General features: G+C 37.4%; 2 protein-coding genes across 23 annotated transcripts; one reads left to right on the plus strand and one right to left on the minus strand.

Annotated features, from left to right (window-relative positions):
- Positions 1-1343: 1343 nt before the first annotated feature.
- Positions 1344-112498, plus strand: EPB41L2 (erythrocyte membrane protein band 4.1 like 2). Of its 22 annotated transcripts, none has more exons than XM_021540702.2 (26): positions 1344-1448; positions 5114-5192; positions 48702-49177; positions 50184-50390; positions 63241-63345; positions 67714-67756; positions 73720-73795; positions 75275-75493; positions 75925-76012; positions 77866-78018; positions 79073-79170; positions 83631-83803; positions 86628-86809; positions 88308-88952; positions 90876-90908; positions 91143-91205; positions 93925-94071; positions 95441-95545; positions 98213-98356; positions 99306-99359; positions 99562-100119; positions 101954-102076; positions 102563-102661; positions 104694-104774; positions 107360-107498; positions 111232-112498. In XM_021540702.2, exons 3-25 carry the CDS (start codon positions 48716-48718, stop codon positions 107465-107467), a joined length of 3966 nt encoding a protein of 1321 aa, XP_021396377.2. In that variant the 5' UTR covers positions 1344-1448; positions 5114-5192; positions 48702-48715; the 3' UTR covers positions 107468-107498; positions 111232-112498. The 22 variants fall into 22 exon arrangements, 19 of the variants coding, with proteins under 19 accessions (XP_021396377.2, XP_021396378.2, XP_021396386.2 ...); XM_021540703.2 differs by having other exon boundaries at positions 86646-86809; XM_021540711.2 differs by lacking the exon at positions 99562-100119.
- Positions 112499-115918: 3420 nt separating this feature from the next.
- Positions 115919-120490, minus strand: SMLR1 (small leucine rich protein 1). The gene is made up of 2 exons (XM_021540561.3): positions 120262-120490; positions 115919-116981 (listed from the first exon to the last, which is right to left on the minus strand). Exons 1-2 carry the CDS (start codon positions 120392-120394, stop codon positions 116827-116829), a joined length of 288 nt encoding a protein of 95 aa, XP_021396236.2. The 5' UTR covers positions 120395-120490; the 3' UTR covers positions 115919-116826.
- Positions 120491-144179: the final 23689 nt, after the last annotated feature.

The raw sequence follows: 144179 nt of genomic DNA on the forward strand, positions 1-144179 counted from the left end.
ATCTTACGATTGGCATTGTGAAAACACATGCCTCAACCTCTTCACAAAAAAATCAGATTAAAGCTATGTTACATGACATCACACAGAGATTTTTGAGAAAGCAAACTTGGTATCTTACAATTTTTTCAAAATTCTGTAAGGAACAGTCAGCAACCTCAGTCATGATCATGTTCCCTGACTTCTAATTTTCCTAGAAATTACACAGGGATTACATATAAAATGACTCATTTTACTACACAGCTGTGCTCCATAGTAGAAAAATCTATTCTATGCACTGTAAAAAAGGCATGACCTGGTACACATGAAGGTTAGGCAAGAACTCTGTGGTTAACTTTAGGTTATAATGCAGGAAAGGGGTGAACTTGTACAGGCAACATATATGACGTGCTGGATTTTGCAAAATCAGTGTGACTGCACACAATGTAAATAATTTTCTGTTTCCATAGCACTCCCAGGGCCTGCAGCCTGTGCAGCACAGCAGTTGCCATGAGTTTTTCATATCCAGGCTTTTTAGCAGTCAGAATCCACAGACACATCCAAACACCATTAGAAAATGCAGGTTGTAAGGAGGCCTCTCACTTAACCTCCAGCTCAACACCAAGGCCAGCTGCGTGGTCAGTCCAGGTTGCTCAGGACTGTATCTGCTTGGGAGTGGAAATCCCTGTGGAACCCACTCCCACGGCCCAGCTGTCCGCAGCATGAGTAACTTTTTCCTTACGCCCTGCTCGATGCTCTCATTTCACCTCACTCCCGGTGTCCCTCAGGAGGACAGGGAAGCCCCTGGCCCCTGTTCTCGGCCAGGTCCCCACGCGTGCTGATCCTATCCCAGTCCGACCCTGCCCTTCCCGCACGGGAGGGTCGCTGCGGCCCCGCCCGCGGGCGATCCCGCGGGGCTCCCGGACGTGTCCGTCCCGACCGCGCGGGGCCGGCTGGCGGCGGCACCTGCCGGGGGCTGCGGAGAGCCGGGGGGGTCAGCGCCTCCCCTCCGCGCCCGCGGTGCCGCAGGAGCTCATTCCGCTCGGAGGCACCGCGGGACAGCGGCAGCGTGCCGCCCTGCCTGGACTCGCCCGGGGCCATGGCTTGCCGGCGGCGCTGCCGGACAGTGTCTCTCCGGTGCGAGGCCGGCGCTGCGGCGACGCCCCCGAACCCGTCCCGGCCCAGAACCGCAGCCCCGACGGGCAGCGGCCGCTGGAAACGGCCCAGGAAGGGCGGGCGGGGGCGATGCGCTCCCGCGGAGATTGACGGCTGCGCCAGCCAATGGCGGCGCGGGTAGCGCGGGGGCGGGGCCAGGGCGGCCCGGCCGGGAAGGGACGGGGCGGGGCGCGGGGGCGGGCGGGGCGCGGATTGGCCGGGGGGCGGGGCCGGCGGGGTTTTCTCCCGGGCTGGGCTGACGGCCGCGGCCGGGAACTTCGGGAGCGTGCGGGCGCCGGTGGCCGTGCGGGCGGCAGGTACTGGTGGGAACGGTCCCGAGGGAGCGCGGCTTACGCCGGCAATGGGGAGCGGGGGATGGCGGGGCGGAGGGGGTCGGGCAGCCACAGCGCTGCGCTGGGGGCCGCTTTGTCGCGTATCCGTCGCCGTTTTCACTGGTCCGCTCCGCTGGTTGTGGGATGCGGAGGCTGCGGGCGGGGCCGGCCCGGTCGATCGGGTAGAGCGGCCCCCTCCCTCCCGTCTTCCTTCCCTTCTTCTGTGCCGGCCCCGAGTGGCGGCGGGGCTGGCGGGTGGGGGCTGTCAGCGCGGCGGCCGGCAGGGGGCGGCAGCGGCCCCCAGGACGCGCGTCCGGGGGTGGCGGGGGCGAGCGGCCCCGAGCCGCAGCCTGTCCGCCCCGGGCGGGCAGCGGGGCGGCTGGCGGGGCCGGCTCCTCCCTCCCTTTTCCCGCAGCCTTGGGCGCTGGTCCCGGCGAGCCGAGCCGTGCGGGGCCGCGCCTCGCCGCTCGGTTCCAAGCCTCCCTCGCGGGGCTGCCGGCGCGGGCAGTGCCGCGCCCGCCGCCTCCGGCCGCGGCTCGGCGCACCCGGCCGGCGCTGCGCGGATCCCGCGGTCCCTGCCGTGCCCGCAGCTGCCGCGCTCCCGGCTCGCCCGCCTCTCATCTGGGGCCACAAGGAGGGGGTGCTTTTCCCGACAAAATCTGTCCCGCTGGCTGTTGGTGCCTTTCCCGCACCCGTCGCGTGAGTGCTGCGGGAAGAGAAGCGGTTGGTTTCCTAATTCCCGTCCTCTCGGAGCACCACTCCTCTCCTCCTGATAGCTTCATCTGTTTGCATCTTGGGCTGTGCCTTTCTTTCGTCTGGAAGTTAGCAACTGCAGAAAAATTAGCTAAATAGGCCCCCGCACTGAGGCTGTTTGCCAAGAATCGGGTAGGGAGTGAAATCGGGGAAGACTTCACATCCCTAATTTCCCTTCCCTTACGGATTAGGGTAAAAATAAGTGTAGAATCCTCTTACATGGTTTGTATCTACTGTTTTAAAATAAGGCTTCCTTTCAAGATGTGACGACTCAACCTCTGAGCATTATGCACTGAGATCTTTAAAAAAAGTTTTTTATTTATAAATTTAGGTCCAAAGTTCTTTTCCTATTATTGTTCTTTGTAAGGCTTTGATTACAATATTCTGAAGTCTGAATACACTCAAAACAGCTGTTAACAGTGTGGTAAAATTTTTTTAGTGTGCAGCGTTCTTCCCCAGGCAAAGATCCCACTGAGTTGAACTTAATCCCTTTTGATGTTAATAGTGCTGTCCACACATGTGTGTGGCTAGAAGGATTGTTGATTGACGTGAAGGGAGTTCTTTTGAAGGTTTGTCAGTGTAATGATTATGATTTCCACCTTCCAAAAAAAAAAAAAAATCACTGCCAGAGAACAAGTAATAGCCAGCTAAAGTAAACTTAAGGTGCTTTGATACCAGTAATAACTAGCAAGCAGTTGATTTGCTGTGTTTTTTACTTCTTGTAGAGCTCTCCAAGACTTTATTTAAATGACATATTCTATATTTGCTTTAAAGTACATATATTCATTTTCTTAGCTTTATGGCCTTCTTTTCTGTCTGCTGTCATGGGTACTTCCAGAGTGTTAGCGAAATGCAACAAGTATGGCTCTACAGAATTTAGCCTTCAGCAAATTCTCATTAACTTGTGTGTGTCCAGTCCTGCAGAGGTTGAAGTGAGGAAATGCTTCTTTGCGAGACTGTCTAAAAGAAAAGCTATGTCCTTTAGCGTCATGCGTTGAAGAGCAGAAAAACGGAGTCCCTAAGTTACAGCGCCAACCAGTTACAGAACAGAAGCGGTTTGGTGGCACCCTGGGTTACGCAGCAGCAGCCCTGGAAGGGTATTCAGCAGAAGCGCTCTGCTTCAGCTGCTGCTCTCCTCCCTTACAAGTTTCCATTTCTGCTGGCCATGCTGCTTTCTGTCTGCTCTTGACCTCTTGGTGGGAAGTTGAGCTGCCTTCTTTTGACAAAACTGAAACGTTCTGCTGAGTTTCATTACCTTTGGGCTTAGCAAATTACTTTCCCTTCAGTGTTTTCTGAGGGTATTGATCTCAAAAATTTCTGCCAACAGTTTGTGCCTGTGGTAGATGAGCTTGCAGTGTTAAAATATAATTTAAATGGTCTAGACAAGACTTCCATAAATATTCATATTCTCTTTGCGCATTTGTTGATAGTGGAGAAGAGGGGGAGTTCAAACTTCTTATAACATCCAGGGTTGTGTGACATAAACTTCCAGGCTTCATTCATGTGGAAATAGACCTTTTGTTCCACTTCTACTTGGATAATTTTCCAGTGACTGCAGTCAATTAATACATTTTTTTTAGATTCAAGGGCCAACACAGGTAGCATTCTGAAGCTAGTTTGTCTTCCTGAATTTCTAATGGGGATTCAGTGTCAGCACTGAGGAGCTCTCATTTAGAGAAGGTAACCTGAAGAATAACTGTATTACTTCTAGTAGCCAGTATGATTGGAATCAGTTTGTAAGTGTGGATCTAGGCAGAATATTCCTTTTTCATGGGACCAGCTCCCACATTGTGCTTTAAAGATGAAGAATGTGGATCATAGGTGGAGAATAGAAAAGTGTTCTGGGAAGTACGGACATGTAGAGGAGGTATTTTGGGTTGTGATAAATAATTTGGACGTACATTCTATTTAAGATGATGTTCAAAAAAATCAAACTAGGTTTATAAGCAATGTTTAAAATATATAACAAGGTAAAAAATTATGTAGTTGGTGGTTGTGGGGTTCCTTTTTGAACTGGCATTTCCTTTTGGCCTTAATCTGGGAAGTATATTTTAATACAAAAGATTGATCTATTTTAGGATTAAAAAGAAAGAGAACAAAATAAAATGATGATAGGTATACTTGTTACATGGATGAGAGCTATGAAAGTATTCACTGGCAGAGAAAAAGGATCTAAATTGTTTATGTTTTTAATAGTTGTGCCTGTAATGTGTAGCTCTACTCTAATTTTTGAAAGACGAAGTTTTCTGCATTTTAGCTTACTGTGTGTAAGTTTCAGTAGGTTAAAAGTCATTTTACTAAAGATTGTAGGTTGTAATATATTTGCCACTAGATATTTCTAAAGCAAGGTTGAATACCTTCCTGAGGAAGATGTACTAAGTCGAACTGTGGTTTCATTCTGGAGTTGGCCTTAAATAGGTGGAAGTGAGGAGAGGGAAGGTAGGCTGTCTTCCTCATTGCAAGCAAAATTAACCCAAGAAAAGCAGTGTTGGAAAACTCTTCATTGTGTACTCGCACAATGGGTGGACACAGGAAGGAGGATGGGAGCAAGAAAAGGGGATGTGGAAGCATCCGATTGTTGTAATCTTGGCTATACAAGAAGTCAAACTGCATTGTAAGGGGTTATTTCTGGCCTTCTATTTTGAAAGCAGACTACTTTAAAGTTTAAAGGGTGTTAGCTTTTAAAATAAACTGCCACACTTCTATTTTGTTAAGAGACAAAAATCAAAGTGCAAGTTAAATGATTTGGTGCAGGGTTTCTTTCTCTTTGTCAGGGTGTTAACATTTTTCAAAATGTTTATTATTTTATCACTGTTCAATTTCACTTATCTGGTTTTCTAATTTATTTGGTGGGTTAATTTTTTGCTGTTAGGTGACTCTTAATTATTCCCTTACAGGCAAGCAAGATACTGTGCTGTTATCCCATTGTCATAGTTGATTTCACTCTACAAATCAAGATTCCTACTGAAGTGAAAGGTAATTTGTGGTTTATTTTTTTAGATCAGAAGGTTCATTGTATGAATTTACTGAATAGGCAGCCTTTTGTGTTCTGTTTTAGGTTCCCATTTACTTTAGCTATTGATGTGATAAATTTACATGGCCTGAGTTGTCAGTTTTGTGATAGTATATAGAAAAGAACATCTAGATGATACAGTAAATGTTTTGACTTCTACTTAAGAACTCTGTGGTGTGCACTCTTCCGTGAAGGTAATTTTGCTGGTAAAAATTTCTTCCATAGACTTCACCTTGTCTTTGAGAACTTTGTAAAGATTTACAGACTAAGTGAAGGCCATATCAACAGAATATTGATAAATTACTATTGGTAATCCAAAAATAGCTGTTTTGTTTGGCTAGTGAAATAAGGAAGGTATGTTCCATGTATCCTATGATACATGGACTTGCAGGTAGTGCAGGTGGGACAACTCAGCAAGAATGCAGGTTTAATTATTTTAATAGACTTGGGGTAAAAGGTTTTTTCAACTTGCTGTAGTGTCTGATGTCTTAGAGGCACTACACAAACATTGCATTACAACTCTGGGTTGGTGTTGTAAAAGAGAATGTCGGATGCCAACCCTTTGCTGTGCACATCACAGCTGACTTTGATGGCATAATGTTTTCATGACTGCACTAAAGTATGGGATGCTTTTGAGGCCTGACTTCAGTGAAGCTGTCCTCTTGTGTGAAAACTGATGTCTCTGCAGATTCTCAGAAGCAGGTAGTAGTAGTTTGCTTGTGTTTCTTATATTGGATTTTTTTTTTCTCAAGGAGATAAGGTACTACTACTGTTCATCTCTGGAGTGTTTTTATTAATAGTAGTATGGCTCATCAGAGAGTTCTTGTAAGGAATTGCAGGAAGAGCCTCTTTTAAAACTGGTGACTTGTCAGTGTCTAGGGGGTTAACTGGGTGTTTTACTTGATATTATATCTACCATAGGACACATATTTGTCTGTATCCTGGTTTCTCTTCCCTGTATTCTTTCTGAAGGGTGTGATAAAGCCTGTCTTTTAGCTTACCTTGCTATTACTAAGTCACGCAGCCTATGTGCTCTGTAAGATCATTTTTAGAAGATCTTGCCATTGAGTAGTAAAATAGGGTTAGCTAAGGACAGTTTAAAGAGAACTGTGGATTGCCATGGTCCTCCAGGCTTGAATCTTCCCTTTTACTTCTGACATTGTCTATGTGGTTTTCTGTTTGCTAAGCAGTAGCTCTGGAAAACTGTTTAATAGGAAAAGACACTCAGTAACCAGAAAATAAAAATAGACTCAAAAAAAACCCCAAAAAAACACCACAACAGAAAACCAAAACAACCCCACAGACTCTCTGAAAGATTAGTTTCATCTTAAATTGCTTGCACTGATGACAAAGCAGAGTTTAACCAAATATTTATTGTTGAAATTACTCTCTAACTAGTAGTGTTGTACAGCTAAATGTAACACCAGATTTTACTGTAATTTGCTGCTATCCCCTTACTGTGGGTAGAGAAGTATAGACTATAACTGTGGTATTCTTTATAGTGGCCTGGATAAGAATTTGACTACAACATTTTAAGAACACAGAATGTTATTAAGAGTATGGAAAGCTTCAGGATGTATTTAAAATGCATGATGTGATGTGCTGTCTTACCACAATGGAAAATTAGAACAGCTTTTTCTAATTTGAAATACTCAATTATCCTGTATATGGGACTTAAAATATATATTCTTAATTCAAGTTTTTGAATTCATACTGGGCAGATCCTTGAATTCATACTGATTCAGCATGTATCCTCCTACTTCTGAAAATCAAACAAAAATTAAAATTTGGTGATAAAAATGTGCTTGGGTTTCACATTTGTTGAAACACTTTTATTGCTTCCAGTTACTCACAAAAGCAGGGATTCATCAATTAAAATATCTCAGAATATACTTAGTATGTCCTACAAACTTCTTTGAACATTTCAGTTTTGGATCTGAAACTTTCGATTTCCAAACAGTGTTTTGTACTTTGTAGACATTATTTGTAAACAATCTTATTTGCTGTTTCCTCAGCTGAAAGAAGTTGTTTTATCCCATTTGGCTTCTCCTTTTGAAGTTGTACTTAAAAGCTCTGTTTAAATAATACTTTAACTGCTGCTGTTTCATCATCAAGCAATTAAAGAAGTATGCCCCGTATATCATTGATCTTCTCTTCAAGGACTGAATCCTTTTTTCTTGTATGGCTTTTTTGAGACTTTTCCTGGTAGAGTATTTCATTATTTGACCACAAGTCTGAAATAAACCTAGTGGCTGGGAGGGAAGGAGGTGGAGGGAGGGTGGACAGAGTAGGGAACCTACAACCAGAACCCAAGAATGCTGTAGCATTAATTTTCAAGTCCATGTGTTGTCTTATGGCTGCCTTGTCCCCTCTGTAGAAAACACTTATCAAAGATTATAATATATTGTGGTTAGAGGCAGTTGCTTGAAACAAGGCTGGGATTGCTACATATCAGTGTTACTGCTCCTTCTTTACAAACCCCAGTTGTAAGTGATTTTAGTATTAAACCTGTTTTGGACCTCTAATTATCTCATTAGTTAACTTAAACTATTGGGTATTTGGCCTCACTTTCCCAGTGTGCTTTCTTGACTCTGTGTGTGCTTAAGAATGTATTGCAGAGAGCAATTAATGCTTAATGAAACTTGTGCTCTCACAGATTTATTTTTTTTTGTTCCCACCCCTCCCTGCTACCCTTGTATTTGCTTATACTGAGACCATTGTATTTCCAAGCATGTTGAATATTTTTTTATTCTGAAGGGTAAAACATGTTTCTGAAGGCTGATATTTCATAGTCTCCAGACTTTTTACTATTTTCAATTAGTAAGGTGAAACATGTAGCATATTAAAACATTATAGGTTTTTGTCACTTCTGGATTTAGTCCTAGTGTTCAGAAAGTAAGGATGCTATTTAAGTGCCATGGCATAAATGCAGAATAATGACTTGGTGTTGAGGCTGAATATTTGAGGGTTTTTTGGGGAAAAGTTTACACTATCACCAGCACATTGTTCTTGTACTGTAGAAGAAATTAAACTATGTAAAAGTGAAGTTAGGAATACTGCAACCCTGTGTTGTAGGTGAGAAAATTCTTGGACGAAAGGCGCCTTTTCCATAGAAGTGCTCTGTAAAATGAACTCTGTTGCGAGAGTTCTATGTTTAAAAACTTAATCCAAAACAAAAACGAAATTGTGGTACACAACACAATAAGAAATGAGTGTTCCAACTTTGGCCACATCACCATGCCACTCCCCCCATCTTGTTTTAAAAAACGACACCTATAACATTGCTGCCCCCTTCATGTTCCCTCATATGCTCATTGGTTTTAGCAAATTTAGTAAAAGGTACATGATTCTACATTCTGCTTTCATCCTTAGACCATTACAAGTTCAGGAATCCAAACAGAATATTTGCAGTCTTAACTAGACACCAGGTATTAAATGTGAGACAGTTACCACTGAAGGAGGAGTTTTTACAATTTTAGCCCTGATATGAAAGGATGACTAGAAGCTGCTTTAGTTCTTGTCTCTTGTGTATTCTGGACTTCTGTTCCTTTTGTTTCAAAAAAGCATAATGAAGCTCTATAGAGACACCCACACATTAACTGCAACATACTTTGCCTGAGCTGATTTGTTTGAAACATCTAAGAAATCTAAGTCTATGTCATGAGGAATCATGAGATTTGATATACTGGACTAAGAATTAAGAATTTCATTTATTGCTTGCAATTGGATTTTTAAAGGCCGGTGTGAGAAAGGTAAAATATGTTCCCAGTATATTGGGAGCAAGTTTGCTTCAACCATTTTCTTGCCTTGATAAAAGTGCAGCTTTTTTGCATTTTTCAGATATTTTGCTCAATTTCCCTGATTTTTGATTAAAAAAATTCTTAAATTGTATTCCAAGGCAACACCTAGTATGAAACTGGTTGGCTTACCATAAAATTACTCAGTGGTGGTACATCATGTCTTGGATAAAGGGTGAGACGTGCTGTACATAGCATGTTAACACTTTGGAATGGGACCAGATGAAAACAGCTTTTATTGGGTGAACTGTTTAGTCACTGTCATGAGCCCTGATTTTCTGTCTTGAAATAACTTTTCTCCATAGACTGTTGAATGATGTGGGAAGATTAAATTGCCTGGTGTAGTCACTTGCAATAAAAGAGGCAAAAAAGCTAGTATGTTGTGGTCCACATGTTAAGCCTATCGAAGTCAAAATCAACCTGCTTCATTCTTTTACTGCTGAATGACCTTTGCTTGTTTGTAAAGGATACTCAATTAGGAAGAAGTCTGTGGATCCTTCCTGTTCAGAAGCTCACAAGGCTCTTTTTATTTTACTCATATTTAAAACAAGTCAGATTTTCTTTAATGATTTTGGTTAAATGTTTTAAGACTTGAACTAGTTATGCTACAGAGATTTTTCTGCAAGTGTTATTTTTAAAATTCTGAGTGGGTTTTCATGTTATATATTCCCAAGGTAACAACAGTACATGACTCTTGCTAGAAGGTTCAGTATGTAAGCAGTTAAACTAACAGCTTAAGACACAACAAATTATTTTATGTTCTGTGACTATTTTTAGATCTTTGGTTATGTCAAGAAGGTGAAAGCATAAGTGCTTATTTTGAGAAAAATGTGGTTTTCCTCTGCTAGTTAATTTTGGGTGTTAGATGATTTTTAAAATTTACCTGAAACAAAGCATTAGACAGGCATGTAAAAAAAAAAAAAGTAACTCGGGCAATATGTTTTTATGTGTGCCCTGGTAAACTGATCATGAAGGTAGCAACTCAAATTGAAGGAAAATAAAGTTAATATTATCAGAGATCTTATTTAATATAACTTAATTAATTGGTTAATTAAAAGTGGTTTCTGTAGCTTGTCAAATCTTGCTTGTTCTTTCATTGTACTCCTGATTTTCAGTAAAAAATGGAAGAAAGATGATCCCTGTGTTTTTGAGAAACAAAGTTGGTTTGTGTGGGTGTTTTTTATGGGTATAGAATTTTTGATTTATTTAAGAGAAGAGCAGCTTCTGCTGACTGATATCAGGTTATGCCTCCCACCAGCTTGTTGTAACCAGTCCCTTATCGCCTTTTATTGGCACTATATGTGATTATGGGCAGACTGTGGTGTGGCTATGAGGCATTCTAAAGAAGGTCTAGGAAGGAAATTCCTCAGTTTTGTGTTCCCATTGGAAAAGTCCAAACCATGTGCTGCTGCTCACTTACTTCCCCCCCCCCCCCCCCCCCGCCTTTTCCCCTTTGTTGGATAGAGAGGCAAATTGGAAGCACAAAAGGTAGAGATTGTGGGTTGAGATAAGAACAATTTACTGGAAATAGCAATGAAATAAGAAAAGGAACAGTAAGAGCAAGAATATTAATAACGGTGTATGAGGGAGGTGAACGAGTCACATCTGAGTGCTCACCAGGCTGGGCCTGGTGAATAGCTGACTGTACTACCATGCTACAGGATGCAGAAGGGATTCCTTCCCCTGTCCCCAGAGAATGATGTGAGGTGATATCGAATAGTCTTTGTCTCCTGGTGAGGCTTCCTCTTGGCTACTGTAAAAATTAACCCTGTTCTTGCTTGAACCAGAACATTATCCTCCCCTTAGTTGATACTATTTATGTCATGCACAAATTCTATATATGTACATATATATATACACACACACAAGAACAGATATAATTTCAGCAGTCAATTGCTGTCTCTCCAAGGTGTCCATTGAGTTAATTTGGTCCATGACTTTGGGATCTCTACAATCTAGATGTCTTCCAGGGCAGGAGGGCTGGTGTGCTGCTGGGTGGTTGTGAGCTGCATCAGGAGCCTCATGTATCTGGAGCAGACCATATTCATTGCCCATGGTAGTTATGGCAGTGTATAGAGTGGCAGTGCCATTCAGCAGCCTGTGTTATGAAAGTCAACATTACAGACTGTTCTCGCCCAAAAATCAAATCCCTTTGAGGTACACATTGTGTTTCCCCATCCCTCTGCATTACTCAGCAACTTCTCAAATGAAAACAGTCACACAGACAGGTTGCCTTTGCTATAGGCAATCCAAACTGATATTCCCCAAATGCACCACGGAGACTTCATCCCCTTCTATGGTAGGTGGGGGTTTTGGTTGGGCAGGACCTGCTTGATTGCTGGAGCCTCTGAAGTTAACTAAACCAGGCAGCCTTTGCTGAGTGTGGATTCCAGTGTTCGAAGGCCCCATCACCCACTGCTTTCAATGTGGTTTCTAACATCCATTGTTCTGTTCAATTTTCCCAGAGGCTGGCACATGATTGGGAATAGGGTGCACCCACTCAGTTCTGTGCTCTCTGGCCCAGGTGTCTGTCAGGCTAGTTTTGAAATGAGTCCTGTTGTCTGGGTCAGTTCTCTGTGGTGCTGTGTTGCCAAGGACAAGGCCGAAGATGGTGTTTGGGGAAGTAGCATCAGGCACAGAGTGTGTATCCAGCCATCCAGGGGTTGTTTCCACCACTGTAAGCATGTAGCACTTGCCTTAGTGGGTTTTTAGCAGTGTGATGTAGTTGACATGCAGGGCCTCTCCATATTTCTCTTTCAGCCATAGTCCACCACACCACAGAAGCCTTACCTGCTTGGTTGCAGCCCATATTTCACCATTATGGATTACTTGGGACATAGTGGTTAAGTCTACCCCTCAGTCACAAGCCCATATGTGTGTTGTATTGCTTCCCTGATGATGTGAGGCATGATGGACCCACTGAGCTAGAAATTACTCACCTTTTTGTTGCCAGTCCATATCCACCTGAGACTCTTTAATCTTGGCAGCTTGATCTACCTGTCTATTGTTGTAGTTGTAGTGTTCTTTGGTAGCCCAGCTCTGGGTACATGTGCATCTATGTGACATACTTTTATGGCCAAATTCTTCACCTAGGCAGTGATATCTTGGCAAGTTTCAGCAGCCCAGATGGGTTTCCCTCTGTGCTGCCACTTGACCTTTTTCCATCATTTGCTGCCATACGTGAGTCAGTGTGGAGGTAGAACATTGGCCATTTCTCTTTCTGCAGTATCTAATGCCTGCTGGATTGCTTTCAGCTCTGCTCTCTGGCTTGATCCACCTTGTTGCTCAATAGCTTCTACAGTTTGTTGTGTAGGATTTCATGTGGCAGCTTTCTGTTTTCAATGTGTGTCAGGAACTGACAATAAAGAGAGTGTGTTGCTTTTCATTTTCTGATGGTTGATTATATGATAGGGCTTCTTCAGCATGTGGTACCTTCTCCTTTGATGATGATAGTCTGAAATTTTTGTATTTGTGCCAGTTCTTGCTGACTTCCGAGATCCCTGGGTGATTGGGGATTCTTATTTCATCTTACTGTGTGATCAACACAGCTTGCCTACTTTATGTTGTGTCAGTGACATGATGTGTGGCTGGGACTTTCCCTTTGAACATTCAACCCAGTGTTGGCAGCTGGGGTGCCAGAAGAAGCTGAGCTTCAGTGCCAGTCACTTCTGAGACAGCTCAAACTCTTCCATAAACTGCTGGTATCTCAGTTGGAGAGTAACAGGCCTGGGATCCTTGGCATCCCTGACTGCAGAAATCATGGCCTTATCCTGGGTGCTTTTTTGCCAGACACTTCAGGAAGGACCTTTCTCCCTGGCTGCAATGTAAAGCACATTTTTCACATCTTGTCCTTTCCTGGCTGACCCAAGGGCTACTGCATGAACAATCTCTTGTTTAATTTGTTCAAAAAGCTTGTTGTTGTTCAGGACTCCACTTGAAATCATTCTTTTTCTGGGTCACTTAATTGATAGGATTTACAATCTGTAATCTGGAATATGCATGTTCCAAAAATCCACAGTGCCTAGGAAAGCTTGTGTTTCCTTCTTGCTGCTTGGTGAGGATATAGCTACTATTTTGTTGACCACATCCACTGGAATCTGACAATGTCCATCTTGCTGTTTTACTCTTAAAAACTACTTTCTCAGATGGTTCAGGTATAATATTATATAGGTAAAGTATTAGTTCAAGTACCTAACTGGTACTTGAAAAGCTGTGTGGAAATTCTCTTACTGAGATTTTTGGGTGTTGCAGAGGTTTAAGTAGCTCTCTTTCATGACAGAACAGTTAACTTGGTTTTAATCCAGAAACAAAGTTGGAAAGTTTTGCAGTGTATATGTCTTTAATAAAACTAAAGAGAAACAAAATCATAGAATAGCAAATTTGTCATATGTCAAATCAATGCTTCATGAATTTTAAATATTAGAACAGCAAGATTCTGCTGTAATGGAAATTCTACCTTACCATTTTCCTAATTGTTTGCTTTTACTAGGGTATTAGCACTTTTATAAAAATGAACTGCCATTTGATTTTTTTACAAGCCTAAAGTTACAGTTATTTTCATTTTTTCAGTAACATAAAGTAAAATTACAGAATTTTTAAAACATGTGTTTGCAGAGCATTATTAGCCTGATATAGTATGTAAATTATGATAGCACAGAGGGAAGATGTAACACTGTGTAGGAGTGAATTGGAATTGGGGATACTTGGGATGTTTCTGACTATGATTCATTGTTTCTTTGTCTGGTTTGGAGAGCTTAGAGTGTGGCTTTTGTACCTTTGATCATGTCTATCTTATATGTGCAAACATTTGAACAGCAAATTTGGTCACTAGCTAGATAGTATTGAAGAAGAAAGAATTAATAATTTTGAGCTAATTGAAGTAGTCATATCAGTGGGCAGGTCTGTGTCCATGGATCATGCTTTTGAACTATTTGCTCCTATTGTGGAACCTTTAAAAAGAAAAATGCACTTAGGAGGCTGAGTATCTCTAGTCTGTATGGAGGTTGTGTTAAGCAACAGAAGTTGGGTTTTCATTTTCATCAGTAGATGTACTGTTGCATGGTTTTTTCCCCTCTCTCCTCCAGTTTATAATCTAAAGGTGTGGTTCACTGTATTTTCTCCACTTCACCCTTTCAGCTCCAAACAAGCCTTTTGTAATCTCTTCTCCCCACTTGATTTTCTTCTGTTCTTTTTTGGTTTCCCCTTGAATTAAAGTAAACACTTGTTGTTTACAAAGTTCTGTGCTGCTAAAGAATTGAAGATGGCTTTTGCTCTGCTAGTTATCGCTAAAGAAACATTTGTAGTGAGTTAAGAGTGGTCTGATGGTTACATGCTGTGAAGTTATGCAAAGCTTTTGGTCTTTGATGCGAGTAGTAAAATGTTACTTGATCCACAGCTGTATTTCTAAAATACAGCGCTATTTTAGCATGGAAGGCTTCTTGTTGCTTTATGTGAAAGTGATCACATTCGGGGCTTTAGCTGGAATTGAAGCAGTCACCTCAGAATACATTTTGAATACATATTGATGTAATGAGATAATCTAATACAGGCCTTACATCAAGATGGTTGTAACATCTTATGTAGAATAAAGCTAAGCCTAATATACTCTCATATTCAGTCAGTCCTTCTGACCTGTTCTTCTGAAAAGAGCTGTTGCTCCTTTTACCCCCCTAGACTAAAGGAGTTGCCTGGCTGGCTATTAAGGTGTATCTTCCTTTGCATGAAAAATCTGTCAGTTTTCTGACCTGTCTTTGTACTTGAAAAGCACTGCCATAGGCTGTGCTTACTTATCAATAGTATACATCAGTTCACATGACAGAGCTGTCTTTGCTGATATCCTGAAGGTTGGTAATTCTGCAAAGGGCTTGAATAGCCTGCAAGGATTTTACCAATAAATTCAGTGCTTTTCAGCCAATGGAGTACTACTGTATTCAGTTTTCAAGTTTTTTTCTCTGATTAGTTTGTAGTTATTGTTTGGAATTATTTTTGTGCTTTGTTGTATTGCTGCTCTTCTTCAAAATAACGCTTGCAAATTTTAGCATGGAAGTTTTGAAGAACTGAACAGAAAGATCAAACTCTTCAAACTCTTAGCTTGCTGTTACACAGGGAGAAGTGATAACAAGGGAAAAGTCACTGCATGTAGACTGCATAGTTACAGAGATCCTGGGCTTTGACTTCTACTAACTTTCCATTTCTGATTGCTAAAGAGGGCTTAACTTTTGGGCTGAGAACTACAAGAAAAGGAGGAATCTAAAGCAGCCTTTTTTTTCCTTTGGGTCACCTGTTTTTTTTCTGCAGCCTTTTGTACTCTGGTAGGATAAACTGTTCTTATTTTGCCTAATGGGTTAATGCCTGTAGTCCTTTTCTCTCACAGCTGGTGTGAGAGAAAAAGGCTTTGTGGCTGTTTTTCGAGCTTCATAGTACAAGTGGTGATACTTAAAGGTCTGACTCGGAGCTAGTTGCTGAAGAGCATAAAGAAGAGAAAGTGAGGAGTAATCAAACTTACAGTCTGAATAGAAGCAGCATTGCTGCAGGTTTGTGCTTGCAAGGCATTTGAGGCAGCATAGCAATGTGTGATCAGTGAAATATTGGTTTGTTTCCTGTAAATGGATTTTATTTCCTCTTAATATCAGGACGTTTTGACTTAAACATTTAATTTTGTCTATAAAGCTATAATATTTCTAAAACATCTTCAGTGATTGTTGTTGGTGTTGACTTAATACTCCTGTTTTTCTTATACAGTATTTAATTAAAGGAATTAATCTCTTCTGATTATGATACCATCATTGCCTACAACAATACTGTATTTTTAAACTGATCTCTCAGTTAAATCAGATCTTGCATCAAAATGGTTAGTGATTTTATAGAATCATTACTAGTGGTTCATACAAGGGAGGATGCTGAAATAAAGCAGTAAATAGGCATCTGGAAAATAACTTTTTGAGAAGAATTTAGTGTGATGAAAATTATGATTCTTTCATCCTCAAAATGTAGAGATGGGTATATTAAGAGATTTCTGAATGTTATATCATTATTTTCGTTTTGGTGGTCTTATGACTGTATTACCTATGTTTGCTCTGTAGTTTATATAAGCTCAGGACACCAGAGTGTTGTTAAGTGTGAGATGTCTCCTGATCTTTCAGAAGAGTTTGGGATGCCATTGAGAGTTCTAAATCAGATCTGGCAAATTCTTGTACTAAGATGTCAAAGACTCTTGACATTTTTCTCTTCCCCACAGAGTCTGAAAAATATCGTAACTTGATTTATATTTTTATTTTCTACCAAGTTAAGAGAATTAAGCAGCTTAAGTTCTACAAAGCCTGAAAGTGAACTTGTCTGATGTATTTTGTGTTAGATACTTCTAACATAGCCTACTGAACTTGGTATGTTCTTCAAAAGAATATATATGGAATTTGGCATAGTCAGTTCCCTGGGTGACACCAAAATGCTTTATATACTGTTTATATCTGAAGGTATTTCTGGCTAAGCCATAATTGCATTTTGAAACTGTCTATTAGTGTGCAGATTGGAAGTAGACAGACTATCCAGCTGTGAGTAAAGGTTATATTTTGATTTAGGACATGATACTTCTGTTTCCATGCACAACTGATGTGTTTGCTTGCTCAGTAAACTGCCACAAATTCTCTGTGACAGAGGACTACAGAAATGATGTCATGAGTTATTTGTAATCTGAGGAGTTGTTGCTGCCAAAATTTCAGGGTGACTCTCTGAAGTTTTGTGTTAGGGTATATTCATAACCAGTGTAAGCAGACTCAGTTTGAATACTTGCAAAACCAGCATGACTATTTGACCAAAATGGTCAAACTAGCAATTTGGGAGACAGAGTTGGGTTTTTTCAATCTACATCATCTTCTTTGCATTATTAGTTCATGCACCTGCAGCAGGCATAGCTTTCCAGCTCTTTTTATGTTCAGCTAACTATTGACATGTTTGAGTTTCAGATTCTTTGGGTTTAAAGCACAAATTAGTTTGTTTTCTGAACATGTAATGGTGGTGGATAGGGAGGAGGTGGAAGAAACCCAAAATGCAAACTTGTAAGTCCTCAAAGATGAATGAACTGGATTTAGCCATCCCATCTAATATCCACTGAAATTGTCTTACATTGCTGGATTTTCTTCTGCGAACTTATTTCAAAAGACTTTTAATAACAATAATACAGTAGTGAAAACAAGAGACAAGCAGTAGAATTTTTAGGTAATAATAATTTTTTCATGTATTTGAAATATTGTTCTACTCATGTTCTTTCTCATTTCTCCTCTTTTCATGCTCTTATGCTCCACTATACAATATTCAGTAATAGTTAGAAGTAGTAATATGGGAATAATGGCTTTAAATTGGAAGAGGATAGGCGTAGCTTAGATGTTAGGAAGAAGTTCTTTACTGTGGGTATGATGAGGCACTGGAACTGGTGGCTGTTGCCCAAGGATGTTGGGCATGCCCATCCCCAGAAGTGTTCAAGGCCAGGTTGGATGTGGCACAGGGTAACTTGGTCTGGTGGGAGGTATCTCTGCCCATGGCAGAGGTTTGAAACTTGCTTTTATGTCCCTTCCAACCCAAATAATTCTGTGAATACTGGAATACTAGCCTTTCAAAGCTAGTGATAACAAACATGTTGTTGAGCTGCTTGTAATACTCCTCAGCATTCATTTCAGGTTTACCTGAAAGCATCAGATCTTTCAATATTTAAAACGGAGTTGCAGTGGAAGAACTTATAAGGCATGGTCTTCCATGACTTTTTCAGGCTCTCCTTCATAACAAAATATCAGCTTTTTTCCCCTGTCACTTATAAATATTTGTTCTATCAGTACCTCTTTTTTTCATTTTCTTATATTTTTCCCTGACTATACTTGATGCCAAACCATCCAAATTATCACTAGATAAGTATTTATTTTGTGTGGTGGTAGGTGCTGACAGTAAAGCTAGTAAGGCAAATAAAATAGGTTTACTTATGGATTTATACTAGACACTCTTCACTAATTGGGATTTCTTTCTTACCAAACTGGCTTTGCATGTCCTATATAAATTAAGTATTAAGCTAAATTTGGTTAAAATTGACCATTGATCTTAAACATTACTAAAGGAGAATAACAAACAGGTGAACAGGCAGTTTGATTGCATAGATCTTCTTTCTATTGGAAACCAGGCCAACAACTGTAATGTTTCAAACAGCATTCTTGTTAAGAGTTCAAAATAATCTTTTCCAATCTGTTCTTAACACATGTGGTGATGATTGATATTTCTTGTTCTCAGTTTGATTAGATTAATAGCAGGCTTTCTGAAATCTTTAGCCCTTTTGTCTGCTTTTTACTTTTAAAAATGCTTAATACTTCTGGTAAAAGTGAGTGTTTGTAGACTGCCTTTTGCTGTCAGATGAAGTTTTGCTGCTATATAAGCTCTGTTGTTCATTGGGTCATAACATGATTTGAGTTGGAAAAGACCTTTCAGATTATTAAATCCAACTGTTAGGTTAAAACTGCCAAATCCACCACTAAACCATGTCCCCAAGCACTACATCTCCAAGTCTTTTAAATACTTCCAGAGATGGTGACAACCATGTCCTTAGGCAGCCTGTTTCAGCGCTGGCCATCCTTTCAGTGAAGAGATTATCCCTTCTATCCAATGTAAACCTCCCCTGATGCAGCCTGGGCCTGTATTGCTCCTGTCTTATTAGTTGTTATTTGGGAGGCAGATACTCATCTTGCTTGCAACCTCTGTTCCAAACACTACGTCAACTGTTTTCCTATATCCTCTCTAAGTTTTTATGTTCACACTGCTGAATATAATTTAGCAACTGAAGTTTCTGACAGCTTGTTATGAATGAAAGGTTTTATTTTCACCTTTCTTGCAAATAGGAAAAGATGTTAACTAGCAGAAGAATGTTTTAAGTAGGGAAAATACAGTTGTGATTATTACCTTAGTAACACTTAAGTAATTTGCTGGGTATCTTTCAGTACTTGGAACTCAACTCTGTTAGATCTAAATGACAACTGTTTCTTCTTTGAAATCCTTATTATGAAAGTAAGAGTTTTCTTAAGTGTTTTAATGCAGTTATCAGTATCTCCTTCACATTGTTTTTGCAACAGATCTGTTGAATGTGTTGTTAGCTACCTTTAGTTTTTCTTTAATGAAGAGTCTTTTGAAATTCTAGCCTTGGTTTGTGTAGTATTTTACAAGTATCACTCATAGTAGTATACTAAATAAATTACTGAACATTGCCATGCTACAGTAATGAAGTAAGCCTGAGAGTTTCAGCCCTGTACTGTTATTACTTGGTTCCCAGATCCACAAATTTACTTTCCTACTACTTTGGCCTTTTTAAGCAAAAGAAGCTATCCCTCAACTTATATATATCCAGATTTCTAATTAGACTTTGACTGGAAATTTTGTAGCAAACTTCCCTACTCGTCATTTTAAGCAAGGCATGCTATGATTCAAGTGTAAAACACCCTAATCAGGTGTTCCCTTGCTGTTTCCACCCAGGAGAGAAGCTACTAGTACAGCACACTGTGGAGTGAGCCCAGCACCAACTGGGACCATGTCCACCAACAAATCCAGCCCTCCAACATGTTTTGAAGTGTTTCATGAGTAAGACGAGGCAGAGACTCTCTTAGATTCCAAAACTTGTCCTGGTGATTGTCATCTGAGTTGCTAAGAAAATACAGAATATGCTTGATCAAATGAACCTGAGTATTTCAGTCAGAGAATTAACTGAGCTTCTTTTAAATGTGAAAGGCATGCTGTTTCTTTTTCTCTGGCCTTAAGCATGTGGGAAAGAAGATCATTTCTAAGCAAAGGGGAAAGGAAATTGTCTCATATTTATTAAATCCTTTTCCTATCAGGAAGTATGCATTAGGATTATATGCTTGGCAAGCAAGAGTACATATTTTGGCACATTTTTCTCTTTGTAACTCTAACAGCCTGCCAGCATTGCAGGCAACACTAGCAACAGTCTGTGTCCCAGACAGTTTTGATTATAAATCCCAGTCTCTGCAGCGGGGCTGAAAGGTCTATGGCAGTGGGTACTGTTTGGCCTCCTTGGCTCCTTTTCCTTCCCAAGTGCACTGGGGAAAGAGAGGGTAAGGGATAGATGGAGCAGGCAAGATTGTGGTCATGCTTCTGGTAAGTCCCTCTGCATCCTAGTTTAATAACCCCTGAATAAATATCCTGTGTAGGGTTGAGGAGAATCCAGGCTTGTTGTGATGGAGCCGATGGTCTGCAATCTAATTGTATCTGAAAGATCTCCAATAAACTATTGTTTGAGTGCACCAACCACCAGAATTACAAATAGCATTGCCCACACAGGCATTCCAGAAATTGTGGACAGTCTTTTCTTGGTTATCAAATGAAAAGTTAAAGGGTAAATATCTATTAAAGTTTTGTTAGGACCAAACATAATGTTGTGAACTTTAATCTTCTGTCAGTGCTCAGACCTGTATTACTGATTGTGCCATTTGAGGTAGCAGCGGCTTCCCCATTTACACAAGAATGAGGAAAAAATAGTTGAGCATTGTTATGTTTGCTGTGAACATTTTCTGTGAGAGTGATGACCATGCTGCTGAAATAAATTTGCATTGTTTAAATAAATAAAACTGAATTGTGAAGGGTGGTAAATGAAGAAGAGTAGATGTCCTTGTTTAGGAAATAGGCTGGATGTGCAACTATCCTTTGATTTTCAAGAAGAATTTAGTACCTTTAGTGCTTGTTTCTTTCAGATACTCAAAGTGATTACATAAACATGCTTAATAAAGTAGCCAAAGTGTTATGTTAATGCAGTTCTAGTGTTATGTCAACTTCTTGTTCTTCTAAGTCATTTGAATAGAATACAGTTCTGAAATTTTATGGGAATATTCCATCTATAAATCCATTTTACCATCATTCTATGGAATGAATAGACAGAGTAGCAAATAATGGAATTTCATATGTCTTTCCAACTTATGCCTTCAAGCAACTTTTATTGCATTTAAAACTTGTTTTAAATGTGTAAAGCTTACATATTAAAATCTAGGGTATTCCCTTTAATATTGAAATTAATGTTTTTAATGAATGGGAGAGAAATGTAGAAGGAATATTTTGACTAATTTTTGGATTGTAAACTGCTTTTATGCAGCAGTTAAGTTACATATTTGGGTTTTGGTTAGGACGGAAATATTTTTTTTAAAGCCAGCCAGTTTCTTCTAACACTAAAGAGATCTAAAGTTAGTATCTTAAAAAATGGAAGCTTATCTACTGACATTCTTTTTAACCTCATGTAAGCTATGTATTGAGGTCTGTTTTTATGGCATGTAAATTTCCTGTCTACCTATTTAGTTTTGTGAAATGCCTGACAAAAATTGTTGGTGCTCCTAGCCTAGTTTTATTATATTTCTTGGTCTGTGTTTTGATCTCAGATGTAGCTTTTTAAGTCTGGAACAAGGAAAGCTGAAGTTAAAAAGAGTGAAAACTTTGGTTACTGTGCACATAGAAGCTACTCTTTGTAATGCAAAGGAATTGGTTTAACAAAACAAATTATTTCTTTTACCTCAAGGGCAAACTGAAGTGCTGCCAATAAAAGGACTCTTGAAATAACTGCAGTTTTCCACACTTTCCCTGTATCTGCCTCATGTGAAGTGTTTTGTATCTTTTTATAATCAAGGTATTGAAGGAGACTTTGTCATGAAGATAAAGGAGGGTTGTTTTTTTTTTTAATTTATTATGGAATCTGAAATTGAGTTCATAACATTGGAAACATGTCAAAGCTGTTTCCTGAAGATACTTTACAAGACTAGATTTCTCTGTACAGAGATTCAAGAAGTGGATTCCCAAAGGCAGTACCACAACTTGTCAAGATTGGCCTTTACCTCTAGGTATCTGTCTTGAGTCAAAGATCCTGAATCTCATTTCTAAGGATGTGGTATTTCACAAGAGATTGTAAGCATAGGCAGGGAAAGAAAATGACATAATTTGTTACTATTTGCCTTAATTGTATCATATAGATAATTCAATGAGTTGGTGTTTATTAGGAGAAAAGTGTTATTGTGATTTCCCAGACTAAGTCTCTACTATGTGTATAGCATGAAAACAAACAGAAAGGTTTGATTGATTACTTCTTATAATTCTTTTGGCAGCTGCTCTCCATTTAGGAAGCTTTTGCCACTGTACCCAGTTCTGTATTCTGTCTTTTCCTTACCACATTAACAGACTGTTGCTTCAACTTTCTTCACACAGCCTACAGAAATACTGTCTCTTGTTTATTTCCATTTGCTGTTTAGGTGGCTTCTCCTTAAACAACATACCTGAAATAGTTCATTTTAGATATCAGCTGGGGAGTCACATATTAAACCAAAATTGTAATGAGCAGTTGTAGCCTTACTAGATGGTATGTAGTAGAAGAAGAAGGAACAGCCTTCTTCCAGGTAGGGAACTGCTGTTCATTCAGTTAGTTGAAAATTAGCTTGGTTAGGAATGGACACACTCTATGTGCACTGCAATGAAAAATTTAATGGAAGAGCACGGTAGAGCAATTTTTGGCGGAGGGGCACCAAATGGGGCTAGATTTAACCAGATGGATACCATAATTTAAAAAATGGTGCTATCCTATCTACCAATTCAATTATGCACTTGTTTGGTATTCCTGAATGAAGGTAACCATACTTATCACTATAATAATATACAAAAATAACTCTTTGAAGTTATTACTGAAAATACTTTATGCCTATGATATAATTCTGGCTAAGCTGCAAAGCTCTTAATGACTGACAGATTCTAGAGAATAGTGGAGTATGGTTTTTAAACTTCTAAACTTAAAGAATGAGCCTATGGCTAAGAAGTACTGTCAAGTTGTAGATATTGCAGATATCAAGAAGAGTGTTGAAGGAAAATGCAGATGTTATTACAATGGTTTTAAAAATATATATGTATGCTCCGAGTCTCTGTAAAATGCAGGTAGCTGATGGCAGCAGTTCAGGTAAGTATAGCTGTAAGCAGAGGGACAGCTGTAAAAGCATGAAGAATTTATAGTATAGCTTTGTAGAGTAATTGCAAGCTTAATACAGAAGAATGTCTCCTGAGGCGCTTCAGGAGTTCAAGTAAAATAATTCACAGTGAATTTAGCAGTAGCTGGAAACAAACTAACTTCTTGTTTCAATAGTAGTATCAGCCTGCTTTCCTTCTGTATCCACCCTCACTCCCCTAAATAATGAAGTTTAACTGAAATGCTTAGTTTAAACCCCTGTGAGGGCTCATTGGAATGATTATACAGAAGTTTGCTGAACAGCTGGAGTTTTATAACCAAAATTAATGTTGAGGGCAAAGTCAGAGTTTTAATGTTTTTGGAAGGAAGAGGTATAAACAAAATTTGCCTTTGTTATATGCTTTGCTTAACAGTTTTTGTCACTGAATTATCTGTAGGTGGGGCTGATAAGGGCAGCAAAACTTCAGTCTAAAACCAAAGGATAAGATTCTCTGGGTGGAGGCTCTGTTTTGTCTGCTTTGGCACAAAAGCTACATGAAGGGCTGAGAGTGCTAATGCTGAGGGTGTTCTGCAGCCCACTCCTCTGCCTCTGCGTCCTGCCCTGTCCTCTCCTGCCATTTATGATGGTGAGGGAGGGTAAGGCAACTGCGTGTTGTTGCAGTAGCTCTGTTGCAAAAGGCAGAGGCAAGCTAGAGCAAAGCTTAATCCCTGTACTATCCTTAGCTCTGTTTCTGTTCTGGTTGAAGGTGGTCAGGTTTCTGGGAAGCTGTCAAAGGTTGGTAATTTGGGCAGAGAGAAGTCAGGAGCACAGTAACAGCAGTGAGGGTGGGGTTGTCACTAAACTATGGAAGAAAGGATGGAAGTTGGAGCTGGTACTGTGGCTGCAGCAAAAATGAATTTAACTGGTAAAAGAGTTTTCTCAGTACTGCTGGAAAGAAAGCCTTTAATTTGTGCTGCCTTGTCCCCAGACTTTCAGATGAATGGTGTTACTCAGTCATGTGGCTGGTGCCTCTTAACAGAATAGACAAAGAATAAATATCAGCTTAAAAGCATCCTTGTGATTTGTTTTTGAAAATGTATTCATAATAAGTGATATCACACAGCTCCTCTGATAGCTTTTCTTAAAATAAGCTTCCTTTTAATTCTTTGGCTTATCAGCCAAAGATGTTAGAAATAGGATAAAGGGTTGAAGGAACCTTGAAAAGCTTTAGTGTTCCAATAATGTGTACAAAACTTAAAGCTAAGGTAATTTGAGAAATGTAGTGCTTGACCTATGATACTGCTCTAGTTTGCTGTTAGAATTGGAGGAACTAGACAAACCAGTAAATCCACTGTGTAGAAAACTCTATTCTGGAAAAAACCTTCAAGAAGTCCTTTATAAATCAAATATGTTACCAACCATGAAAGTCTTCAGTTTCTCAAAATAAGGTCAATGCAGCGTAACCAGTCTTATACTGGAATATAGATGGTTATGTCATGGCTATAGAAAACTTTTTACTACTAAAGATTTAACTTCTCGGATTTGCCTCTTTCTAATATTTCTGGAGATATGAAATGTTCACCTTTTAGACTGTTTTCTACTTATTTTATAGTACAACCATTTAAAGAGAATTCATCATTAATATTTATTGTACTTGACATGTTACTTGGATGCCAGTCTTGGAGTTGCCCTGACAATGACTTCTGAGATGATCAAATGTATCTCCTATATCTTCTAATGCATGTAGTGCCATAGAAGGATATTTCTCAGTTTCTGCGATACACTATGCTTCAAACTGGAACGGATTAATATTTATATTATAATATTATAATAGTATAATATTTATATGAATATTTATATTCCAAATGCCACAGGTTAGAGATATTGACTGAAGTCATTCATTGCAAAGTAGGGTGCTGTATGTACCTGGATGAAACAAGTTTTCCTTGAAAATTTTATTTCTGTGGAATAACTCATTGTTGTGTGTAGTCAGATACAAATCATTGTATTATGTCAGTCTATGCAAATTTTATAAAGGAGATTAGGAGAATCTCTCTTGAGTACAGATTTAGTCACTTCTTTTTTTTTTCCTTATAGCAAGTATTCCTTTAATTATCTTAATTTTCAGAAATAGCCGTGATTTTAAATGGACATTGAAATGCACCTGGTTTAAGTCAGTAGGAAACTAAATTGTTCATAGTTGTTTAGTGCCATCCTAAAGCAGCACTGCTGTTAAAGTGTCAGTAAACTTCATTGCCCCATGATTTCATACCAAGATTTTTGTTTGCTGAGAATCCAGGAGTTGCAGACTCTTTCTAGAGAGGGAAGGATCAGCAATAGTTCATGAGTGGGACTGCTGAGTTGAGGTGTGTCCACATGGTCACTGTTACCTCAGGATGATCCTGTGAGTTAGGTGACCCTGGCTACCATTGTGATAGCCTGATATTGATAATTAATTTGAAGAGGACCCTCTTCTAGGCTGCCAGAAGATATATTTACTGTAGTTGTGGACTGTCTGGGACCACTGTCCCAGCCAGTCTGTTGTCAAGGGTAAAAGTTAGTTAGCTTCTGTAAGTCTTGTTTATATAAATACATTTGTATTGCTTAAGTTCATAGAGAATATTTGAAAAACACATTACAGTTCAGACATTAATTCTCAAACTGAGGACTTCTATGAAAGTTACAACTGGCAGTTTCTGGGAGTTTATAGATAGCCTGTATTAAATATCTGTATAAGGGTATAAAGTGAGAGACATTGCCATCAGTGCTTTCTGATAGGAAACAGTTTGTAGACTGGGGAGGTAGCAGGGCACAAGTTAAACAGTTAACAAACCAATGATCGAACCACCTTTCTTTTGAAGAGAAGCCCAATAACCTTATTTTGTGGATGAGATTGCTGGAATGGACTTTTGTCTTGCTTTGTTTTGTTTAGAATTTAAATCTATTAATTGACAAGTGGCAGAATTACATTTTCAGTGCACGAGTCCTGTGAAATGTGAGCATTGCTTAGTTAGAGGTTCTAACTGTGGCAGGCTTAGTGTATTTGCTTATTGAGGCACTGGTGTGTCTGACCTAATTGGGTCATAAATTCCAGCTTTTGTTCTCAGCTTTTTTTTGAGGGCTCGTCAGACTTCAATACTGATTGCTGCATGAAAAATTGCTTCTCACTGGGTACTCTGGAAAATTCAACAATGGTAACCTTTAGAGCCTGAAAGGTATTGGCTTGAGTTCTGTTTTTTGGGGGAGTTGCAGTGCTGCTCTATTGCTTTGCTGTTTTGACACCTACAAGTTGAATGGTAACTTTCAACTTTAGTGGGAAGGCAACCAGATGTTTTGCAATACTAATATTTTTGTGCTTATAAATAGTTCAAAATTTGCAATTTTCATTTAACTGGAAAAAGTTGTATTTCATGATACAAAATATTTCTAGAGGCTAAATTAATTTTCTGTAAATGGGGGAATAGGCATGATGCTCTTCACACCAGTTTTTATGTGTATATATACTCTTAGACAACTCTGATATACTGTGGGTTTCTTATGGAAGTCACTTATTAACTTTAATTGTAAAAGCAGTTTCATTCAAAGCACATTTGCTTCTGGCAGCCAAAAATTCACTTCAAGACAAGCAATGCTTTAGTAACTGCCTAATACATTGGCTCTGTTAATTAGCTGGAGTGCCTTGTATTACATGATTGAGTGTCCGTGTGGAGAATTAAATATACTCTGACTCTTAAGCAAATCTTGCTGCAATAAAAAAGAAGTTATCTATGATTTGTCTGGAAATCTTTTCTGTCAGAGTTAAAGAAATACCTAATCTCTCTATGTTGTGAGAATTGCAATGCTGGCTTGGTCAGGTGAATTGCAAAACACAATGTAATGCAAATCAGAGCATTCCAAATTGTCAGCATATGCAGTACTTCCACAATTTTTCTCAAGATAAATGTGTGATGCTTTGGCAGACTGTACAGTGATGTCTGCCACATCTCCCACATAGGTTGCCCTGTAGCATCCTACCGCTGCCAAAAGGATGGGTGGGTGAGGCTTCTGTACCTTGCCAAGGAGCTTAATGGCTGATTGCGTGAAGTGATACTTCTGTAGTTGGGTCTCTTTTTAAACTCAGTTGTAGATAATTTCTAGGTTTATCTGCATATCCTGACTGAAAATGTTAACACTGCAAATATGGGCTTTTTTAACCACTGCATTTTTAATTATATCCTGTTTTTAAACTGAAAGAGATGAGAAAACTGTAAGGCTGGATATTGTGCAAGTGTTCTGCACATGGCACACAAAAAAGCAGGATGCAATGAGTTTCTCTGATTAAAAATTTTTTTTACATATCAGTTTCAACAATTACCAGTTGAAATTTCTTAAAAGGCTTTAGCATTTATGATAATCGGAATGATTTTCTGACCAATCTTTATTATAATAGAAATTTAAATCATGTCACATGTAGGAGGGTATTTCCTGAGGAATCCTTGGCTGGATGGCAGATAAGACTATAGTACACAGAATTACAGAATGGCTGGGGTTGAAAGGAATGCCTGGTGATCACATAGTCCAACCCCCCTGCTAAAGCTGGTTCACCTACAGCAGGTTGTACAGGATTATGGACAGACAGGTTTTGAATGTCTCCAGAGCAGAAAACTCCACAACCTTTCTGGGTAGCCTGTTCCAATGCTTTGTCACCCTCACAGACACATTCCTCATACTCAGATGGAACTTCCTGTGTTTGAGTTTTTGTCCCTTCTCCTATCACTGCACACCACTGAAGAGTCTGGCTCCATCTTCTTGACACCTGTCCTTAACATATTTGTATGCATTGATAAGATCACTTCAGTTGCCTCTAGGCTAAACAGTCACAGCTCTGAGAGAGATGCTTCTGTCGCCTGATCACCTTCATAGCCCTCACTTTAACTCTCCCCAGTAGTTCCTTGTCTTTTTTGGACACAGAACACAGAACTTCAGGTGCAGCCTCATTAAAGATGAGTAGAGGGGCAGGATCACCTCCCTCCACCTGCTGGCAATGCTCTTTCTAATGCATCTGAGGATACCATTTGCCTTGTTGGCCACAAGGGCACACTGCTGGCTCATGGACAGCTTGCTGTCCACCAGGATCCCCAGGTCCTTGTCTGCAGATCTGCTGCAGGTTAACTCCTAACTTTTACTGATGCATGGGGTTATTCCTTGCTGGTCTTTGTTGAACTTAGTTGGGTTTCCTTCTGCCCAGCTTTCAAGCCTGTCCAGGTGCTGCTCAGTGGCACATATACATTTGTGCGCAAGTGTTTGAAGAAATATGTGTACTCACACCTAACTCCTCCATCTTGTTGTAACTCCTAATGCATAGTGACAGTTCTTGGATTAGCAATGTCTGGATCTCTTAGGGCTCATATATGTTACTTGCATTACTTCATTAACTTGGCATTGTGAGCAGGGCTTGTTAAATACATGCAAGTGTATTGATCTGGCTGCTATTTGACAACTCCTGATCATCCTATAGCCTGGTAGCTCCCAAGCCTTTTAGCATTCCTTCTACAGCTCCTGCACTTTGGATGGCAGCTGTGCTTTTGGTCTTTCAGCACAAAGAGCAGCTTCTGTCAGATGTCCTGTGAGCTACTCTGATGGGGTTAAAATGACATTTTCTTCCATAAGCACCTGATTTGGATGAGATATTATTAGTGTAATTTAATATTAAAATTTAAAGTTTTGATTAGCCTGCTATTGTGAGTGAACATGTTTTAAGGTAAATACTACCACTTTTTCTTGAAGACTTTGTTTTGTTTTTCCTGTGAGGACTAGGATGATGGAAGACTGTGAGACTTCTAGATTTAGCCTATGGATAATCAGAGAAAAGCAATTTGTTTGTTCACAAGCTTTCCAGCAGCTCTGTAATGGATCTCTCGTGGCTGATGCATGTGACTGTTGCTTGTAAATTGACCACGCTTGAATGCACTGATGATAAAATAAATGAGTGGATTATTTTTCTCAATAGGCTGTTATGACTGACAGTGATTAAATGATGAGAGAGTTCAGAACACATTCCTAGAGTGGCTAAAAAGAGAGTTGTCTCTTCAAAGCAGCAGAGAAAGGACATTGGGTTTCTGTGTTCCTATTCTGAAAAATTAAAGTGGTGCATAAAGGAGATGCTGAGCGCTGTGATAGCAATGTAAATTGACAAAGTCATACTTTCAGTTTTGGTAAGTGTTAGGAGGTTTGAATTGTTAGATACTGAAGACTCAGAATAGGTCTCATGGGTCATCAAGAATTGAAAATAAACAACTATTTCAAGACCTTGCGAGTACTATTTGGCATATTAATCCTGTTGTGTTTTAGGGAAACTGGTCCCAAAATCTCATTTGAAAACCCAAACCACTTTACATGTATTTAATATAGTTGTAACCATTCATTTTTATATCAGATTTTCTCAATTAAATTGTTTACAATTTCTTTCCACTGTACTGTTACTATATAGTTCAGATTTCCTCATCCAGTGGTAGGGGAACTCTGAAACTGTTGTAGCTTTTGCATTACAGCAAACAAATGAGCATAATATGTGTGTGCTTAAAACAAGCTTTCCTTCTGCTTACATAATATAAATTTTATTAATAAGTAATGTGTTACAGAATATTCAGTAAGTCAAGCATATATAGATACTTCATTAAGAATTGCTATTAATCACCCTAAATTTGAGCTCTTTTGATCTGTGCTGACCAGCATCTTGTCTTTCTTATGTTCCTGAGAAGTGGGGTTGTGTGGCTCTCCAGCAAAGTGCTTGGAGCAGAGAAGCTGCCAGCCTTGTGTAGAGCTGTGTTGGAGTTAGTATCATACAGTACTGAGGTATCATGAATGGAGGAAGGAGAGCAAGAAGTAGAGGAACACTTTTTGTATAAAATGCTTAATGTTATTGAGAGATCTGATGGTTAAAAAAATCTAGTTTGATATTGATGTTGGGAAAAATTCAAATTGTATTGCACATTGCCAGTAAAGACAGATTAATCTGGGTGGTCCCTCTGCACTGTGCAGAGCACTAAGCCACCTAGATTGTTGATTCATTTAGCTGTAGCTATTTCATCTGAAAAAAAAAAAAAACTACAAAAAAATCTTAATGGATAATGAGAAGTCAAGAAAATACAAGTTTAAAATAAAGGGTTGCTGATGTTCAGTCTTAAATTCATTGAGTAGTTATACAGCTCCAATACAAAGGCAGTAATTTGTTAGAAGTGTTTTGGCAAGGTGGAATTGCCATACATGGTTGTGGAAAAAAATTGTTACTTTTGGTTTTATGCTATTCAGCTGCAGAGTTTGTATGAAAAGTTTCCTTGGAGGGCTCCTGATCCTGAAATAGCAAAATACATTGAATAGTCATGTGGCAGTTGCATGAAGAGGCCCTAATTGGGAAATCAGTTTATAATTCTTTTGAAACTCAGCTCTGTTAATTGGGACACCTTAAGAATGGAAAGTTTGGTTCTATAATAGTTTAGTCATTATTTTTTCTTTAATGTTTCATTCTCCAAGAGTAAATACATGATTTCAAGCATGAAAAGAAATCCCTGTGTTTAGGGAAAAAATTATGGTGCTGTTCAATTTATTAAATTTACCTAAGATATGAACAGAATAATGCATATTATTCCAATAGCCTTGTTCTGTTAAAGTTTTTGTTAGAACAATATGATTTGGTAATATAGCCTCTAGGCATCAGAACTTGCTGTATCTTTTTTGGCACTGGTGATATCTAGGTTAAAGCTAGGGAGGGTGTGTTATTTATATAGTAGTCATACTTGTTCATACTGGAAATAAATCTGTTGGCTCACTAAGACCACCTTTGAGTTAAGATTTCAGTCAAAATACTCTTACTTCTGCCTAGAATTAGTCACTTTACCTACTTGCTGATTACATATTTGTAGTTCCACAAAGGTAAGGAATAGAGTTTAATAAGGGAGATTGAATTCGACAGACTTTCTTTCCAGTGCCTTTGTTTGCACTCTTTTTTGTATGTTTTCAGAATGTGTTTATCTTATGGTCAAAAATGAGACTGCAGCTACTCTTAGTGTATTTAAGTGAATTGGATGAGGTACCAAAAGTGCTGCAACTTGGGGTAGTAGCCCCAAAATATAATGGGTTTATGCCAAACCAATACACTGAGTATTACAGTTATTTCTTTTTTACTGCTGTTAGTTGCTGAAGTAGTTTGGGTGTATACAGACACATACTTGCTGCCTTGAGATCCTGGAGAAAAGCAGCTGTGACAACACACATTTTCTAGAGATTTGTGTTTTTAAAAAGGGAAATGTTGGATAAGAAGTCTGTGTTTTTCAGCAGTACCATTTTTTGTGATACAGTTACATCAGCAGAAGTAGTATGTCAAGTACTGGTGCTCTTTAGCATTTACCAATTTAACAACAAGTTTATGTGCCGATGGATGTGTCCAGAATAGCACTGTGAATTGTGATAGAGCATTCTGTCTTAAGCTGCATGTAGTTTTGTTTGGGAATTAAATGCTGCCTGTTAAAAATCTATGTAAATATAGATATTTGGACACCAAACTTAAATTCAAAAGAGGGATAGCTCAAACATCAGTTGGATACATTTGTACTATTATAGTAATCTATTGCAAGCTTCTACCATGCCTGGAAGAATTTACGATACATCTTCTTACTCTTCAAAATAGAGTGACAGACTGTTAGTGCCATAGCAGAGCTGTAAAGGATCACTGGAATTTTCTGATAGGTGTACAAGAGATTAGGGAGTAGGTTTGGGGAAAAGACCTTGCTTCTTTGTATACTGTAAGTGACCTTATGGGTTGACCATGTGCGTAATTGAATATCATGACCGCAATGTCAAATGTATGATTACATTACTGCTGAAAAAAAATCCATTTTAATAACTATTGAACAAAAAGAACTAGAGGCTTTTGGAGAAAAATCCTGAAAATACTTATGTCCAGGCATATGCACATAGTTTGACAGAACAATAAGGACTGCTAACCAATTAAAATCAGAGGATGTATTCTTTAAAATAGTTTTGTCATCAAATCAGTACAACCTGTGTGTTTAGAAATCCTCAGAAATAATACCCTTCTGCAGACTGTGCTGACCTTTTGATATAAAATGTTTTTCACCCCCTTATTGATGGACTTGGTCAATGAATATGGGCTACAAGGCAACTGATTGAAGAGTAGTAGGATATGTAACACAGTGGGATACCTGTTCTAGTTGTTAGAGAAATACAACTTCTCTTTTTCAGTATGTGGTCAGTTCTAGCTCTATTTAGAATGTACCTAAAAGTTAGCATCTAACCTTGAGGGTTTTGTTGCTTTGCCATATGCAGAACTCAGGATTCCATGGTACTCTCTTTAGAAGAAAACTCTATTTATGAAAGATTAAACTGAATGCTTTAAAAGGGATTCACTGATGCCTTTAATAAAAACTGGAAACATCTTTAGAAAGTGGCTTTATGGAATCCTGCAGTCACTTCATTAATGAACTTGAAGATTTTAACATTTTCAAACTAGTTGTCAGATCTGTTTGAGCATCTGTAATTAAAACAGCCTAAAAGAGGTTTTAAAACACAGGAATACAAATTTATTTACAAAACAGCCTATAAATGTTAGGTTTTTAATATTAATTTAGCTTTTAAATGTTAAAAACTTCTCTTGGATCATTCTCAAAGTGCTCAGAGCTAGAAGAAGAGAAACTTGCTGTAACAGAGCTTCTTAAAATTTGTTTGCATTCCTTTTATTCTTGCTGTGTTTCCTGGAGGGATTAAACACTAAGTAGAAGAAATATTGCACAGCTTCCAAGAAACTTCAGTATTCTTTCTTTTTCATCAGGGCCATAATGCTAGGCAGTAATGAAAAGACAAATGGCATCTTTCCGTCTTACAGGGTTTTTTTTTGATAATTGATTTTTGTTCCTGCTGGGTTTATTTTCATTTACTCAAGGATATATTTATTTTTATATACCAAAGGATTACTACGGATTAGTTAGAGCCAATTCTCAAAGTAGTGTCATGGTCAAAATTGAGAGAAGAAAAAGACTGTGATGTTTCTACCACCTCTGCAGGAGGTCTGCAAGCAGTAAAACCTGCTCCAAGTTGAACAATGAAGAATATATATTTTTTGATAATATTTTTTATTTATTCTTTGAACTGGAAAATTTACTTCTTAAATAAGCACTGTACTCCTTCAGCGTGAAGATGAGGGCTATTTGTCTGTTGGGCAGATTGCAGCTCTCTGTGTGCCTTAATGTGTACTGAGATTAATGTAGGCTGTGTAGCACAGCATGCGCTTAAACCCTGGCTCAGATTGAGCAGTCGTAAAATGGATTGGTGACTTAGGCTATTCATCCCAGCCATGACAGTTTAGAGGAGGTCGCTGACAACGTCAACAGAGCATGCAATCCTTTTCTTCTGCACAGGCTTTGCCTTGCGGTTTTTGTCAGGCAGAATCAGAACTATTTAGGTCTGCCACTTTCATCTCCATTACTCAGGAGCTGTTCTGGAAGAGATTCCATATGAAAGGAAGTTTGGTGTTCATTTCTGATACCTGTAAACCCTTCAGTTAGGGAACACGAAGGTCTGCATAGGCCACACATCAAGAACATAATCCATGGTTTTCAGAACAAGGTACTTTAAGAGATGTGAACAGGAAAATCTGGTAATTTATAACATTCTCAGATATTACCACTTTGTTTAAAGAGTATTTCTGTCACTTCCCCAGTTATTTGGGATGTTGAAAATGCTCACTGGAACATACATTGTGTTGCTTAGAAGAAATAAAACAATCTCTTCAGCTTCTGAGGACATCTTTGTGATATGTTGGCTGAAATGGTTTCCAGTTGCTTTGGACAGAAAGAAAATCCTAATACTAGACTGTAGTAAAGTTCTCATTAAAAAATTAGCTGCAGAAAGCATTCTTATTTCTGAAGCTGTTTCATTCATATTATGTATTTGCCTGTGGCTTAATTTGTCATTTCTTAAATGGCTTTAAAGTACTACATTTGAATTTTTTTTGTTTTGATCAGTTGGCAAATAAGGAGATACACATAATTTTGTGAACAGCTTATTTTACTTATTCTTCTGTGGATAAGATTTGAAAGAAAAATCCAACTTGGATATTATATTGTTTATATTATTTTTGTTCAGGTGAGGCACAAACTGTCTGGGTGTAAGCCAGGCTCTTGATACAGTTTGGCACCCTGGCTTTCTAGCAATGGTGATGGAATTAAGAGTGGATAATCAGGAAGATTCTAAAAATAGCAAGTAAGGTTAAGTGAAGTTACTAGAGGGGAGGGAGAAGAAAATAGGATGAAAGAGATTCTTATACATGAAATAATATGAAGAAAGAAGAATTTTAGCATATTACTAATGGTGAAGCCCACATATCATATCTGAAAACAGCCTTATTGCCATGTCTTGGGAATTTTAGGGGATCTGTTTCCTATTACAGGATTATGGAACCATGTGCCCCAACATAGTTCTTTCTTTACTGTTTTTGTCTAAATATCTCTTGATTGTATGACCACAAATATATTTAAAAGACTTAAATGTTCATTTTAGTGTTGAGTAACATAAGGTGATAATACATTTTTAGAATAAGAATTATATAAATAATTTTGTTGAAACATTTTTGGGTAGTTTAGCATACTTTCCATTTTATGTGATGTATAGTACAATATTTTGTATATTTCACATAATCTTTGTTGGGCAAAAAATATTTTTTTCTTTAAAAATTTGAAATTCTTACTTGGAAGTCACACCAAATGTGCTGTGTTACTTACCTGTATATCATAAAAGCAATGCCTTCAGTTCCATTCTCTGTTTCCCTTTTCCAGTAAATTTAGTATTTAAAATTTTTATCTCAAGTGTTAGTGTATTCTGTAGACTTTCACAGTCTAAAATTCATTCTCCTTTGTTAAAGAAGACAATGAAACACTGTTTTAATTGTCATGAGAAATGCTTCAGTTACTCTATGTGGAAAGAAGATTGCATATTCATTTTGCTTCAAGTATTGAATTGTTTCTGTGCAAATGTGGTCATGGTGATTAATGAAGTTACCAGGAATTATGTGATGACAGCAGTACATCATAGGAAGAATCTGCCCACACAGAATTCTTTACCTGATGAGCATTTGGTTCCTTTTGTACATAAATGTGGTGAGATTTAATTCTGTCGAATTGTACTGTATAGTTAATATTGTCTGTTTCCTCCAGACTTGAACTGCACTTCAGATTTTCAGTGATGTCATACAGCAGGAATTAGCTTGGAATATTCAACATGAAAATGTTGTCTCTTGATGTGCATAAACTTTTAGCTTGTGTGATAGTTTTCAGTAGAAATTAAGCTGGGGATACTTCTGTTCTTGTTTATAATTTTAAAAGTGAAAAAGCTAATTTCATAACTCCCTCATAAACCATTCTCTGTACATGTCATGCAATTTTTGAGCATGTTTAGACGACCTCATGATGTAAACAGGTCAAAAAGACTTGTCTCCACTTTTTCTCTGCTCTGTGAATTTACCAAGATTGCTTTTGTCTAGAGAAAACTAAGCTTCCCCTGTGGACTATCACCCTTATGTTTTAGTAGAGAAGTGACCTCAGGGTTTCAACTGAAAATAAGTGAAAGGCTATAATTTTGGCTCCTTAAATGGAACAATTAGAAGTACTTGATGTCAGTGTTTGAGAACAGAGGCCTTGAGAACTATTTTTGGTTTAGTTCAACTACTGTCATAGTGAGCATGCCTTGTGTATCACTTTCTCCTCATACTGCTCAAGTTTGTCTGTTTCTAAAAACTTTTTACTAAAATCAGAAATATTTCTTTAGATGGGTCAATTTTATAGCCACTGTAAGGCGTTTAGCTCATCTTCAGATGGATGTTTTACACAGGTGTTTGGTCTTGGAGATCTTCAACAGAAAGTAAATGAGATATAATTCCTAATCTGTTTTTAAACCAGAAAGAAGGAACTGGTGAGCCAAAGATGTAGTTGAATTGTTGAGGCAGTGTGCCTCTGATGTTGATGTTGAATGGAACTTAAGGATGTGTAGATAAGCCAGAAAAACAGAAGTGAACTAATCAAAATACTGTCATTTTATGGATTTAGAGATACAGTAACACAATTTTCCAGGAAGTACAACTTTTCATTTAGTTCATTAGGTAATCCAAAGCAAGCATTTGCTGCTTAAAAATAAATACACTAAATAATTACAAGTGCAAAGGAAGGCGTATTCTTTTTTAAATCTTGCAACAGAGGAACAAATCTTGAGACTTGTCACAAAATTGATGTAAAAAAGTGAGGAAGCTACTCTGGAAGAGCCTTAAAAGTGAGGTGTAGATACATGCTGGGTCTCCTACGGCCTAGCACTTGAAGGACCAAAGCTTGGAGATCTTGTGGGCTGACCAGCAGCATCTGTGATATAACATAGCCTGTGCCAGAATTCTGGTGTCTTCCCACCCTGCCCCCTTTCTGGCCTCACTGCAGCTTTTTGGCTATTAGACAAATCACGACCTTCTTTCCTGTTTTGTCTTCAGCGTCTGTTTCCTGTTTTTTCCTTCCCTCCGTCACCCCATTTTTTTTTTTCCACTCCTGACTTTCTGTCCAGTGGTGTCTATTTAGTTTCATTTCTAGCTTGCTTTTTCCAAGTTCTGTCTTTATAAAAGAAAGAGAGCAAGAAAGAGTTGAGAGCTATAACATCAATCCTTCCCTTTTAGAGAGTTTTTGTATCCACTTTTTAGTGAATTTATTAAATGTTAATTTGCATGGTATTCATATTCTCTCCCAAAACTCAAGTCTGTCACATGGATGTATTTCTCCCAGCCAGAGACACACATTTTCTAAGTTCTAGAGTTTTTCACACAATTTTGTTGATGTTCTTATGTTTTGGCAAAATTCTGAAAATTGCATGCCTCAGACTTCATCCAGACAAGAGCTCCAGTTCTTGATCTCTGACATCTCACTTTGAGGAAATAATCAAATTCTCCTGATCTGTGAAAGAACATGTCATTTTAAAGAGTCACAGGACTGTGACTCTTGTCCTTTCAGTTGATGCATGCTCTCTATTGCTTCCACATGCTTTCTCCTGCTTCCAGGAGTATGGTCTTGCAAAAACCCCCAGTTGTTAAACAGTATGCCATGGTAAAAAAAAACTTGAATTAAATTTTGTCTCTACGCTTCACCAATTTTAATTTTGTCATTGCTTTATATTTCAAAGTACTTTAGATTCTTAAACTCTAGATAGGACAAAGGAAATCAATGACTGTGAGCTCAAGCATGATTTTGGATTTAACATTCAGTGCATGAGAAGCATACCCATAGAGATCATCTGGGTAAATATGCTTTCAACCATTTCTTCAGTCAGCACATAAGCCAAAAGGAAGCAAGAAACCACTAAGCCAATGCAAATTGGGAGTGTCACTCAAAGTCTTTTCAGTGCAGAGTTCCTAGTATCATTCTGTATGTGTTTGGTATAATAAAATTGTAAGATGATAAATTACTGTCATCTTAAAGCTGTGTTTGCCTAGGACTGTTTCAAAACTTTGAAACTTCTCTTCATGTACAGAATGGGAACTGAAAGTACAGCCTAAGAAGGCAGAATAAAGCCTCTGCTTGGCCTGGAAGCTTACTGTGACACATCCCCATTTGTATGTGGTCATTAAAAAGCTTTTCTGCAATGGGTGAGGTTGCTTTGGTAATTTGCAGTTTGTGATGTATGTTTATATGGGAGTGTAATTAAATTTGTGGTTTGACAGGACAACATTCTTTTTTCCTTTTCTGCAGGACAGTTCTAAATACTCCTCCCCACCTTGTTCTTGGGGTTCACAGATGAATTATTCTTTTAAATCATTCTTATCTATTGTCATTCCCTAACTCTCCAAAGAAAACTTTGTTTAAATAGTTACTCCCTTGGGGCTTTCATGCATATCCTGTTATCTGTTTTATATTACAATCTTTCATGCTGGGAATGTCCTTCCAAAAAGCACAAAACAGCCAAAGCACTTAGATGACTAATAAGCATGTTAAGTGTGGAAGTCTAGGCACAAAACCAGCATTATTAGCATTGTTTTTTTGCCTTTTTTATACATTAAATTTCTTTCTGACCTCTAGATTCAGACATGAACTAGGCTTCTTTCACATTGTCTCACCCAGAGATGTTGCAGTGGTTGCAGTGTTGCTAGTTGTGAAGCCACTGCCATGAAAAGTAGGAAACTTTTAGAAAGTTTCTCATGTTTTCACTTTTCTAATCAAATACCAGCATTCAGAAGAGCCCATGGGAGTGATGAAGTTTTGGCTGCCAGTTTTATTTGCTCAGCTAAGAGGCATCTCCACTGCTTTTTGTTGCTTGGGATTGGCAGAGCTAACTCCCACAGGAGCAATAGATGCATAGTTTATAGAAGAGCAGTGTTATCTTGAGTTTCAGTACTTATATATTCAGTAAACAAAAGTATGTAGGAAATAGTTCGCTGTGTTGTGCTTTACATATATCATGTGACCTGTATTATAATTATTTGAGTAGGTGGGAAACACTCGGTAAATTGGTTCTGCTTTTTCAAGGGAACACTTCTCTTCCAGTAGCACATGAAAGACACAGTTTGCTTGTGCTAGCTGCAAACAAAAACTAAAATACCGAAACACAACCTTTCAGGTGCCTAGCTGCTGTGGTTTGGGGAATGTGGAACAGTCAGGGAATATTGGATAGCTTTTATTCATTGTAGCGGGAGGTGAGAATTATCCTGATTTTAACTATTGTACTTTTTGTGGTAGCTGTCTTTGGTTTGTTTTGGGATTTTTAAAAATTATGTTATACAGTTAATAACCTGGCTATGCTTACTTGCATGTGCATTAAGCTCTCCACAGGTTCTTCAACAGATGATTCACATACTGGTAACAACTTACCCAGCAAAGACACAACTGCAACTTTCCAGAAGTCAAAAAATACTTAACCATATACCTCAAGACATTGCACTTACTTGGAATTTGGACTAAGCTTGTTTAAGATTAATTGCCAGGGATGTCATTTAATCAAGTATTTGGAATTGATTTTATTATTGGTAGAAAGTGTGGCAGCATCAATATCAGTATTATGACTTGAATCCTGGTTCAGAAAAACAGACACTAAAAAAAGAATAGTGGCAGGAGCTGATTCTCCTGTAATCTGCCTAAAAAGCTTTATAATTTTATTGTCACTTTTTCCAAATCTGTTTCCCTCAGTAATGACAAGCATCTACCAGTATTGTTCAAGTGGCTTGCCTAAGAGAACTGTGCCCTCTGTGGTGCTTATATGTGGCAATAGCAAAAATGAAATGACCTTTAAAATGGAAATATAGAACGGATGTTGCTGCCAAAGAAGTCACTTTTGTGGTTATGTTTAGACCCTAAAGCTTTGTAAACATTTGTCGATTGAACTCTGGTCTTGTACATGCCAGGGCAAACTGTCTTAATGCATTTGTCAGTTGTGTTTTGGCTTAGTGTTTTGTGGTTCCTAAGTTGGATGAGCTGAAATAAAAAGCTAGCAGGCATTTTGTATGTGATCTCAGTAGCATCTGCATCTGTATGACATTCAGCCTTGATGTGCTTGTGAAAAAAAAATGTAATGGCTGAATCTGCTTATGAAAATTACTTTTAAATGTGTGTGTACTGGTCTCTCTCTCTCTCTACTGAAGGCATAGACATAGCTTCTCTTTTTTTCCCCTGACATTGAATTCTGGTACTGCAGAGATTTCTCTTTTTGCATGCTGTTGTACACTTCCTGAACATGTGAGAGGTAATAATTCTCTAAATGACTTCCACTGAAGAGGAAATAGATACTTGTAAAAACAAAGATGTGCATCTGGAATTCCACCATTCAGGAACTTTATTACGTTGAGGCCTTCCAGTTTGCAGTACAAAAAATTCTCAGGTACTAGTACATTATTTTTCACCAAGTTGGCAAGTGTTTTGATTAACTGTTATTGTAAGTGCCTTGTAAGCATACTGCATGCAAGAGTGAACATAATGTTGTCAGTATAAAAAGAACTTGTTTTTAATCTTACCAATACATTATAAATAGAAGGAATGATAGTTGGAAATGGAATTTTTTTGTGGCATCTACAAATCAATCAGCTCTGAATCAGAGCAATACAAATAATTTACAGAACCCAAATGGGGTTGTTACTGTCTGCCCTCACGCCTTAGAGCTTCTTTATTAAAAATTGGAAAAATGTAAATGTTTGCCTTTGCTTCAGTGAAATTGTGTGACTCTCATAGAACCAGCCATTTGGCAAGGCAGGATAGGAATGGAGATTGGAGCGACAGCACTGCTTGGAACAAACAGTCACTGCTGGTTTTAATCTATGAAATTATGGGTATCATCAGGGTTTAATGTGAACAGCCAAAACCCACTGTAAACTTGCAGAGTTGATTTTAAAAGTAGGGCAGAGATTTTTCTCAGAATCTGTGTTGATCTTAGTTTGTTGGACAGATAACAGGAAAACGGAGATGTCTCTTGACCCATGTTCGTTTTCTGTCTGCTGGAATGAATTTGGAACTAAATCCCATTTTTCCACTTGAGTATGTCCTTCTCTAGCAGTGTCAGGGCCTGGGTGGGGTCACTTGTTCAATACAGCTTTTCAAAATGACTGTTGGAGATTCTTATCAGATTACAACACTTTTTTCAGTGCTGGTGAAGAGCACAAAGCTATCTTGATAAACAGATTATATTTGTGCATAGGTACTCTGGCAAAGACAAATTTCTTGGTTCAAAATTAATTTTCTGTTTGAGACTTATTCTTTGTCTTGTTATAGCAGTGTATTTGTAGATTGAAAATACAGAAGGAACAGATTTCTGTTATCTCTGTGTATGGCAGAGATAGCACAAAGAGAGCTGCTGGATGTACATTTACTTAAATGCGATCCCAGTTTCCAATGTGGGCATTGCAACTTGGCTACGTGTGTAGTATTTATGTTCTGATTTTCTTAAGGCCTTGGGGTTGAGTTTTACATGGTCTGTAAGTGCTGCTACAAACATGATGCAGTTTTCACTGAATTTCATTTGGTCTGGAAAACAGCACTTTCCAACATTATTTTCTTAGATTTGTTGCACATTTTTAGACTGCTGCACAGTGTCAGGAGATAAATTTTAACAAAAATAGCTTTTAAAGAATCCTCACTGGCTTTCATGTCTTGTAGGATTATCTTTCTTTTCTGGAGTTTTCCTTCAACTGACTTATCCATTAAAACTAAACCTTTAAAGTTATATATGGATTTCAGTAACCAAGTTATTCACCAGGCAAAATGGAGATGGCCTGTGGCACTTGGGTGATAAGTAGTAGGTATGTGTTGTGCTGCTTTAACAGGAAAAAGGATTTTGGGAAATAGTAATGTTCCAGGATATAGTTTGAGTTTACAGAGGGTAGAGATGATTTACCCAGAGCTGATTTACAGAAATTTGTCAGCATAAAAGTTTTATTGTGAAAATATTCTATCTAAACTATGAGTACTCACTTTGCGATTTCAGACAGAAGTCGATTTTTCTGTCACATTCAATTTACTGTCTATATCCTTGATTTTTTTTTGTCTTCACAGCAATCTTCAGAATTACACTGGTATTTGTCTTACATTGTTGTTTCAGAGCTACCTTATAAATTCTCACCATCTTATGTAGGAACTTGCCAGTGTTTTTATGATGAGCTTTCTGTGTTCAGTGCTTTGGAAGGAATGGTTACACAACTGTAATAATTTTCTCACAGTATAAAAATGAGTTCTAGAAACTTCAATGTTTAAATAAGGACAAGAACGTGTTTGGGAGGGAAATATTACTAGTTTGCAAGTCATCAAGTGTATGATGGCGTTGATATAAACATGAAGGCTAATAAAACACTTGTTATTTTGAATAGTGACTTCATTACCTAGATAAAAGGATTCTTATGAATATAGTTTCTATTGGCTTAGGAGCTGCTAGCCACTGTGACATGCCTGTAATTCCCTGAAAACTAGATGGGATAGGCATAGAGTTCTTTGGGAGGACACCACTGTGTGCCATTTCTGCTCTTGGAGATAAGCATAGACGTTATGTGAATGTGTATGTATTTAGACACACACATGTTCATGTACATGTGTAACTGATTTATATTGTCATCGAGTTGTGATTCATTGTCTGGCTCTGAAGTTATATTTATTAAAATATGCTAATACTTCTATGAAAACATTCCATCACTTTTCATAATTGCTCTTTAAAGTTTGGCCTCTGAAATGTGCTACTGACTTTCAGAACTATTATGGCACCATCTGCTGACCAACACACAGACTGGCAATGGCAGTTTGCTCACCTGTTTACCTCCCTGAGAATAAGCTTCCAGTTTAGGAGGAAGCTGAAGCAGAATCATGAGGGCAGTTTTTTCATGGGCTTACATTTGACAAAAACTGTTACTAGGAGATGTTATTACAAAGGCAAAAGTCTGAATCAATACAGATTTAGTTGTCTACTCACCTGAATTATTCCTTAAGCTTCCTCCATGAACTGTGAAGCTTTAAAAGAAGGAATTGGTTTTTTTTTTTGTGTATATATGGCACAGAATTGTTCTTGGTAGTCTGTTTTTCAATGTGTTACCTTCTAAGCCTGTAGTGAAGCGCAGTGACGGCAGGAGATGTGTCCAGGCCCCAGCTCTGGTGGTCTTGTCACAGCCTGGGAAACCAATGGACTCTGACAGGCTTCTGCCCTGTGGCTACTGCAGAGACTCACAAAAAGCTGAGTCTGCAGTCTGTCTCTTCAGACCCTGCAGTTAACCTTGATTTTTGTGCACAGTGATCATCACGGAAGGAGCAGACAGGAACAGTGCTTGTCATGTTCAGTGTGTGTAAATACCTAGGTTGGGATTCAGTTGCTAGGTATTGTCTTTGATTAATCATTTAAAAATAGGTGGATGGATTTCATATGTATAAAACATGAATCCATTTCCTCTGCTTTTTCTGTTGTATCTTTTTTATCATACTCACTAGTTTGCTGAACTTTGACTTTTGTATGATCTCTTTTGTTTTAGGAATGAACTTAATATAATTCAATTTATTAGATTCAGCTTTCAAAGTATGTGTGTATGTATAAACACTTGTGTATTTATACATAGAGAGAACTGAGGTGTTTAGGGTTGATATTTGACTGCAGAACAATATATAATTGGGGACTGTATGATGTGAGTGTTGCAAATTGACTTAAGCCAACTTTAGAGATGTTTTTGCTTTCTTAAGGATGTCAAAATTTAGCATTTAATTCTTTAGTAGAATTTATTCCTTGGTGTTCAGAGCACTCCACATCTTTTAAATTTTAGTAATCTATTTAAATAATTACTAAAATGAGAAATTAGATTTGCTTTTTGCTTTGTCTGCTAATAGAATATGTGCAGGTTATATTGGCACCTTCAGCAAAACAATGCTACACAGAATCATGGTATACCATGAGTTTTGTTGTTTACATACCAGTGATAAAATACAGGTTTTAAAATTAGCAGAAATCTAAAATAAAGTTTAGTCACTACTTTCAGCCAAATTTGAAATATAAATTACTGTACAAAAAAGAACTGATTTATATTTTTGAAAAAATACAGTTGTAGTATCAAGTTCCTCAGATATTACCTACTGTTTAAACCAGAGTCTTTTAAACTCTAAAATATAAATAACTGCTCCAGCTAGGATTTTACTTCTTTATAGCTTTTGTATCAACAAATCTTACATGTTGAAAGCAGCAAGCATGAATGATGTGGCCTAACCATCTGTAAAATGCAGATCAGGCTTCTGCTGAGCTTCAGATCAATAATATGACAAGAAATAAACCATTTTATTTGGGAGAGTTTTGCTTTGTTTTAGGCAGTTGAAATACACATAACCTTGCTTCAGATTTTCATGTATATTTTTTCAGATGTTAGAAGTATTGTGTGATATATTTTTGTGTGTAGTCCATGTGAGATAAATATTTGGAATACTGATGAAGATAGTGATTTAAAAAATACATTTTTAATACTACGGCGATCCAGAAAATTACCTTACTTGAACAGACACACATTGGCTTTTAGTGCACTGAGCTGTAATTTATTTCTGTAAAAGTAGGTTGATTTTTTTCTTTTTGCTTCTATGACATGATGGTTGCTCTGTGAATCCTAGTAGACTGATGCAGATAAAACTATCAAAGTGGTTTTTATTTCTTGAGTTTGCTATGAATTTCAGTGACAAACTGAAAAAAAAAGAAACAAGTTTAGGGCTGCATTTTCTACTTCTATGTATTCAGAAAATAAGTAACATGAGATCCAGAAATGTATGGGAAAAGGATCTGGATTTGTTTGTCTTTGCTGATAAATAAAAAATACTGTAACAGAAGCAGTGAATTAAAACACGCATAATCAAAGAAAACTTAATTTTATTGCAGCTGGTTTTAATATTGTCTGTGATCTTTGAGGTACACTACTTTTTTTCTTTCCCTCTCTTTTTTGCTTTATTTTTTTTTTTTTTAACTTCATTTTATATTTGATATGTCTTCTGTTTCTAGTTTATCGATGGTGGCAGGAATCCTTTTGGTCAGAAAACTACGTATCAAGAATTTATGCTAGAAAGTGGAAGAAAGGTATCAACTAGCTGACCAATTTATACACCTGAGAGGAAGGAGTGTAAGGAAAGAATGTAGCATTCTTTTTTGCTTTCAGCTGGGAACTTGGGCCAGTGCTAAGTTCCTTCTCAGTACAATAAAAAGAGAGAGGAAGGGATGAATGGAGAGGAGTGAGAATATCTGTTGTCTTCAGTTGCTTCCTGGTCAGCACCCTTGCTTGGGGAAGCTGATGGAGTTATAAATGGAGTAGATCATCTGCTTCCTGTAAAAATGGGATTGGTTTTAATAAACTCAGCTTCTTGACAGAAATTGTGAAGTTTTTTGCAGTACTTTTTTCCATTCCACCCTCACTTTCATCCTTGCAGTTTAGGTAGTCATTCAGTTGGCATGAGCCAAGTTTTCGGGAGGATTACAAAAGATACAGCTGTTATCACTTGTGGTTTAATGTTCATGGGCTTAATGTCAATTGCAACATCTACCAAGATTATTCTTTTCTCTGTTCAGACATTGGAAAGCCTTTATTTGAGCATCACCCTAAGGTTTCTTCTCCTTAGTCTACTCTTGCTGCAACACTGTTATTCTCCTTTCTCAGTCCAAATGAAACAGATTTAATGTTACCTTGCAATACAAAAACTGTGAGATATGGAAAACCCTATCAACCCTATCCTGCTGCAGTTGTTACAGAGCTTACAAAAGATTATAGGGGCGAAAATATTCAGTATGCTCACGTACATAGTAGGAATAAATGAGAGTTGAAGACAGGAAATCAAAACATGCAGTTGAAGTTGAGAATTCTAAATTTGCAATATGATTTGATTAATTTCTTTATTGTATCACTTCTGAGACAAATGCTGTCTGCTGCTTGTTTCCATTTGCTTTCTGGCACACTGTTGGCTGTTACACTAGAGCTGGGTGAGATCATGTGAGGTCTTCCCTATCAGGGCAGGAAGGAATCAGGAAAAAGCTACTTTCAGAAAACCTGGTTTCTTGATTGCTTGACTGTTCTGAAGGTAACATCAGAGACTTTACAAACTGCAGTAATACAGAACTCCAGTGTTTTTTCCCCTCCCTATCTGTTTTTTTCTGTGAGCTACAAAACTGGACGATCTGACAGAGCATTGAGCTAGGGAATGTGAGACCCAATTTTGTGTTTCTCAAGGGATAGCTAATTCTTGTACCAACATGCAACTCTGGAAAAGAAAAATGTATCAAGCTGATGTGGTAGAGAAGGTAGGTATTTTGGGAAGACTATAACTTACACTCTTGGTCAGTGTCCTTGTGTGGTTAACTCATCCACCTCTTCACAGTTAATTCAGAGACTACTGGGAGCATAAAGAAATATACAGGCTCAGCAGAGAGGTGTGCTTCCTTTTGTAGGGTTCTCCTGTCTAGTCCTCTTCTCTACCTCTCTCCTCCCCATCCCAAAAAGCTTATAGGAAATTGAGCTCATGAAAGAAATGCCTCCTGCTGTGGGCATCAAATAAAGGCATTAAGTGAACATGGACAGACAGGGGATGTAACAAGTTTCCCTTTCATCTGCAGTATAAAGTTATAAGTTTTCTTTATAACTTTGATTATGAAAACCTGGACACTTGGAGATGCAAAACCTTTCTTGTTTTGCATTAAGCAAGTTTGTGCCACCCACTGCTATTCTGTCTAAATTTAATCAGTTACAATGTGTAGCTTGGTATCTTCAGTTTCTTTTATTGTTAGAACAATATCATAGAGATGCATTTACAGGATGATTTATTTTGCTTACTTCTAAGGAATTTTCTGGTGATATCTCCTTTTTGACTATAATCAAATTGTGATATAAGTTTTGAGAGTGGTATATAATGATTTTTTTATTAGTTTGTACATGTATTTCATGCATTTCTGCATATTTTGAAAAATAAAACAAAAAAGTGAAGGAAATATAGTGGCTTCCCTATAACTTCTTTGAAGATTGTATATCAAGTATTAGAAAATCCTTTTAGCTACTTTCTGAGAAAAAATTGGTTCTTTCTTAGAGATATATGAAAAAAAATCACCACCATCTCTGTTCCTTATGAAACCTCACTTATGAATTTATTAAGCAGATTGTTACTCTCTGATCAGCAGAAGTTTCAATTTTTCTCAGGGAAAGTTGAGTTTGGTTTCTAGATAGTGCTAATTTTTCATTTTGATAATGAAGTTTTACATTATTCTGTTAATAAGATAGCAACAATTTGGAAAGAACAGGAGTATTTCTGTGTGAGATACAAAGGTGATAGCAAAATGTAATTTGATGAATAGCAGCTTGAAAGCTTGCATACTAATATATACTTTAAATAGCAAGTTCTTTCATCTCAACAGTGAAATAGAAACCTGCCTTTCAGAGGCCTGTAACCTGAGATAAATAGTACTTACATAATGTTTAATACTTTATCACAATCTTTAATTAGTAGTATTGAAATAGTATTAATTAGTAGTATTGAAACTTGGAGGGTTTTATGAAAAGTGGTAGAAATGGCTACATAAGTGTAATATTTAAGCTAGACATGTATTCAGAAGTCTCTTGTGTAGCAGTAAAAGTACTAAATTTTAATTTAATTCCCCCTTGGGGAATGCTTTGATTTTAGACAGTGAAGTGTTAAGTGATGAACAGAAAAAAAAACCCCTACACACCATTGTAGCTGCTTTGGTCTCAAGATGCTTAATGTGAATTTGCCTGTAGACAGTTCAAGGCTCCCATGTCTCGGCTTCTTAGTAACTGTCAAGATGGTGTTTCCTTTGGCTCAGTGTTGCGCATCTCTTTGGCCAGAATGGCTTCTCTTGTATATTTAGGTCTCTGTTAGCTTCCTTTTTTTCTTTCTTTCATATTAGGATTGGTTTAGTTTAACTAGTTCTGGCTGCCCATGGATGTGCTTTGGAAACCTGGAGGCAAAGTGTTGCTGCTGTCTTGTGGTCTAAACTAGTTCTCAGTTGGCTTCAAATGCAATTTAAAGTGCTGTGCAAGTTAATTGCATCAAGCCTGAGCTCGATAACCTTCTTGACTCCTTTTTGGGCATGGGTGAGAGCAGTGGAGTTCAGCAAGAGTCCTGAACCTAAGAGCCTCCTGCATCTAATGGCATGCAGTGAAGATAATCATAATGGAGAGGGTTCCCATGTTATAAAAATATAAATGTGATTGTAACTCACTGCGAAACTCTAGGCCAGAGAAACAGACCATCAATTTAAAATTAATTGTTTACAGAAGACTGTAAGTAAATATCCATGATGAATAATGAAATCTAGCCATTATAAACTTTTGTTGGACCCTTGCATGCTTATGTATGTTGGCTCACTTCAATAAAGTGGAAAAAAGTACTTATACTACACTTTTAAAGCAATACAGCACAGTACAGTGCCACACAAATAACAACTTTTTTTATTCTAGTTAATATTTTTTTGCAAAAATACCATTAATGTTATGTTGAAAGGTTGTTTTTGCATATCCTGTTGTTACAGTATTGTGATTTATCTTCAATTTCACTGAAGGAAGAGTAAGCAGAAGTGATGAGAGTATGAGTTGTATATGATTTTGTGTTGATTGGTATAAACTTATTAAAACCCAATCTTAGCTTAATTAAAAATGTATGCTCCCCAGCATTATTAGCAATTTCAATAATATCACTGGCTTATAATTTCTCCATTTTTTATACTCACTATCATGCTCAACTTCCTTGTGTCCTGTTCTTTGGTAATCTTAATCTGTCACTTCCAATAATTTATTCTAAGTTGGTAAGCGTCACCAAATAGTAGGGGGGCTGTACCTACCATTATTACTAGAGAAGGTGGTTGCTCTTCTGAAAATTCATTTTCTGGGTCTGCTGAGGAGCTCAGTAGAAAGAGAACTGAAGTTACTTCTGAAATAATCTTGACCAATAACATTAGGAGCACTTTATAATAAAACAAATGCCTTTCAGTGAGCATACTTGAAATTTTACCAAGGAGAAAAGAACCCATAGATCTTTTATCTACAGAGCACTAAGTTTTAGCTTACTGGTCTTACTTGTGAACTCAAAATTCGAAAAGAAATATTTCTTTATCCCTAATAAGTTTAATAATCTACAAGAGTTTATGAATTACTACAAATTACTGCAAATAATTAGTCAATAAAAGTAGTGATGCTGCATATTAAAACTATTTTTATTGTTGCTTCTTTTAGTGTCAGTTGTGATAATGACAACTGAAGTTGGTTCAGAGACTGAAGTAAAGAAGGATTCTGAGCAGCTGGGGCCAGACAAAGCCAAGGACAAGCCTGAAGAAGCATCAGAGACTCCAGGAGATCAAAAGTCCAGGGAAACATCCTCTGGAGAAGCTCAAGATTCTTCTGTTCCAGCACCAACTAACCAAAGTAGTCCAAGTAGCCAGAAGAAGGAAAAATCTTCACCTGAAAGCAAGGGTATTTCTCGTTTCCTTCCCCCTTGGCTTAAGAAACAAAAGTCATACACCTTGGCAGAGCCCAAAGATGAGCCCAAGAAGAAGGCCACAGGGGAAGAGCAAGTAGTTGAAGAAAGTGAAAGCCAGGCACTAGAGGGGGTGGCTCAGCCAAGAAAGAGCTTGGAAGAAGCAACTGAAAACCGACAGAATGCTAAAGCAGGTGACAGAGAAAAACACTCCATTAGTAGTGCTGAAATACAGGTATGTGTGGGAAGGCTCATAGAAACTTTGGAGTAATTTTAATGAAACTTGATTAATGCATTATTTAATTAATGTAAAGCTTTGTTAAGGTCATACTGGGGAAAAAATGACAGCTATTCCAGTAGCTAGGTTCTAGTCCTGCTTTTTGTGAAGTTGCATGTCAGTTCTTAACATTCATATTCTAGAGTGGTGAAGGCACATAGAGAATGTTTTGTATGAGGAGGGGCTGAGACACTTGGCACTGGTCAGCCTGAGGAAGAGAAGGAGGAAGGGGAAACTTATCAGTACCTATTAATACCTGAATGGAAGGAATGCAGAGTAGCCAGACCCTTCTCAGTGGTAGGCAGTTAGATGGCTTAAAGGAAGGGACCCAAATTAAACCCATGGAATTGCATTTCAAATTGCAAGAAAATCTTTTACTCTGATAGTGATAGGACCTTTCCTTGGGAAGGGACATGGCCAGGTGGTGCTGGTGCAGATGATAGGCCTCCTAGGGTGGTAAAGGGGTGAGTCAGGCAGCGAACAGGTTGACTAGAGATATTGTGGAGTCTTCCCCTATGAAGATATCCAAAACCCAAGTGGCTATGGTCCTGGGCAAATTGCCCTCTGTGGCCCTTGGGGCATTGGACCAGATCTCAAGAGATCCCTTCCAACCTCAAGCATTCTATGATTCTGTATCACTTGACTTTCGTAAACACTGGGGTTTAGTTTAGTATAATTCCTGGAGTTCTTAAAAAATTTGTTTCTCTTTGGAAGAAAGCCAATAACTCATATTAAAAAATTCCAAACCTCATTTCAAGGAAAGGGGAAAAAAGGCACCTTCTCTTGTTTGAGAGCAAGAATATCTGGTCCCTAAAAGAAGACCTTAGTGCTTATGCTGGTTATTATCTTTCCAGTATGTGCATAACTTTAATGAATGGTTATTGACTTATTTATTAGTAGTTTATAAAAGGAATGAACAAGTTTAAAATATCCTCCTTTCTGAGTTTAACTGTATTTTATATAGCCTTCCAAAGAAGATGGTAAAGAAACAGAAGTAGAGGAAGTTGCAGAGAAAAAGGAAGAAAAACAAGAAGAAAAAAGGGAGACAAAAGAAGTGCAGACAGCTGAAATTAAAATAGATAACATTCCTCAGAAGTCTCCAAAGAAAATCAAAACTGTGCAGTGTAAAGTGATGCTTCTGGATGGCACAGAATACAGCTGTGACCTAGAGGTAAGGCTTCACATTGTTATATAAATAACTTTTTCTGTAGGGAAAAGAAAACTTGTTTTCACTGTACTGAATGTTAAATGCTATTGCTAGGAGTAAGTTAATGTTTCAGTTTAAAATTCTATCTTTAAAACCATATCAGCTTATTCTTAAAAATGCAATACACCTGCTGATTATTTGACAGCTCAAAATTGATTATTTTTCTAAAACATTAAGGTTTTCCTGAAGGTAGTGGGACATGTGCTAATAAAGTTTTCTTGAGTTCATTTTTTTTTTTAAAGTTATCTCAACTGGGGATAAATTTAAACTTTTTTAAACTTTAAAGTTTAAAATAAATTTTCTCCAGAAATAAAAATTCCATTACAGCTATAAAACAAATATTTCTATTCAAAGTTCTCTTCTAGTTCCTTATTTTCACAAAAATTGACTGCAGGGTAGTAACCCTGGAGTAGTTGTTGGTTTGGAATTTTATGTCCACATAAATCAGGGTGTTTAAATCTGAATGGTATTTCTGTTTTAATTAAAGTCTATGTGAGTTTTATCTTCCTGGGCTTTTACCCCATCCTAAAAGGAGAGTTAAATGAAATGGTGGCTTACCACAGATCCAAGAATATGCCATTTTTTATTTATAACTGCACTATTTTAAGCCTGTCATGATCCAGTTAAGTCATTTGCCAAGAAATAAGTTTTCTCATTATTTGCAATAAGAGTTTCCTGTAAGAACAATAGTAAAAGTCATTAAAGAGGAGAAAAAAAGTTGTGAAGAAACAATTTGTTTTCTATGTTCATTTGAATTATTTATGGGACGTGAGCAGTGCTGACTGCAATTTTATGGATGAATTCAGATTCTTAAATACATATAGAGTTTTTTATGCTCTACTACCATATCAAAATACTTAAAGTCTTTGAAAGCTATATCAACTGATAACTGACGTTTCAGTTTGTGCTTTCTGCAAAATATCCTAGTAGATTTCTGATGCTCTTTTTTTAGTCTTCCTTCAATATTTAGTGTTTGGGTAAATGTTCATTTATTTCTGCTTTTACAAAGTTACTGAAATGATGCACTAATGAAAAAGCAAAGAATCAATTTTTGCAGTCAAAGCCCAGTTTATCTTGGTTGACTTTCAAGAAAATCGGGTTTTAGTTTGGGACACTTGTCATGATTTTCACATTCCTGATGCCTCTTCCAGTTTACTATGGACTGTAGACCAGCTTCTTTATATTTAAAGTATATACTTGCTAATGGCAAAATAAAAGTGAAAATACCTTGTTTTCATTACTGTTATTTAATGGCTTTTGGTAGAATCTTACCTTTTTCTAATAGCCATTCTAAACCTTCATGATAATTGGTAATAAAATCTGAGCTAATACACTATTGAAGGTTTTTCTGTTTGACTTGCAATCCTATTCCTTTTTTTCTTTTAGAACTGCATCAAATTGTATTCACATAAACTAAAAGGAGTGTGAAAGAAAACAAAATACAAAAACAAAATCTCATTAATTCAGTCTCTGTTAAATTTTGCCAGTTGTTCGTTCCTACTGTCTATAAGGCAGTAGCTGGGAACAGGCATAAGTGGAAAGAAAGCCATGATGCAGTAGCTTCAGTTTCAGCACACAGATCAAGACTTATCAGGGTTTGCAGCAGTAACTAAATACTGAGAGTTTTGTGACATATTAGTAGATATAATATTATACAATTAACTAGTAACAGTGATGAATCATAATATGAGGACTTAATACTTGAGTTAAGCTATTGTATACCTTAGATTCACTAGAATCTAAATAGAAAATCTTGAATTAATAGTAATGCTTTGTTTGTTAAAAAATAAGTGTTGATGCATTATTCTTAGAACATAAGCTGTTTCAATCAGAAAAGCTTTATTCTTCCAGCTTGAGTATGTTCTAATCAGTAAAAGGTTAATGGCAAGAGCTTGAAGATGTGATTTGGAAACTAATGGAAAAAGGGAGGGTTATGGCTACATGTGGGAACATTTGAGATGCAGGGACAAGTCCCATGGGACCTTATAGAATACACCCACCAGTACTCAGTGAGCTGGCTGGTGTTCCTTCAAGGCCAAACTTGACCATATTGGAAATGTGCCAGCAGTTAGGGGAACTTATTTGGATTTTTTTGGGAGGATTGTAAAAGCAAATGTCATTCCTATTCTCAAGAAACTTTTTTTAAATGCCATCTTAGGTTCTGAAAATTCATAGTTTTGTATGGCTTTTTTAGCAATATTAGGTTAGTGGTCACTTATTTATGCTTGTAGGAAAAAGCACTTGCATAAAATCTCACATATTTGTCATGGTTGTCCAAGTACCTGTTTTTCTTTAGCTTTTTGGTGTTGCTTTTTTTTTTTGGGGGGGGGGTTGTTTTGGTTTTTTTTCTTTTTTTTTGGTTTTTTTTTTGTTTTTTTAAGGAAGATAAATCCCTAAGTAATTAAGTACTCATAGGCTTGTTTTGCACATGCACAATTACAAGCCTGCACTTTAAGACTTCATACTGTCTAGAAGGGCAGATGAGTTCAGGTATAATAACCCTAGCATTTCCTATTAACAGCTTCTAAAATAGCAGCTCTTTTGTTACTGCTCATTGAATTCCGTGATATATGCCAGTTGTTTAGTCTGACACCTCTCTCATAAATTCCTTCTATTTTTTCCTTACTTTAAAAAGCACTCTTAGGTATAGATTAAGATGCTAGATGAAGAGTTCTGACAGGTTTTTTAACTTTATTTCCATTCTATTTTCTGTCCATCCATCCTGTTCATAATTTTTCCTGAGAGAACAGAATATCCACTGACAATAGTCTGTGTGCTTAGGAAGAAATGCCATTTCAGTAGACCAGAAACTGCTGTCTAAATTCCTGTCCATGTGATAGTTAGATTTCTATCCTGCTTATATTCCCTTTTGCTTTGTGAGTTTAATTTTGTTTTAGACAGATTTGTGGCTATGTTTCTTCAGCTCCAGTGATTTAAAACATTTCAACATACTTAATTTTTTATAACATGATTTTGAATTTTGAATGGGGAAAGAAGGAAACATTGTTTCATATAATGTCTTGTACAAAACTCAGTTTTTACACGTACACAACCACCCACTCCCCCACTTTCCATTCCCCTCTAACACTGAAGCTGATTTTGTTTCTTATTTTGCAAAACAACATTTGGTACATATTAAATCAGAATAATTTCTCCAAGATTACAGAAATAGATTTTTTTTCCAGCTTAAAAAATTGATATTTCAATTCAGGAAAGTATTGGTGAGCTGTTACAGAATATGTAAAATAGTTATATTAGAAAAGAGGCGGCTACAGTTTTTGCTTAAGGTTGATGTTTAATGACAGTTCATCTGGAATTAGCTTTTTTAAAAATGTGTCATCTCTGAGACTTAGACTAGGCAGCAAAAGCTCTGTAGAGGTTGTTCTGAACCAGGCTTTCCATGCTTCACTAAACATTTTTAGAAATTTCATATTTACCAAGTGACAAGTGGATATCATAACTTGCTGTAAATTGAGTTCAGCTATATTCTGAAACATTTAAGTTCTGTAGAATGAAGCTGAGGTAGGCAGAGGGATGAATTTAAGTGAATTGGTGAAGTCCTGTAATTGTAATGTGGCTGAAACAAATTTGTGTCTGTTGACTTACTTGTTTTCTGTCCTGGCTACCACAGGTTGGGTTTTGTAATAATAATCTTTATATTCTCAAGGATCTTCTTGTCTCAGTACAGCAAGATCCCCTGTAAGCAAGAGGTTAATGCTACATTATTATTGTCAGCTGAAAAAGTTACAGATGGAAGTAGGTTTTGCATAAAGAAATTGTATATCATGTCAACTTTTTTTATTGTTCTCTGGAATCTTCAGATGGGAGTTTTTGGAGCAAGTATATATAAGAAATTGAATATATATGTACTATTTAAGAAAAAAATTACAAACCAGCAAAAATTGCAATCTAGTTAATAATAATAGCCAAAAATTTTCATGTATGTGCATTTTGTTCTAACTTTAAGTAGATCAGTTTATTTTGGATGAATTGGGTATATGCGCAAACTTAGCATCTATTATGTTCAATAAAAAAGGGATTTATTACAATTCAAATAGTTAATATGAAATTGATCTAACTTCTGCCTAAGGAGGTGTTTTCTTGGAATCTGTATTGAGTTAAAGCACCTCTTGGAAAAAAGAAGTCTATGTGAACATACAGGTTGCATTGAGAAATATATCGGAGTGAACAAAAACTGGTTTCTGTGACAAAATGTTCTGAAAGTGAATTCCTGTGGTGAGTGGTACAGATTAGAAATGGGTGGGAGGTGCTCATTTGGGAAGAATATAGCTTTAAGATGTTGAGATAGTATACATGAAATTATGGGGGAAAAAATTTCATTCCTGGTGAATTAGCATGTTTTTAATGGGATATTAAAACATATTTGCAAATGACTGTAATTTGATGCTGTTCTTCGATAGTTCAGAATTTGTCATTAAATATTGCTGTAGGAGTACAGGTACATTTGAACCTTTCTTGTTTCTTTGCCACTTGGGTTTTTGTGTATTGATAATCACTTTAAGTTCTTTTTTTGAAGCCACCTAGCATTATTTGAAAGTGGAGTTATTTCTTCTGGCTTGTTTTTGCATGTCTTTCCCATTGCCCCAGGCGTGCCTGACATGGTTGATCTTTAGATTTCATTATAAAGCAAATCTCAGATATGTCTTGTTTGGTGTTACTTTGTAAACTTAATTTATCACCTCTGAGAACTCTTAATTTTTCCCTGAGAACTCTTTATTTTGCCCTAGTAGATCTTCTGAGTGATGTGAACTTGACAGTTTAAACTTAAAGTCAATAATACTTTATCTGTGGAACTGTTTGAACAGATATTTCAGTTTCTTTTATTTTTACTTCTCATCTGTCTTTCTACTTTCTTTACTTTTAAAGATTTGAAGGACCTGGTTTGTAACCTTTCTGGAGTATAGCTTCTCCAAGTATTCTTGTCTGAATGCCAGTATAGATGCAACACCTAAGGTACTTCTCTGTTGCCTAGAGAAGTTCATGATATGAGAGCTAAATCTTGTGCTAGGTGAAACCTGTTCTTCAGTTCTTTGTAGTTTGAAATTCTCACTGTAGTGTTTTGTGGTTTTTGGTCTTTCCCAGAAATGAATTGCATTCAGTTCACCAATGCAGAGATGCTGATTGTAATCTTGCATAGTTGATAAAATGTGGTCTGTAAATAATTACTGTGCATCTTGGCTACTTGCTTTGGGAACTTAAAACTTGAGTAGGAGTAGTGTTACGAAGATTTATACCAGCCACTCTTCAAACTTGCTTTATATTGTTATTTTGGAACCTGTAAAGTTTTATAAGGTAGCAAAATATCCTCCATTATAATGTTATATTAAATTCCTTTACCTTTAATATTTTAGTTCCTTAAGTCCATAGGTTCCATATTAATAAAATAGATTGATTTTCTGTGCTTTGTTACTTTAAAGGAATCTTCTGAAATAAATCACAAAATAATATTGCATGCAAGTACTGTACTAAAGCATGAGTTACATGTACACAATATGTGCATTCAGAGCATGAGCAATTATTTTCATTATTAGAAGCTTAAAATTATTTTAACTCTTAAAGATAACACTTACTTAGCCTCAGAATCTTCAGAGTAATATGTGAATGCCTGGAGAGATGGAAGGAGGAAGAAGCTATTGTTGAATAGTTCTGGAGGAGCATGACTTAAAACACTTTCACAGGCTGTGAACTGTTAAAAAACTTTCAGTTACCTTTCATTACTTTAAAGAGAGCTGAAGGAATGACAGCCTGTAAGTTTATCACAGACAGTTCTCAAGGTACTGAGGATGAAAGCTAATGAGTGGAATTTGCCAAAGACTGTGACTGCACATTTGTGCTTGCCTGAAATGACAGAACCATATTCAAGGATAAAATAACCTTGGTTCATGATCCAATAGTGTAATATTTGAGATGCAATGGCAGTTGAGTTTTAATAGCTTGAATGGGCAGCTTTTAATAACTTAAATGTTGGAATATTTAAGGCTTAATTTTTAGGAGCAATTTTAATTTTTTTAACACAGTGAAAATGATGTAATTTTGACGTACTCCTTTACTGATAATTGATCTCTGTGGGAGGTATAAATTACTAGTATGTTACTGTGAACTATTTCTTGCTTTTGTGGAGGAAATAAACTTGCTTTTTTCCTCTCATTCTGTGGTTTTGTAGATAGTTGTGAAGAATTTCTGTCACTGAATTTGGAATCTGCAGTAAAGACTGATTTTCTGTTTGAAATATAAACTGTCTTAGTAGAGAAAACACAGTTCAAAGAAACAAAAAGAAGTGCTGAGTGCATAATGATTGCTAGTTAGAAGCAAATTAAGATCCTATTTGGTTTGTTTACTGCATTCAGTCAGTGGTCTAATTAAATATTTATGACAAAAGACATTTAAAGGATGCCAGCACTGACCGTATTTTATGCACGTATGAACAAGTGAAATATATCAGAGTTGACACGGACTCTGTGGTTACTTACAGTTTGCTAATACAAAGTAAAAATATGTTTGCTTAATGTACAATTAAGATCAGTCTTTAACCCTGAATTAAGAAAACTCAGAATTAAGCTGATATGGAACAGATGTTTAATTGTAGCTGAGTTTTGATTTGCAAATCTTTTTTCTCACTGCTCAGATGTCTAGTCTAGGTTTATTCAAGTACTTAGTGGTCTGTTTAAAGTATGACATCTTTTATTTAGAAAAGGGAAAATAGGGATGATGTTAAATTTGGTACATTCTTAAAATGTTTGTCTAGATTCAACAGACATCACTGAAAGTAATGTTTGAGTGAAGTCATCTCAGTCTCTGGGGATTTTCTGCCTTCCTCTGCAGCACTGAGCAGGGCTCCTTGCCAAGGGCTCCATAGCCATTCTGCCTGTGTTCTCTCCTGCTGCTTTTGTGCCTCCAAGGCACCACTCATGCCTTCCTCTCTGCCTTTCTTTGCCACTCCAAGTTTGTAGCAGGAATGAACTCCTGTATTCTCTTGGCTTGGTTTTCCCCAGGGTTCTTGTTTGTACAAGGCACTCTGATTTGCTGCAGCATCAGGAGCTGGCACTTCTCAGCTCTCCCTGCATGAAATACAAGTGCAGGCCAGGCATGAGAGCACTTTTCATGCATCACTGGCCAAGAAACACAGCAAAGCAATTTTTTTGCAGCCAAAAAATATGCTTGTCATTGATATGCATCATAATTTTGAAAACAACCCAGGGTGTTGCACATCTCCCCTTTTATGTGTGACCAGTACCAATCCTTATTTTTCAAGTCTCAGGAAACAGGGACTGCCTGGTTCATATTCTGGCTTCTCCTTTCTGTGGCCTTGCCTTTGCGGGACTGCAAGGGATGTTTTGATCTTTTAAACAAAACTGAAGAATGCATTAGCCTGGGCCTGGCTACAGAATTGCATTGTGTTAATGCCTGTGAGCATTGCCTCTTAAAGCGATTCAGAAAAATAAAATGAAATATAATCCTTTTTCCTCCTGTAAATATGTGTCTTTGGAAATGCTTTTGGAGCTGAAAAAATCCTGGCATTTCAGGCAAATACCAGTCTCATAGTTAATCAGCTTCTGGGTACTGCTCCTGTGCTTGCCTGTGGACACTTGTGGTTAGACACTTTGGAGATGATCCCTCGCTGTGATGAAGTACTGTTGTTCTCAAATGTTATAAAATGTTTTATTACATTTCTCCAAGGCAAATGGGTCAATCATTTCTAAAAATGAGTACAAGAAGTAAAAAAAAAAAAAAAAAAAAATCTCTAGGGAAATAACAGGTATTGCACACTTCTAAAGGTCACCCAGTTTGGAAGCATGTCCTGCATTTGGCTAAGAGTTTGATGTCTGAAGAGATATGTGGAATTTTGCAATTCTATGGAAACCCAGATTAACTGGATAAACCCAGAAAACTTAAAAACTCTTCTTGTTTTTGTTGGCTTCCCCCCCCCCCCATTTCTTTAAATAGTTGAATTAGTTTGAGATAATCCACAGCTCTCGCACCCATCAGATGGAACATGCCTCCTTCCCACACAGAGACATTCACTGCCTAGGCTGGGGCATGATTGCCCATTCAATCCTTTTTGCTAGTGCAGGGCTGGGAAGAAATAGTGAGATTTCCCTCTGCCTGTACTGCTACAGAAATGAGAATGAAGGAATAAGAATAGGATAGATTGTTTCAGGTGGAAAAGTCCTCCAGTGGTCATTTGGTTCAGCTGCCTCATGACCAACCCTTTAAGGGTAAGGAAGCTCTCATGCCACAAGGGCTGACCTAAAGGTCCAAATGACTTTTAAACACTTACATGCTTGGAGCATCAGCCACCTCCTAGGAAGCTATTACACTGATTGATCACCCTTGTGGTAAAGAAATGCTTCCTAATGTCACATCTAAACCTTCTGTGATGCAGCTTTGACCTGTTCCCACATGTATAATCACTGATCCCAGGGAGAAGAGCTCAGCACCTTCTTCTTAACCTTCCTCAGGAAGCTGCAGGGAGCAGTGAGGCCACTCCTCAGCCTCCTTTTCTCAAGACAAGCCCAAAGTCCTACGACAGTCCTCATAGGACATTCCTTCCAGGCCTTTCTGCAGCTTTGTTGGTGCCTTCTGGACATATTCAGGGACCTTTACATCCTTCTTAATTTGTGGGCCCCAGAACTGCTCACAGAACTCGAGGTGCAACCATACCAAAGCTGAGTGCTGCAGGATAATCACCTCTTTTGTGTGAATGTTGAATGGGTTTGATGCATCCCAGGATGGGATTTGCCCTCCTGGCTGCTTGGGCTCTCCGTGCTGGCTCGCACTGAGCTGCTGCTGAGCAGCACTCCCAGATCCATTTCTGCAGGGCTGGTCTCCAGCCGCTCCTGTCCCAGTTTATACTTGTGCCTAACATTACTCTGTCCCAGGTACAGACTCTGGCATTTGCTAAATTTCATGCCACTGACTGCCTAATGCTCTGATCTATCCACATTGCTCTGTAGGGTTTCTCATCCCTTAAGGGAGTGAGTAGCACCTCCCACTTCAGTATCACCAGCAAACTTGCTAATAGTGCATTCAACTCCTGCATCCCTATAATAGATAAATGTATTGAACAGAACTGGTAGCTGTGAATGTTTATATTGCGTGAGTAGTTGGCAACTCTTATATAGGCAAACAGATCCATTATATCCTTATTCCCAGTTGCATAGAAATTTCCATTGTGTATGTCAGCTACAATTGTTTTGCTCTTGTTTTCTCTTTTTCTAAGGATATAAAGGACAGAAAAATGCTACCTCTGGTTTTATGAGGTGATTGCATTATGAGGTGGCATCTGCAGTGTCTAAGTACAGGCTTGAAATTGGTACTAGAATAACCTTGGTTACATGTGTTCTTTTTATGTTCTCACTTAAAAGAAAGCATAACTTGGCAGTAATACAGAATACTGCTGATTCAAGTACTCATGTGTTTTAACTGCTGGCTCTGTAAGCATCTCCTCACTTCTCAGTCTCTTGGTATATCTAGCTTGAATGTGCTCCCCTTCTTGTGAAAGCAAGGATGGACTTACACTTTTACTGATATTTCTGCATTCTAATTTGGAACACGAATATTTTTTGTGCTATGAACATGTATGTGTGTATATATAGATGCATAAGTGTGTACCTATGCATACATATAATAAGAATAGTGATTATAATTTACACATTGGTTGTGGTTATCAGTTGACATCTCAAACACCTGGTGGAAAATGAAATGGAATCCATTTTAAAAAGTAACAAACTGTGCAAACCATGATGAGGCCTTCTTAAGAGTGTCCTGCTCCATTAAACTATTTCTAGCTTCTGAACTGACTGGATCACAACAGTTATCTTCAGTTCATGTTTTGAGACATTCTACTAGGAGCATGAATTTTTCCAGAAAAGTTATGTAATCATATAATTTAAACTGTGTACTAATGCCCGTCCCCAAATGGTTTACAAAGAAATTGCACTTGAAAAGTTTGGTTTTGCAAATTAAATACTCTTTTAGAATTTTAAAACTCTATCACTCTATGGACACACACACACACATATATATATATATATATGAAATAACTCAGAGTCTTTCAATTCTACAAGTAGGATCTTATAATGAAAATCATTGCTGGTACTGAGAGGTTTCTTATCCTTTTGAATCCATAACAGAGCTCTATAAATACTAGTTGCTGATTATATAATGTCTTTTAATTTTGCTGCTGTGTAGAATGTAGGCTCACAGACTTGGGCTTTGTGACATGGTGGTGCTTTTCATTATATGGAAGAACCGTGAACTGACAAAAAGATGTTTAAAGATACAGTGGACATTGCTTAGTATATCCAAGTTCTTTTTGTTATGACTTCCTAATAAGAAACTGTGCAATATTTTACAGTTATACTTGCCATGTATTTCCTGTAAATGTGCCTGCTTTGTTTCTGTATGTCAAAGACTTGATATTAACTGTGGGCTTTAGTGTATACACTTTATAAAAAAGCATCTGATTCCAGATGGGGGCTTGATATGATAGCATCTATTATTTTGCTCTAATCTATATGTTTCCTTTACTGAAATTTGTATAAATGCAGCTTGCATTTGCAAGATGTGATCACTGACCTGTACATTGACTTTGGAAAAAAAGTGGTATCTATTACATTCTAACATATCTAACATTCTTTGAACTCTTTCTTGCTTATACTTTTTCTGCTTTCAATTTACCGCTTTTCTATATTGGTGATTTTTCTTACTAAGCTGAAGGTAAAGCTGTCAAGAAAATTAAGTGGTTACTTCAGATGCCTAGAGGAAGTAGTAATCTTTCTTGAGGAGTAAGATTTTTTTGAAAATACCAAACTGGCTTAAATTCCCTATTCCTCATTTCAGAAGTCACTTGGACTTCTACTTTCTTGATTTAGCCTTGCTACTTGGGCTAAGAAAAGTGGTCATTTTATAATTTTGCTTCTGTGAAAGCTTTCTGATTATCCTGAGTAGAATGTCTGCTGGACAATGCAATTGTGAATAAAGTTCTGGATTCTTGGGGAATAAATCAACAATGCCTTTACTCTGTGCTCAGTGCATACCTTCTTTTCTCCCGTCTCCCTCCGCTCTTGGCCTTTACTGCCCTGTGCTGTGGAGCCGAGCTGCGGGAGTGCCGGAATGGGGCACGTGGAGCGTCTGCGGGGACAATGGCCACAGTGTCACCCAGGCCTACACAGGGGCTGCCGATGGCATTTCTGTGGAATGGCAGTGGTGTGTGGCATCTACTGAAATCTGTAGGATAAGCAAATGCAAAAAATTCCTATAAGCTGGCAGACCTTTGAAAAGGCCATGTTGTGGCCTCTATGATAAATGCCACAAATAGCAGAGCTGTCATGAAGCAGTTGGTTCAAACTGGAGACTGCATGCCAGTCATAGTCGGATTTGAACTGTGGAAAGAACTTCTCATCATCCCACCCCTAAGCATGTGGTGTGAGCAGTCTGCTCTAAGTCTTTGTCTCCTGTCAGCAGGAGGCAAAGTTTTTCCTTAAAACCTGGTGCAAAGAAGTACAGCCTGGACCTGTTTTCTCTACTGGCACTACAGACATATGGAATGTTTACATTCCCAGTTTCAGGTACAAGAATCACAGAGTGATAGAATGGTTTGGGTTGGAAGGTACCCTAAAGACCTTCTGATTTTTTAAAGCCCCTGCTTAGTCCAGGAAACCTTCCACCTGATCAGGTTGCTCAGAGCCCCATCCAACCTGGCCTTGAACATTTCCAGGGATGGGACATCCACAGCTTCACTGACCAACCTGTTCCAGTGCATCACCACCCTCACAGTAAAGGATTTCTTCCTAATCTCTAATCTGCACCTACTCTCTTTAAAGCCATTGTCCCTTATTCTGTCACTACATGCCCTTTCCTACCCTTCTCTCCTAAGCCTCCTCTAGGTACTGGAAGGCTGCTGGAAAACTCACAAGAAGAACAGATAAGACTTCAGTACTGATTGCCATTTGCTTCAGCTCTTGTAATACTGAGATTACCAAGTGATCTTGAAAGTAGCCATTTTAAAATGCTTTTTAAGAATATGGTAAAATGATGATCAGTGTTCAGTTACTATATTTATAAAGCAGCAGACTATGATACGTAAACTAACCTCAAATAAAACCTTTTTTCCTTTGTTACTGATTTCCACAAATCATACTTTTAGGAAAAATAAACTTCTTGAGGATTTCTTATTTTTGAGCATCTAATGAATTTCTTGGGTACTGAGATTTCAGAAATAGTATTTTGCTTGTTCTTTTTGTCTTTTGCAGATAACATTTTATTTTTCAGTACATTCATATAATGGGATTCATAAGTCACTGAGATGTATTCCAAAATGATAAAAATGCTAAGGTTAAATGCTAAAGTGTAGAAACAGTATTAATTTTTAGAAGATAATAGAGAAAAAATTGGCTCAAATAAAGAAGTCTTCTGTTATTTTAAGTATAAAAATCTAGAAAAGGCAAGACTATTTAGTGACACTTAACAGTTAAAAAATTTTAAATTTTTCAGGTACTGAATTTTCCTTGCGTATTTACTTTGTTGTTGTTTTGGGTTTTGAAAAAAACATTGAAATTCCTCTATTTTTTGTCAAGGATATGTATAGCTTTGAAGTATGGTGAACAGTCTTTGTAACAAAGCTTATAGTTTTATAATCTATTAAATATATATTTTAAATTTTCCTGAATAATATCATTGAATAATGGTACCTATAGTTAAGAACCTTACCGATTTACTTATCTTGATTTTATCCTTTTTCTTATTTTTCCTTTGTTTTTTTTTCTTCTTTTCCTACCCTCCTACCCCTCAGAAAAGAGCCAGAGGACAAGTGCTGTTTGATAAAGTATGTGAACACCTCAATTTACTGGAAAAGGACTATTTTGGGCTGTTGTTTTATGAGAATTCAGAACAGAAGGTAAGCCTGTATGAGGGTTTTGTTTGTTTTTCATCACTGCCACTCACTTCAATAGTTCAGTGATGTATATTCTATTAAATGTTTACTGTTTCAAACACTTGAGTAAATTCTGCTGCCTTTTTTCATAGATGTGTAAGAATGCTTTGTTTGTGAACATGAAAAGAATCTAGCCCATAAGTCTGTAATGACCTAAGTCTGTAAGGCCTTTGAGTTCCTTTATTATTAATTCGAAATTTAAAGGAAATTTTTGGCTTTTGTAAAGAGGCTGAAGCTGGTCCATCAATGGTATTGGATGCTAATTTTACAAATGAATGGCACTGGAGATGACTGCATTTGAAAGGATTTCTTAAATACCATGTGGTAACTTAGATCTTCATTTGCACTTGCTTTTATGTTGGATGGTTGAGCACACCTAGATTGCTCAGCTAAGAAAAATTTTAAATCGGTCACTGGCAAGTGCTCCATTAATTAGCAAAACCCAATTTATTTTTCTAACATCTTAACTTTTACAGTTTTGGTATGGGCTGCCTGTTTCTTCCTCCACCAACTAAAGATTATGTGTGGTCATCTTTTTCTTCAGAAAAAATAGCCCAGATAAATAATTACAAGTTGAAGCTGGAAAAATTGTATATCTTTTTAATCTGTATTTGTAGTAGAAGCATCTTTATATCATACTGCATCTAAAAGTTATTGGTTTTTTTCTGTCATCATCTTCTTATCACTTTTTTTTTAAAATTATGTGTAATTTCATGATCGAATAAATCTGAATTTCTGAAAAACTTCCATTCTGATAAAGCTGTTTTCTAGAGTTAGTTGCTTTGGTGCAAAACTTTCTGTGCAGTATTGAGCAAAATACTCAACTCCTCTATATTAAAAATCCCTATATACAAAATGAGCTTGTTACAGTATTACTTAGATATTTAATTTTTGTTCTTGATTTGTAAGCCATTTGCAGACATAAGAACTTCTTTGGTCTAGTGGTGAAGAAGATCTCTGTTGATCTTCTAAGTAATATCAATCTTATATGCTATTTTCACTTGTTGCTTTATTTGTGCTTCTCAGTATTGAAAAACTATACTGTATATATGCAACCAAACAACATAAAACAGCAGTCTGATCTCTGGCAAGAGAGAAAATGTCTAATACTAGACCTAGGATCCTTGACCTGTACCAGAAAATAGTCCATTGAGTAGATCCCAGGAGATAAAATAGGAAATTTTGGGTTTTTGAAAGTTAAACAAAAAAGTCTGGATTGGTGTAGGGTTATGTCTTTTTTTTTTTTTTTCCTCCTATTTTTTTTTCCTTTTTTCTAGTTAGACTAAGACTTTCTTGGTGTTCTTCAGTCATTAGAATAGAGAAACTGAGGTCCACTCTTTAAAAAGACCCCATCTGTTTTTTCATATGTCTTTTTCCTTGGATATACTAAAAACCTGACTGGATCTGAACCTGGGCGACCTAACTTAATTCAAAACTGGCTCTTGAATCACACTTGGACCAGTTATGTCCAGAGGTCTCTTTCAGTGTGAATGAGTCCTTGAATTCCTTATCAGTTGACTGTGAGAGTGGTACTGTAGCTAGCAACACTCATAAGTATTTACAAAAATTTAGAGGTATTTACATAAATTGAGAAATATCTGATAATGGGGTCCTTATTCAAAAGTAGAATAGATCACTTCTCTCCTGAGTTATGGACAGGAGCAGGCTTTTATTTTAAAACTTCTGGGGAAATCTGGTTCTTTTTGTTATGAAGACTAAACAACCAGATTTGCTGAATTTTGTCTTTTTCATATAAATACATTCCTAGTGTTATTTGGAGAAACTTAAAAAAAACTCTTTCCTAGCAAATTTATGTTTAGGTCCCCCTTTTTTGATCACCTCTGTTACTTTTTAATTTTGGTACCAGTTCTTTTTTTTTTTTTTTTCAGTTGCCTTTTTAGATTAAAATGCCACAAATCCCTTATCTCCAGGCCAGTCAGTACTAAATGCTGAATGATGTGTTTTTCCCATTCTTGTGCACTCATCACAGCCACCCATTTATGAGCCACGGCAGCTGTGGCGGGTGGCAGCTGAATGCCAGTGACTCTGTTGAATTAGAGCTGCTCCCCAATGCACCATCGGGGTACCATTGGAGGAAGAGTCCCATTAACTCTTCTCCATGGGTGTTCTGTGCAGCTGGGAGAGAGGTTGTGTCTTCCAATCAGACTGATTCTTGTTAGCTTTAATAAACATTTTAAAACTGTTTAGGCCAAATTAGTAATTAATGATTTCTTTCATTTTTTTGAAATGTTAAATTTACTAGCCTGAAGTTTAGTTACAGATTTCATTGCATTGCACCCTCAGAAGTTCATGAATGCTCCATTCACACTGTAATTGGTCTGCAGAAGTGTTAGAAAGCTTCTGCTCTTATGTTTTGGGCACCAGCTGGAAATACTGCTTTTCTGGATTTGTACAAAATACTTTTGTACTGGTAGAGAACATTTTGTTCTTTGACAGTACATTACTTTGTCTCATCTATAGCCTTACCATTCACAAATTAAACAAATAGATTTCTGCCTACTGGAGCAAAGTAGTGTGTACACATTTTGTCTTTTGTTTTGCAAGACAGACCTGTATATTTTGCATTAAGAGCTCTAATTTAGGGTAAATTCTTCTGTGGTGTTTGTTTTTATCCATGACAAAAGGCACAGATGCAAAAAACCCCCACCTCTGTAATAGTGTTTATAAATGGAATATAACCATCTGATTTTATTTGACAGAGCAGTAATGAAACTTGGTGGCTAAGTCTGCTTCCAATAAGCTTATTTCAGGCTTGGAAAAATCAGAAAATGAACTGCATAACTTGTGCAAAGAAGAGATTATTATCTTGCAGCATATTCAGTATTGTATGTTCTTTTCTCCTGCTTTGTAGTGATGAAAGATGAAGCACTGAAAGTATTATGTACTCAGAAATCCTATTTTTCTGTTGTAGTTATTCCATGCTATATTCCTTATTGATGCTGTGTTTAAAATATAAGGATTTAAGATACTTCTGGTTATTGTAGTTGCAAGAATATGGCAGTGAGTAATTTCAGAATGGAATCCTTGCCAAAACTGCAAACCTAGGATGATAGCTGTAGCTGAAGTGAATCTCGGTTAAAATTATTAGAAGACTTATGTTGTCTTCCAAGGTCTTTCCATGTCAAGGTTCTTCTAACAGAAAGCAATTTTTCTGATTTAAGCATTATAAATGGTATCCAGGATATTGGAGAAGTGCTTTCTAACTCTTCCTTTGTAAAAATGTTATGGACTTTGCCTTCTCTGGAAAAATTCTGATAGCTATGGAAAAGTAGAGATCACAGATAAAGCAAGAAATGTGAAATTATTGTCTTTTTTAAAACATTGCAGTTGTAATAAATTATAAAAAGGGGGTTTGCTTTTAATTAGTAAATAATATTCATTAATATACACATGTTGCACTGGTGATGAAATCTAGTTGGATCAAGCTCATTTGCAACAGGGATCTTGGTGTGTTGGTCCATACTCATGGGAGACACATTCTCTGTCATGCAGAGGCAATCTATCTTAAAGGTTTGCACTGCTGCAGAAATGTAGTTCCACATCCTCCTAATTCACACAGATCTGTGAAACTAGGCTAGCATTTTTGTCTTCTTGAAAGAGGATGAACTTTGGGTGCAAAGGCCCCTAGTATAGACAGAGATTTGGTATTGGGAAACAGTGCTGCAGCTGGAATTTGTTTGCTACCATAGCTTGAAAAAAGTGGGCCACATTATACCCAGGATGCTCTGCTTTGCTAAGGTAGGTGAGAAACACTGGTAGAAATAAGCCTTTGGCAACATTTGTGCTGCACTGAGGTATTCCCTCAGACTTTAAAACTGCAAGTACCTGCAGTGGCCTGTGAAAAAGAAGATATTTTCCTTGGCCTCCTAAGGCAGTGTCTAACTCTTCCCTGCATTTCACGTCTGTCTTTGAAACATTGCAAGACTTGCTGTCAGGCTGGATTTGTGTGTTTCTTCCATGAATGTGTGTGTGTGTATGGCCATGGGAAGTAAAGATTCAAACTCAATGAAGGAAAGTCTCAGGTTTATGTTCCTAGTCTTTTAACGTGTTTTTTTTTTTTTTTTAACATGTATGGGTAAAACTAGTAAACAGAATTGTATGAGTTACTGATGAATATATGTTACAGATTCCTTAATCTCACTTCCAAAAGTTAATTTTTGGATGATCTCTCACAAAACAGTCTCTTTGCACATGTCAGTAGTAACTGAAATGTAAAAGCTAATTGATATGTTGCACAGATTATATTGAAGTATTTTTGGTATTGAGGATTTTAAATGCTGGCTGTGGCTTGCTTGTTTTTTTTTTTTTCAGAACTGGCTAGATTCTTCAAAGGAAATTAAGAGACAAATTCGAAGTAAGTACTTCCGTATTCAAATGTTATTAAGCTCCTCTTTTTTTCTCATAGAAACATTCTTCATAAATTTAGTAGCCTGGATGTCAATTGCTTACAGCTTTAAAATAATTTATATCTGATAGTGATGTATTCACCTTAAAACAGGAAGCAAATCTTCTATCTCCCTCCCCTGTCTATGCAGGGCAGAGGGAGTCACTCAGCATTATGCTGTAGAAGTTAATGATTATACTATCTTATATGTTACTGTTATATCACTATATTATAATGATTAATCATTATATTATATTAGAAACTAATCAAATATATTAGTGCCCCAAACTTTTCCCTTGTTTTGTGAGTAATAGTCGATATTTTTGCATCTTGAAACTGTAGATGTTTTTTAACTTTGTGCTGATGTTGGTGCTGATATTGGATGGAGAATGCGATCATGTAAAGATGGTCATGATTGTTGCCATGGATTTTCTTCCTTTAAAGAATCACCAGAAGAATATGAACCTACAAAAAGAGAATTAATGTTTTTCAGAAAATTAATATTCTTCAATACTGATAGTCCACAATTGACTTTTTCGATAATGTCCATCATTTTCAGAATGGAGGTAGAACAGAGAGCATAATCTTGGAATGTCTCACTACAGTACTTTCCAGACTGAATCTGCTTGAAATGTCTTTCTACTTCCTATACTTAGTACATGATAAGTAATTTATTTTACTCTGTTCGCACAAAGTTCTGTCCATGCTCTTCACTAGCTGGGTAGCTTTTGTAGTAAATGGGGAGTGTATGGAGAGTAAATCTAGGTGATACTCTGCCTGAGTCTACATATCGCAAAATAAGTGGCCACTAAAACATGTTAGACAGCCCTTGCCTGTGCTGAACTTATTGCCGTTGCTTTACACATGTGTGTCCAAACTAGGGGTTTTGTTGTCGTTCTTTTGTTTTTAGTGGAAACCTTTTGGTAGTACCAGATAGGAAAGTGGGAAGAAGAGGGTGATGATAATATTTACAAGCCTAGACTTACAACACAAGAGTACAGTCAGCTAAGAAACTGACTGTACTTGTAATTAAGAACAGCAATGTGTTATTTATAATGACAAACAGATGGTTTGTTTACTGCTGTTAACTCCACTGTTCTAAGGCAATACTATTTTTTTCCAGAAGTCACAGTGGTGTTAATTCCTTTTTCTTCACATCTCTGCCCATTGATGAAATCCCTTAAAAGGTGTGGTTTATATTCTCATTATAGAAATGAAAGTTATAGAAGCATCCTTGGAAGCTGTTTCTTTTATCCAACATGCTCTTGTGTTAGCAAAATAGACCTATTAAAATGGTGAATGTACTAATATGCAAATAGCACCCACACCTTTAATTAAGGAAAAGTTACTGGTATTGGAACTTCTGCAGGTCTTCAGTGAAAACCTATTAGTTGTCCAAAGCAGGCTACAGGCTGTTTGGTTTGGTTTTAATGGACAGCAAAACATGGAGGATGTTGATACTTTCTCTATCAACTTTGTTGATACAAATGTTGATATCTTTTTGTATTCTGTAGCAATTTGCATGATATATAGCCTACAAGTTAGTGTCACAAATTTGAAGTGTAAGAACTGACCTGAAATTGTTTTGGATGCACTAGACAAAGTTATTTTTAATACTATATCATATGCAATATATTAAGGGGTTTGATTTTCCATACAGCATGAAGACCTACATTTTATACTGGAGAGCAAGTCCAGCTATTGAATGAGAAATCATGATGTGATTTTTTTTTTTCCTCTGGTCTATAGTATTTCAGAGTTGATAGGCACAATAAAACAAACAGTGAAGTAAGGACATGATTTTAAGGATTTTAAAATGATGCTTGCTTACACCAATATGCAAGTAATTAGCATACTGTTAATTTTGTTCCTCATCATTAGTCTATTAAAGTTTCCAGATATTGGAATCTTACTGCAGGGACATTTAATCCTCCAGCTACATAAGTATCAAGTAATGAGACTTTATTTTCAGACTTAGTTTTAAATATATTTGTCTTTATTCACTAATTGAAATCCTGTGTACAAAAGAACTCATTGAATTTAAGATAACCATAAAACCTATTAGTCTGTTTGAAAGCTGGAAATCACCATTAACCAAATGAACTTTTGAACCTGAGATTAGCTCAGTTGGCTAGAGCCCAGTGCTAAAAAAACAAAAAAAGCCAAGGTTGTGGGTTCAATCCCTCTATGGGCCATTCACCTAAGAGCTGGGCTTGCTGATCCTTGTGGGACCCTTTAAGCTCTGAATTATTTGGCGATTTCTTTTTCTGTGGTGTGGCTCAAACTGAAGCACTGGCATGCTAGATAAGTGTATTTGGACAAATATATTTATCTGAATACATAAAGGTGACACTTCCAGAAATGTAGTTCAACACATCAGTTTGCAACATAATATTTACAATCTCTGTCTCTCTCTTAAATGTGAGCAACACCAATACTCTGCACCTTGGGGATGTATGTACCACCTGTGATTGGGAAAGGCAAAATAAGAATCCTGTAGTCTCCCCCAGGTCATGTTCTGCAGGCTGTTTCTTGCTGTGTCACAGTCCTCAGCCCCTCTGTGCAGTATCTTACTTGTACAGGTTGGCCTTTGGCTGGGCAATTATGTTGGAGCTCAGCAATTACTGATGTTACTTCAGCTAATGAACATGATCCACAAATTACTGTCTCTGTTCTCAGGGCTACAAAGGTGACAAAAATCTTGTTTGCTTTCAGCCAGCCTGATCTCTTCAGGAAAATGAATTCTTGACTTTTTTTAACTCATATACTTGGCTATCCACTGGCATGTGTTAAAACCTCTAATTACTTCTTTCAGGGACAGGTAGGTAATTACATTTCTGTCACTATCTTTTTGAAAATTGGTACATCTCAAGTGGATTCAGGCTTTTGCAAAACTGAGAATCACAGCTAGAATATTGTGATGGTACAGGCAATAGCAAATGACCTTGAAATAGTCAAATCTCAGATGACACAGAGGGTGTGTTGGGTCACCCTTATATAGAATACAATTTGAATATCTATATTTTTAAACCAAAGGTAATTTTATGTCATTTTAATAGTTTCCTAGCCTGCAGTATAGTTAGTATTTTTACTGTAAAAAATACATCACATATTTTGTGGTTTATATCTTGTAAGAAATGTAGAGGGTTCACCTGTTCTGGGGATGGAATAGGCTGGAGAACTGAGAGAAGTTTTAATTAATTAATTAGGAAAGAGCTTGCATTTTAGGTGCGCAACTCTGGCTGTCTGATTTTAATGCTAAAAAATGTATGGGTATGCTCAGGCATCAAAATATGGTGGTCACTTTATGCAGGTTCACTTTATTTTATATCCTTCTATTTTATATATATTTAGCTATATATCTGTAAGAGTTGTAGCTAATTTTCATCTAAGCTGATTACACTAGAGTGTAGATTGTTATTGTTGAAGAGAACTAAGTACCTGTACCAAGAGAAGGGTTTTCTTGCAAAAGCTGACATACAAGAGATCATGAGTAAAAGCCAGAACAAGCCTTTACTGGAAAAAAAAAAAAAAAACCAACTCAAATATTTTTGCCAGTTTAAATGGGATGAATCATGTTAATTGTATGCTGCTATCTGGTTGGTTATATTGCATTCTTTTATCTAAGAATAGGCCTAAAGTTGCCACAGAAGCATTTTTGATGTAACAAGTTGTCTAGAAAAATTTTTGACATTTCTGTAGCCCATACTATTGAAAAACAAAACAAGAGAGCCTTATCAGGGACAGAATGCTAGATACAATTTTAAATCAGCTTTGGGGTGGGTTTTTTTGTCTTGGCTACCAACTCTGTGAAGAGCCAGCAATAATTGTTATGTGAGTGCATTGTTATGTGAGGACAACTATGATTATATGCCTTGTTTGTGCAGCTATAAAATGTCTGCTTTAGTGTGAAGTGGAAATATAGACTGTGCATATTGTAATAAACTTGCTACTCTATATTTAGGGGATAAATGTGCTTTCAGTAATCAGGTAAAATACATGGTGACCAGCTGTCCAGAAAATATTTAGTACAAAATCAATCTCAATGTTTTTTCAATAAATTAGCAATTTAATCAGTGTAACTAGAGATATGATTTTTTTTTTTTTACCGAAAGACCCCACACTCAGAGGATTTATGCACTTTTTTATAGAGAATATAGTTTTTTCAGTTTTTTTTTTCACCAAACCCACTTAAGTCTCCTGGCTGCAGTGCTTTCTGAAAGTTAGCTCTGGAAATGCTAACCAGAAAGGGCAACAGTTAAACAAGAATTCATATGTGACTAGTTTAACTGCAATTTTAGACCAGGAAAAGCTTGATAACTGGTTTAGTACCAGTGTGGAAGGACACATCCTTCATCCATTTCTCCAGCTCTGTTAGCATGACAGCTCTCCTTGAATGCTTTTTGTGTATATAGTTTGGCCCTAGTGCTCATACTCATCACTTTGGTTTACCCAATATCAGCGTCTTTTCATTAAATTATGCTGATTCCCTGGGACATGATGGAAGTAGGTTAATCTACTCCATCATCAACTGCTTGTTATGCTGTATTCAGCATGTGTATTCATTATGTATTCATTACTGTTAGACTTTTTTTTCCCAAGGTATTTTTGTCTTAATTCTGTTTTACATTGCATTGCAGTAGGCAGTGCAATGGTAAATAAGACCTCATTTAAGGGTCCTACCTTATTTTTGTACACAAAATTGTACAAAAACTGGGTAACCTGGAATGTTAAGATACATGAAAACCTGGACCTCTCAAGAAGAAATAGTGACTTAACAGCCAGGTGTAGAATGAGTTTCACACTTAAACATTGAATTTCTTCAGTGAATAGCCATGTCTGAAAAACCAAAATATTTTTTTAAACATTGGAAGACATTAGGAATTCTGATACACCTCTTTAACTTTAGTATATATGGAATTTCAGAACAGATTTTATTTTTTTAAGAAAGTAACCTTAAATAATGTCAGCACTTTTTTCTAGCATTGTGTTGAAAGTGGCATTTCAGTCTTTTTCTGTTGCTGTAGAAAGACATATTTTTCAAAGCATGATTTATCTGTGTAACACAGATCTCTAAAACACAGATTTCTAAACACAGATTTCTAAAATAATTTACTATCCAAAATACTAACATTCTGAAAATGTATTTTAATTATTGATGTGTTACTTAGCTTTCAAATAGTGAAAATTTATTTAAAACAGAGCTATGACTAAATGAAATATTTTATGCTTTTTCAAATTATTAGTTTTAGGCATGCTTTTGCTTAAAAAAATGCATGTGTTATTAATAATTCTAACATATGAGAATTTAAATATCACTGCTATTCTAGTTGTTTAATGTGATGTTTACCAGAAAAATATTTTCAAGTAGTAAAGGCTAATATTTTTGTCTTCCACACATTTTCATGAATGTTTTCATGAAATATTTCATGTGAGTATTTTTCACAGTTTAAATGAATAATTTATTATCTTTCTGTTATATACAACAACACAGACCTCATTTTGATATCTCATGTTTACAGTTACTGTACAGTCTCTCAAACTAAGTTTAGACAGGTGGAGACTGTTAGCCTTGGAGGAGCTGGAGATAAACACAAAATCAATGCAAGTGCCTTTGAATACATAGTATCTTTGCAGTGTTAATATACTATGGTCTTTTTCAAATTAAAAATGTCTTCTGATATTTGTGTAACTTACTGTAAAACATTATTTAAAAATAATTTTACACTGATCTTTCATTATATCTGTGGGTCTCTACCTGCTAATGAAAATAATCTATGCTTCTTAATAATGTACAGTAAAAAACAGAAAAACTTCCATTGAGATTTCAGTGATTAGGATTTATTCTACATTCTAACATTTTTTAATAATGTTTTTTCCTTTGCTTACTTGGACTTAATTGAGATTAACAATCAGATATTTCTCATGTTTAGGTTTACCTTGGATATTCACCTTTAATGTGAAGTTTTATCCCCCTGATCCGTCACAGTTGACTGAAGACATCACTAGGTATGCACAGGTCCTAATTTTAAACTTTAAATTACTGTTAGTCTGATTTAAAAGCCACATATAATTTCTTCTTTAGTTTCTGGGTACTGCCATTATAGATATTCTTACATACATCAACTGCTTTTTGGAACAAGGTTGGAAAGGTAAAATGAAAACTACTGGAAAAAAACTGGATCAAGAAGAATTTAATGATAAGTGGGGATATGATTTGGGCAGCAGGTAAGGTGTGAGTGATAGTATGGGAAAGAAGCTGGTGGTTTATTGTCAGACTGCTGCTTTGTTACGAAACAAATGAGGGCACAGGGGTCTTGAGCAAAGCTCAAGGGATCCAAGATACTTCAGTAATGATCTAGACTAGGTGGATGAAAATGTGGATTTACCCATGTGCTTTAAATAAAGCCATAAAACAGAATAAAACCTGTTAATAATTATCTTCCAAACTTCTTAGATAGAAAATACTTGGAATGTGGTGGATACTAAGCACCTAAAAGTAGCATTGCAAGGCTGATAACTGGGGATGGAGTGCAGGGAACCGATTCATTTTTCTCATGAATTACAGGAAACCTAATATTTTTGTTTTAGTTAGCTGACTCTGCTGAGGCAGGATATGTGTTACTACCACATGTTGCATTGGATTAGTCTTCTGCACAAAATAAGATAACTATGCAAGTGTGCAGCTAATATATTGCTACATACAGGGATTTGTAGCATCATCAAAGACATTTAGTACAGAGTGTACTTACAAGAAATTGTGTGTATTTTCTTCAAAAATTTTCAGCAAGTTGGTTGGTTTTTCAATTGCGTGTTCAACTCATAAAAACATTTTTTGATTGTATCTTCAATCCAAGTTTCACTCGTAAGACTTTATTTCACTTATATTTAAAAAAAAAAATCTCTGCTAAGGTGGGCATGTCTGCGGATGTTTAACTTGTTAAATTTGGTGGAAGGCTGTATACAGTACCTGAAAGACTGAATACATACATGGTTTAAGAAAGGTAATTATGGTTTCAGTACTAAACTAGATTTCTTTTGTGTATTACATAATGTGATTACCATGTGAACTGCAAGGGATACAGAAGTTCAGAGCCAAAGGGAAATGTCAAAGAAATGCATAGCTTATATTTTTAAACCATATTTACCTACAGGCTACAATATGAACTAAACAAGTTCCCAAGTCAGCTTTTGTTTAAAACTAGATAGCTTTTTACTCATTTCTATTGGAAGTCAGAATTTTTCCTGTTTTTCACAATTTTATGAAAGTAATACTGACCCTTAAAAATCAAGTGAAATTTACTGTGTGGTAATAAAGCTCAAATAATATAAGGTCATTATTAATGCATTCACTTACTTTAAAACACAGAACACAGCCAATTACATGCATTTTGATGAATTCTACCCTATGTCTCATTGTCTGCCATAGGTAACCCTTTCTTTCTTCTTCCTTCTCTTCGGTTGTTTTTTTTCTCCTTTGTCTTGCAGGTATTTCTTGTGCCTACAGCTTCGACAGGATATTGTATCTGGCCGGCTGCCCTGTTCTTTTGTGACTCACGCCCTCCTTGGTTCATATACCCTGCAGGCTGAGCTGGGTGATCATGACCCAGAGGAGCACAGCAGTGATTATATCAGTGAATTCCAGTTTGCACCCAATCAGACTCAAGAAATGGAAGAGAAAGTGGCTGAGCTACACAAAACACACAGGTGTGTCAGATACAGTGGGATTAAAAGAAGTCATCATGCTTTGTCACATTTATGTCAGTTCTTCTAAGAGTGTATGTAAAACTGCTGAGGTAAACTTATTGTTACTTTGGAAATAATTTCTGATGTAACTGAAAGCTCTTAATGTAATGTGTTTAGACAGTTGAGTTTGAAAATAGTAGTCGCACTAAGGTCTTGGAAAAAAGTATTTTTATATGAAACAGTTTCAGCAACATACATACTGGAAAGAGTAAAGGTAGATATCTGTACTCAAGTAAAATAATATGCTGTGAAAGAACACATTTCCTGTAGAGCAAAAATGCTCTTGATACCTTATAAACTGAGGTTTTTCTATCAGTCTGATTCCAGGATTCCACTCAGTTTTGACACTCAGTTTCTTGCCAATAAACTCAAAGCTTGTTCAATGGTTTTAGGGGTTTGACTCCAGCACAGGCGGATTCCCAGTTCCTAGAAAATGCTAAGAGACTCTCCATGTATGGAGTGGATTTACATCATGCCAAGGTATTGGGGATTGGGTTTGTTTGGTTTTGTTTTAGGATAGACATGCTAAGTATTAAAGAAAATACTGTATATTCAGATTATTTTTTTAAGAGTCATATGCTTAATTTTTGGCTGTAGGCTTTTAACTCTTGGTTATAATAATTACTCAATTTACAACTCTAACATCAGTAGAATTTATATGTAAGTTTATTTAGTGCATGGACACGTGCAGCTTGGAAATATTTCACTCCTAAGAGCAAATAAAGACATTTAAAATGTCGTATTTTCTGTGCCAGGGAGATGCAGGGCCAATAAAGTAAAGCCTAAAGGAACATGTAATTTTTTTCATTGACATGATGTGAATTTGTGGGCCCCAAGTTGGGCAACTCCCTGGGAGCTCCCCTGGCAGAGGAGACCCTCCTGGAGCAGTTCTGTGTCAGGAATGAGAGACACATTGGACTTCTTCAGTTTTCAGCTTCTGTTTATTGTTGACTTATTAAAACTTCAGCACACAGTCTGCACAAGACTCTGTGTGCAGGAAAAACAGCACAAAAATGGCTAACAATCTCGTGTTACAAGAACTTTTAAGTCCAATCAAAAACTAAGCTACCCAATTAAGAAGTGACACCTAAATTATTTTCCTTTTTAACCCAATAACTGACCCCTTAAGAACTGCAACGCAGATTTTTCTACCCAATTACAAGATACCACCTAAACCCAAAAAGAAAGAGGAAGAAGAAAGAAGAAGGGAACTCAACACCCTATATCCTCCATCTTGAACCCATCTATAACATACTAAAAATCCTAAAATCTAAATTTCTCACCCATGTGGCATACTATGCTACTCTCTACAATCTATTTCACACTTTTGTGGTTTCTAGTTTACCTTGAGGCTTTGGAAGTTTTCTCCATGAAGAATGAAGGTCAAAGTCAGTGCTCCCCTGGGGGTCAGGATACCACATAGCAGACAGAGAAATATTCCCAGTGACCTGAGTTTTCACCATGAGAGTTAAAAAATATGGGGAGGAGGTCATGGGGGGGATTTTGGTGCTTTTTCCACTTCCTGGGATAGGTCAAATCAAGTTTTCCTTTCAAGTGTGATTTTTTTTTTTTTTGTTAAAACCTCAAAAGACAAACTAATAACCTCCTCCCACTCCCTCTCATAAATCCAGAATCTCGAATCATTAGGAAACTTAAGGTATTGCAAGCATATCTGTTTTGTATTTAAAAAAGAAAACCAAGACTTTTAAGTACTGGAGAAGCATGGTTATATTTTGTTTTGTTAGTTCTGCCAGTGAAGCAACTCTGTAATGACAGTGTTGGCATTTGTTGGGGAGGACATGAGACTCTGCTGTATTGTGTAGTGTATCAGTAAGTGATTAGTTTTGTAGCCCATAAAACTAGCATCAAATGCTGTCAGTGAAAGAGAATGCTCAGAAACCTATCCATTACCTCCTCTATGTTTGCTGGAATAGTACATGACTGTAAAAGATCACCTTGATCACCAGCTTGTTCAGACTTACACTGACTGCTTTAAATGGGATAGTCTTGGTTGTCATTTTTCTTTTAATATTTGTTGAAATTATTGCTAGCACACACACTGGCCATACCTTATCTTAGTCCCTATTACCAGGATATTGAAGAATTTCCCAGAACTGTGGCATATGAATGCCAAAATCATTACTTAGAGTCCAAAGTGCTTCCTATAAAATTAAAATACTTGGCTATTTCTGTTTTAAGAATCTTATTGTGAGAGCCAGGTTTGCATATGAAACATGTCCCAGTTCTTATATTACTTCAAGGTATGTCAGCAATAATTACTTGTTTGGAATGTTGTTGAAGTGATTTTTATGAAATCATTTCATACTTGGTAGGATTCTGAAGGTGTGGATATCATGCTGGGTGTATGTGCTAATGGTCTGCTGATTTACAAAGACAGACTCCGGATCAACCGCTTCGCTTGGCCAAAAATTCTGAAGATTTCCTACAAGCGAAGTAATTTCTACATCAAAGTCAGGCCAGCAGAAGTAAGTAGCACCTTCCAGTTTTGTTTCTTTTGTGACATCATTTCTGTCCAGCAACAAGAAAACATCTTCATTTTTTCCACAGTTGTCCTCCTAAGTTTATGATATATTCAAGCAGAACTTATGAGGGTTTTTTCCTCTTCAGATTCTAATGATTGTATTAAACACCTGTCTTGATTAGTAAAGGCAAACCAAGAAGATCTATTTTATTTTTTTTTTCTTTATAGAAGCTGTCTTGTTATTTTATTGGGTTTTTTTAAGCAAAAAGCTAGTTACATTGGCCACATTGTGACTGTGCAAACTTGCAGTCTTGAGAGAGAGCCAGTTGCTTTTCCTCTTTGGGTGTAATTGTCCACTAAATGTCAGCACCTCAAAGACTTGAGTTATTCTGTAGATTGTTATAACTTTGTTAGCTGCTGTGGAAGTAGTGGATTCAACTTTCTCTTCAGTTACTGCTGAAGTTTCTGGGAATTGCTGAAGGGGCTGTGTGCATGTTTACATTTTGAACCCTTTGTTACAGGAAATTTAAAAAAAACCCAAAATGTCAAATATTCTAATGCTCTTTAAGTTTATCCTGTAAAGTGTTTAAGGTGGCTTTTATTGTGTGAATAAATAAAATAAAAGAGACATCCAAACATCAATTTTACAATGCTAACATTGTAGTTATGTAAGTTTTCTAATGCAGATGTATTGTTCTTGCATTCACTGCTGCTGTCATGGATTAAGTATTTTTGCTAAGTATTATATAGTGATACAGATCATATACATTTAACACTGCCATATAGATTTCAGATGTTTATTAAATCCAAGCAAAGTGCAAAGCACAACCTGCAGTACAATTACTTCATGCAATTTAGCCACCATGATATAGCCTACCAAGTATAATTCTTTTAAAAGGCTGGAAATTCTGACATTTAAAAGTAAATTTTAAAAATCTTATTATGTCTTATGGCAGGAATATTACAGCTTGATACAGTAATGGAACTATCTGAATTCTACCTCTTAATTAAAAGCCAGCTTAAGGAAATTGATTAATTTATTTGTGGATTCTTTCCAGCTGGAACAGTTTGAGAGCACTATTGGGTTCAAACTGCCAAACCATCGGGCTGCTAAAAGGTTATGGAAGGTTTGTGTGGAGCACCATACTTTCTTCAGGTAAATGATAATTCTCTCCTTCCCCCACTTTGCAAGGTATGCTCATATCTTTATTTTAAAGGGTGGAGGAAAGTAAAGATTTCCCCCTTCTTTGCCCCTTACAGTATCACCTCCTAGACAGAAGATAACCTGACAATAACTGATCCCAAATTACCAATTTCTAAAGTCTCAAGTACAATTAACTGCTTTATTCAAACTTCCAAGAGTGCTAAGAGGATGGAACTAAATAAGTGGTCATGGAGTACTGGAGGTATGCAAGAATTGCCTGGCCTCAGTCCTGTGCCATGTGCTCTGGAATGACCCTGCTTGAGCAGGGAGGTTGGACCAGATGACCCACAGTGGTCGCTTCCAACCTGATACATTCTGTGATTTGTGGTCTGTTTTCTTGAGAGACTGACTTTTCAGAATCACCATCTAAAAAGGCCTTATATATCATCACAAGATGGACTTGACAGTAATCTTCATTTAATTGATTTGAACATTCTGCTGAGTATAAATGCTTCTAGCTGAATTTTTCCTTATTTATGAACTAGGTTGAGTTCACAAATTCACAATCATTCTTCAAAAAACAATCACTTTAAACAGACTACTTGTTTATGTAATAATCTGTAACATCCTCTGCATTTTTTTTCTCCAGCAATTGAGGAACACAGAACACTGAATTGGTCATTGAAACTATGATCTATTTGTTAATGAGCACCTTAACAACAGGCCTCAGAGCTGTTCCTCTGTCTACTTTCTCCACTGAAAAAGGATTTTGACATTGTTTAATTTTTACAAGAACACACATTCCATGAGGGTGTGCATGTGCTCCCTGCAGCCTAGGAGCCACAGATTTAGGTTGAATCTCCTATGAATTGGATAGGCATTGAATCCGAGTTTTTGCTTCAAAGCACAGTACCTAGGCACTGGTACCTGTGTAATGGTAAGCTTTCTCCTTCAGTAGCTTGTTTGTTTAAAAAAAGCAGTTGTGTTTTAAAGTAGATGCAATCCTGTTGCTGAATATACTTACTAGATGGAACTTCAGAGAACTTGGGGACCAGGAGGTCTAAGCAGATGATTACTGGAACTGTCTCATTGGATGGTTTTCAGTATTCAGGTTTTCACTGAATGTAGCATGTTCTTGAATGCAAAGGTAGAACTTAGGCTGAAATTGCCAAATCTCAGCATAAATCGGTCTCCAAATGCTTAATTTAGAAGCACTTCTTTTTTAAATCCTGATCTGACTTTTTTTTTCATGTTGATGGGATTCATTTATTAACACAGTCCAGCATTCTATTCTTGAAAATTTGAAGTCTGCTTTGGCTGGTGGTCTCTATTGCCACAAATAGCATGCAGTTCTGTCTACAGTGAAGAGTTTATTAATACTCTTCAGATAACTCCTGCAGTGTTTTGCTTTGTTGGTAAGATGAATTTCCTAGTTTTGTAGTAATAAAATAGACCTGAATAAGGAAAAAGCAAGTCTTATGGAAGTCAAAAATCCTAAACTGACAACTCCCATTTGCAAGTCTGAAAGCTTTCAGGGGCATTAATAGCTATGAAATAACCTTACTACAGAAATTCTGACATAATAAAAATAATTGGATTTTATTCCAATTAGAAGTGGTTTTTCCTAACCAGGAATGACATTATAACAAGAATTATGTAACAAATACTTGAACCGTTCTGTAAATCCATATACTCCACTGATGTCATCAGAGACAAAATCCTTAGAATCTCTCATCCTGATTTAAAAACAGTAAAATAAAGCCAGCTCTATTTGCCTTCAAAGATAAAAAGCAAAAAGCAATTGCTACAGTCCAAGAGACTGTAGCTCATCCAGAGCATGTGTAAAGCTTGTGTATGATGCCACAGTGAATTGTATACAGTTTAGATGCATATTTTTAGCTTCCAAATCTCTTAGCATGTCCTATATAACACGGTGAGATTCCTTGTGTTGTCTTATGTAATGCTTCAGTTTGTCTCAAATAATCACAATAAGATCCATTCTGATAATGTATAGGAATTTCACTAGTATATGAAGCTATTTATAAAAATTGTAATGAACTGTATTGAAAAGGACTACCAAAGGGCATTGTATTAACTTGTTATCAGCTCAAACTTAGAGGATTCCAGTAGCGTTTTCAAAGAGCAGCAATCTACTACTAAAAAATGCAGTCAAACCATATATCTACATAAAAGTTTTGAGATAAGCTTAGTTGACAGCTCTGGATCTTAAACAGTGTCTGCTGAAATGTGATTTTATTCCTGCTTTATGATATTTTATTTTATATTTGCATGATTTTTTCAGCATCTCCTCAGAATGTCTTAAAGTGGTAAAAACACAGTTTTCAGTTATTTTACGTAATTAAGCCTGTAATACAAAAATCCATTCAAATGCCCTTAATGAGGAAGTAATTAGTTCTCTTGTTTTTTTCACATTAAAAGATTAAAAGTTTATCTCAGCAGGGTGGAAGATAAAAATGGCAGTTAATGCTGCAACCTTGCCAAGACTGGAAAATCAACAACTGAAGGAACCTTGGAAAAACCCTTTTAGCCTTCTTTGTCCTAGTACATAATGCAGTCCCTCTTGGAAGTAATGGGGAGAAAGACTAGTCTTGAATTGTTTTCTTTATAAATGTTGGAACAGATTAAGATTTGCATTTTAGACATGGGGAATTGTATGCTTCTGGCTAGTGCCCCAGTAAACATCCCCTCTTATGGAAAAGGGGGGAAGGTGTTTTTAAGACTTAGGTTTACTTCTCATTTTCTATTCTGATTTGCTTGATAAGAAATTAAATTAATTTATTCACAAGTCTAGTCTGTTTTACTCATGAGGACAATTGATGAATGATGTCTCCCTGTCCTTATCTCACCCATAAGCTGCTTCTTACATCTCTCTCTTTTGTCCAGCTGAGAAAGGGGAGTGTCTTTGATAGGGCCCTGGTATTAGCCAGGGTCAGCTCACCACAGCTCACTGTTCTGTTTGCTAGCCATCTGAAAATTCTTCAGTTTTGCTGAAACTCATTTAGAATGATTGTTGCAGTCTTCAGAACCCAGTATTGGATAGTGCCTTTACGTATGTTGGATCGGATTTTGCTGACACAGATATTTCTGTGTAAGGGCTTCAGAAGAGGGGAACAAAGTCAAACAGTTTGAACTCTTGTTTGCCCATTTGTTCCATCCTCAGTACAAATGGCATTTGACTTACTGGTTATGCTTGAAAGAAGTTTATGTGCAGTGAGCTGCTCATTCTTTGCAAATTCTCAAATCAAGAAGCTTTGTCTGCAATAATCTGATAGTTTTATAGAGAGAGAGAGTAGGCCATAATGGGTGAGCATGTATTGTAACATTACATTGATCCAGAAAACAACTTCAAAGGCCTTTCCAGAGCACTGGGGACTGGGAGGAGTTTCTTGCAGTGATGACTGTTTGCTTTATCAGCAAGGATAGCAGTGGACCCTCAGTGTTCCAGTTGATGATCAGATTTCAAAAACAAAATAGAGGCAGTAGGGTTAGATGAGTATGATCTAGAAGTCTGAAGTTACTGAAGGAAATTCAGGGATGTAGAAAGGATGGGATGTCTTCAAACTCACGTGATGGTGGTACAGAATCAACCAGGCTGGAAAAGACCTTAGAGATCATTAAGTCCAACCTATGACCTAACACCACCTTATCAACTAAACCATGGCATTAAGTGCCGCATCCAGTCTTTTTTTAAACACCTCCAATGACAGTGACTCCACCAGCTCTCTGGGTAGCCCATTCTGGACTTTCTGGCAAGGACTCCAACACTTACTGTACAAACACACATACCTGGCATTAAGAGTACATATAACTGTCTTTCTCACCCTTTTCACAATATGCTTCTTCCCCCACTCTTTATATCCAGCAAACATCAACCTATATAATTTTATAAATGACATTGTAAAGAACATAGAGTCTGAATGTAGACTGTTAAACTTTTTGCTGTTGGGTAACAACTCTCCAGTCTTCTCAATCTTTTCACATGACATTCCCTTTTATACACCTTTGAGAAACCTTCCCTAACTTTGAGGAAGAGCAGCTGCTGTATTGGTACATCAAAATATAGGAAAGGCAGTGGAAGTGGGATGTATAGCTTTTGCCATAAGTAACATTCTAAGGCTGAGGTATTCTACATGACCTATAATGACTTCAGTTTTCAGGTTTTTCTACAAAAAATTAAAATGTAACCAAAATAGCACCAAAAGATAAGAGTCCCAGATGCTTAGTCATACTGTGGAAAAATGTGATGGTTACCAGCATTACTCCAACTGCAAACAATAAATAACATGCATTGTTTAAAAGATCTTTGAAGAGCTTACAGTAAATCCTTTCTTGGAGAGCACAAATTATGCACTGTGAGCTGAAGCTGAAGTACAATAAGTAGCTTCAAATTAACTCATTAAATATTTAAAATAAAGCCTTTTAAACTGACTTAGTTCATATTTCTCTTTCAGACTTCTATCACCAGAACAGCCTCCCAAAGCGAAGTTCCTGACCTTGGGTTCCAAGTTCCGCTACAGCGGCCGTACGCAGGCGCAGACACGACAGGCCAGCAACCTCATAGACAGACCAGCTCCTTACTTTGAACGCACTTCCAGCAAACGTGTTTCCAGAAGCCTTGATGGAGGTATGAAATTTGAGTTATTTTTTCAGTGTTGTGATTACATTATGTGTTGTCACTCTGACCTGACCAACACTGGTAAATGTTAACGTTGCGGATGGCCAGAAGGTCATTTGACAGATTTATGAATTTCAATTTCTAAAGCCACTTTAGGTATTTGTCAGGGTAGGGTGACCTAAACATTAAGTTCAGTCACTGCCTAAATGATATGGCACTGCTGTGGGTATATGGAGTTCACTATATTGGGTATGTAGCATCTATGTACACTACTCATACCTTTTTGAAGGCATAGGCACACACTACAGGCTCTTAATAAAATTGTTTGGTCAGTAGCATCTTTTGAGATCTGGGTTGGTCTTGCACTTCTCTAAACAAAAAAGGCTGAACGAATTGTTCCTTAGAGTTTTCCATAATTTTGTTCAGTATATTGCTATCCTAGTATATTCAGTACCTCAGTGTTTAGTTAAACATTTTTACATTCACTTTGAATAGCTAAAGGGTTTTTTTCGTCATTACTGTATTTGGTCTTTTTGAGCACACATACCTTCTGGTTTCCTTTATTGGAAGCAGGCATTCTTTCCAAAGGCAGGTATAGCAACACTATGTGTGAGAGATGTAAAAGCACATGTCTTACTCAATTATATATAATGGAAAAAAACTATAGCAAAATAACATGAAGCTTGACTTAGATTCAGGCATGCACAACCTCACTGGAATAAAAGTGAACTATGACAGTGATGCGAGTTTAGCTACAACCAAGCTGTCAACTTTATCTTATTTTCTTAAAAAAAATCTTTTACTTAGGAAAGTTTTACTTCAATATATGTTCATTCTCTGTACTATGACAAATGACCAACTGTGACACTTCCTTGGGAAACATACCAAATCTTACCTTCTGAGAACTAAAGTAAAAATATGAGGCAAAAGTCCTTGCACCAGTATAGCACATGATGACTTCTTGTGGCAACCAAAAGACCCAACACCACATCAATGTTTTGTTCCTCTTCTTCTTTTGGCTAGGAACAATTTGAATTCTTCACAACTCTCAATGGTTTTATAATCAAGCCTCTCTGGCATCCCTTTTACATCATCTACAGAATACAGGCACACAGGCACGTATCTTCAGGTCCTAACTTTCACTCTTACAGAAGCATCAGGGTCAAAATTTTGACCATGATGAAACAATGTTCTGAAAGCAGCTTTGCACAAAAGGATCTGGAGACTCCTGTGGAACAGGTTGAACACGAGTGAACATGAGAATGCTGACTGTATCCTGGGCTGTATTAGCAAAAGCGTAGCCAGCAGATCAGAAGAAATTATAGCTTCTCTTTATTCAGTACTTTCTGAGACTGTGCCTGAAATACTGTGTTCATCTTTGGGTTCCACAGTACTAGATGGGCAGTGACATATTACAATGAGCCCAGTAAGGAGCAGCAAGCTGGCTAGAGGGCTGGGGGCTGTGATATATCAGGAGAGGCTGAGGGAACTGTGGTCCTTCGGATTTAAAAGGAGAAGGCTGTAATGAGGTATTGCTGTCTACAACTACTGACAGGGAACCTATAGAAAAAACAGACCCATGTGTTTCTCAGAGGCACCTGGTGATGAGGCAGTGAGGTGTGCCTGCAAGTTGAGACACAGCAGATTTCAGTTACAAGTAACAAATTTTTGCTTGTTTAAAAAGACCTTGAAGGTACTTAAAACTCAACTGGACAAGCCCTTGAGCAATCTGGTCTAATCTGACCTTCTCTGAGCAGGGGTTTGGACTAGCTGACCTCTGGATGTTCCTTCTGACCTAAGTTACTCTGACTTATCAAAACTTACTGAGCAATGTATACCCTAGAAATGCTCTATTTGCCACCCACAAAGGGATCAGAAGTTGAGGCTGCAGAACTTAGAGAGGTTTCCCAAAATCCTTAAATCCCAAATGCCACATTTCCCATTAGGCTGAGCTTGGCTTCTTAGCATCTTAAGGGAGTCTCTAGTGTGAAGCTTAGACTTTTTGAAGGAGAATATCCCTCAAACGTACTCCAAGAAACACCTCTTCCTCTCAGCTTTAATGGAGGTATTACATAACATTCTAAATGAATTAAGTTTATATCAAAGTTGTATTTATTAAAACTCCTTCTTTTAATGAATTCTCTTCTATTTCATTACTACTATTTTGATTAAGCCACTCATCATGATTTAAAAAAAGATCCATCCTTCTCATTAGTCCTGTTAGGCTGAGTCAAATAAGAGGAAGATAATTTAAGGCCTTTCACTCTCTTGTGCTTTGTCTGTATTCAAGTATACATTATTAGTATTTCCCCCTTCCATTTTTTGCAAGCATATAGGGAGGAAGGTTCTTAGTTTCACTGAGTTGCTTGTGCAGTGTTGCTAAAGTTCCAGCAAAAAATACTGCGACAGTTATATGCATAACTGTTTCTAGATTGCATTAAAGTCGTCCTCTCAAATAGTAAATTTCCACAAAATGCTCTTCCATATTTCTCTCTCTTTTTCTAATGATGATTTTTACACCCAAAAGATCATTACCTACAATTTATCTTCCAAGACTAATCAAGAAGTTGATAACTACTTGTCTGATACTGTGAGGGTATTTTCCATACAAAATATGTGCAAGTTTTATGATGGGTACTTTGCTATTCGTACCAGTGCAATGGGAACCACAGACTGTTTGTAAAGCTGAGAAGCTGAAAAATACTGTATCACTTAGTAACTAGCCTGTATTGATCATTGCTGACATCATCATAAAGTGTTTTTCGTAAGAAGATTTAAAACCAAAATGTTTCAGCTTCTCTAAATTAGCCGAAATTATTTTGTTCTCTAATAGCTCCCATGGGTATTTCAGACCAAAGTCTTGTAAGAGACTTCTCTGCTACTGGAGGGCAGGCTGCTGGAGATAAAATTATTGATCTTGAAGCTGCTGGTCGGGCCAAGTTAAAAGAAGGTGGCAGAGAAGAAGATGAAAGTCCACTCAAAACTCCACAATTAGAATTTACTCAGGATGGAAAGGTATGTCTGACTTTTACACCAAAATTATTTATTCATGTGAATGTCTGCATCCATGTGAGGTTATTTAGTGTCTATCAGTTCTGAGTATCATATAGAACACTATATTAAAATATTAAGGGAAAATTGTCAAGTGTTTTCTGTGTGTTTAATTTAATGTAAGTATATGTAAGCAAAAGAGAATACAAACTTTTAAATGGCACTGACCTAGATTTTTCTTTTATTGCTGTAAATATCATTTAAATGCTCAATAAGCTTCCATGAGTTTTTGAAAAAAATGTTTAAAAGGGTAAATCATGTTTTATTCACTTCCTTAGTTTGTTTAGACTTGAGTAAAAATGTTAATATACCATGGTTATGTACGGTCTACAGAGCTGGGCATATTATGATTGAGCTTTATTACCATGGGTAATGATTTTGTTTTAGTAGCCATTGCTGAACTTGTATTATGATGAAGGAATATGTTCCTGTGAAAAGTTAAGTACTGTGATCTGTTCCTGTTGCAATTGTTTGCTTGTCTTGTTTGTTTCAGCTACAGGGGGAATGTCAAAAAATTTAATCCATATTTTGTATGATTTGATGTAAAAGTTTCCTCCCAAAGTGCTTGTGCTGCTCATTCTCTCTTGGAGATCATTTCTATTTCAACAATTCTCCAGAACTTAGTTTAATATGTAAAGAGTAATTTTGTCCTCAAACATTTTTGCAAGTTAGCTACCCATTTTATTCTTGGTGAGACTGCTGAGTTTCTCTCTGCAGTTTATATGTTCCCACTGCATTCAAGTGTAGGAAGAGAGCAAATAACACAGCTGCATTTTTTTGCTTGCTGGCAAGTTCAAATAATTTTGAAATAGATGAAAAAAAAAGGCACACACAGTTTCTTTACGGGAGAAAAATGGTAAAATAAATTACTATGTTTTGCCTTTGGGCTTGGTTAAATGGTGATTCTCCCATGTTCTCAAAGTGGTGTATCTTTCAATATTTTCACCAAGGGAGGGGAAGGCAGTATTTTGGAAGGTTGTTCCAGGAAGCTGTTCAGTACGGTTTTGTTACATACACTTATTCTATGAACAGCTTTTCCTCTTTGCCCTAGTGGAGATGCTTCTTTTCCTTTTTGGTTCTCTTTAAGTCTTAGAGAAAACAGTTATAAACCCAAGAAGTGCCAGCTTGTCTTTTGTGTACTGCACTGTTCTCTGACCTTTCTGCCAAAGCTCTGAATGTCTGTCTGCTTCCATCTGTTTTAAGTGACTATTACAGTTCAAAAGTGCACAGTTCTTTACAGCCTGAGAAAAAAACATTTAGAATGTGTTCCTTTCATAATCCACAGAAGTAAACAAGTTGGCTGCTTGTAAAACACGGTGGGATTTTTATTTCTATTGCATTAGTAAAGCTATCCCTTCTTCTAAGTAAAAGTTTTCACTAACTAATAATTTCTCTTTTTCCCCCTCTTCATGTGCCTTCAAACTTGCATTTTTGTTGTGCTTTCATTTTCCACTGTGCACAGAATTCTTTTCTTCAGCTTACTCACATACACCCGTCATCACTGCCCATCCATCCTGTGTCATCCCATCTCACATACTTGTCACCTGTCCCGGAGATCGACATGCTTTCAGATATTTCAGAGGAAGATCCCTTTGAAGAGCCCCTCCTTACCATTCCAGACATTTCAGAGTGCAGTTCCATGGAACAAACATCAGATCATAAGAAAACCGGAACAGCTTCACCAATTAATTCCTTGGAATTGAGACCCCTAGCTAGTCGAGGCTCCCCTGCTGTTGAGGGAAAAATCCGTACAAATGACTACAAAAGCACTGAGTTGTGTGTGTCATTCAGCTTCTTCCGATGCCTTTCTTTTAGTTTTCGTTCTTTGCTTGATGAGGATGGCTATATTACTTTTCCTAGCCTTCCTGATGTTTGCATTTCTTTCCTCCCACCTGGCCTTCAGCACTATATTCCTATTACTTCTCCTTCCTTCATCCCCTCTTTTCTCCTTGTCTTTGTCCTGCTTCTGTCTGCTTTCCAGTCTATTCCTTTTTCACTCACATTTTCCCTTCCTCTCGCTCTGTCCCTCTGCTACCTGGAGCCTAAGGTGACTTCCTTTAGTAGCTCTAGTGGCAATGACCTGAATGACAAAGCAGAGGAAGAGGAGGTGTGTAATTTTGCTGCTTAAATGTTGACACTTGCACATTGCATTTATGCTTGTTCTCACGAGGCTTGCTCAGTTTTGCACACTTCCTAGTTTAGAGGTGTTTCTGTGTACATGCCTGTAAATACATCTATCAATACACAAATGCACATGTGTATATCTATATCTTTTTAGCATTTCTCATTTGTGAAAAATTGCCATTGTGGGATTTTTAGTCAATAGATAGCTTATGGTTTTTCTGCCTAATTTCCTATAGCATGCATAATCTCATTGAATTCCCCAGATACTGAGCTGCAGGTGGACTTGCATTGTAGCTCAAAGTGTTAATGAGGACATAAAACTGAATACTGAAAGTGCTCTGTGTAACAATAGATATGTTATTTGCTACTATTTGCAAGTTCTATTTGCAATGTCAATTGGTTTTAAAATGCCTGTCCTCCCGCATGCATTGACTGGAATGTACATCTCTGAAGTTCTGTTTAGATCTGAAAAATGAAATTCCTAAAAGCTGAATTCAGAAAACTGAATACTTTAAAATCAGTGTTTTGATTTCAGATGTTTCAGCTCTACAAAGGTGTGTGCAAAGCTGAGTCTGTCCAAGGCACTTTTTCTTTTTTTACATGCTTTGATTAATCTCTAGCAGCAGTTGAGACTGATTTAGTTCATTAGCTGGGATGGCAGGTTATGTCAGACCGTGTCACTAGAATCTGAGCATTCTTTGGAATACACTGCTAAAATGTACAGAAGCCTCAGTCACACCAGTATGTTGCTCTGATCATCTGGAGTGGCTGACATACTGCCTCCTTTCCTTATGTCTGCTGCACATGTTACAGCAATACCACTAGAAAAAGGTCTTCTATTTTGATCCTCAAAGAAAATATTAAACCAATTATTATAGAATCAAAATGGAGGAGAGGATCTGTTTAGTGTTACATTTAACAAAGTTTGCTAAACCCATGTACATATTAAAGACCTGCTGAATAAGACACGATGCCATTATAATACCAGTCTAAGTATAAAATAATGAAAAACATGACTTCAAGATTTTCTCAATTTTTCCGTAGCCTAATCCAATCAATAATTTTTAGTGTAGTTACAGAAAATACAACCCCAGATAAGTCAGAAATTAATAAAAATGTTATATGTACTGTGTCATTCACACAGAATCCAAAATGCAATAGTATGAGCAGTAAATCCATCTTCAAATTTATGGATTTGCACAGTGTTGACTTGTAAATCTTTTACTAAGATTGTCAGTTGATATTTGTACTTGTCAACAGACAACTGGGAAGTGGTTCAATTTTTAAAGAATGCTGTCCCTTAAGGCATTCAGAGTACTTGGAGATGAGATATGAAGATTACCTACAGAAAATTATCTACAGAATTAATTGCAGTTTAAAAATAAATATATTCACTTAACAAAAGGTGTATATGTATATGTGCAAATAGTTAATCCCAAGACAATAATGTTCCTAAAATTGAAGACAGTTTGTAAATAGTCTTTAAGTGTTTGACTTGAACCCTAAACTCTTTTCCCAAATGAACTCCTGGATTAGATTCCATTTTCCCATCAATTTGTTGCAGAATTTAAGTCACTTACCATATAAATTATACATATCATTTTTGTTTGTTACTCATTCTTAAATTTTCACCTGGGAAACAATAAAAAGTTCAGCAAGAAAGGGACACAGTGTGAAACTTCCATTTTCCATGCCACTTATGCCAAAAGTTACTTCAGCCATTCTACAACAATGTAGGTGCAAGAAGACCCAAGTTGCTTAATTTCAACATCTGGGGCCGAAAAAGTCAAGGTCTGTAAAATCCAGCACGCTTTGCAGTATTTACAAAGAGGTGAAGCCTCTATGTTGGTCTGTAAGCCAGTGTTAACTCTTCCTTTTCTTGATAATTTGTCATGCGCTTGCACAGGTGGAATACGAAGAGGAGGAAGCACAGCAGAAGGTGCTTGGTTGTTCTTTTACAATTGAACCTGGCTGTGGCTGCCTGCCTTGTTAGCATCCTAAATTTTCTGTTAAATTTTGTTTTGTCTGAATAGTGCCTTTTCACCTCACCATTTTATTTCCTTTATTTAACTGTCTGATTGTAAGGGTCCTTTTTTATTTACTTGCTGGTCCATTTTATGTTCTTTACGTTTTGTTTTTGTTTTCTTTCTGTTTATGTGGTTCAATTTCACAGATCAGTTCCTTGAGAGTAGACGGGGAAAATATTTATGTCAGACATAGCAATTTAATGTTGGAGGTTTGTATGTAATACAAAAAGTACTCTCCATTCTCACGGGCTGCCAGGCTGCATGGGATGGGAGGTCACCTGCAGGCTGTTATGGCCACACTGCATGAAGTGCATGGGGAAAACCGGCTTGGAAATGTTGCATGTTACTATTCTAGTTTCTGAGTTTAAACAAAAAACAAACAAATGCAAAACACCCACAGCCAACCCTCAGCTTGAACACAGAATGTAAATTTGTGTATTTTTGCTAAATGTTTTCAAGGTGGCAACTGGGAATAATAGCCCTATTTAGCTACAGCAGGCACATGGGTGCAATTCGTAATTCCAAATGGATTTTTGTACATTGTACCTCAATGTTTGCATATTCAGTTGAGTAGGGTTTCCAGCTTTTGCCAGTTTAATCAACCTTCCTCAAATACATGAGCTAAATAAATAAAGTTAGTAAGGGGCAAGCAGTAGAAGTATAGAAAACTAATTCTGGTTCCGACACTGGTTTTTAGGAACATTGAAAAATGATGCAAGGATCAGATATTCAAAGGGAATGTTTGAATATCTTCTGAAATATTTGCTGGTTTTTTTTTCCTTTTCAAATGGAAGTAAATTTTGCTTCTTGAAGGTTGGTTTTCATTGCAGATGAGCAACAGCAAAGAGCTTTGAACAGTGTGTTCACATGTAGTGCATTGTCACCAAAGTAGAGATTTTTATTATAAGAATTTTCATATAGATTGTTGATCTCAATTATTTTATCAGAGACTGTAGTTGTTATTAGTATCATTTAACTTGTGGTTAATAACTTAAGCTAGTAACTGAAGATATTTTTAAAAATCATACTGCTGTCTTTATTTCATTCATCCAGATGGGGCTATAAATAATTCCCTTTGTCACAAAACCAGTTTTTTTGAAAATCATTGGTTTTGTTCAGTAATAAGGAGATGTGTGGATCGCAGTAACCCAACTAATGTTTTATGGCTTTTTGCAGCTTTTTGATCACTATTGAAACTTTGCTTGTGTATAACTTACTGAAGCACTGAAAGTGTGCGTTGCATAACTGTGCTTTGATCAAGCCCAAGAAATGTGCCTTGTGTCAAGCCAAGACAGGTCTTAAAATGATTACAGGATTGTTACTAGCTTCAGTTGTGTAACAGAATGCCTTTGGCAAAAGATTTTATTTCACTCAAGAAATACAAACTTTAGGGGGACATATTTAATGTCTCATTTGTTAGTCCAGGATGAAAAGTGGTCCTGTGACAATACAAACATACAGAGTTGCTGGAAGGGGAGAGGTTCAAATGTTCAAAATGCATGCAGGCTTATCCACAAGGTTAGGAAATAGATGTGCAGCACCAAACCCTTACTGGGGCTGAACACACAAATGAAAAGAAACTAGAACCTAAGGAGTTTGGGGTGTGGGTTTTTCATGATTTAATGTGAAGCATCTTTGCATTGCAATCACTGACAATAAAAATCCTAACCTAAATGGTAGATTTTAGAACATTCTACTAAAAAGTATTTAAAATCCTTGGAAAAATCCAGATTCTTTACCTATATAATTATATCTGATTATATTCTTTTGACAAAACTTAATTATGTCTGCATTGATAATATTTCATTTCAATCTTCAGTCTTTTAGTACTTTACTAAAAATGGATCTGAGGCTTAAACTTGACTATAACTGTAAAATACTAATGAAAAAATATTCTTGTGTTAGAGTGAGCATAAGCAACATGGGCTTTTCTTGAGACCTGGAATTCTGGAAGGAGGACAAATTGTGAAAGCAGGGTGAAATCTGCTTCTCCCACCAAATCCCAGCCATTGTATTTAGAAGACAATGAATTATCAAGAAAGCTAAGCATATATATTTTTGTCCAATTACTAGAGCAGTTACATTTTGACATAGCTTCTGAACCTTACCTCTGTCCTGTAGCTGATACAAAGTGAAAGAATACCTTGTAATTACTTGATCCAAGGTGCTGCAGTTTGGCCTCAATGGTCATGAGAAAATCCAATTCACACTGTGGTGTTTCCTTTGGCACTGAGGTGAAATTTAGATAATTTTCTTCGTACTGGCATGCACAAAAACTATTCCTACTTGTCTGTCTACTGTCAGGTTGCTAAAAGTAGAATCGGCACGTAACAGCTTTTAAGTCTTTAAATCTGATTCTTCCAGTAAGTTTTAAGCCTGCATGAGAGGCACAATGAGTTGTCTCTCTGAAGCTAAGTAGATATTAGCTGCTTGTATATTTGGCCTTGTAGTATTGTGTTCACAGATATAAGTATTTTTCATAGAGCTTGTAATATCATGAAAGATGCATTTTTATGCTCCTTGGGTTAACCTGTTCTTTCTTACAGCTACCTTCAGTAATGTTAGCTGTGCAGTATCCTGAAACATTTGTGTCTGTGGTTACAAATTTTACGTGAAAACAAACAGCTCCTGGAAATTTTTGGACTAAAGTAGCTCTTTGCAAAATCCATGTACAGCATTATTTTCCTTTGCTTTAAAATATGGACGAAACAGTGTATGAGTAAGACCTTTACTACAAAAACAAAACCAGAAAATCTTGGTCCCTTATAATATTAAACATTTGTATTTTGAGGTTCTACAAAGGAGGTCACCACACACAAGGCACTTTTCTTGGTTTGACTGCTTCTATTTCTTTTTTATTTTTTTTCAGTTAAGTTTGCTTTTGTTGTCGTGTTTTGTCCTACTTTGTTTTATGTTGCGGGTTGCTAGGACCTGGATAAGACCCAGGACGACTTACTGAAACACCAGGCTAGCATTAGTGAGCTCAAGCGCAATTTCATGGAATCCACACCCGAACCACGCCCAAATGAGTGGGAAAAGCGGCGTATCACACCTCTGTCCCTACAGACACAAGGGGTATGTCACTGCTCACACCTGTCTGCATGCCTTTCCATACAACCCATTGTGTCATACAGCAAATGCAGTTTGTCCTTCAGGTTAACACTTTATTTGTCTGATATAATATTTGTTTATACTAAGTATACATTAACTTTTTTACCATTATTATTGGACCTGACTTTAAAGAGTGGGTGGAATTTTATTCTTCTACATGAATAACTGAATTAGAAGAAAACAGAAGTGATGGCAGCATTTTCCTGTATGTTAAGGATATTTTAAATTTCACTCTGATTTACACAGATTGATAGAAACGATTTTTCAGTGACAGTAGAAATTTTCCTTCCTTTTCTATATGTTATCTACATCTCTTCATAGACAGCTTGTGCATAAATACACACAAAATCTGTGTTTTGTTTCAGAAGGAGTTTATGTGATCAGTTAATTTACAGTGTTGACTTCAGGACACATTTAATGTAGTTGTTAAAATTTACCTATCTTAGTCTTTAAAAGTCTGTAAAATGAATTTATCTACTTCTCTTACCTCTCCTTTCTGACTGAACCTTGAAGTAGCACTATGGAATACAGTTTTCTACAAATATCACCCTCAATGCCTGTAGCAAGAAACCTACCCAAATTTCTCATGCTGTTGTGAAACTTTTAGTTCTCTTGGGTTATTAACTGTTTCTTCAATACAGTAGCTGAGTGCATTGGTCTTTTAAAGAAATCAGTTTGTTGTGCTGTTGTCCTTGTCTATCACCATGGTTCCTACCCTTCCTTCCTTAAATGTATTTTTGTCCTATCCCTTTAAATTCTTCAGGTTTTTTTTAGTCCACAGAAAGGTGAGCTTTCAATTAAGCAGGCCTGATGCTACAAAATTATTTTTGATAATAGGACATTATTTCAGTAAGATCTGTAAGTGATCTGAGCTGTGAGTATGTGCATACAGAGAACACAGTGACTAACCATGCATCACTTCTTATTTTTTTAATTTGTGGTTACTGACAAGAAATTCCTCAAATTTCTGAGTAGTACCTTAATATTTCTACATATAATGGTATATGCACAGGTACAAATGTTGGTCATATTTTCAAACATTCATGATACAGTGATTCATTTAATAGCTATAAATATATTTTTGGTTGAAACAGACATTTATGTAAAAATGTAACTTATTTTTTAATATATGGTTTTGTATATTTTCTGTATTGATTTCTTCTCTTGAAATTGAGGGCCTTGCAAGTTACTCGATATTTGGTGGTTTCAGTTTTTTTGCTCATTTCATATGTTCTGTCACTTCCAGATAATTTGTTTTTATGTTGATGTATAGTGCATGTCTGTCTCATTGCTTGTTGATTTACATTGGCTTTATAAAATGAAAACCAAATAGAAAAAAGGAGACCACATTTTCCAAGTGAAAACACTGCCTGGGAAGGAGAAACAATGGATTCCAATGCCATGGATTGCTGGAGCAAAACCAGAGGAAACTGATAAGGTGGCTGCCCTGAAACCTGCTGCTTTTTTGCTGTTCTGCTGTGGGCTAGCTTGGTGGCTTGGGCACTTCTTTCTTTTTCTTTTTTTTTTTTCCTTGAAGGAAATAACTGTTTAAAGCCAATAATGAAAGGATAATTTTGAGTTGTAAACCAGGATCTCTGTGTGTATATATCAATACATACACATGTATGTGAATGCCAGCAATGTTTTGCTTAAACACCAGACTAACCATGAAGTTCTGAATGGCCACCGAAGAGAAACCCAGTGTTTCATTACTGTTCAATACTGGAAAATTACTGTATTTGATGTGACTAGGGTGATAGCAAAAACATGTATTTTCATTCTATATATAAATAATTGCTTGCAGTTATGTGATACTTGACACAAGAACTTTTGCTTTGTATGTTGACTATATAATGATTATTCAAATCAGTAATGCTGTGTAAGCAGCTTCATTTCAAAAGCAACCTGTTCTGAATACATCTGCACTTCTGTGCCTGTCTTTTCATTAAGGAAAAGAGGGAGGTTTTGTCCCTGATAACATCTATGTGATGAAAAGCACTCTAACCAGTGGGACTAGAAGCAGTATGATAGTGATGATGAGTAGCAATTGTGATGTTGCTTTTTTACACACTTTTGGTCTATTAGGTTAATATGAAGCTGGCAATCCTATTTCACTAACATAGATATGATATTTGGGGAACTGTATTTCCATCCTGAATTATTTGTTGATGGATGCCTGTTGATCCTTGCCTGTCCTTTAGGATAGATAAATAATAGATGAGAATAAAGCAGGGATACCACTGCTAATATTCTTTTTTTGCTTCAGCAAAAATGCTTACAAGTAATTTTCTATTTCCTAGAAATGTTATTTTGGGTACATCTCATTTGTGTTACTATACTTCTAGATCCACCATACTCCTGCAAGTGCACAGCATCTGTGACTTAATTAAACAAAAACTGACACACTGATATAGATTGCAAATAGAAACATTTCTATTTTATGGATACTCACAATACTTTTTTTTTTCTTTAAGTCATCCCCCACAGCTTGAAACAGTATTTCATGTTAGAGTGTATGACTATGTACCAGAAGATTTTGCCAGGAATTTAAACACAGGCTGATACAAAATTAATTCTATCTATACATTTAATCCTTTCTAATAAATGCTTCAGGGAACAGGGAGCATTATTAAATTAATTGTGTGACTGAGGTTTTAATTTTAAAAGACTGGAAGACTCAAAATTTTGAAGGTGGGAAAGTGCTAAAAGATGGGTGTTATACGCCTGCCTTTAATTACATATATAAGGGGGAGCAGTGGTAGAGAGACATGCACACAGACAGCCTACCACATAAAGATTTTGCATTTCCCCTTCATATTTTTTTTTTTTTTTTTCTGCTTTGAGCGGTCAGAAAACAAGTTACCAGAGTACAATGAAAAGAGGATCATGAAAGTTTTTGCCTTTTGATGTAATCTGTTAATAGAGGAATGTTTCTTGGGTGGAGTAATCTAGGGAAAGAAAGTAGGGGTAAGGAACACATTGCCCAATTGGAGATTCGATGTTGCATGAAGGCAGATTTAAAAACTTGCATTCCTGTTAACTCTTCTTAGCCACCATTGAAATAAACTTTGGATTTTAGTGTAGGAAAAGAAAAAAAACGAGTTAGGGGTTCTTTTTCTTTTTCCTTCTCTGTTCTTCTGCATGCCATACGTGTCGTAGTGTCCCTACAGTAGCATGGTGTAACCTCTGTCAGTTCACACTCCCATCACGGCTCCCACGGTGAGTCCCCAGGGCTGCAGTTGTGTGCATGGCACCTCGGCTTTCTGCTTCTGGCATCATTTTCTGTTGTGCCCTTCGGGAAGGCTGAAATGTATCTCATGAAATGTTGTCAACATGTGTCTTATGTCCGTGTTATGTATTTGTATGTTATTGGCTTTTTATTTTAACCACTTTTACTTCTAACTTCTTACCAGAGCTTGTGGAGTGAAATCTGGAATAAAGAACTGTAGCCTTTTCAGAGGCTTGTACCCACTTGAACTTTCAAAGTTTGCTTAACCATACAGATTTATAGCCCTGCAGAAAATAGACCAGATTATGAACATATGCCTTAAAGCAATGTGTCATCTTTCATGTATGTTTGAAAGATACAAGTTTTCCCGCTGAAATGGGACTTCTTGAAAACAGATTTTTAATCAACATGAATTTGCTTAGGATATTTAAGTATTAAAAAAATAGCATTTATTATAAAGAAATAAGAAATATTTAAACATTTCAGCACTGTGGGTATATATCCTAAGCAAATATCCCCAACAGCCCTAGAGCTCTGATCCAGCTGGGCTGTAGGTGGTGTCAAAAATGGATTTTAAAAGGGAAAAAAATCCCAGGCAGTAAATACGGAGTTACCAGCTAGGTAAACTGTGCTGTTTGGGAAGTCCGTGTCAGTGTCGGTGTGTAAGTGTCAGTGTCGGTGTGTAAGTGTCAGTGTCGGTGTGTAAGTAAGTGTCGGTGTGTTCGTTCGCGCGGTGTCCCCCTGTCCGTGCCCCCCGCTCCTGCCGAGCCGGTGCCTTTGTCACGTCTCTCTCTCGCCGAACCTCTCCCACTGTAGGTGGCTGCCGCTCCGCCCGCCGCTGTCTAATTCTTTCCTTTCCCTTCTCTGACCGTCTAGAGCCTGGAAGAGGAGATTGCGTCCATTTTGTTTAGTAAGGAGCGCTTCGGCGCCGGCACCAGCGGGCCCTTCGCCGCCGCCAGCCCGGGGCCAGCAGAGGGCGCTGCGGGGGAGCAGACGGGCGCCGCCGCGCCGGGGCCCCAGGTGCTGCTCGGGCGCGGGGCCGCGGCCCGCCGGGGACGGGACGGATCCCGCCGGGACAGGGATAGGGACCGGGACCGGGCTGCTCCCGCCCGTCCCGGCCTGCCCCAGAGCTTAACTCTGCATCTGCAGCACGCCAGAAGCAGGGAGGAATCAGTGCTTGGCTAAACTTAGGCTGCATAGATGCTGCGCTAGGTAAACAGCAATAAAAGGTAGAATTAAGTCACAGATGGTGTGTTGGTTTTTGAATTCTTTTCATTTGGGCTATTAATTTTGCTGCAGACTGTTTGCTAAGTGTTCGATTTAAAAAAAACCTGACACCCTAATACGTCATTTACTGCAGGCTTTCAGATAGCCAACATTATTTTGTTATGGAACAAATCCTAGTAAAGCTGCTTTAATATAATTCTTTTGGCTCCAAACTAAATTCTTATAGGACCTTCTTTTGTAATCCTGTATTGCTATTCTGACAGCATACTACCCTAAGCAGTCTTCCTCTCATTATCTATTAAGTTGCATAAAATAAAAGACCAATGACAAACAACTAATAAAACCATGCAATAATGCCTTTCTTACTGTTTTTTAAATTATGGCAAACTGGTAGTAAAGCATTAGTTTTTCTCTTTACTGTTGTCTAATAATTCCTGATTTAACTGAGAGAAATTACTGCCTCGGTAGCATCACTGGCTACCAAGGCAGTTATTTTATTTTTTTAATTTTTTAAAAATTTTTATTTATTTTTCATTTTCAGATTCAATTCTTACACCATTCTTACACCTACTTTTGATTGAATATTTAGATTAAGTGTAAGGCAACTAGTATCTTGCAGAGAATATGTAGCATTTCTCTAGTCTCATGTGTATACATTCTTAAAAGCTTGCTTGGAGGATGTTGCACTGTTGAAAAGGGTTATGCATTGATTTGTGTCCTCTGATTGCTTTTTGTTTCACAGAGACATGCTTCCAGAGCAGAAGGTCCTTGTACTGGAGTCAGCGATGCTGATAAGGTTCTGCAGATTTTTTTCCATGACTAAATTTGGCTCTAACTCTTCCAATCCATCTTCATTCTTTCCTTCCTTCTTTTTTCAGTTAACCATCACAAACATCTTTTGTCTTCCATATGACATGAACCAGCTAATTTTATTTTCATCATTTTAATTTATTCATATACTCTTCTTTTGTTTATCCTCATCCATGTTTTTTGTGCAGAGTTCACATGAGACTCTGGACATAGTGGAGGAGAAGAAGCAGGCAGAGTTTGGGATAGAAGAAACACTAGTCGTAGACGAAACCAACAAAGGGAAAATGCAAGTTGCCACTGATGCTGGGGAGACATGTAAGGTGGAGCACGTGTCAAAAAAGGACTCTTCATCATTGCCATCAGATAGTAGCAGCAGCAGCAGTAGTAGTGAGAGTGAGGATGAAGAGGTGGGAGAATACCATCCACATCATAGGGCAATTGAGGAAGTCATCAGGGAAGAACAGGAAGACGAGGAAGACATGAAAAGGAAAGAACATGAAGAAAATACGCAGCATGTGGAAGCCATACCAGAAGGCAGTAAACCAGTACCAGTTGAGCACACACAAGTTACAGTTGAAGATTTGGTCCACGAAAATACAATTACTGTAGCTACAGAAGAGAAGAATTTGTCAGAGCAAATTAAGCAAGATGTAGGTGAAGAAAAAGAGGAGGAACAGCTGAAACTCAATGGAGATGTGTCTCATGTTGACATTGATGTTGCACCACAATTAATTTGTTGTTCTGAGGTAAATGGTAGAACAGTATGACAACTAGATTAAGCAGAGGTATTTCTTGGGGTGAAAATATACCTGCCTTTCTTCTTCTCCTATTCCTCCACGTCTTCTGGCATCCAACAAGATTCAGATCATTTGGAAGGGGAAACCATTGATGAGCAGTGAAATTCTGTCTCCCTCAGTTATGGTTTCTGACTTTTTGCTAGAACTGAGTGAAAATCACCAGTAAAGGCAAACCTTCCGAAGACTGAGATCTCTCTCTTTTTTTTAATCTCCTCCGTATTTTATATGCACATACATAATGTGTATTTATTATTTGCATGTTCCCAGTGTTTTAGTCTTGTCTTGTTTATTTGTCAACTGTTTTTGACAAGTCCATGACATGTAATCGTGATTGGAAAACTAGTGCAAATTGGAATTAGAAGGCATCTGTCACAAATTTTTGTTCCTTTTTTCCTTGTACTCACTCAGTGCTTTTCTTCCCTTTTTTCCCTTCCGTTCAATAAAACATTATGGATTTGCAGGTTAGAATATGTATGGCTAGAAAATGCAGAGGTGAGAGCACTGCACTGTTAAGTGGTGAGGCTCTTATCACAATGTTTCTGTGAAGTCTTCTAGTGCAGTAGATACTTAGGAAGCATGCATGAGTTCCTATCACAACCAGTTGTTTTAAGCCAAACAAGGTTGAAGAGTTGATTACTGGGCAAATGATAAAGTAGAAAGGGAAAAAATGAAAGGCAGGCATGTATGTCTTTGTAAATTTGTCATGATCTTCTGCTAAGTTTTTCACCAGTTTGGTGAGTTTTTTGTAGTTCTCTACCTGCTTGTTCTTGTAATGGTGGCAATTTTTTTTTTCTGCACTTTTTAATCAAAACAACTCACATTTTTTCTTTTGCTGTCTTTTGCATGCACAGCTGTTCTGATTAGTGATGTGAAAGAATTAGTTTATTAGACTTTTAAAATTTGCAAGTTCCCACACTTCCTAAAAGCATAGATAGTTTGGAAGAAGGGGATGAAGGACTGCTGTGTGTGCAAGCATGAAAGGGTGTTTGGGATTTTTTCCAGGGATTTTTACCCTATGTGTATTCAAAATCAACATAAGATATAAGCTGATGCATCTAGAAAAATTTCAAAAGGCTTTAGTTCTTAAATCTAATGAAAATCTGCTCCAATAAGATAAGTAATGAGTTCACTAGCTTACAGACCCCAGGTTAATTGCTTTATTTGCGATATTGCAGAGAACACCAATAGTTTACTCTAAATTGTTGAAGTAGCCTTTTAGAATTTTTGTCAACAGAAGTCATTGACTTCGAGAAAAATTTAGACTGCTTAAAATCTGGTTTGCAAAAGCTTTTATTGTTCAGAAGTAATGCATATTAAAAAGTTACATGTTTATGGAATTTTTAGTCCGGATTTGCAGATTTGACAAGTGATAGGTATTTTCCTGAGTTAGTTCTAATACAAAGTTTCTGTCTGACCTAGCTGTTAATTTCTTTCTGCAAACTAAGATTTTTATTTTTTTCATAGTGATGCTTTTACACATTTTCAGTACATGTGTTGCAGCTTTGTTTTAGCAATGCTCTTTGGTATGTACTGTTGGCTGAAACACTGAACTTTGACAAGGTTATTAGATTACAGTTTCCTACAATGTTATGGATATTCTAGAGGGCTGATGTAGTAATCTTCATTTCATTTTGCTTATTTATTGCATGCTTTTTGTATGGGAAGTCAGTCAAATACTTATCTTACTGTTATGCTTTTCTTGAGCTTTTGGTTGTGTTATCTTGGTCCACTTCACAGAACTTCTTCTGTCTTTTGAATTGATTGTTTATTTCTTGCATTACAGCCTCCAGTAGTGAAAACAGAGATGGTAACCATTTCAGATGCCACACAGAGAACTGAAATCTCAACTAAAGAAATTCCAATTGTTCAAACAGAAACTAAAACTATCACATATGAATCTTCACAGGTATGGTGACTGGTTTGTTTGCAATCTTATTTTTATTGCAGTTATGTAGATCAACATGGATAATATCAAAAAATGCTTTTCAAAAGCATATACTTTTTTTCCTAGCAGATAAGATTATACTTTAACTATGAATTAGATAAGTGAAATGTTACAAAACCATATTACTTAAGAAGTTTTAATTTCCTTTTGCTATATAAAGACTTAGTTGCCGACTGCAAAAGTATAACTCACTTTAATCCTGTTTTGGAAACTTGATTAAAATATCTCATTTCTCCTGAAAGGAATGCATAACGGTGAGTATGAATTCTCCACAGGAATGGGCCATAATAATAGCCTTACCTGACTCTGTAAACTTGGCTGGTTTCTATTTAGATCAGTTCTAGCTGAATTAAAGAATGTGTTTAGTAAGAAAACTAGCCTTTTCTCCTGTGAAAACAAAGTTTTTTAAATGCCAATATACAATAATATATATATTTTTTTTAATAGCTTGATGGCAACGCTGTTGGTGATACTGGTGTGCTGGTGAGTGCACAGACAATTACGTCAGAGTCCATTTCTACTACCACAACTACACACATCACAAAGGTAAATTATATTTCATGTCTTTCTTAATTAAAAAGACACTGGACCCTCAAAACACAATTTTACATGAAGTTTCTTGTACGTCTGCTTATTCATAGAGGAAAACTAACTTGAAATGGAAGGGATTAATTCCAGGCATGTGTGAGAATTATATCATTCTGTACAGATTTTGAAGACCGAAGTCCTAATAAGCAGGAATATCTGGGAATAGGACATGGAAAGGGGGAAAAATATGATTACTGGTCTTTCAGTAGTTCATATAGGTCTTATTTCAGTATTTGACAAATTAATATGTAACTAAATTTTTGCAGGTTCAGTCCTGTTGTCACTCACTGATGACATTCTGAGACATTTTCCTTATATTCTGAGATTCTGATATCCTACAGAATCTTTGCTAGTGTAACTAACTTTTCTCAGGTGCACAGGAGCCCTGCATGATGAACTGAAACAATGTTTCCCAGACTTTGTGTTCATCATCCTTGTGCTTCAGGTTTAGGCTGTATTTAAAAACCAGATCATTCTTTTAGATTACTTTGCAAGTGTGCTTGGGTACTGAATTATTTCCTTTTCATTCCATGCTTGAAAAGGAAAGGAAAACTCAGTGTTAGCAGGACATCACATCTGTTTCATTAAAAACATGAAACCTACCATAGTGTGATGATTGTTATTGCTAATTTATGTAAACATTTGTCAAATTTTAGGCATGCCTAAACAACACATGCCTTTGAACCCTTAGCACTTTTTCTAAGAAAATTACAGAAAACATTGTTTAGGATAAAGAAAAATGGAAGAGGGAAGCAAAGTGTGAATTCAGGATTCTTCCCCCACCAAGATACAGAAGTTTTACAACATGACACAATTGAATAATAATTCACTGCTCACTGGATATATTTTCTAAAGATTGAAGATTGAAAGTCATATGCACAAAATGATAGTGGAAGAATAATGTTGGAAAGTGAGTCACATGAAATAAAGTAAGCTCAGAATTAAAAATGCATATGTTAAAAATCCATTGATTATAAAGACTAGTCAATAGATCCTTTTCAGACTCCTTCTCCTTTTTGGAACCATTAAGCCACCACCATTTAAAAAATAAAAAATCTTTATTCAATTAATTGAACCACAGTTTTGACAGGAAGTGTACATTTTCTTGTCAAATTCAGATGTCAAATAGTCTTGCTTCTTGGAAGGAACAATTGAAGAAAATTGTCTCAGTCTTGTCTTCTCCTGAAAAATTACTGGAATTACCATGATGCAGCAGATCCTTATGTTTTTTGAATTTATGATAAACAGTCAGTAACAAGATTGTTTGAATTTTCTAAGCTGACTTTTTATGTTGCATTGCAAATTGTTCATTACTGATAAAGGGACCTCCCAAAATAGTTTTAATATTCTAATGGTGTTATTAATGGAGTCATCTTGGCTCTTCCCTGGTCAGGGTATCTTTAGTAGTTTATTCTTTTCTCATACACAGGCTGATTTAAAAGGCAAATAATGTTATTTCTGTGAGAATTTTTTTATAAGCTGAAGTGTTTTAATCATTTGAATAAGAAATGAAGAAAAGCACAAAACTGTTCAGCAGTGTAAAATATGTTGGAAATATCTGATGAAGGTCCTTGAATGGCAGAACTGAAAATCAGATCATATTTGTATTTAATGGCACAGGATTATGACTATGGAGGGGCCCCTGATAGATGGGTTGGAATAAAAGCAAATACTATTGGAATTTCTATGGTGCCAGATTAATATGGCAGAAGAAGCTGGAATTACAGTTTGCCAGACATGGGATCTAGTAACAGGAGTAATTCTCTATTGCTTGATTTTTATCAAGTTTAGCAATTGCTAGAGAGTGACCAACTGTATAGCTGAAAAGGGAGAGAATGATTAATGCTGAATGCATTTACTACTAATTGCAACTCAGACACAAAAATCTATTTGCTTCAGTGCAACAGAAGGTTGTGCTTTGTAGAAATATGGAATAATCACAGGGATATTTTTCTGTTTTTTTTTTTTTTAATTTTTCTGACTTCTGTAGATGGTAAAAGGTGGAGTATCAGAAACAAGAATTGAGAAACGCATTGTCATTACTGGAGATGCAGATATTGACCATGATGAGGTGAGTATGCAAATTTAACATTTAAAATGTGGATTTTGTAGTCTCTGGTGAGATCTAGATGGTGTTTCAGAAATATGAAGTAAGAGAAAGGTAGAAAAATTGAATAAAACTATATAGAAACTCCCTGAGACTGTTAATTGTGTCATAGTTTTTAAACAGTTGTGTTTTGCTATTAAGAAGCCTTTTGAATATATGTGAAAGAAAAACAGCATTTGTAAATTTGCATCATAGATCATGTGAATGGATTTCTGCTATTTTTAGAGGGATTACTCTTTTTGGAGAAGACCCAGTTTATTTAGTGCAGCTTTTGTACTGGGAGGAAAAACATTACTGAAATAATCTTACTTTGATACACTGATCTGGATAGATAGGAGTCTTTTCTGTATTGTTTTAGCAGCATCTGAATGCAGCACTCATTTTGATTGAAAGCTTTGAAATACATTAGAACATTAACTTCTTGAATTTAAAAATTAGGTTTTGGCCAGTATCTGTAGAATTATGTCTAACAAAAGTAATTGTTGATCTGCTGTAATTGTATATACCTTTTATCTCCATCAGTACAAAGTAGTATTTTACAATTACTTAGTAACTAAGGTTAAAATCACTTCTATGTTCCAAATTAATAAGGCTGAATTTGAGCACTACACAGGAAAATAATTGAGAAAAGTCATTATCTGGTCTTTGTAGTGATGATTACACAGGGGTTTTTTTCATCTAAGAAACTAGTAACAAAGGCAATCAACAGTCGTTAGTTAATACAAATAGAAAAGCCTACCTTGCAGTGAATACATTTTTAACTTCATGAAGGCTTCACAAATCAGCATAACAGGGTTAGTTTAACTTATGAATTGTAATATATTGAGAGTTTTCAAAGAGTTTATTTTCACATTTTGATTTGTGTCTAGGAAGTGTCTTTGACAAGTTGAATCTGTTCTTGAAACTCATAATCAGATGACACAGCTGCTTAGCATCAGGCATGGATGGCTCTTGTTTGCCTTGACACACATGGAGTGCACTTCAAATGTCTGGAAAGGTCACAAAATAGCTTTAATACACCAGACAATTCTCAAAGCCCTTGTTTAACTTGTGATAACTGACTAATGAAGCAAAAACTGAAATTATAAAAAAGAAGTACAAAATGGAATTTTAATCACTTAAGTTTAAAACAGCAGTGAGCAGCTTTTAAGAGATTTAAGAAATATCTACCACATTTTCTAAGTGAATATGAATCTTCTTAAATGCCCAAACTACATGCTAGATGTTTTTTGTTTTTTCTTTTAGCTCTCTATATTACTAAAACAGTTTTCAATAGGAAAACAATATTTTAGTGTCTTGTTTCAGAAGACAAATATTTGTATTACTTGTAATTTACCAGATAGAGTCTTGGGGTTTTTTCGTTGTTTATGGTTTCATTGCTCATAAACAACAAACATCAGTATTGTACCAATGCACATCATTCCCTTAATAGGATTTCAAATACAGTGTCATGTAATAATTAAGGTGCCTAATGCTGATGTTTTCTATCTTTCTTCAGAGTTAGTTATATCTTCTCTCACTTAATACCTGTAGCTAGCTCAGGAAATAGTCACTTTTCTAAATTATGATAAACTTTTTTGTTGCATTATATTTTTCTTACTCCTTCTAGTATTTTGCGGGGGGTTAGTTGCATTTGGTACTAAGGAGAACAGGTCGACTTTTGCTTCTGAATACCTTCCCATGTCTTCAGGTTTTTTCTTGTATTAGGTTCCAGAAGTAATACAGCTCACTGAAAAAAGATGTGCACTAAGGTGTCAGCAAGAAAGAGAAGGGCCCAGGTGCTATTTCACCTGTGATGATTCAGAGTGTGCTCTTATGTGGTTGACTATGATGTAGAATAAAATATTACATTTCAGTTGGAAGGGACTTATGATGGTCATCTGATCCAACTGGGTATATCTGTACATCTCTTAAATGATAAAATTTCTTAAAATGGGGAGGGATTATTAGCATCTGAATGATACTTGCATTTACACTTCCCTGAATTAAGCTAGAGAAATTTCTCTTAAGCTAATACAAGGAGAAAAATGGGATTCTTGTGCTGAGAAATTTGTTATTATATTATTCCAGAGTTTCAGTACCACACACAGTATACATTCCAAAGTATCTTTCTGTTTTGTGCAGGAAACTTGAAGGGCACTCTTCATTTTCTGTACTATCTTAAACTCTTGTTATGGTGTATTTGTTAGATCTTTTGCAGAAGTTCACAAAGTTCTGGGATATAGAAATACTTTTTTTTTTTTTTTAACATAAGATGAGCTAGAAAGTTATTTTAAAAATTTCATGGTTACTTTGTGACTTCCTGGAAATCTTGGTAAATTTTTAACACGGGGGTGGGGAGGCAGTTTGGGGTCTTTTTCTTTCTTTTGGGTTTTTGGAATTGATTTGGTTTGGGGGTTAGTTGGCTTCTTTACTTTTGATCTCAGGTTCAGAAATTTGCAGTTCTGAAAAATTATAACCACATTTTCCAAAGGTACTCTCCTGTTCTCTGGCCCCACATGAATGTCCGCTTGATTTTGTTAAGTTCTGTATTTCCAATACATTTGCAGGCCCTAGCACAGGCAATCAAAGAAGCCAAAGAACAGCACCCTGACATGTCTGTGACAAGAGTGGTGGTGCACAAAGAAACTGAACTTGCTGAGGAAGATGAAGACTAAAATCAAAAATGCCCTCAAGCAAATACTTCAGGTAAGCTTATGTAGATAATTAACACAGGAAAATGTGGTGTCTGTTTTCTGTTGCATTCATGTCTTTTTAGCTGAAAAATCTGGGGTGTCTTTAAGATAGGGATTCCCAGAAGGGTGAATTGAAACAGGTGCTAATAGAAGACTACTAGTATAAGATTTTTTTATCTTAGGTCTAATCTGACATTAATTTCTGTTGCAGATGTTCCTATATATGTCTCCCAGTTTTGTCACAATACTCTCACAGCATTTTCTACAATGTTTGGGCAAATTGTTATAGTTTATATTGAAGTGGATTTGGGCTATTTCTGCAACATATGAAGGATGTGTCACACTTTTCTGTTTACCTGAACAATTATAGTTCTTATAACATCTTCCTTGTTTAGTGGGAAGACTGTGTAGTTTTCAGTAATGAGAGGACACACTTGGACGTTTCAGTTTAGTCAGCTAATCCTTAATCCTAAACACACTGAGATTTTTGGCATTTTATCATTTTCCCAGACAAGAATGTCAATGTAAAAGCTCAAGTTTTAAAGCCTTTTATCAGCTATTTGAAGTCATATTAGTTTAGTAGGCCCTCCTTTCTAGGTTGAGAAAAAAAAAGGAAAAAAACATGGTTCACCCTCATGTATTCAATATAAAAAGCAGGTTGAACACTGAATAAATCTGCTCTTGCACTTATTATAAGCTGATATCTTAAAGCTCTGTAACCATTTGGGTGTGTAAATTTTCAGATTCCCAGTACTTGTCACATTGTTAGTATGAGACTTGAGCTTCAGGTTTTTTCAAAATTGATGGTTTTGTTATTGGTTAAATGGTTATCTCAATGGGAGGGTTTTATAAAGAAATGTAAAAACCAGGGGTTTAAGCTTTCATTAGGCTTCTGATTTTTTTACTGACTAGCCTCTGTATTTAGCTGGAAGGGCAGCAGTGTTATTATGTTACATCTCAAGAAGGAAAATTGGTTTAGTACAACTTTGAGCTTTTAATATGCACTTTGATCAATGTTGATGAAGGGGGAGACAAGGTAAAAGCAATTCATTTTATATGTTTTAAAGAAATGAGAGTAGTCATGATTCTTATTTCCCCAGTTCAGTATTTTATACAAGGGTGGTTGTGGCCCAGGGACAAGAGACTTCTATGTCCTGTGCAGGCAGGCATTCCCTTAGTATTGAGCAAAATTATTTACCTAAGGAAACTAGCCATTATAAATTTCAGTCTGCAGCTTTAGCAAACTTGAGCACAGCCATGAAATGCCAGGAATATATGAAAAATGAGATACTGACTTGATTCCAAATTTGGTGTAAGCTACTAGAGGGGAGGGTGTTTTTCACATAATCCTGATAATCTGTCGTGTTAAAATGATCTATTTTATTGCTGTGCCTGAATTTCCTAAAAGATGAAGATATAACTGTTGAGTGTCACTTCTGGGATTCAGAAGAGCAAAGATTCAAGTATCAGTTGAGAGGTTATGAAATACATCTATTGAATACTGCTCCATGGAGCATGACCATTATCAAGGAATTGGACTCTTCCTGAGCTAGTCTGATCACAGATGCATGTTTTCAGCTGAAAGACATAGACTAAAGCCTTAGTTTATTTAATCTGCCTACAAGTGTCTTTTTTCTTAACATCTGGATCATAATGAGAGTGTGTGGCTTAGGAAGGGGAGAGCTAATATCCATTGCCAGATGTTTACATGGATATGGTCAGTTGAGAGACTGCCTGTGGTGGGCTGTTGGGGCAAGAGTTTTTCACATCTGCTGGCAGAATTATTTGGTCTCATAGCCTACACATAACCCTGCTGAGAGCTTGTCCTGAACTCCTACTGTATGCATAGAGCAGCAATGTTGAGTGCCATGGGGAGTATGAGAGTAGGATGGCCTGCCCTCTACCTGCAGACAGGAAGTTTATCCATCTTCTCTGTCAAAGTGGTTCCAATTCCCTTCCTGACCTTGTACAGATTGTATTAGAACTACAATGCTTGTTATGGTCATGTGTGTTTAGACAGTATTTTCTGGCTAGTTTTTCTCTGAACTTCTCAGCATGTTAATTTGCATAATTTTTCAGGATGTAAAATACAGTAGAACTGAGTTTGGGCTGTCTACAGAAAATTTCTTCAGATTAGGTCAGATTATTCTGTTTGAAAAAGAAATTAATATTTTTTTGTTGATAAATATACAGACCAGGAAAAAATATGGATCATGTTTGGAAGTGCTGGATGAGCACTCACCTGGATATTCATGTTAGTATTAATACTTTTAAAAATTGACATAAGATAATGCTAGAAACTGAAAATAACACTGGATATTGGGTTGCTTGTGAGGGACAGTTGGGGAAAAGCACCAAAAATAAGGAATATCACGCAAATGTCTGGTTTTTCATGTACTTTTATTTCAGCATTCAGTTGGGTTTGTTTCATGGCTTTGTTGCTTAGTGATACTGAAAATGAGTATAACATGTATACTCCAGTTTTGGTTTAAAAGCACAGGAGAGGACAGGGAACTGTACTGAATTCTGAGACAGGGAGGTGTTGATTAGTCCTCACATCACATAAATGTTCTAGAAGGCTTGAAAAAATGCACATCACTTTTGTGAGAGCTGTTTGCAGTAAGGAGAATGCCTATGCTCTGGGTGATTTCACTGGTCCCTTGGTACACAGCAACATCAAACATGAACACTCAAACCACCCCTTGCATATTTTCAGCACTTCCATCACAGGATCTAAGGTAGAAAGAGGCACTGAAACAGCAGAACAGATGGTTTGGATTTGCAGGGTTTTACTCTTCTATGTGCTACCATCACATTTTGAATTCATTATTAATCAGTGTGAATTTAAAGGTCTTGGAAGCAGGGATTGCCTCTTCTCTTACATGTGTGTAGAATGTGCCAGGTTCTTCATGCTACCTTAATCCAGAATCAGTGTTCAACACAATCTATCCCATAGAAGTAATTACATCTTTTTAGAGGGGCCTGGGTCACGGGAGGAAAAAATGACCTTGGCAGGTTTGCACCATGTCTCTACACTAGTGGCCTGCTGAAAAGTTGATTCTGTTCTTTCATCAATTTGTAAAATTTGTTCCCGGTCTTCAATGCTTGTGAGAGAATAAAAGAGGATATTTCTCCATGCTACTTTTGTGTCAGACCTGGAGACTTGTTTGACTGATGATTCCTTTCAGTTAAACTTTAGGGAAAAAATTTAGAAAGCTGCCACAACTGCCTTGAGTATCGGCCCAGAGCCTTTTGCTCTCCTGTGCTAAGTCAATGGAGTCATGCAATGAATTTTGCATAGTTGTTTCTGAGGCAATGAAAGCTCTGATGACTACAGCAGTATTCTTGGTGTAGACTTGTTTTCTCTAATAAAAGTAAAAGATACTGCATTCTAATTCTGAAGGATTGATGAATTGAACAAGTACCTTCCTTTTTTATTTATGCTCTAGGTTGTCGATTAAAATTTTCAGTAAACTGTACAAGTGGCTGCAATTAAAATGAGAATTTTGGGGTGGGAAGAAATGCTCTAAAGCAAGATGAGTACTTTGAGAAAGTGTAGTACAGTATGCCTAATGACTGAAGGGGGTTTTAGTCAATGCAACATTTTTAAAATTAAATAAACCTTCCCTTCTTGTTAAAAAACCAAAGAACCCTTCATAGATAGTTACTTTCTGACTATGATGTAACATTGACATGATATCTGTTATAAATGCTTATGTGACCTTCCATATAATTTTTTCTTCCAGAAATAGAAATGTCACTGACCACGAAGAACTGTAGTCATTCCAAGACATCATTACTCTGCTGAATCCACCAGGCCTAGCAACAATGACCAGATGTTCACGACTTCAATGCCAATACCAAACTCCATTTTAACATCTTTGGTCTATATTCCCTTACAGTCTATCTTGTTTTTTTATAACCACTTCTTAACAATCTTAGAGTTTTCGGGTTTTTTAAAATGAATTTCTAGAGGGTATGATCTTCTTTCGCACAAATACTTGTATTTTTGAAACCGATTCTTAATTATATGAAAGTGAACAAAAGAAGTCTGGAAATCATTGTTCACTGGAACAGGTGGTAATTGTGCAGGAAGGAGGATCTTTACTAATTTAGATATAGTTTTTTTCAGATATTTCAAGTGAAATCTCTTACTGGAGTAATTTACAGAATTTTTTTCAGATTATTCAGGTAAATATATGATATCACATAATGAAGTTTTTTATAAAAATAAAACATTTGCTAAAATTTGAAAAAATATATTTCTTTGGATAAATTTTATACTGGTATCTCTGTAACTCTTTCTTTTCCAAGGTTCTCCTCTCTGCGGAGCAGAGATGGTGTGGCAGTCTGTAGAGGAGAAGGAGTTGCAGACAGATTTCTTCTGACTGAGCACTGTGTTCTTTTTGCACTTTGGTGCCAATGCTCAACTTTTTGCAGACTTTTTGCTGTCTGCAGCATTCCAGATAAGGAAAGAAGGAAGAACAAAATATCTTTCTCTTTTTCCAACAAGAGATGATCTAGGCAGCTTAAAACCGTAGTGCTTTTTTGTTTTCTTACTGTGTCCCAGTTCCAATACTTCCACTATTTGGATACATGTGTAGAATGCTCGCTTGCTATTAAACCTCACTGTGTCTCCATGTTAGAACTGACATTTCTGTTACAGAGAAGGTATATGTTTCACATGCTTCCTCTAATGGTTAATGCAGGTTTTTAGGCTACTGAATAAAAGATGTAAGATGAACTCCACTTGTAAAGTAGTACGAGAGTACCATCAGTTGAGACTGCCATGGCAAAAACCTGTTAATTATATTGGGGTTTATTTTTCATTTGGTCTTGCTGCAGGGTTGTTTGGTTTTTTGGTTTTTGTTTGGTTTTTTTTTTTTTTTTTTTTGCTGTTGACTCTGTGTATAGTTAAAATGCCAAATTAGGTTTATAGTAGCTTGAAGTTGTATTAAGTGATATTTTGCTTTCTGTAATTCTGTTATAAAATAAAGTTGTTTATTCTCTGTATGACTTTTGGTACTCAGACTTAAGCTTGGAAGATATTTGACGTGTGCAGATTACTTCTGAGAACTGCAATTCTAGAGGTCACAGAACCTTAAAAAACGGATTATTGCAAGTGGTCTGCAAGGGTGCCAGAAGGGTGGCACAGTTGCCTGGTACTTAAGTACCAGTGTTTTTTAAACATCTTCCAATAAACTCCTGATTTCTGTAGATTAGAGAAGAAATCTTCAGCTGCCAAAAAAGAGGAGATTTGAACATCACACTGGAAGTTGAAATGCCCCTTGGTCCCCAAGTGGTTCCACTGTGTTCATTGAGATGGAATCTACTGTGGTTTTCAGATAGCAAAACAAATCATAAAACTTCTCACTACATTCTCATTCACTTCTGAGCAATGTATTTTTGGTGCTATTCTCAGTTTAGATGGCTGCCATCTGTCAGCACACTTGTGTAACAGAAGTTCTCATTAGCTTTGGCTCTGCATATTTTGGATAACGTGTGACAACAGTAACAGAGATGTTAATTTCTATACATATGTAGGCATTCTCAACTGCATCCACATTACCTGGAGAATTAGCAGATAACAGTCTTACCTGCTTTCCTTCAAAACCAGAGGTATTCTGCTTTTCAAAAAGGGGAAGAGAACCCCATCCAGTGTCTGAGTAGGGAGGTTGTCAAAGAAGTGGCAAGTTTGGGATATGTAACTGTAGGTCAAAATGGACATGCATGCATTTAGAAGGATGTCTAAGTGGATTTTTTCCTACAAAAGTGTAAGAAAAAGCTATATAAAAATATTTAAGGTATTTTTGATATGGTGTAGTATTAGTTGCAGATCTCGTTTGGTGGATAGCATGTTGCTTGAATTCATTGATTTTAGATTGGTCTGATTAGTTAGACAGTAGATCAATATTGGTTTAATTGCACTTGTATTTAATCCTTAAAACTGCATATATAATTTTGAAACAATATTACTTTCATTGAGATATGTCTTTCTTCAAATACTAATAGAACCTTTTGTCAGAAAAATTAATAGTATTTTCAGGTCAGCATAGCTTGTGCATCGCTGTCACTTGCATTGATTAAATATGTACTAATTAAACAGCCATTGTCATGCAGAAAAACATAAGCCCTACGTGTGATCAGTCATACAAATAGTCAAGGTTTAAAGATGCAGGTTGTATGTAATTAGTCAAATTATTTGGAATATTGTGCAATTCTGAAGTCTCATTGTTTCCTTTTTATATATAATATATCTACAGCAAAAACTACACATGCAAAAAAAAGAAAATTGTTCTCAAGGCACTTCACAAACCAGCTTTATAATACATGGGCAATTTCAAATATAATTACAGTAATTAATTCTGCTTAAATACTTAGAAAAGTGAGTCATGTGGGTCTTACAAAAAAAACACTTAATACATCTGCCTTTTTAATAATGATAACCTCAGGGTTCATAATAAATGTTGGACTCATTCCACAGATTATTTCCCAGATAAAGCTTTTGTAAAGGGTAGGCATGCAAATCCAATGAAAAACTTTAAACAAAAGATTTATTGTTCAAAGCAATGAGGAACTATAGTACAAAGTGTTTCTTGAAGTATTCTTCTATTTGACAGTCCAGCTGAATAGCAACTTTTAATTGGGCCACAGAAGACATCAAACAGATGGAATAAAATACTGACAACACCTCTGGAAGATCTGAAACTTCTGATTTTCAGGCTGCTCAGTTGTTTGGGGCTTTCATACTGCACTTGAAAAGATAGAGTAGTAATATTAATACAAATTACAAGCATTGGAAATGCTGTGATAATTCCTGTAGTGTTAAAATATTCTGTTTGGTTTGAGGCAAGTCCTACCAGAGTTTTTGGAGGTAAGTCTATATTAATGTCTCTGCTGGGCCAGTCTAAGTGACTAACTCTCCCAGATCTCTGTCTCTGAGGCTACTGGTATTTGCCTTGGGTGTGTGTAACTATGATTACTATATTAGAAAGTAGTACTTTCCCAAATAGTCTTCCAGCCTTGAGCAATTTTTGAATAATTACTGGTGTATCAGTCTTTATTTCTCTGCCTCTGGATTTTTAGCTAATCGCTTTTTAAAATTTCCTCTGGCAGGCATTTTAACCCTTCTGTGTGTCTTAAGGAAAAAAAGAGCCAAAAGCATTTGTTATGTCTTTGAACCTGTCCCTGCTCTAGCATCCTTGGACAGCATCGCTGCAGACTTTGGAATAGACACCTGTCAATCAGTCTCTTCAGTCATTCCCCAGCCAAAAGTGCTTTGCCATCTCTCTCAGTACCTTTCCAACTTAAATGTTGAGGCTTGAAAAATTCTGTTCTGGGAAGCGAAGGGGAAGTGGTCACAGGCAAGAAGGTTTCAAATTATGTAGGTGGAGTAGAGTCTAACTTCACATTATTGCTAGAGACAGGAAGAGAGGACTCTTCAGTTGACAGCAGTAATTGAAGATACATGTGTAGATTGCTTGCTTGCAACTGCTCTCCATATATATTTAGGTAACTCCTGTATAATTTATCTAGACAAAGGTGTTGTTCTACAGCGTTATTTAAATATGTCTTTTCGCTTTTTGAAGGAGTTGAATGGGATACTATGGTGTGTTTCATGCTGGTACCATGAAAACATATTTCTTGACACTGTTCAGTAATGGAACTAAAAACAAGAAGGCAAAATGAGAATTTCCCTTGCATGTTACTAAGTCATGAATGTCAGATCCTCCTACATGTTAGCAGTTACAGCTCAATAAGCAGTTCTGTCAAAGGCACAGAGTGTATGTATACAGCATTATTTTTGTTATCTGTACCACTAGTTTACAATGAAGTGCTGTTTAAGAGTTTTACCACTTCTTGACATTTCAAATCTCCCCATTTTCAGACACATTGTGAAATTTAAAAAATCAATTTTCATTCTGTATTTTTTACATGTGGTCTTGTCCAATCTTTTCTTGGGCAGTGAGAGAGTGAGTTTTTGGCATTTTGTATGTTACAGTTTCTTTAGCACTTGATCAATCTCCCAGATCACTGCTTTAAGAAGGCAGCATCCTTCTTAAATGTAGAAAGTAAATTCTTTGCAGCAGCTGTCTCAACTTTCTTGTAAAAGATTATGTTTCCATTTCCAAGCAATTGCCCCTTCACCTGTGCAATGTATTCTGTTATTTGCATAGATGTAAATTAGTGTGATGAATTGTCTTTTTTTAATTTGGGTAGTGTTAAAATGGGAAAGAGTGTAAGGATGCTTGCTGTTTAAATTGTTTTTTTCTCCACAAACTTTGATAAATTATGTTGTTTTTTTTAAACCTGTGGTCATGACCTCATTAGTATTTCTATAAAATGATTCTAAGGAGTTCTTAGAAGTCTATGAGAACTGAAACTGTGCAAACCACACATAATCTCAGACAAGGCATTATCTACTCTCGCAGGATGAGTACTGACAAACAGCTTTAATGAAAGGTAATTGCAGACTGCAATCATTAGTGGGCAGGGACAGTTAAAACTGAGGACAGTAGTGATAGTCACTTCTCATTCCTTGCCTTGAGAGCAGAATCAGAAGCTAAAAGCCAGTTGTATTTGCAAACAACCTGAGTTGCATTGTTGTGGGCCATCTGCCACAGGCAATCTGAAATGCATTAAAAACTGTACATCTACAGCTACAAGGGAGCAGGCAGGAAGATTTTTTTAAAATGTGTGTCAATTGACACACTAAAAAGATAACTCCATGCTTCTGCAGTTTTTTATTTGCAAAAGTAATCCATTTGTCCTTGAAGGAGAGTAATAACTGCCTTACAGAATACTGACTAAATCTCTCTAAGGTTTCAAAATTTGGCATTTTCGGTCAGCAGAGAAATCCTTTTTTTTTTTCCCGCTACTGTTACATTTTGCTTCCAAATTCTGTGGAAAGGAAACTTTACAAACCCCACAATCTTTCCCAAAGTGCACAAGCTAATAAATGTCAGTTCCCCTTCAAAACTCTTTTCAAATTCCAAGATGTCAGTGCTTGATACCAACTTGTTACTTATGCATCTCAATTTCATAAGGCTGCCTGCCTTGGATGCGCCAGCTCAGCTCTCTCAGGAGCTGGTTGTGTCCTTTCTCCCTGGTAGGCCAGGGAGGGGCTGGTGAGCAGGGTGCTGTCCCTCCCAGCAAATCCTGGGTCAGGCAAGGGAACCAACGCAGGTCATTGCAGGAGCTCTGAGCTGCAAGAACTCTGGATGGCGGCAGCTGTTTCTTTAGGACGGCACAGCACTGGCTTCTCCTCTCCGGCTTTGTTTTCCTGTGTGGTATTTATTTACAGCCATTTATTGTTAAACCTTCAGGGCTAAGTACTGGGTTTAAGCTTGCTTCCTGAGACGAGAAGCTCCCTTAAATGTCCTTGAGTTCTTGTATCTGTTCTCTTTTTGTCCGGATCTCCTGGGTTTCTTCCACTGGCCACGGTGATTCAGAAAGGTATTCCCAGAATCTTGTGCCATGGCCATTTCCTCCTCAACTGAAAAATAATCCAAACAACACAAGAATTCCATTAGAATATGCTGATTTCTTATGGTGAGTTTTTATAAAGAAAAAGAGCTGGCTTATATTAATAAAAACTAATTTTGCTAAGGTGAAGGTGTCTAAAGAGCATGCTGTTACTAGTTGGCCCATGATTCTAGAGAGTTGTCTTCCGAGTGTGAGTCTGGGGCTGTTACTATGCCCAGTGAAGCACTAACATGGACTATTGACATCAGCAGAAATGCTCTGTTTTCATTTGCCTCCACAGCTTTCAATCAGAATAAAAGTTTTAAACAACAGCAATGAGCATATTGAGTTTATACTGGCAATTCGTGTTCTGCTTTACAGAACTGTGGCTGTGCTGTGAGAACTGTGAGCTGGCCTGATCCTCCTGATGCTGCCTGTGTTACAGACAAAGCAGAAAAATGCTTGCTGCGCACATAACTGGACATCTTCAGAACAAGACCATGCTGTTGGAGGCTTGGAGATTATTTGAAGAAGGATGGAGAAACAGAAAAAAAAACAAACTTAAAACCCCATTAAATACTTGTTATTGCTAGTTGTTCAGAAGAAATGTGGGCTGTTTGTGTTAGATGATTTCATTTTATTTATAAGGTATTTATATAGTGATATATTTATGCAGAGCTTCTTGCTACACAGAGAAAAATACTTATTTAACAACAAAGCAAAGCAGTCTTGATTTTAGTAATAAAAAATTATCTCCTTTTTTCTTTTTTTCCTTTTTTTTTTTTTAATAAAAGAGATCTAGGGAAATGGGAAGCTGAAACCTGCAGAATTTTTGTTGTGCTGTAGAAGAGACAGCATTTGAAGGACTCTGTTCTCAGGCTTATCTATTTCTCTCACCTGATGGTCTTAAGCTAAAGCCGTCTCCACTTGCTTGTACAGGGAGAGCTGCTCAGATCTTTTGTGTAAATTGGCTGGAGGCCAAAACAGTAGGTTGGTCTCTGACAGTCTCAGCTTAAGAAAAAGATCTTGGAGACAGAGTTGGGTATGCAATGCCTGAAGTATTACATAGACAGGAATTCATCTCGCATCCTCTTGAGAATCCCAGCCAGAACACCTGTGATCTGCAAACTAAACTCTCTCCTGAGGCATTGAAAAGCCAGATGATTCCTTTCAAGCATCCTTGGTTTTGAAAGAGAAGCGCAGCAGCAATATTCCTTTGGCAAATTAGTCTGCCAACTACCTCATTCACCTCTCTTACACCCTTGATTACTAATCTCAGAAAATTTACAAAACCATTGTTTTGCTTAAACTCATTACAAATCCAAGGCTAAGTTTTCTGTGCTGTAAGAGAAGCAGAATTTAACATCTGGTGCTGTAGATTATTTACAAACCTGCAGAAAGTGTGCATAAGGAGGATATGAGTGCTGTGAAAAAGAGGCAGGACAGTCTGTTTTAGCAGTTGATCATGCATCACGAATGCAAATGTCTGTGGGATTTTTTCAGATGTGTTAATCTGGCTTAATGAAAGTATTGTCTGAGCCCCAGCAAAATACCTGAACTGATGGGATCAGTAGCCCACCTGCTTTTACCTTCATCCTAGCTGGAATAGAAAAGTGAGAGCAGCACCAGCTAACAAGGAGTTCAGTAGCACTCTGTATTATAATTACTAATGTCTGACTTTATATTATATGAGCACAGACCTCATATTACTTTGCCTTATTTCCTCACAGATACTGAATTGCACAATGTTTTGGCATTGCACTGTTTTTGTTGTTGTTTTATTAGTGTGTGAAAAACCATTAGCACCTTACTCTAAGAATAATCTATAACCTAATGCAGGTCTGGATTAGGCATGAGGAGCAGGCTGCCCTTGCAGATGATTTCAGCATCTGAAAGCACATCTTGACCAGGAAATGTTTGAGTTTTAGCAGCTTGAATGTAACTTGAACTGTGTGCTCATATGCAAACAAACACCTTTCCTCTGTTAAAGCCTCAGATCTAAATGCCCAGGGATGTTACACAAAAGACGAAGTTTATTTATTTTACATTTCTGGCTGCATATGACCTTTCTTATCTTAAGCATCCAAATTTTCAGGATAGAGCAAAATCTGAGAGCCCAAATTACAGTGCTTGGCCTGGCATCTAAGAGAGATTTATTTCCTGTCCTTGCACTGGTGGGTAAATCCTCCTCCTGCTGGGCTGATGCACCCCAGGCCAGCTCGGTGCGAGGCTTCAGCTGATCTGCAGAGCCCTGTGGACAGGACTGGCCTGTGTGCCCCAGCCTGCTCTGCTGGAGCTGAAACCTGCAGTGGGAGAGTTGTGAAATGTCATCCCAGGCAGGGTTTTTACCAAGCTGCATCAAGAAGCATCTGCAGTTTACAGAGAAAACCTCGGCTGTCCCCTTAGCTCTCCTGACACTCCATATGGAGAAAATGCTCAAAAGACAGATAATCTGAGGAACAAGCTTAGCCCAGTGTTAGCGAGTGTGCTTTCAAAGAGCTGAAGGAAAGAATGGCTGAGGCTTCAAGCCAATGTGCCCCAAGGCTGGCTTTGGCAGCTGGAACCCTAAAGCAAGAGCATGTGGGAACCTCCTGCTGCAGCTGGGACCCAAATCTGGAGGGCATGAAGATCATCCCATCAAGACTGGATGGTCTGAGGTACAGGATGTTCCTGTCTAAAAGGAACTCCCTGCCTGCTACAAGTGTAGCTCAGTTGGGCCAGGTGAGCAGCCTTAATTCTCAGTACACAGATGTGTTGCAATCGCTGTACATTTGCATTGGGGTGGGTGTTTTTGTTTTACTCAGAAAATGGATTTTTGAAGTGAGTTTAAGCTGATTTTAAAATAGAAAAGGAAACATGGTAAATGTGCGCTTAGGTACAAAATAAAAGCAAATAAATACTTCTGAAAGATCATAGACACATACTCAAAGCCCAATTACTTATAGGGTGTAACTTCTGCTGCCTGTCTCACTGAAGACTTGCACAGTATAAGCACAGAAGAAACTGATCTGTGAAAATGTTGCTTTAACTGCCTTTTTTCATTCTGGTTGCCCTTTCTATAATGTAAAACAGTAAAATCTCCAATAATATAGTATATAAAACTATGACATTTTAAGTGAGAGGTCAATTCAAGTTCTAAACAAATACCTGTAGTCTTTTTCAAACAGAAAATGGTCTAAAATACAGTACAGCTTAATAAAATTGTTTCTGATCATAGCTGTCTTCAGTTTAGTTAATGGTACAAGCCTAAGTCGTCTGTTGAATGAGAAGGTTTGCCTCCCTCCTGTCTTTGTCCCCAAGTCCTGACTCACCTTCTCTTAGTTTGATCCTGAAGTAGACAATTAGGAGCAGCAGGAGTAAAGCCACGGGCATAAAGATCCAAGCAAAGAGCACATAACCAGGCAGCTCCCTCACAAACACTGACAACACGTAACCTACGCTCATTTTCCTCTCTGGCAAACGTGCCAAGCCAGATCCTTAAGGTCTCCAAGGTTGGACCTTATTTATCCTGCTTTCTTCCTTTTTTCCCTGATGGACATTCTGACCTTTGCTCAGGCCATTATCTCTTTTTGGACTTTGGTTTGTTTGTGTAGGTCTGTGATCTCAGTAGTACTGGAATTCACCCACAAAGTTACTCAACAACAAAGTTTAAAAGTGTGTGCTGAAGTAATGTAGGGCTTTGAAACCTTTGGATGTTGGGCTGGGCAGGGCTCAATATGTGAGGCTGCTGCTGCCTTTTGAGCTGTGTGGGTTCTGTCATCTGCTAACACTGTACAGGCCATTCTGAATAATAAACACCTTCTTCCTAGATATATTATTAATTTTACAGTAGACCTCAAATGCTCACTCAGGGTTAGCATTCCACTCAGGATGGAATTTACAACCAGGTTGTACATTCTCACAGGCTCTGAAGAGTTTTCAGACCAAACCACTGAGTTAAGAAGCTGTGGTGATACGGTGCCGATAGCATTCTTTCCAAAGAGCAGCTGTGGAACAGTGAAACTCAGGAAGGTTTCTTTCTCAGTAAGGTTGAAAATGTATGATTTTAGGGGCACAGATATGCCAAAGAATTCAAGAACCTTTTAAATGTTCACCTGGTCACCAGCCTATGGCAAAACTATGCCTTGCATGCATTGATCTTCTTAATCAATTTTTTAATTATTAGTTATTTTATAGTCTTCTACATCTTCAGATTTGCAACCATATTGTAAGCAGTTCTGTCCAAGAAAGACTGTACAAGGTTTGCTTCAGTAATTCAGTAGGTGGGTAGGCTAGAATCAAGGGAAAATGCAGTAGATTTTAAGACTTTCAGGGGAAAGAGGTACTTCTGTGTTCACCTTTTCTTCACCTATTGTTTTCTAGAGGCAAACAATCTCACCTAAAAGCTATTTGAATTTTTCTGAACTGTAAGATATTTGAGGACCTGTCTTTTTAGCAAGTGATGGAGAATGTAATGTTTACAGGCGAATTCCTTGTTTTGTTAATTACCTGCTGATGTAATTGATAAAAGAGAAAATGGAGCGTGTCTTATTTCTTGCTTATCCTTGTTCAGCTTCAGCTTCGTTATATCTTATTCTGACTTTTCCTACAAGATGTTTGACCTCATTCGTAAAGTGCTTTATGATCTACTGATGAAAAGCATGGATTAAAAGCCAGATGGTGAAGATATTAATATTATTATAGGCCCATCTGCTGCCAGGTAATTCCTTCCTTGAACAGATACCTGTCACCTGTGATCAATAAATTCCTTAGACTTTGTGCATGAAAAGTTAATACTTTTTTTTTAGACTATTGTGATTGTTATTGCTCGGGTTTGCAAAACAATTGTGGTATTTGATAAACACTCTTCTGGCATATTTTTTAAATTCCTCTCTAACTGATGTTCTTATAAAAATATCATGAGTAATCAGAGAGCTCAGTTTTTCAGAGTGAAGTCTGTGACTGAATTCTGAGCACTGTGTCATTACAAAATGAGCCGGGGGATACGTCTCTGATATGCTTGTTATGGACCTTAATGACATTTATGGGTGCTAAATACCTGCAGACTAGGGCAAAACACTCATGTATATTTTTTTAAATTGGGTTATTTTGTGCGCTTGTGATTACTATTCCTTTATGTCAAATGTGAGTCAGGGGAGTTGAAGTAAGTAGCTTGACTTGCTTGTCACACCTGCCTCTCACAGTTTCAGGCACCTGATAGATTGGAAGTGGTTTATTTTTGCTGAGGAAGAATAAGAAAATTCTCAGCTCTCCACATCTGCACAACCTCCTTGAGAAATAGCATCTGCCTACTCTGGTCCCAGCAATGAGGAATAAAACTTGGCTCGTGTCTGCTCAGTGTGGCAGACATGTAATGCAAATGGACAAATGCCGTGGAAACGAGGTCAAACGCATTTTTGCCATGAAGGCAGTTGGTTTCCTGCCTGGTTTGGCTGGGAGGGTTTGTGTGAAGCCAAGGGCAGCTCTGCTGCTGGGCAGGCAGCGGTGATTGCAGCAGCAACGCCGCGCGTCGTCTGCCGCGGCCAGAGGAAAACTGGGAAATGTGGGCCAGGCGTGGATTACTAACACAGGAACATATGGTTTCCTGGCTGATCTGTGGAGCTTGGGTGTGCTTGGGAAAATAGATGGATTCATGGGCTTTTGTCATTGACTTTCACAACAGAACTGATTGCTTGTTACCCCTGCAGCACTGCAGGGTGGGCCTGCCCCAAGTTTGCTTTATGATTAACAGGGATTTCAGCTGTTTCCAAGTTTTTCTTTTGGCTTGAATCAGAAACCTAATTTCCTGTGAGAAGGAATTTAAGGAACATTAATTTTACAGCCAATAAAACTCTTATTTCAGCTGTGTCATTTTGATTATATGCAAGAAATGTGAACACGAATGAATTAACTCAAACTTCAAATGACTTTCCATTTTCCAAACTTGCCAACCAATACCAGAAATTATGAACATCACACCTACCTTGTTGGAAGGAATTACTTTTACTGCTCATCCTCGTGTGTGCACATATTTTCACACATGCTTATTGAATATTTTGTTTCAATCACAGTTTCCAAAGGAAAATATTATCTTAAAATTTCTAGATAGCTTTAGTAGGTAATATAAAAAGGCAAAGAAGTACCTATTGGTGCTGAGGGGAAAGAGTAAGATGTGCCTGTGAAGACTGAACCACAATAAATAAAGAAAACCTAGTTATTGCAGGTGCTCAAGAGCCTTGGCAAAAGCCAAGATGCACATGTTTTGTACATGCAAATTGCCAACACGCACAGCAGATGATCTGGCACAGCTGAGGTTGCACTTTCTTAGAGAACACACTGTAAAATTCGCTGTAAGACTGAAACGTTTTGTAAAAAAATCAATATTTCTGTCATTATGGTAGAAAGAGGAAGCAGGAATTCAGTCCTGGCTCAGTAAAGACAGAGCGTTTCAGCACACACCAGTAGGTCAAAATTCTTGTTCCTCCCTGAGCAAGAGCTGGAACTGGTCCCAGAGGGCTGGCTTTTCCCAGAAGTGTCCCTAGCCCAGGATGGATGCTGGTGAGCTGGGTAAGGCTGTTGGTAAATTGGTAAGTTTATGCTGCTCAGAAAACACATTTTGGATGATAAAGAGCTTTAGTTCCTGGGGCTATCAAGGCACAAGGTTTCCTGAAATGTATATTAAGGTTATTAAATTTAAATGCTAAATGAGCATTTAGATCTATCTTTATCCTGGATGTTCTGATAGAACACCAAAATTGTCTGTTCTCCTTTCCAACATAAATTCAATAAAGGTTATTAGATCGGGTAGTTTGATATCTTTATTATTACAGGCAATTTCATTTCCTTCCATGTCCTTTGCAGAATCCAATAAATTGATTGAGGCTTGTTTTCCCAAAAAGCACTTAGCCTTTGTTTGAAAAGATCAGGAGACAGAGAATCATCTGTCTATTTCCATGCCTTATTCAGGATGTAGAACACCCGCTGCACGTCTGGTTTAGAGCTTGTCATGGTTCTGCTTTCAGCCACTTGTTCTGCCTGCACCTTCGTCAGGGCATCAGGGAGTTTTGGGAGACCTGTTATTTTTCTCCTGTGAAAGTATCTATGCCTTGCAGGGTCATGCCTCAATCTCTTTCCTGTTAAGCTACCCATTCTGGTCTCTTAATTCTTTACAGCAGGAAATACAGGGGGTTTGCCCATCCTTGAAATTATTTTGCAGGTTTTCTGTTCTTTGTCTAATTTTTAAAGGTATCTTTTGAAATGTGAGCATCCTGACAGTTGCAATCTCATAACCTGAGACATTCCTAGGGGTAAATTCATGTCTCTATTCCCACTTGCTAATCAGTTTTTTACTAATTAGGTGGGCTTGTGAGACCCTGATTCCTAGAGCATTTGGAGGCACTTGGATTACACACCTGCTCACTGTCTCAGTCCTCTTCAGAATTGTGGTTGCCCAGGGCAAGTTTTAGAAACCTCTTTAAAATTTCTTTCTAGATGAAAAATTTTTGTTTGAAAATGTCATAATAGCTTGTGTCATGATAAACCAAACAAATTATCCAGATCACACAGCCTAGCTGCTTGATTCTTCCTTCTCCTTACTGCTTAGCATCAAGCCTTTGATTATCTGCACCTTTTAGAAATGCTGACTTTATACAAACTTCTACCTGATGTTTTTTTTCCCCCTCTCCTACTTTGCTAATTTTCTACCTTGTTACTTTTCTAATACAAGTATTTGTGTCTTCATAGTGTAAATTGCTTCAAATTATTGATCCAGCTGAAAAGCTGCAGAAGCTGTTTCTGGGTTTTGAGGGAAGGTGCTAATGACAATATTGTGAAACTGGATCCATTTTCTGGTTGAGTTTGGAGTCAGCTTTGCTGCCAGATGTGGAACCACTGCCTCACCAGAAGCACTGCAGTAGCTACCCTGTGGATATGACTTAAGATCCCTGCAGCAATTCCTAATTCATTGTGTGCTCTATTCATATAGAAAAGTGATTACTTTTTAATGAGCACATCTTGTGCTATTGATTCAAGTGCCTTAGAACTTCTAGGTGTATTGAAGCTGTGGTTGACGTTATCAAACAGACTTGTAATCTCATTAACAAAGAACCATCTATTTTGCATAAACTGTGCTAAGTAGCTTATTTATATTCTGATTTTCTATCTCTTTGAACAATCTTTGCATTCTTCATGGCTTGCATTTGGGTTTTTTTACCTATAACTAGGCCAGGTCATTTGAGCATTGACATGAAAATAATGGGTTTTTGGGCTTCTCAATATTATGATTAAGATTTATGAAAAATTAACTGAAGTGGAAAAAATGCCAAAACCTTCTTGGCCAACTTCCAGGCCTCTTTCAGGCTTCATGATTTTTCAGAGTTCAGTACAGGTTATTTAAATTTCAGCTTTGAAGTTAATCACCTGTACTGGTGAATAGTAATCTACATGTGCCCAAACATTTGGCAGTGGTACAAATGGATGAACCTTTTCTTTGAGTACAAACCAAAATATTAATTGAGAGTAATACATTCTATACATTATTGCTTAAACCACCCTGATATGAGCTGCTGTCAACATATCTCTAGCTTCTGGTACAATTTTGAAAGAATAAAAAATCTGATTGTTCCATATCCTCTGACCACAGCATTTTCCATAGAGTCCATTTTTTATATTCATGGCTTGTCATGCTTGTCCTTGACTTGAAATATGACTAGGCAGAGAGCCAGTAAATTTTTCTTTTGGAATTATTTGTGTTTCTGTTAAATACAAATTTTAAAATGTGTCAGATATTGTAAGTTAATAAATATTTACTTTCTCCTTTGAAGAATTTTGCTAAAAGTTTTGGAAATGGGTTGATTTCTATTACCATTTTAGTGTACGTGTACAGTTTCTTGTTCGAGCTGCCCACTGCTCACCTGTATCTGATGAGACTGTTTCCCAATGACTCTCTGCGACCAGCTGCTCTTCACCTGTTCCAGCACAGGGACTATTTCATCTGTACCTGGCAAAAACTAGTCCTGCAGCATCCCTCCTGAATCCCTCTCTGTTGGAAGATCGTGGATCTTTAGAAGCCGTACAATGAATGCTCTCTGCGTGAGACTTCAAGCAGTGTATTTAATTGAAGGGTATCTTTTTCTTTTTAATTAAACACTTCAAAACAAATCCAATCTCTTTCTATCTATCTCTTAGAAAGCTCATGGCTGCCTGTCAATGTGCTTTTTCCTTGATTAGTAAAGATAAAATCAATGTAACCTTTAGGCAGTGTGGATAAGTGAGTGAGTGATGAAAATCGGTGCTGCTCTGATATGCTGAAAGGACAGAGCCAGGCTGACCTGGGAATGGCTGTACAGTGGTAGCACAGGGCTGTCTTTTTGTCTTACCCATATCCCAAGGCCCCAGCTGTGATGGGAGTTTGCTGTATCACTGTTTGCTCAGTGCCAGCTTGCTTTTCACACAGCAAGAAAGTAAGAAGATGCGCTTCTAGAAACTAGGAGAGGCTCAAATTTTCATTTGGTGTCCTGATGTATAACTGATCCTGAAACCACTATGTAAAGGTCCAGAGAAGTGGTCACAGCAGTTGTAAAATCTAAGCTGACTTTTTTTAGCTGGCTTGATTTCTAATGGGTTATGCTGTTTGTTATGTTTCAATTGAATTATGCCATTTGTCCCCTCTTGGTTACTGAATACCTCATGATATTACTTTATAACATGTCTGCTGCCTTAATGTTGCTACCCTACCATACCTCAGGGAGTTTTGAGTCACCATGTAGCTGTAAAGTAATGCACTGTTTCTTTTCGCACTTCTCCAAAGTAAAAGATGATTGATAGCAGGGTACCGTGGCAAGATTTACAGCTGTGCCCAGCCAGCTCAAGAGGCTGAAGTGGAAACGCCCCACGTTCTTCTACTTGGGCAGCCTGATCCCAGCCCCATCTGATTTTTGGGGTTGTCCTAGGAGCTCAGGATATTCTATGATTCCATGATCCAGCATGGGGCTAGGGCAGCTGCAGTGTGGGCAGTGAGGGAGGGTGCTCAGCACCACAGATAGGTTTTGAACCCTGTGAACGAGCTATAGGGTGGGACTAATGCAGAAGCATTTCATTTGGTGGCTAAACATGCACAGATGTGTAGCTGTATTGAATTTGAAGCACAGCTCTGCAAAGTATTAAAGTGGCATCTTCCAGATCAGAGTGACTTCTAGGGCACATTGGCTTATTTGTTCCTACTTGTGTTCCCTAAGTGGCTTGAGCCACAACACTTCAGCTACTTTGCAGGACACCTGAGGATTTTGCAGTATCTCTGTGTGTCCTTATTAGACATACTTAAGAAACAGCCCAAGTTTCACAGAGGAGATAGAGCTGTAGACAACTCAAGATCTATCTTAAAATTGTCTGTGCCACTGTTTGCCAGTAAGCCAAGTTGTTTCAAGCTGCTCATTACAGGTTTGGCAGGCATTTAATGTGGGTTTTCCCTGCGAGATTCCCTCATAGGAAACTGAGCTGTGACCGCCTCCTGTAGCACAGGCTCCTTCTCTGGAGAAAAAGGGTTCTTCCATAGAGGGATCCGAGCTGGCTGAATAGGGGCAATCGAAAACTTGCTGGGCTAAGGCCTGATGTAACCCTGGGTGAAAATACCTGACAGTGAAGCGAACAGAGCAGCAAGTTTGTCAGCAGTGCTGGGGAAGTGTGTGTGCAAAGCTGCCTCTCCTCTGTCACAGCATCTGGAAGGAAAGGAAATCTCTGTGTGAGACAAATTTTCAGCTGCTGCCAGCAAAAGCTATGGTTAGTTTAACACATTTTGTCAGCTATCTAGTACTCAATTAATGTGACATGAAATGAAATGGCATGAGCACATATCATTCTCTGTTATGTATTTCTGGTGAGTGCTAATTGTCATTCCACTTTCCACACTGTACATTTACACAGTAATGAGTTGTAGCCATCTGCTGTCATGAAATGATCTTTTTTTCCTTCTCTCCCCAGAAAGGAGATAGACAGACCACCTTTCATGTTTTTCCTTATACTCTAACATATCCAGAAAACCTTATGCTTAATACTGACATTGGTATCAACAAATGCAAATTTACACATGCAACCATGTAAAACCAAGGAAAGAGTTTTTAACCCTTCCTTGTTTGATGATTTAAAATAATTATTGTGGATGTTCTTTCTTGGGGAGTTTCATGTAGTATTTTAAGAGGGCGACAACTGCATTTTTTCCCCTGAATGAGGAATGCATTCTAAGGTCTTTTACTTATGAGAATGATAAGGCAAAGATAGTCCATCCTCATCAGAAAACTACCCCATTCAGCTTCTCTAGTATAAATGTTAAGCCCTTCAGAGCCATGGAAGTAGAATAAAGGAGCTTCAAACTGGTAAAATAGAAACAGGGGGAAATTAGACAATAATTACTGTTTGGAAAAGGTATGGCTGCTCTGAGCATCTGCTGCCCCAGCTTGCTGACTTTTTACATTTTATTTAGAATGCTGATAGACCCTGTAAGATTTGGCTGACATGATGGCCATATGCCTGTAAGAGGGGAAAAAACTCTTAAGCTGATATGTACAGGTACCTCAAGACATTAATAGAATAGCTGATGCTGAAGTGAGAGAAAAAGAAATCTCTTTTGCTTAAAATAGCAATTTTACTGATTTGTCTTTTACACTGAAGTTCCCAATGTCTCTTATAAAACTCACTAGTTTTTACATCATCAAGCCCTGAGATGGCAAGACAGTTTTAAACAGTTATCCACTACTGTTGGTACTTCACCTACTTCATCCTTGCTTTCTCTTAGAAGTCCTCAGGGAATAACAGAGATATGTTAGTGTGCATTTTCACAGTTAGTTCAGTATCTTCATCTACAGCCACTTCAAATTTCAGATATTTGGTCCCCATTATCCTCCACCCAGGAATTCCAGCATGGGAGTCTCCCCAGTTTATTCCAAAGTGAGTTAATTAAAGGAATTAATTTAACTTCCCTGCAGGGGCTTTACCCTTGTACAGATGGTCCTTATTCAAAAAATACATTTAGTACTTTGACTCCTTGAAAAATAGAAGTCACAAATGTCAATAAAATAAAAATAAAGCAAATGGTTGGGAAGATCTGCAGGTATTTTAATGTTTTATGGTTTTTTAGCTGAGGATTCTACGTCCCAGTGTGCTATCAAACAAACTTTAGTTTGTTTGGACTGAAAAGTGTATGAACACAGAGTAGCACTCTGGCTACTCAGTGGGAATGTGCCCCCAAGCAGATTTTCACCTGCCCTGTCAACATGTGGTGGCTAATCATCTTCTGGTGAGCTTGTGCCTGCCTGGGCAGTAATCAGGGAGTAGCTGTGAACTCATAGACTACTCTGCCTGACAACATATTTTTATGTTGTGGTGTGTGCGTGTGAGGATCTGAAGGCTATGATGTATCAGTCTTGAATATCTGTGCAGTTTTATTGTTTACAAAAACAGAAACAACATGGAATCTGCAGAGCTGAAATCATCTGTAAGAGTTTTTGCAGCCTGCTTCTTCTTTGGTAGGTTGAAAGGCTGGAGAGAAATTAGTGAAAATGCATTTTTTTAAAGTTTTTTGATTAATTTTCTTTTCCAATCACCCACACACTGTTTCTTCCATTCATGCTGTTTTTATCTTGGTGGCATTATCTGTTTTCACTTATAGTTACTTGTGTGACAGCGACCTGCTGATTTTTCAATGGCTTCCAACAGCACTTATTATCTAGCACTCTTCTTCAATCAGTGGATTGCAGAAGTACAGTGCACTCAGGGATACTCAGATAATGGGTTACAATCAAACAACGTTAGAGAGATGCGTTCTCCTGTCTTTCTGAAGTGCTTATTTGCACGTTTGGCAGAGCCATGGTACTGATATCTGAAGTTCTGATAGGGCTTTCTATCTGAGCATTGTGCAAAGCACTGATGGATTCACTCACTTAAAATGTGCTGGGACTTCAGCACCTCCCAGCAATGCTGGAACTCACAATTCTAATTTTACAGCAACAGAAGTAAAATTTTTACCCATCTTCACAAATTTTTAGTAAGAAAGGAACTGCTTTATCTTTTAAGCATTTCCTGAGGTCCCATTGCTGGAGGACACACAGGGCAGCTGTAGTTGGCAGATTTCTCTGAGCTGGATGGAGGCAGACACTCATCTCATTGAATCAGTAGCAGAGTAACTTAGTGTATCTTCGTTCATACCCAAAGAACTAAGAAACGTCTCCCATATCACAAATCAGTGGGGAAAAGGTGGGATGGCACACAAAAGAGCTGGGACTTTTCTGGGCTCTAAACACAAGGGAAAGTAATGACTGTAGGTTACTGGGTCCTGCCTGCCTGAGTGAGGAAGAAGAAAAGCAGAAGGCAGTAGACAAACTAGGGAGATGAATTATAAGAAATTTTGGTGGTTTAAGTCTGAGAGAAATTGTGTTAATGGCACTGTTGGCTATTGAGAATTTGGAAAAGCAAAGTCCACTTATCTTTTGATTATTAAAAAGGGTCAGGTTTCTCAAAAGTAAAGAAACATTTCTATCCCTACTTCACTTCTCTAAATAATAATGTAGCTTGTCAGTGTTCACTACCAGCTGAAATGTGAAGAGACAGAAAGAATGTCTCCTATAACCTACTTGGTAAAAGAGGATAAGGAGCACACATGCTGTTCCTGTTAAATCTGCTTTCTGGGATTAAGGAAACAGAGTTTAAACCCTAGTAGCCAAAATGACAATGAAAAAAAGCAGGAAAATGAAAGCAAATCATTCAGTTTACTGCTCTAGCTGTTATTTGGAGTTACTGGGAGAAGTATTACCAAAAATATGGGGGGAGTATTCTGTTCCAGATATTAGCAATATTCCAGTACAACTTAGGGAAATTTACCTAAATACCAAGTCTTCTGTGACTGTTGATTGTGTTTAACAAAACTAAGTTAGCATTGTCAGGCTAAAAATAGACTTAATTGAAGTAATTTTCTGTACCATTATAAAAGTTCACCGAGTATTGAAAGACTTCCAGGCTACAAGAGTATCTTAGAGAAAAAAATTTACTAAGAAACATTAGGCTTATTTTGAAAACACTCTTAAAAGGCAGTCTTGTTACCTCCTCACTGGCTTGTTGTCTCAGTGAATATGAAATACTATTCTCTCTTTATAAATTTACTGGCGATGATGAAATAAAGATCAAGGACCCTTTCCCCTATTGCATTAACAATTTTATGGTACCTTCTGAAGGGAGGCTGAGATGGACATTCAGTTTCTCTAGTAACCATTTGGAGATCTGCTCCTTTTACTTGCTGAATTATTTTGTGCTGCCTAAGAATATTTCTTCTTTTAACTCCTTCACACACACCCCAGATGGTCTTTGTCATTCACTGTCCCTCTGCTATGATGACATAGATAACAACCTCTGGACAGCTATAATTCTCAGTGTGTATTTTCCAGCATTTGAAAGTAATACAGGAAATCAAAGGAATATCACTGGAAAAGTTTTCAGGAAGCTGTCTAGCCAATACCCCTCCTCTGAGGCAGGGTCAGGAGCAGCTGTGTCTCTTGAACATGTCAAAATAACCTATCCTTAAAACCCCCTGAGGCTGAGGTTCCAGTAAGCTCCTGAGATGCTGCTTCCCTGGGGTACCATGTAATGAGTGGTATGCTGACACTTCTAGACTGCTGTCTAGCCTAAGTGACTCTTACTGCAAATTAAGTGAATTATTGTTCTATCTTTCAGCAGCAGACTGCTCCTATCCCCTTTTTTTGACACCTTCTGTAACTTTGTCCTCTGGTTTATGCGTTCTTTCATTCCATTTATAGAAAAAGCTATTCTCCCCCCTCCACCACCATTTTTTGTTGTTATTTCCCTACCTTATTTTTGAAAGATTTATAGTTGTGTCTGTTCTTCCCTGAATTATGCCCAACTTTTTGAGAATAACCCTCTCAAACTCCAGCTGGAAGTCTCAAGTACTCTCCAGGCTGTAATGCTTTTCTCTGTCTGGCAATGTTTTATTCTCATATAGGACTTATCAGGACAGAGCTGTTCATTTAGGATATACCTTCAGTATATCCTTTTTTTGCAACTGTGTCTCTTAACTTTCAGGTTTTAAGCCACAAAAGCCACCAGGACTGGAACATATTTTGGCTATTTTCCACAGAGTATATGTATCATTCAGTTTTACTTGTGGTCCTTTGTACTTTGAATTTTATAATTCTCAGACTCGCTCCAATTGTTCACATTCATTTTAAAATCCTAATCTTTTCATCTTAGCATGACCTACATGCTAACTCATTACGCAAATCATTGATAAAGACATGAAATAGATTTGTCTTGGTTGAGACTGTGTGACCTGACTTGAATGACCCTCTCATTTAAAGCAGATAGTTTAACATATAAATGTGCATTTACCTTATAGGCTTTATTTCAAGCTCTTTTCTGAGAACAGAAATGGGGCTGTATCAAAGGTGTGCTTACATCAAGACATACTGCATCAGTAGTTTCTTTCCCTACATGAGACCATGTTCTCTTTTTTTTCAGAGAAAAAGATGAAAAGGTTTCTTACAGCTTGTTCCTGACAAATGCAGTGTTGTTAAGGAAGGACCTGCTTTTGGGGTTGGAAACTCTGCAGTGACATCAGTCAAAATTGTAGAGCACCAGCTCCCTTGATAAAAAGATAGTGGTTTTTTTTATTCACTCATATCTTTAGACAGATGCAGTTTTGACATGCTCTTTCCATTTAATTTCTTGTCAAACACATATGCTAGCTGAACTACAACCATTTTGTGAATAAGTTAGCTAGCCTGTTGACATTAACAGGGGATTTTCTATTGCCATAATTGGCCAGGGGCCTAACTGGCTACAGCTGAAAGCAGTTTCCATGCCAGCATAAACAATAATTGTGCTCAGCAAATATTACATCCTGGCAGCTGCAGCTGAACCCTGTAGCTCAACTCTATTTTAGCCTGTATGGGTTCAGTTAATAGTTATTTTATCTTGCAGTAACTAAGGTGGTTTTAAAGCTATTTTGGCCTTGATATTAAACTACATAAATAATACAAATGAGCTGAAAATACATATTTTTATATTAGAGATATTCTAGCAATAAAAGCAAGTAAGCAAAGAATGGAAGTAACTTTACATGATTTTCCTGTTCTCCATTAGCCCATGTGATAGCATTGGCTGTTCAGTTTGCATGGCAGGATGCAACATCAAAGCCCAGGCAGTTTTTAAATATAACAAATTTGCTCAGATATTTTCCATTCACCTTTTTGTCGTTGTTGTTGTTATTTGGGGGTTGCTTTGTTTTGTTTCTCTTCCCTTCTACTGTCTTCTCATCCTCTTGTTTTTCAGTTAAGTGGATTGACTGCGGTCTGTTCCCAGTCTGGCACAGTAGCAGGAAAGGAAGTACCAGGAGCTGGAGGAATGGCTCAGCTGGCAGTAAGCTTGCAAGGTTTATCCTACAGCCAGTGGAGGGTGGAAGAGCCCAAATGCTCTTGTGCATGTTGGGGTGTGAGCTGCTCTCAAGAAGCTGGTGATTGCATGGTGCAACTTCTTCTGGACCCTCTGGTGCAGGAGCTGGCTTTTGGCTTCCCAGGAGCTTTTGGGGCTTTCTCATCATTCCTGGATGTAGGTGCCATCTGGTCAGGGTCTGTGTTGCCAGGGAGTGTGAATGGACTGGAATGATCTGATATGGGTCCTTAGCACTGAAAGTTAATTGAACATCTATTCAACCTCACTTTGGGGTGAAATATAAAGTCTTCAGTGTGTTTGTGTGCTTTGGAGGGCTACAGTGTCTATTTTCAAGATAGGCCTAAGGGATGAAGCTCAGATAGCTTGTGAAGTCTTCTAGGCAAGGCTGAATTCTAGAGCAAGCCTATATTCCTGCCAAAGAGCACGCTGCTGCTTGGAGTGCCTCGTTCCTCCTTTCCCAGTGGGTTGTGTTGCTGTTGTATCTTCCCATGTAGCATTTGCCTTTTGTCTGCAATCGCAGTTGTTGGGAGGGACATTGCCCTGCCAGCAACACATTTGATGGCATAGGATGCTCTTAAATTAAGTGATAGTATTTGCAAGAACATAGAGTGTACTCTAGTTTCTAGGCCTCCAGGTATCCCACATGGCTCCCTTTATTCACCCCTTCATCAGAAAACTGGAAGGTCTTTTTAGTAATACACTAGGAATGAAATTAAAAACAGAAAAATAAAAACAACTGAAAGTAATATAAGAGATTATATGATGTAGCTTGCGAAGTTCAGCGAATTTCAAACTTGGAATGGAAATGTGGCTTTCCCTGCAAATAAAAAAAAAAATGATTAGGTATTTCTATATAGACAGATGGTCACCTTCTCCTAAAAGCCAAGTAGGAGACAGTTGTGAACTGAAACATGGCCATGGTATCCAACATCTGGTAAAATCATGAGCAGTAATGTAGTAATATTTTACTGTTTAATTTTCTTTATTGGATTGTTTTCTATGCATGGAGTGATTCTCTTCTCAGTTCTTAGTTTCATAATGATCCCCTTCTCAATTCTTGTTTTCATCTCTTTTTGAAATATGTTCTGTGGGAAATGGAGTGTTTTAGTTTTGCTGTCCAATACTGTAAAGAAAATATTCTTACCCAAAAATAGTGGAGCTTTACTTTTAAGAACTTCATAGGTGGGTCAAACTGCTTTTTTACACCAACACCAACAACACAGCTCACAATGTTAGTTAAAAACATTCTACTGTATTGCATTAATCTACTGCCCATCATAGATTATATATACATAGGTCTGGAAACTTTAAATGGAGCTAAAAAATAGAAAAAGCAGCCTTGGGGACTGTATAACCCAAGTACACAGCAAGAGGGAAAAAACACAAACATAGACCACAGTCGTCAACGTAATAATCAACAAACTTAGCACAGAGACCATGGCTTGCAGTAGGTGTCATAGCAAGGAAAGTTTCCAGAAGTAAATGAATGCAATAATTGAGGCCATTTTAAGTTTCTACTTTCTGGTCACCTCCTAGACATAAAAGTGTAGTAATTTGGATCTCAGTGGGTATGTGGTACAAACTGGCAGTGTGAGCCTCTCAGTCTCTTGGTGTTGTTCAGAAAAATAGGTCAGTCAGGCGGGGCAGAATATGGGAAGTCTTGGAAAAGAAAAGTAGTCAAGACTACTGTAGCATACAGAATCAGCAGCATGGAGAGATTGCAAAATGAGATTCCAAACTGATGATCTAGAAAAGCAGATTTTGCAGGTGTGCTCTGTGAAACGGGGAGCAGATGGGGAAGAGGGCCTGGCTGTGCCACTCTGAGCCAGGGAGGAGGAAGCTGCAGAAACAGAGGCACGGAAATGAAAGCCCTTCCTTCCAGTCCTGAACTTACAAATGGATTTTCATGGCTTAAAGTGCAGACTTCAGCTGTCTCAGTAATCTTTCATGGATTAAACTACTGTCACCAGAGAGACAATTAAAGCCAAGATGAGATCACAATGTTTTATTCACACTTTAAACCATAAACAAATTGAGATTTCATAGTGGGATATTTTGCACTTTACTCTTAAGAGATTCACAAAGAAAATATCTCTTGAAAAATGTAAATTTTGCACAATATCTACATTCTTCTGCAAAGCAAAATGCAAAGTTTCTGCTAGCTCTCTGTGTTACAGACTTCGTTTTCCCCAGAAGATACAATCTTTCTGAACAAAGTTCTAGTGACACTGTGGGTTTGGGGCTCCTCTAGAATGGGGAGAGTTAATATCACATTGCACTTGCTCCATAAAAGTTCACCAATTGCTGTGCTGTAAGGAAGCACATTTGGTAGCAAGGAAAAAAGCCCTCCATCTGCTCAATGAAGCTCTGTAAGCTGTGGAAAAACAAAATGCTTTGGGAATGAAACCCCAAGAATTAAAGAAAATTTGCTATTAAGTACAATTTCTGATTAAATTCCTGTTTTCGTGCTTTTATTTGAGTAATTTTGCCAGCTCCCACATGATGTGCATATTGCTTTCAACCACCAGCAGAGCTTTTCATTGCCATGCAAAGAAGTTGGCGGTAAATTATAGAACTCTGACAATGTGCTTTTTTTCTTTATCCCAGTGGCATCAACCTACTTTACTGCCTCTAAAGTGAAAAATGCACCACAGTTAATAGAGAATTTCACACTCATACATACAATTGGTAAAAAAAGCTGGTTTTGCAATTTTTTTTATTATGCTCTGCTAAGGTCTTGGCTTTAAAACAACCATCTGTCTGAAAATCTGCATTAACCTAATATTTCCAATTATGCATTTTTTTATTTAATACATGTCCTGTCTCAGATTATTGACCTGGATAAAGTATAAAACAGGGGTTAGAAGCTGAAAGTTAAGACTTTATTTCATGGTATCCTGATGCGAAAATCTTGAATATATATATTGGAACAGCAGCTACTCCCATCATTGTCACATCTTAAAGGACATAATATCAGTCTGTTTTCCTATGAATATTGGAACACGTGTCAAATCAAGAGGCAGTATGAAAGCTTAATGTTAAACTCAGTTTAGCTTCAACTACTAGTTACTCTGCATGGGCTTCCAAAGCACTAAAATGTTTGGAACAGGAACAAAAAAAAAAAAAATCAGTAAAACTTGGTAGGAATTCAAAGACAGAGAAATTCAGCACATGTCTCTTCTAATTGATGCTCTCACAAGTCAGGCATTCAAACATATCTTTGGACTTTTCTAAATTTCTGACAACCACCACTTTGAGACATGAGCTTGCATATATGAAATGATCAGGTGACATTAAAAGACACTACACAATTTAGTGCCACTTTTCTGAGCATGTTTGATGTTTTCCTTTGAAAAAAAATCAGTGTCCAAAACTCTCAAGAATTTATTTCTAATTAAATATATAGTTCTAATGTCTCTGCTAAATGTCATTATTAAGCATGGTTTGACACTTAAAAAAAAATGCATGGGAAGGAAATAAAGGAACTCCCCAAGGAAGGGAATGGTTTTGCAATTTTCCACACTGTTAATTAACTATGATTTTAATATTACAACAATGTCTTCAGGAGGGTCCTACAGAGTTGGAGAATTCCTTATATTAAGCATTTAACAGCTGTCCTCTTCCAGCAGCATGAAGGACAGATAGCAGACCGCAATATTTGAAGGAAGAGGAAGCACTGCTATCTCCTTTTAAGTGCAGTGGACGGGGGGAGGGAGGCTACATGGCTGGCCAAAGGTCAGATGGGTGGACTTTAGTGAGAGCCAGATATAGAAGCACGATGGCTGAACCATCACATCTCAAGGCCATCTGTGCTCCCTTATAACCCTGACTGCAGCTAAGGTGCTTGTTTGTTACATGAAAAACCTCAGTAAGATTGGTTCAGATAAGCATTCGTTCCTCTGAGAGCTTATCTCAGCCTAACTCACACTTTCTGACTCCTCTAAGCCTGTAAAGGGGATGTCTTGCAAGAACTTTTAAAAAAATGTTTCTGTATTTTAAAATCCAGTTGGAAGCAAACTGGAGAGCAAGCTAACAGGGAGGAAAATTAAAGGTAATGTGAAGAGAATAAACTAAATTTCAAATCCCAGTATGATTTGGTCTGTCAGATTTTAGTGAAAGTCACGGTGGTTTCATTTTTTTTTTACTTCTCCCCTTGCACTGGAAAGAAATTCAGCACTTCCTCTGCCTCTCTGGTGAGCTGTTGCCCTCCTTGGCTTGTAAAGTACTGTTGTCCAAGATGTCTTGGTGGGATGTGGGAGGAAAGGTTCTTTCACCCAATAAAGTCTGATTAGAAGGCCAGCACGCACTAGGGGTCGGATCCTACTGCAGGATGCAGCAACCAGAGACAGTGATTTGCTGAACCTGTTCTGTTCCAGCACAAAGCAAAGGCTCATGTCCTGCTCATTGGTGGGTTTAATCTTAACTTTCCTACCTTGTCTCAAAACACTCTCACCACTCATTTTAGGCATCAAAAATGCCATAACAGGGTCTGGAACACAGTCCTAAGGCAGACTGCCATAATGACAAGGGAGGCACAAGACAAAAAGCCTCTTATGAGAAAGATGCAGAGATGAGTTGCTGTGTTTGAGAGCATCTGCTGAAAGAGGCTGTCCAATATGAGCCATTTATTTTCCATTGCTGTTGTTCATTTTCAGCTGAACTGCTCCTGGCAGGAATTCCCTGAGGGATTCAGCATGATGGCACTGCATTCCTTCTCTCCCAGTCAAACTACAGGAAGAACTAGATGTCACTCTCTGATTTTTGGATAACATTGGCTCAGCCCAGTTGTCCAGTTATTATAGACCTCTTCCTCCTCACCCGCTCGTTACCATTTGCATCATATTTAGTGATAACTAATGGAAGGCTACGAGTTTTCTTGGGTAGGGATGGGACTTTGAGGGATTTTTTTCTCTGCAAATCTCTCTTAGGGGAAGTGTCTTGGTCAGGGATGGTTTCTATACATAAAGAACAAGAATCTTCCTCCACAAAGCCTTTGGGGATATTGAACTGAGATGTGCTCTAATGATTGCTTTTTCTTTACTTACTGAACACTGGCCTTAAAAATGACCTTAAAATGCTTCCTTGCCTTTTCTGTCCTTTGCCAACATCTCCTTTGATTATCTCTGAAGTATCTTATTTACTCGACAATTGTATTTCTGTGTATCTGTGTACAGATTTATGGGATGTTAAATGCTCCTTCTCTGTGGTCAAGGCCCCATGGTTATTGTAACACAAGTACATTTAAATGAATAAAACCATAAATTCTTGCCATGACACTGTATAAATACTGTTTGTAGGTTGTGAGGGACTGGACTGTTAATGACTAATGGCTCAAACCAATTGCCTATTTGTGGAGGCTCCAGGGTGCTTTGCTGAGGCCAGGTTTGCTCCATTAGTCAGGGGAGGAGGTGATTTTTTGGGTGTGTGGTGGCCATTTTTGTAAGACAGAGGGGGGCTTTGAGGCTGATAAGAGACAGATACTGCAAGGTAGGATCTTTTTTTGTTTTTTTCCTTTCTTTCTTTCCCTCTTTCTTTCCTCTCTTTCTCTCTTCCTCTCTCCCTCTCTTTCTCTCTCTTTTTCCTCTCTCTTTCCCCTCTTTCTCTCCCTTCCTCCCTCCCTTCCTGCCTTCCTTCCTTTCTTCTCTCTTTCTTTCCCCTTATACATTTTCTTAAGGGATATTTTTATGCTTTCATATTGAATTATTGCTATACATCATAATAACCAAAATGGTTACATACTTGCTTTCTATTGCAACCAAATTCTTCTAAAATAAGCCTTATATATATATATATATATATATATATATATATATTTATTTTTTTTTTTAACCCACAGATCATTTAGAGTCCTTTCACTCTGATCTGCCCCAAGGGCTCTATTAACAAGAGCCTGAGTTACCCTCACCTTCTGGTGAATGTTTAAAGGGTAATACAAGACTTTGGCAATGATGTAATTGCTGCAGAACCAGAACCACTGTCCCCTCTATTACCTTTCCATTTTTTACATGTAAAAAATCCATAGTATTTCTGTGTTTAAATACATATGTATAAATATCCTTTGCCTCAGACAGGTGGTAGCCATTACACTGTTAGCATATCTCATTCTTCTGATGCATCTCCCAAGGAGCAAGCAAGGTTATTCACAGACAATTAAGCAGACAAGGACTGGAGTTTGACTTGAAAAAGAGATTTATTTTACTTAATAAATTGCTGTTAGACAGATGCTTCCTGAATCAGTGAATAATCCCTTTGATTTTTTTCATGACTGCAGTGAAATGGGAAGCTCATCATCCCTTAATAAATTGTAGACCCACAGAGATCTGCTCTACTAAAAACTCTGCAACTGTAGTGTGAGTTTCCTAAGGGGAGCCCTGCCCACAGCTATGTGCTATCCTAATCCAAGAGAGAAGCTCCTTCCTCTGGCCTCTGATCTAACAGCTGTCAGATGACACAAAGTTGGTCTTTGAAACTATGAATCACAGGTCTTGTACGAACTATAAAACTATTTTTATTGCTGTTGAGGAATTTATTATGTCTCTGCCAGCAGAAATAATTGCTCATTAAATGTTGGTCCAGCTTCTATTTATTTTTTCGCATCAGTAATAGAAAGATAGGCTAACGAGAAGGCAGCATAATTATGTGAAAGGAAATTCCAGTTAACAAATCATTGAAAGGCTATCATGAAGCAAGTTTCCTTAAGTTACAAGCTGGGACTGCAGAACAAAATTTTATATTTGCATCACAGTAGTGAAGTATGTTTGTGTTCTCTGAATGTGTTTCAGGTATCTATCAAAACTCAAAGTGGTCTTGAATGTTCTTACTTATCCTCCTGTATATACTGAGAAATACAGTGCTGAAGCAAGGAGGTGTTTTTTTGTGCAGGAAATATGACTACCAGCCATTAATTCCACCTTACTCACTATTGCCCAAGACCTTGCTTGCTTTGTGTACTCCTCTGTGTCCCCATTCCCACCCAGTCTGCATCTTAATGCGACAGCGTACAGGGAAAATGTGGTATGGGGTCTGGAAAATCAGCCCTTGAGATCAGTTGGAGGAAATACTTTCAGCCTGAGAAGAAAGTACCTGGAATCTGGATGCAAAGAGAACTCTGGTCTTCCACTGCCCATGCTTGACCCTGCTTTGAATCCCTGATTCTTATGTTAATCCCTGACTCTCACTCTGCCCTAACTTCATATTTGCTCATCTCACAGGGAGATCCCTGAGATGATGCTTTCCTTGGCTCTTTCCAGGCTCAAGCTGACCACTGAAAGCAAAAGTCAACATATCCAACACAGCTATTGACACTCCAATGGCAGTGGCAGTCCTGGGCATTCCCAGGAGTCCCCTTCCTTGGCTCTCTTCTTCTTGGTATCTGAATTGCCTGGGGGAAAAGCAGCTGGTCTTAATTTACCTGTTTGTTTCAATTTAGCTCACCCAGCAGCTCTCAGCTGTGCTGTGTGTATGGGGATAGGAGATCTTGATGTGCTTACTGACCAAAAAATGGCATGGCTCATGTCTGCAGTCTCTGTGGTCTCTTGGTGAACCAGAGATGCTGCATGGCACAAAGTGTATGTGGGGTTATATAGGAGCAATACCTGTGCTCTCTTTCAGAAAATCTTGCTTAAAAGGATCAGATCCTAGGAGGAGTACAGGAAATCTCTCAAATCTATCAGGATTAGTGAAGAAATGCCATGTGTCATGCTGTGGTCAGAAAACTGAGGAAGGGGAATTTATTCTGCTGCTGTCACTGCTAAGTGCCAAAAATTGCAATGGATGCACAAACTGGTGAGAATAACTTTTTCCACAGAGAATTTAGGGCTCTTTAGGAGTGCATGGTATGTCTTCCAGGCATGCTGTTGGGCACGGTGACTTCAAGGGAATATGTGATTTGTCATCGTTAAGTAGTATAGAAAATACTAAGGGGATTAAATGCTGTTATAATTTCCTTGCAATGATCACATTACAAATTTTCGTTTAGTACTTCTGGGCAAACAGGCCATAATGTCTAATGTCTAAATAAATTTAGAAAGCTGTACTAGTTGCTCTTATACATTAAATAATTTCTCAGAGCAACATTAGTACGTTGTCATCTTAGTTTCCAGTTGATGTGGGAAATTTACCATGTGATATGTAATCAAATTAAGTCCTGGAGTAATGCAAAACTTTTTCTTGGATCCAGGGAATGATAGTGCCAATATCTGGAGGAGAACTTTTCCACAGAGGGCCTCACTGGCTGTACTCTTTATTACAAAAGCTATTGTGAAGCAGACATGTGTCTGTAGTCTTGTATGTTGATTCAACAAGGAGGACAAAATGTGTGTTTGAATGTACATTCCTAATGATGGTCCCTAAAATTTGGGTCAAAGCTCAGTCCTGTGAAGGGGCAGAGAATTTCCTGCCCCTAAAGAGTCTAAGAGGTCTGCCCAGCCCCCTTAATTTATCCTTAGTGGAACAATGCCAGGTAGAGTCAAAGCACAACTCCATCTTAAACCATTTTTCTTCTTTTCAAGATATCACAGTGCAACCACAGCAACTCAGCAAACTGAAGATGTCAACCTCCTAAACATGTTTTGAAAAATAAATTATTAAATTAGCATAAATCTCAGAGCTAAAAAAAGCTGCTCTGGGATTAAATACACACAGCTGCTTAGTCTGTTTGTAATCCAGTTTTCTCTGTGGTATCTGGCAGTCAGAGCATAAAAGGCATTCTTGAAATTAAATTTTTTCTAGGACTCTCATACACAAAAGCATCTGGATACTTGGAACTTAAAAAAAACGGAAATCAAAAAAAACTCAGACATTGCAGTTCTCATTAAAAGATAAATTCTTTCCAGAGATGTATTTCTGGTTAATATAATCTTGAAAAATCTTCAGAAGCCAATAGGTGTGGAGAACAAAGACAACTTATGTGGCACATCACCTTGTAACCCACCCTCGCTTGAAGCAAGAGCAATAGTTTAAGTTACTGATTCCAACTAGTCTTCTTGGAAGACAGAGTTCAATTTACATTTCAGACTGCATGAGGATATTTTGAGGAATCCAAATAAAAGTATATCTAGCCTTCAAAGCTGTCTCAGAAATGACAGAAAATATTAAGCATGTTTGTGGCTTCTGTAGTTTGATATTATCAAACTTACATTGCCTCTGATTTTGAAGTCTCAGGGGGACATTAACTCTGCAAAGTGTGCCTCAAAATGTAAATGTGTTTTCTGAAATGCATTTTGTTATTGTTTCTGAAATACTTTTGATCTTTTTTTTATTTCTCCTTTGCAAAACCAAAATATATACAGAAAACAAACACATTCATTGCCCTTACAGTGACAGCTGAGGAAAGAAAGAAACCAGCCAATCAAGAAACCTTTTTATGACTTTGGAGTTGAAGTAGTTGTCATGGTAGCTTTTGAGAAATGAAAAATTTTGGAGGCCTTTAAAAGAGAAGGATAGGTTTGAAATACGCTGTTAAACCATGTCAGAAACAGGGCCAGCTGACAGGGACTGGGTGTGTGGTCCAGATCAGCAAAAGCAGACGAGCACTGCACCTCCTTTTCAGGAGCACACTGAGCACTGGGGGCCTGGACCTCTAAAGCCAATAGCCCCTGCCTGGTCTTTGCCATGCTATCATGGTACCATCCCATAAAGTGCCTGGAAAATCCAACCAGGGAGGAAGGAGACTGAGGAGTCTGAGACTGGGAGCTTTGCCTTGCTGAAGTACTGAAGTGAAAATACTTGCTGAGTGCTAAGAAGACAGCAATATATGTAGGTATATAATTTACTTGCAGGCATTGGATTCTTAGGAGACCTATGAGAGGTTGGCCAGTGCTTTATATTGAGATTGCCTGGGCCTCCGGGTGCTGTGAAAGCTCCAAAAAGACTTAAAAATGTTCAAACTTTAACAAGAGATTGTGACAACCATGTCCTGGAACAGCTATGATCGCGTGTCCTCGTGTATTCTCATTTCCAGTCAGGAATAAAAAAGATAGAGGAGCATTAGTGTCTGACCTTCCTCCCTTCTCCAGCAGTTTCAGTGTATATTTGATTTAGTTGTAAGTACCCATTAACTCAGAGGAGTTAAAGGGGATGAACTTTGGACTTTCCTTATTTCTTTAAGGTACAAAGATAAGAAAAATCCTAATTATCAACATCTCTTGTCTGAGATTTTTTTAGCCTGGAAAAATGCTCCTGTATGAATCAAGAAAGGCATTGAATTCTCTGTAATCTCATGAGATATTAGTGTGCAATTTATAGGCTATTGTTCAGCTCTCTATATATCACAGAAGCACAGTTAAGAAATCTGTGTCCTCAGACATTTATTCAGAGTTTTCTCACTTGGACTGAATCAGCTCTCCATGAGAATGAACTGGAAAGTGGATTGCTGAGATCATCTGAGTTAAAAAAAAACACACAAAACAAGCAAACTGACAAATAAGTCAAAACTGAGTTTTATTTTGTTTTTCTGTATGGTGGAGATGGAACAAATAGTGTTTAGCTTTGACAGCAAGGACCAGAGAGTCCTTGGCAGGAAGTTTCACAGGCAAAGCAAAGGTACAAAAAACTACCTGAGTTTAGACCTTCCCTTGGCCCTTAAAGACAGACACTGGGTTGGAGGGGCAGAGAGGCATGCAACACAGCATGGTACCACAGTGCTTATTCTCCCCTTTTAAACTCGTCTAAGCTCAGTATCTTGTCAACAAGGGGTATCAAACTCAGAAATTTCAAAAATACTCTAATCACAAATATGTGATTAAAGTTAAAAAGAACCAAATACGTCTAGTTATACCTCTCCATGGTATTTCCAAGGAAC

The sequence above is a fragment of the Lonchura striata genome, chromosome 3, assembly GCF_046129695.1.
Source record: "Lonchura striata isolate bLonStr1 chromosome 3, bLonStr1.mat, whole genome shotgun sequence".
Taxonomy (NCBI): domain Eukaryota; kingdom Metazoa; phylum Chordata; class Aves; order Passeriformes; family Estrildidae; genus Lonchura; species Lonchura striata.

Coding starts and splice junctions, on each gene's coding strand:
- EPB41L2 (XM_021540702.2), top strand. CDS start 48,716: ATGACAACTGAAGTTGGTTCAGAGACTGAAGTAAAGAAGGATTCTGAG. Junction 78,019..79,072: donor TCAAAGTCAGGCCAGCAGAA/GTAAGTAGCACC, acceptor GATTCTTTCCAG/CTGGAACAGTTTGAGAGCAC. Junction 94,072..95,440: donor TGTCCCTACAGACACAAGGG/GTATGTCACTGC, acceptor AAAACCAAATAG/AAAAAAGGAGACCACATTTT.
- SMLR1 (XM_021540561.3), bottom strand. CDS start 120,394: ATGAGCGTAGGTTACGTGTTGTCAGTGTTTGTGAGGGAGCTGCCTGGT. Junction 116,982..120,261: donor CAGGATCAAACTAAGAGAAG/GTGAGTCAGGAC, acceptor ATTATTTTTCAG/TTGAGGAGGAAATGGCCATG.